A 130175-nucleotide genomic window follows, 5' to 3' on the forward strand; every position below is an offset into this window, starting at 1 on the left:
TATTTAACCAATCCTTATAGATAGATGTTTAGGTTATTTTCACTTTTAGTTAGTATAAGCACTGCTACAAATAAAAGCCTTTTGCATAAATCTCTGCACACTTGTACAGTTATTTCTTTAGGATTCATTTCTAGAAATAGAATGCTGGGTGAAAAGTTATGCACATTTTAAACATTATTACACATTGCCAAATTGTCCTCCAAAAACTGTACAATTTACATTTTCACAAGAGAAGTTGAGATGCCTGTTTGCTTATACCCTTACCAATAATGGATATTATCTTTAAACCTTTATTAATAAGTGAAAAGCTATAACTCACTGTTTTAAATTACATCTTTGATTATGGAGCTTTTTATTTTTTCATTTGTTTATTGGCTTTTTGTACTTTGATAAATTACCTTTTCATGTATTTTTCCCATTTCCTCAAGTTGTTTCATCTTTTTTCCATTTATTTGTAAGAATTCCTCATACGTTTAAAATGTCAACTTGTTGTATGCCATATTAACTATATATTCTTCCCACTTATGCCTTGCATGTAGTAGCTACACAATAAATATTGGTTGATTGGTTGAATGAATGAATATTATAGTTTGTCATACAGAAATTCTAAACTTTATGAAGTTGAATTTTTGTTCTTTCCATTTGTGGTTTCTGGCCATGGTAAGCAATGAAAAGTCTTTTCCACTGAAAGATTACAAGGAAATTTTCTTGTAATAGTATATTTTTTAAAGAAACATTTAATCTTTAATCCAGCTGGGCTTTCTTAATGTATAAAACGTGAGACAGAGATCCAACTTAAATTTCTTGCTAATTCAGGCCAATTGTTCCAAGATCACTGACTGAATAATCAAGATTTTCTCCACTGATTAGAAGTGCTGACTCCATCATATAAAACTCTAACATTTATCTTCTCTTTCATTTATCTACCTATTCCTTTGCCAGTACCACATTATTCCCATTACATTTACTTCATAGCATACTTTGATATCTAGTAGGGCGTATGCCCCCAATTTTTTTCTGAAATTTTCTGGCCATCATTATTCACTTTTTTCTTCAAGATGAAAGCAAGAATCAATTTATCAATATTTTTTAAACTTGCAATTTGTATTGAATCAGCATTAAGTTTATAGACTATTTTGGCCAGAACTGACATCTTTCCAGTAGTCTTCTCTATAGAGAATATGTAAATCAAAAATCAACTCCCAGAATTACTTTGCACAGCTCTAAATGTATTCTTCATTTTTAAGCTAATTATAAGAAAGTCTAATTATTACCATTAAATTATTATATCCATTTGACACCAAAGATGGAACAATTAATTATAAAACTAATTCTACGTTGACATTTGTTTCACGTTACTGGATGACAGCTTTGTTAAAATATGACACCTGGTTAAAGACAGGTTCCCTAATAATTAAAATATTTGTGACCCCCAAAATGAATAGAATTCTTCCCCACCAGAGTGGGGTCATAATGGGATCTACACTTTCAAGTACAGATGATCATAATAACAATGATGATAGTTAAGATTATAGAGTTCTTACAGATTTATAGGAGGCAAAAGTTAGAGTAAGATCTGACTAGCTTGCTCAGTCTTCCTAGAAAAATGAGGCTTATGGGAAATATTATCAGTATCTAGGGGAATAGTGTTGGGGTTTTTGGCAGTTCTATACAATCCAAAGTGAGGCCCACCTTGTAATGCTTTTATTCCTCCCATCTAATAAGCATCCAAATATTGAGCAAAATGAGAGAAAGTCTCTAAAATAAAAATTAAATGCAGGTGACTTCTACTCTAGGAAAACCTACCACATAAAAATCTGCACTCCACATAGTTAAAAATCCTACCGGAAAGACTAGTCTTGAGCACTAGCATTGACAGACTTGTGACATTCCTCACTTGAAGATTCTCCTGAAGTATCCAATAATCTCCCTATTGCCTACTTTTTATCTGCAACAAATAGGGGAAAGCACATGACCTAGTGACAAGTTTTATGGCACAGCCTTCAAGCTCTACACAGCTTTAGGAAAGGATAAGTAGGGACAAAGACATGCAAAGTTATAGCAGCAAAAAGAAAAAAGGCAAATATGGAGCAGTAGCTTCTGATTGAGGAGTAACGAAAGATAAAAATTGATACACAGGATGATGTCAGATCACAGATAGACTTGAATATCAGTCAAAAAAATGAAGGAGGAAACAGTCTCAAGCAAAGAAATAACAGGACTCCATACAGAACTTCCTGACATGAGAGAAGAGGCAAATGGAATTAAAATGTAAATGTTAGGAAATACTATCAAATATAGATTCAATCATTCACTTCTTCAAGAAATATTTATTGCAGGAGAATTCAGTGGCAAACAAACTCAGCACAGAACTTTCATGGGGTAGGAGGAGTCAGGGTAATAGTCAGTATACAGACAAATATACATGGTGTTAAGTGCTATGAAGAACAAGCAAAATAAAGAGAGAATGGTAAGAAGGTGCCATTTTATACTATGTGGTCATAGATGGCCTCTCAGGTAAGATGGCATTTGAACAAAATTACTGAAATGAAGGAGCTACATGAACATCTGGAGAAAGAGCATTTCAGGTAGAGGGAATAGCAAAGGCAAAGGCCCAAGACAGGAGCACATGCAGCATTTGGTATGGCTGCTGGCAGTATGAAATGAACAGAATGGTAGGAAATGAGGCTATGGGCCAAAGTACATAAGACTGTATAAGTCTTGGTAAGGATCTGAATTTGTGCTAAACATGATGAGAATACCCTGGAGGCTTCTGAGCAAGAGAATGATATAATCTGATATTTCTTAAAAAACTACTCTGGCTGCTGTGTGGAGAATAAGAAGGAGGGAAGCAAGAGTAGAAAAAGGGAGGCCAGTTAGAAGTCCAACCAAGGGGAAAAATCAGCTCAGAGTAAGATGGTAGCAGTGGAAGTAATAAGAAGTGAGATTTGGCATCTATGTTAAAGTTACAACCAACAATATTTGCTGATGGACAGGATGTTTCCAAGAGTTGGCCTGGGCAACTAGGTAAATGGTCAAAATCTCCCCACCCTCCCTTCTCTTTAAATCCTCTAATCTGACCCCATATTCCACTCGTCAACTCCCTTACACTCGGCCCTCTGGAACTCATGGTCTACCATCAACAAAATCCCTGATATCCTCAACCCTTTCAGTGAACGTTCCCTATGTCTTCTCTTTATGTTTTTCAACCACTTTAATGAGGTAAGATTGACATGCAAAAGCTGCACATATTTAATGTATACAACTTGAGGAGTTTGGAGATCAGTACAGATTTCAGTGATGGTTTCATGGGTGTACACTTATCTCAAAACCCCATGCCTTCTTGCTCTCTTACCCTGGAAAGCGCACTGTTCTCCTACTGCCTGCTTACTTACTTTATTTACTCACTTAGCTATTACTTTCCCACATCCTCCACACTTCTGGGCCTGGAAGTAATAGGTATCCTTCATGCTCCTTATTACCACTTCTCACTAATTTAAAAATACGAAATTCAGAAACTGTGCCACTAGAGGACCAGTGAAAGTCTCCTTCTTGCTTGTAAAATTCTTTTTGAGGATGGGTATCATCTTTACATCAGGGATGACAGGCAAGTTTGAAATTGATTCAAAGATCTTGCACAGCTAGCTTGCACTAGCCCTCAGAGCACACAGCACATCCCTAAAACACAGGGATACAGACCCCAAAGCCTAGTCATTCACCCATGGGGAAGGGCTGTCAGAAGATGCTGATATTGAGAACCTAATCGTGAGATTTTTCTAGTAGAATTTCCTGGTTGTGGCAGATCAGTTCTGCTATGTAAAATATTTATATATGTATGTAGGCATGGCTTTTTTGCATGTCCACGTATAAGCAAGGGGTATTTCTCCAGGAAATAAATATCTTGGACCTTTTCACTGTAAGACTCTTAGCAGTCAAGAATATTCTACACTTGAGAAGTGAGGTAGTAGAGGGTTTCCCTGGTACATGGCTCATCCTTCAGAGAGCTCTGCAGCATATCCAAGGCCTGGTCCTATTAGCCATTGGCAGGGGAAAAGCTGAGGCTCCCCACCATCTTCTCAGCTCCTTGATTTCTTTAATATCTCTTACCACTAATAGCACTTCATGTGCTTAACTAAAGGACAATCTATGCCTCAAGTATTCCCACAGCAACCTTTACTTAGCCCTAATATGGCACTCATTTCATGCTACTGTATGTGTGACTATCTCACTAAACCACGAGTTCACTGAAGTCATCTGGGTTTCAAGCACTAGGGCCTCTGACAGAGTTGGCATGGATACATAAAAAGAAAGCAAGATCAGTTATGTGGAAATGCTTAGTAAAATGCAGACTGCTGAGAAGCTGGATTTTCACAGTTGTTCTAACCATAGCTCCCTATACCAAGGAGCTGCCCTTTCTGGGGAATTCCAATGAAGTTTTCTTACTTTTCTCCTTTATAAAAGCTTATCTTTTCCCTTCTCTCAGACTTATGCCACATTTATATTAAGTCAATGGAAAAATTTACTATGAGATGCAAGTAACTAAAAAGCTAGAATGTTTTTACCCTTCTGTATCAGTTAGGGTTCTGAAGTTTGAAAACTGTAGGACAGATTAGGAGGGTAGAAATTCAGACAGGATTTCTACATTATAGTCTTGAGGCAGAATTTCTTCTTTGGGAAATTTCAAGTTGTCCTTTGAAGACCTTCCATTAATTGAATAAGGTCCACCCACATTCTTGAGGGTAATCTCCTTTACTTAAAAGTCAACTGATTGTAGATGTTTTTCACATCTACAAAATACCTTCAGAGTAATATCCACACTAGTGTCACACCAAACAACTGGGCACCGCAGTCTAGCCTAGCTGACACATAAAATTTAACCACCATACCTTCATTCTGGGGATAGCACAGAATTTTCACTCACTATAATCAAAAAACAGCTAGACAAAATGCAGGAAAAAGCTGGTTTCAGATTTTGAATGGGATCAGAAGCTGACAAGCTGATTCTTACATTTACATCAAAATACACAGAAGCCAGAATAATTAAACAATTTTTCAGAAGAAGAGCAAAGGTGGAAGACTGCCACTATCTTATATCAAGACATCACCAAGTTACAAGAATCAAGATAGTGTGGTAGGGGCATGAGGATGGACATACAGATCTATAGAATAGAATACAGAGTCTACACATATATTCACAATATATACGCTCAATTGAGTTTTGCCAAAGGTGCCAGGGTCATGTAATCTGAAAGGACAATCTTTTCAACAAATGGTGCTGGAAAAACTAGATATTCATTTGGAACAAATATGAACCTTGACTCTTACCTCACCACATACACAATAAATGATTTGTAATGGGTCGTAGACCTAAATGTAAAGGCTAAAACTTTAAAAGTTACTGAAGAAAATATATGGAAAAAATATTCATCATGTTGGAGTCGGCAATGGTTCCTTAGATACAGTGATACTACAATGATGGGTACATGTCATTATACAATTGTCCAAACTCATAGAATGTATAACACCAAGAGTGCACACTAATGTAAACTATGGACTTTGGGTGATTATGATGTGTCAATGTAGGTTCATCAATTGTAATAAATGTACCACTCTGGTGGGGGACGTTGATAATGGAGGAAGCTATGCATGTGTGGGGTGAGTGGTATAGGGGAACTCTCTGTACCTTCCTCTCAATTTTGCTATGAATTTAAAACCAGTCTAAAAAATAAAGTCTAATAAAAAAATATTCCTTAGAAAGCATGTCAAAGTAACAGACATAAAAAAAAAGAACAATAACTTGGATTTCACCAGGTGTTTAAGATCCGCTCTTTGAAAGACACCATTGAAAAAACAAAATAGCAAATTATTGCAATAAATGATATCCAGAATATATTTTTAAAGATCCTACAATTCAAGAACAAGAAGACAAACGACTCAAAGTTTAAAAATGGGCAAACATTGGAAGAGACACTTAACAAAACAAGATACATGAATGGTGAATAAGCACATGAAAAGATGTTCAACGTGACTAGTAATAAGACAAATACAAATTAAAACTATAACTAGATATTACCACACACTCACCAGAATGGTGAAAATTAAAAGATTAACAACACAAATGTTGGTGAATATGTGTAGAAACTGAAACCCTCATGCATTGCTGGTGGACATTTAAATAGTAAAAACATCTTGGAAAACAGTTTGGCAGTTTCTTAAAAGTTAAATATGTGTCTACCCTATAACCCAGAAATTTCATTTCACATATTTCCTCAAGAGAAATGAAAACACATGTCCACATAAAGACTTTTACAAGAATATTAGTAAGTTTATTTATAACAGTCAAAAGTTGGAAATAACCTAGGTTTCTATCAACAGGAGAATGGTAAATTGTGGTATACTTATACCACGCAATAATTCTCAGTAATTAAATGGAAAAATCCATTGTTATCTGCAACAAAATGGATGAGTCTCACAGAAGTTATAATGACCAAAAGAAACTAGACTCAAAAAATATACATATTGAATTATTTCCTTTACATGAAGATTAGGAGATTACTATAGATAGATAACAGAACAGTGGGTGTCTTTGGATGGGAAAGAATTATTTAGAAAGCATGTGAGGGGACTTTCTGAGATGAAAATAATGTTCTAATTGAAATGTGTGTTACAGGCATGTATACATTTGTCAGAACTCAACAAACTGCACATTTAAAATAGGTGTATTTTATTGCATGTAAAACATACTGAAATAAAGGACAAATGCACTCCTTTATACTGGCAACAATTAGAACGGGTAATTTTTACATAGGTGTGAATATATCCCTGGATTATGTATTCTCTTTTACAGATCTGTATGTCCATCCTTTTGCCGTTTATAATAAAAAAATTCATAGGAGGCATAGTCATACACAATTCTCTCCAAATTAATTTATAAATAACAACAAAGAATTTTATAGAACTGGACAAGCTAATATTAAAATTTATATTGAAGAACAAAAGGCCAGAAGTTGTCATGACAATTGTGAGTAAAAAGACCAAATAGGGAAATATGTTCTGACAGATGTGAAGACTGCCTCTAAAACTGCAGCAAATGAGACAATGTGATATCGGCATAGGAATAAGCCGACAAACTGAGGGAAAGTATAAGGAACTCAGAAATAGACTCACAAGCATATGGAAATGTATACAGAACAGAGGTAGCATTCAAATCTATAGACAGACTTGCTAATAAACTGTGTTGGAAAAATCGTTTATCTGTAGGGGAAAAAAGAATCCCACTTGACAATACATATTATCAATCAATCTTAGATAAACCAAAAAGACAACAGCAAAACTAAAACTTTTAGATAAAAAGATCCATACCTTTTTAGTCTTGATACAGAAAAGAATATATTTAAGAACAACATGCACACACAAATAAACAGTAAAGAATAAGATTGACACATCAAATTACATCAGTTATTTGTAATTGTTTAACAAACCACTCCCCAAATTTAACGGCTTATCATGCTCACAGATCTGCAATTTGTGCGAGGCTTGACGGGGATGGCTTTTCTCTTCTCTACATCTGGTGCTGCTTGACCAAGGGTAAAGGACCCACTTTTGATTGTGTTTGTGTGTCTGTGAGTGTGTGTGTGGTGAGAATACATGATATATTCTCTTAGCAAATTTCAAGTGTACAATACAGTATTATTAACTATAGTCACCATGCTGTACATTAGATCTCCAGAACTTATTCATCCTGCATAACAGAAATTTTGTACCCTTTGATCATTTCACTACCCCCAAGGCCCTGGTAATCACCATTCTATTCTCTGCTTTTATGACTGACTTTTTTAGATTCCACATAGTGAGATCCTATAGCATTTGTCTTTCTGTGTCTGGCTTACTTCCTTTAACATAACGTCCTCCAGGTCCATCCATGTCGTTGCAAATGGCAAGATTTTCTTCCTTAAGACTGAAGGATAGGGGCTGGCCCCATAGCTGAGTGGTTAATTTCGTGCGCTCTGCTTCTGCAGCCCAGGTTTTCACCAGTTTAGATCCTGGGCACAGACCTAGCACTGCTTGTCAAGGCATGCTGAGGCAGCATCCCACATAGCAGAACTAAAGGACCTACAACTAGAATAAACAACTATGTACTGGGGGGCTTTGGGGAGAAGAAAAAGAAAAACAAAAAAAGAGATTGGCAACAGATGCTAGCTCAGGGCCAATCTTAAAAAAAAAAAAAAAGACAATAATATTCCTCTGTGTGTGTGTGTGTGTGTGTGTATCACATTTCTTTATCCATTCATCCATCGATGGATGCTTAGGTTTTTCCCATATCTTCGCTATTATGAATAATGGTACAACGAACATGGGAATACAGACATCTCCTTGAGGGTGACAGCTTGATTGCGGTAATCATTTCACAACATACACATATATCAAACATCAGCTCTATACCTTAAATATATACAATTTTTATTTGTCAATTATACCTCAATAAAGCTGGGGAAAAATAAAGGACCCACTTTTAAGATGGCTCACTCACATGGCTGGAAAATTGGTGCTAGCTGTCAACTGAGAGCCAGGGCTGTGGGCCAGGGGCCTCGGTTCTTCACCTTCTGAGCCTCCCCACAGCCTGTCTGTACTTCTTTACAGCATGATAGCTGGTTTCCAAGAGAAAGCATCTCAAGATAACCTGGCAGAAGTGAATGGCATTTTTTGTGACTTGGCTTTTGAGGTCATATAACATTATTTCTGCCAAACTCTATTGTCAAGGGAGTCACAAAGTCCCTCCCAATTTTAGGTGCAAGAGACATAGATTCCATCCCTACATGAGGGAGGAACAAAGTTTTAGAAGAATACGTTGGACAGGAAATTCCATTCTGGCTATCTTTGGAAAATACAATCTGTTGCAATTAAATCAATCAAACTTAATTTGATTTGTTTAAATTAAAAACATAAACTTCACAGAAATTAAGAGAAGCTACAGAGTAGGCGAAGATTCCAATACATGCTACTGTAAAATACATATCCACAATATATAAAGAGCCCATACATATCAACATAAAAAATGCAAAACAACCCAGTGGAAAAAAATAGTAGAAAACACAAATAGACTTGCTTCAGAACAGAAAATCTAAAGATCAATAAAAATATGAAAATGGGCTCAACCTCAGTAATAATTTGGGAAATGTGAATTATAACAATAAGAAACCCCTTTAAATACATCAGATTGACAAAACCTCTAAAGCCAATGTCAAGTGTTGGCAATAAAGTAAAGCAACTAGAAACCTCATATGCTATTGGTCAGAGTTTCAATGATTAGCTACTTTGAGTGCTAGGCATATCTGGTAAAGCTAATGATGTACATGACCTATGATTTAATTTCCACTTCCAGGTTTATACACTATACACATACACTTAAATGCACTAGAAGATGAGTTTATAGAAGAATGTTTATTGAAATATTAGTTGTGGAGTAGTGAAAAATTAAAAACAATGAAAATGTGTATCAATAAGAGAAGGTTATATAAATTGTGATACATTTATACAATGAAGTATTACAGTAGTTAAAATAAACTAGCTCTACAATAAAATATCAAAATACATGCAAGAACATAATGAAGAGCAAAAAGCAAGTTGCAGAATGGTATGTCAATATTATGTCATTTATATAAAATTTTTAAATGTTTAAAATAATCCTCTGTATTGTTTACAGATACCTACATATGTTGAAATGCATGAAACCATGTATGGTCATGTTAAACACAAAGTTCAGAATAGTAATTACTATAGGAAAAGGAGGAAAAGAAGATGAGAACAGGATTAGGTGTGATATGCAGTAGGCTTCAACTTCATGCAGAACGTTTTATTACTTTAAAATCAGAAGCAAAGGTGGAAAATTTTTACTATTGGCCAATGTTTGTTGATTATCCTCAAGCATAAAATGTTGTATGTTTGAAATACATCTTAATAAAGTCCTGTGTTTCTATACCAGAGCTAGACAGAATGAACCTAATTCAACAATCCTTTTCTACCATGGGCCAAAACTCATCTTGCAGATGTAGAAACCAGCATCCAGAAAGAAGATTAGACTTCCTTAAAGCCACACACTGAATTATTAATATAAATGCAACAAGAATAGACTCATGCTCCCCAGATAAGCCCTTTTCCTCTATACCTTACTCTTCAGGAGGATTTTAAAGTGTGATCTTGGCTGCATCTAACTGACACAGACAGGAACGACAGGTGTGACAATTCCTCCCAAAGCAAATCAAACAGAAAAGATAAGGGCAAACTTGATGTGCCTTCAACCTGGCAGGAGGGTGGATTATAAATCTAGGTATAACACTGCCTGAGACCCCACCACTAAAGAATCATTCTCTTGACTTCAGCATTGCCTTCTCCACTGAGTTACATTAGTAGAGGAAAATACCTACAGGAGATATGAGGCCTTCAATCCCCAGAATGAGGTTAGAATGGTCTAGAATTGGTGACTTTTAGGAGAAAAGGGGTGCAGGGTGCGGCAGGAGACAAGGCTGTAATCCACATATAGTCATCTGGCACTGTGCTAGAGCCCATTCATTTTACCTGAGCTCAAACCCAGAGAACCTGGCCAACCACTCTATAGTCCAGAAGATTGATCAGAATGTGGACAAGAACTAGCTTATATTTCCAGACAAATATTTAAAATTTTTAAGTCTTGTAAATAATTTAAGTAGCCTAATACCCATTAACTTTAATGTATTCTCTACAACTGCTTCTGTGAAATGTTAGCTATTCTGTTGTATTCTTTTTTTTTTTTTCAGCTTAATGAAGATTTTAGTCTTATTGTGAGCAGCATCATTCATGATGGAAAAAAGTCTGCTTAGGTAGAACAACAAAATCTCTCTCAAAATATTAGAAAATAAAGGCAAACAAATTGTTCAGATCATTTTCCCTGTTTTTTAATCAACCAAAAGCCATCTAAAACCCTGCCTGGGATTCTGGGTTTCTGAATAAAAGTACCAGTCCCTACTATCATCTACTACATAATGGCCACATATTCCACAAGTGTGTTGCTTCACAAAGCAGGAGGATAGGAAATTTTGGCTGCAATCCCCACTCTGACTTAAATCACCAAGTGACCTTAGGCAAGTCATGGTAGCCTTCCTGAGCTCTTCTCTTCATCCATCAAATTGGCATCATGATACTGACATATCCTACACAGGGCTTTCAAAGTTTACATAAGTATGGGCAAGAGTTTTGAAATATTATTATCTCTGATTGAAGTATCCTGGCGATGGCAAAGGTTCTACCTGAGTGTGTGTACACCTCACAAGTAATCAAGTGAGTCCAAAAGGAAAATGTGAAAGGAAGGGAGGGAGAGAAAGTGGAACCTGGGGGCTATTCAGACCTTTCCTCTGTGACCAAGATAACTTTTCATACTTCATCTCATTTCCTCCTCTATTCTACATTCTTCAGCTTTATGTGACTCAGGACAGGGTATTATTTATAATTACTATACAAGCAAGGGCTTACTATACAAGCATGCACTTACTATACAAGCAAGGGCTCTAGGATTTAACTGTTGCATCACACAAGACTTTTCAACCTCTTTTTACTTTCAATGCAACCTACATCACTTTAACCCAAAGGGAAGTTCTTTACATTTAAGTGGAAACTGAATTCAAATACCCTTATCATTATTTTAAAAGCATTATGTTGCAACAGATCTTACAACTATTCCCCAATCCAGGTATGTTTGAAACTGAAATTATATTTTCCTGGGTTTTCTTAATCTGCATTCTAGATTAATTAATATTCTGAGCCTTCTTCCCAACTGTCCTTCACTTACACTTGCAACAGACCTGAGACATATAAAGAAAAACTGAGGCACCATTCATTTACAAGGTTTCTCCCTGGAGACAAAGAAGATCACTAACCTTTGCATTATATTCTTCCACTCTCCGTAAACAGATTCTCACCTCACTTGTACATGGACAGTGGCTCTCATCCCCTGCCCCACAGCAGCAGTTTGCATTTTTCTATTTGAAAAAGGTGGTTTTAATTTCTGGTCAGATTCTCATGAACACTCTGCAAACTATTCCTATGATACTTGACCTTTATATTGAGAACTCACATCCTGGGCATATTTTAATCTGTTAAGGTAAATTGATAGGTAATCTGATGTTTTACTTCTTGCTAAATTTATAACATCATTTCTTTGAAATCAGTCTCTTCAGTTTAAATAAGTCACTTGTTCTTAATTTTTTGTTTTCTCTTTAATACAAAATACAGACTGATCTGCAAGAAATTTCAACTGAAGGATGGCTAAAGTGAGACAGATGTTGCAATTTACGTGATATAATAACTACTTTTATCATGCAACCTATATTTCACTAATGGAATATAAGAAACAGGAGGCAATTACTGCTAGCACTAGTTTTTCTTGTTTTCTACATGATTAAATCTTCTGATATTTCCATTACAGCTTCCAAATAGAAGCTAATGACTATATGCTTGATTTTACAAGGTATTGGGCTCTGGCCTACCAAAAGGAGCTTCACTAACTGCTTGTGGACCGTGTACAATGTGCCACTCACTGTGCTTGGTTGGCAAGAAGGTAGTGAAGAAGGGAGAGTCTCTGAGCTAGGGCATCTTACAGTCTGGTGGGGGAATGCAGCCACATAAACAATCACAAGTCCTTGTAACAAACGATATCAAAAAGGAAAGCAGGACACAAAGAAGGGATCCTAACCCAGACTGTGTCACGAGGTCATCAAACTGGTTTGGAGGAAGAGGGAAGAGATGAAGGCAACAGGGTAAGACAGGAGGCCAGACACTGAGGACCTTACAAATTATATTAAGAAGTTTGGACTTGAAAGCAGTGTGAAGGGGTTGCAGAATTTTCAAGCAGGGATGGGCATAATCAGATTTTTGAAAGAACCCAGCTGTAGTATGCAGATGGCCATTGCAAACAGCCACACAGGGGATCTGCCCCACCTTCCAGTGCCTGAAACGATTGAGTGCTGCTACTCCTGGGACTGCCCCACCCATCTGTGCTCTCAAGGCAGCTGTGCACCACAAGGCAGCACAGCCAGATCTTGCCAAAGGCCTGCCCCACCCAAAAGCCCAAAAGCAAGCTGACAACAGCCACACACCACGCAGCTAACCTCACCTGAAACCTACCCCACCCACCAATGCAGAGGCAGCTGAGCCCAGCAGGCAGCCACACCAGAGGCCTGCAGCAATTGTGTGCCCCAAGCCTAGCAACCAGCCACACTAGGGGACTGGCTCACTTACCAACAAAACTGCAATAGTTCTGTGCTGTTAGACCTCACAGCCAGCCATGCTGGGGGCTTGCCCCACCTAATAAAATGCCTGTAGCAGCCACAAGTAAATAAGCCTTACAACCAGCTGGCCCAGGCACCAGCCTAGGTTTCCCCATGAACCCATAGCAACAGCAACTCTGCCACAACAAAAGGGCACACAGAGCCCACAGGGGACATTCCTGGAGCATTTGGCAAGGGTGATAAGAGCAGGTTATACTGCTGGGCCCCATAAGTCATCTCTTACAATGATGGCAGGTACCATTAGAATCCTCTCTCTAGCCTATTAGCACAGGGGTCTGCCCCACCAACTAGAGCACCCAAGGTTATCAAGTGTGGCCAGGAAGCAGGCAGCCCAGCCCAGGGACTGGCTCTGCTCACCAGTGAGCTCACATTTCCAAGCTTGGGAGACAAAACTGATCTACTTAATACACAGAAATAAGCACAAAGAAGTAGGTAAAATGAGGATACAAAGGAGTATGTTCCAAATAAGGGAATAGGACAACTCCTCAGAAAAAGAATTAAATGAAACAGGTAAACAATCTACCCGATAAAGAGTATAAACTAAGAATCATAAGGATGTTCACCAATTTGGGGAGAAGAATAAATGAATGCAGTGACAACTTCAACAAAGAACTGGAAAATATAAAACAAACCAACCAGAGCTGAAGAATACAATAACTGAAATGAAAAGTTCACTAGAGGGACTCGAGCAGAATAGATGACACAGAAGAACAGACTAGCAATCTGGATGAAAGAGTAGAGGAAATCATCCAAGTTGAACAGAAAAAAGAATTAAAAAGGACAAGGACAGTCTAAGTGACCTCTAGGACAACATCAAGTGTACTAACATCCACATCATAGGTAGCCCAGAAGGAGAAGAGAGAGAAAAAAAGGGCAGATAACTTATTTCAAAAAAAATAAATAATAGCTGAAAACTTCCCTAACCTGAGAAGGAAACAGACATCCAAGTACAGGAAGCTCAGAGGGTACCAAACAAGAACCCAAAGTGGCTCACACCAAGACACATTACAAGTGAAATGTCAAGAATTAAATAAAAAGAGAATTCTAAAAGCTTCAAGAGAAAAGCAACAAGTCATATACAAATGAAACCTCATAAGGCTATTAGCTGACTTCTCAACAAAAACCTTACAGGTTAAAAGCGAGTGGCATGATATACACAAAGTGCTGAAAGTAAAAAAACCGACAACCAAAAATACTCTACCTGGCAAGGTTAACATTCAGAATAGAAGGAAAGATAAAGAGTTTTCCAAACAAGCAAAAACTAGAGGAGTTCATTACCATTAAACTGGACTTACCAGAAATGTTAAAGGAACTTATTTAAGTGGGAAAGAAAAGGCCATACATAGGAATAAGAAAATTATCAAAGAAAAAATATTACTGGTAAAGGCAAATATACAGTAAAGGTAGTACATCAACGACATATAAGGCCAGTATGAAAGTCAAAAGACAAAAGTACTAAAATCACGTATATCTATGATAAGAGGTTAAGGGATACACAAAAATAAAAGAGGTAAAACATGATATCGAAATGTAGAAAGGGGAATAAAAGGGTAGGACTTTTAGGAAGAGGGCAAACTTAAGAGAACATCAACTTAATACAGATTGCTATTTACATAGGTTATTATACATGAACTTCATAGTAATCACAAACCAAAAAACTATGATAAATACTCAAAAAACAAAGAGAAACGAACCCAAACATAACACTAAAGAAAGCCATTAAATTACAAGGGAAGGGAACAAAAGAAGAACCACAAAAAAATCCAGAAAAAAAGTAACAAAATGGCAATAAGTACATACTTATCAATAGTTATTTTAACTGTAAATGGACTAAAAGCTCCAATCAAAAGACACAGGGTGGCTGAAAGGATAAAAATACAAAACCGATATATAATCCCGTATACAAGAGACACACTTCAGACCTAAAGACACTCACAAACTGAAAGTGAAAGGATAAAAAAAAGATATCCCATGCAAATAAAAATAAAAAGAAAGCTGGGTAACAAGACTTATATCAGAAAAAATAGACTTTAAAACAAAAACTGTAACAAGAGACAAAGAAAGGCATAACATAATGATAAAGAGAACAAGCCAACAAGAGGATATAACACTTGAAAATGTCTATGTGCCCAACATAAGAATACCTAAACACATAAAGCAAATATTAACAGACATAAAAGGAGAAATTGACAGTAACATAATAATAGTAAATCATCCAGGCAGAAGATCGATAAGGAAACATTGGCCTTAAATGACAACTTAGACCAGATGAACTTAATAGATATATATAGAACATTTCATCCAAAAACAACAGAATACACATTTTTCTCAAGTGCAGATGGAACATTCTCAAAGACAGACCATACACTGGGAAACAAATAAGTATCAATAAATTTAAGAAGACTGAAATTATATCAAGCATCTTTTCTGACCACAAGGGTATGAAACTAGAAATCAACTACAAGAACAAAACTGGAAAAGTCACAAATATGTGGAGACTAAACAAAATACTACTGAATAACTACTGGGTCAACAAAGAAATAAAAATAGAAGTAAAAGAATACCTGAGACAAATAAAAATGAAAATATGACATACCAAAATCTATAGGATACAGCAAAAGGGGTAGTAAGAGGGCAGTATAGAGCAATAAAGACGTACTTCAAGAAACAAGAAAAACTGCAAATAAACGATCTAACAATACACATAGAGGAACTAGAAAAAGAAGAACAAATGAAGCCTACAATCAATAGAAGGAAGGAAATAACAAAAATCAGAGCAGAAATAATGAAATAGAGACTAAAAAGACAATAGAAAATATCAATGAAACTACGAGCTGGTTCTTTGAAAAGATAAACAAAATTGACAACCTTTAGCCAGACTCACCAAACAAAAAAGAGAAAAGGCTCAAATAAATAAAATCATAAACGAAGAGGATAAATTACAAAGGATACCACAGAAACACAAAGAATTATAAGAGAATACTATGAAAAACTACATGGCAACAAATTGGATAATTTAGCAAGATTGGATAAATTCTTAGAATTATACAACCTTCTAAAACTGAATCAAGAAGAGATAGAGAATCTGGATAAATTCTTAGAATTATACAACCTTCTAAAACTGAATCAAGAAGAGATAGAGAATCTAAATAGACTGATCACTAGTAAGGAGATCAAAACAGTAATCAAAAACTTCCCCAAAACAAAAGTCCAAGACAAGATGGCTTCCCCAGTGAATTCTGCTCAACATTCAAAGAAGATTTAATATCTACCCTTCTCAAACTCTTCCAAAAAATTAACGAGGAGGGGACACTTCATAACTCATTCTATGAGGTCAAAATTATCCTGATACCAAACCAGACAAGGACAACACAAAAAAAGAAACTTACAGGCCAATATCACTAATGAACATAGATGAAAAATTCCTCAACAAAATATCAGCAAATTGAATACAATATTACATTAAAAGGATCATACACTATGATCAAGTGGGATTTATTCCAGGGATGCAAGGATGTTTCAACATCCGCAAATCAATTAATATGATACACCACATTAATAAAATGAAAAATAAAAATCATATGATCATCACAATAGATGCAGAGAAAGCACTGGATGAGAAAGAGCATCTATTTATGACAAAAACTCTGGATAAAATGGATATGGAGGGAAAGTACCTCAACACAATAAAAGCCATATATGAGAAACCCACAATCAACATCATACTCAATGGTGAAAAACTGAAAGCTATTGCTCTAAGAACAGGAACAAAACAAGGAAGTCTACTCTTATTTAACACAGTATTGGAAGTCCTAGCCAGAGCAATTTAAGCAAGAAAAAGAAAGAAAAGGGATCCAAATTGGAAAGGAAGAAGTAAAACTGTCACTATTTGCAGATGACATAACTTGATATACAGAAAACCCTATAGAACTCACCAAAATACTATTAGAAGTAATAAAAGAATATATAAAGTTGCAGGGTACAAAATCAACATACAGAAATCAGTTGTGTTTCTCTACACATATAACAAATAAGAAAGAGAAATCAAGAATATAATTTCACTTATAATCACAACAAAAAGAATAAAAAATCTAGGAATAAATTTAACCAAAGAGTTGAAAGACCTATACACTGAAAACTATAAAACACTGTTGAAAGAAACTGAAGAAGACACAAAGAAATGGAAAGATAGTCCATGCTCATGGATTAGAAGAATTAACATAATTAAATTGTCCATACATCATAAAGCAATCTAAGGAGTCAATGCAATCCCCATCAAAGTCCCAACAACATTTTTCACAGAAATAAAACAAAGAATCCTAAAATTTATATGGAACAAAAAAAAGACCCCAAATAGGCAAACTAATCCTGGGAAAAAAGAACAAAGCTGGAGGTATCACACTCCCTCATTTCAAAATATACTTCATAGCTATAATAATCAAAACAGCACGGTACTGGCAGAAAAACAGACACACAGATCAACAGAACAGAATTGAGGGCCCAGAAATAAACCCACACAGCTAACTTTCAACAAGGGAGCCAAGAATATACAATGGAGAAAGGAAAGTCTCTTCAATAAAGGGTGCTGGGAAAACTAGACAGCCACATGCAAAAAAATGAAAGTAGACTTATCTCACACCACGCCCAAAAATTAACTTAAGATGGATGAAAGACTTGAATGAAAGACCTGAAGCCATAAAACTCCTAGAAGAAAACAGAGGCAGTGGGCTCTTTGACATCTGTCTTGGCAGTATCTTTTTGAAATTGTGTCTCCCCAGGCAAGGGAAACAAAAGAAAATATAAACAAATGGGACTACAAACTAAAAAGCTTCTGCACGGCAAAGGAAACCATCAGCAAAATGAAAAGACAACCTAACAATTGGGAGAAGACACTTACAAATCATATATTTGATAAGGGGTTAATATCCAAAATATATAAAGAACTCATACAAGTCAACAGCAAAGAAACAAACAACTCAATCAAAAAATGAGCAGAGATGGGGCTGGCCTGGTGGCATAGTGGTTGAGTTCACATGTTCTGCTTCAGCAGCCCGGGGTTTCTGGGTTCGGATCGTGGGCGTGGACCTACCACCGCTTGTTGAGCCAGCCTGTGGTGGCATCCCACACAAAATAGAAGAAGATTGGTTCAGATGTTAGCTCAGCAGCAATCTTCCTCAAGCAAAAAGAGGACCACTGGCAACAGATGTTGGTTCAGGGCCAATCTTCCTCACTCCAAAAAACAAATTGGGCAGAGAACCTGAACACATATTTTCCAAAGAAGATATACAGATGGTCAACAGGCACATGAAAAGACATTCTTCCCTACTAATTATTAAGGAAATGAAAATCAAAACTACAATGAGATATCACCTCATGCCTGTTAGAATGGCTATTTTTAAAAAGACAAGAAATCACAAGTGTCAGAGAAGATGTGAAGAAAAGGAACCCCCATACATTACTGGTGGGAATGTAAACTAGTGCAGCCATTATGGAAAATCCTATGGAGATTCCTCAAAAAATTAAGAACAGAACTACCATATGAGCCAGGTATTCCACTTCTGGGTATTTATCCAAAGAACACGAAAAACACTAATTCAATATATGCACCCCTATGTTCACTGTAGCATTATTCACAATAGCCAAGATTTGGAAACAACCTAAATGTCCATCAACTGAGAAAGAGATAAAGAAGATGTGTGTGTGTGTGTCTGTGTGTGTGTGTGTGTGTGTAGATAGATAGATATAGATATATAGTGGAATACCACTCGGCCATAAAAAAGATGAAATTTTGCCATTTGTAACAACATGGATGAAACTTGAGGGTATTATGCTAAGTGAAGTAAGTGAGACAGGGAAAGCCAAATACCATATGATTTCACTCATATGTGGAAGATAAAAACAACAACAAACACAAAAATATAGAGAATAGATTGGTGGTTATCAGAGGGGAAGGAGGGGAGGGTGAGGGCAAAAGGAATAAAAGGGCACATGTGTACAGCGATGGATGGTAATTAGATTTTGGGTGGTGAAGACAACGTAGTCTAAACAGAAACTGAAATATAATGGTGTACACCTGAAATTTATATAACATTATAAACCAATGTTACCTCAATTTAAAAAGAAAAGAACGAGTGCACAAAACAAAGTTCCACCACATAATACATACAAAAAGATGCTGTAACTTAAAGAAGAATGCTATAACATTTAAGAAGCAAAGAAATAGTACAGTTTGTAAAAGTGTCATTGGAGGGGTAAAAAATGAGGAAGTATAAGGAAGGCACAGACAATGACCTACATGAAGCGGTAGTCCCAGATCAGGCTATCTCAGCAGAGGGGCAGCAGCCTGGGCAGAGGGAGAGAAGCCTGGAAGGGCTCAACTGCATCACACACCATGTCAAGTCGTGCAGAAAACAGCCATGATGGATTCTTGATTGCCTTGTGACGGCCCTCAGGAACCCGCAGACTCTGTGGGGAGATGGGGCTAAGGTTCAAACGTTCACACATAGAATACCGTGCACCAGGCACTTGGCTGGGTGGTGGGAATGTCTTCAGACAATATTTCTCCACAACAACCCTATTAAGTCAAAAGTGTCTCTGAGTTCTCTGGGTCCTACCAACTTTGTGGGGTTTTGCTAATTCATCAAAAACACTGCATAACTAACAAATGAGAACGTTTTCCCATGAGTTTTCCACTTGTAGTTCTTGAACCCATACAGCTGGTGGAAGTAGAGAAAGAATTTCATAAATTAGAATGAGTTCTTTAAATATTTGAGATGTTTAGGGGGTTTTCCCCCCTAAAATTATTATAGTAGCAATTTTTTCTACATCATTGTTTCTTACACAAACCTATTAATTTTCTCTATGGAGCAACGTGATTTTTTTGTTTTATTATTTTAGTTCACACAAAATAGAACCCATCATCAATCTTGTTTCAATTTCCAGGGATATTTAAAATTTTTTTAAAAAAAGACATATTAGTGACCTGCTCAATTTCACTCACATCCTGTTTCGTCTAAAGTTATGAAAATGATTACCTTTTAAAAGTGGAAACTTACAACGTGTATGCAGAAAGAACATTTCCTGCTTTGGAGCAGATTCATTCTAAATTAAGTTTGAAATCATCTTTATTTTCCTGTCTATAAACAAAAAGAATATGGAGACTATTAGACATATGTTCTAATTTTCTTTTCAAATCACATATATTTTTTAAATAATTTAGTCTAACAGTACATATATGTTTTGTTAGTTAACTCATGCTTTGTGTTGAACAAAATATAATAGCAACAGAGTTTTCTTTTGTTAAATATGACAATATAAATATGCTTGTTGTTCTCACGGCATTCATTATCCTGGATGCAAGAGAGCAAAAATATTCTTCAGTCAAGCCTGAATAATAATGAATTGGAGGTGGCTGACATGCAATAACTTTACAGGTATATGAATTAGAATTTTAATGTATTTATTTTTAAAAACATAGTTCACTGCTATTTTACAATTAAAACTTACATCCAGTACACTCACTTCAAGAAATATATCCCAAGTAAATTAATCTCAAATAGAAAAGAAAACTATTTGTTCAAAGCTATTTAAAAGTACTGCTATTGGCAACTGACAAAAATTAGAAATCATATATAGCAAGATCAGCTACTTGTTCACCAAAAATGAGTGCTTTTTCTCCACAGAAGTGTGTTGCAGCTGAGAAGTGGCTGCCTATGCAGGAACTATCTATCCTTCACTCTTTCTTTCCCTATCTGCTGACTAAATGCAGAGGACTTTCAGACCTTAGAGGATGGTATGGCCTCTGATGGAAAGAGCCCAGGTCCCTGAATTACCAGACGGAAGAAAGCCACCTGGAAACTATGATCACTTGCATTGTGCCTTTACATGAGCAAGAAATAAAATTTCACTGGGTTAACTCACTGAAATTTTGTGATTTATTATAACAACTAGTGTTATGCTACATGATACACCAATCAAATTCTCATTAGCACAGAATGATTAAAGAAGTTATAGCATATTGAGACAGCAAAATAACACCCTGATATATATGAACTATGCGATTGAGAAATAGAAAACAAAATTATATGTGCAGAATATTATGAAACAAAATGCTCTAATGGGCTCATCAGATATTAGCAGTTAGTATTATAAGCCATGAAGTTATGGATATTTTGAATTGTTTTGTTTTTATTATTTATCTCTGGTTTTCACTGTAAAGGTATATGGCAAATTACTATGGAAAAGTCCCATTAACAATCTTCCCGCTCATGCCACCCATAGGTTGGACAGAAAGTTGTCAATATTATGGCCAATTATCTTTTAACCATTTAGGACTATTCCTGGTCCTCAACACTATCTATAAAATAACTATAGATTATTGTTTATTATTAACATTTTTCTTAAAAGGTAGGTGGAAATATCTCAAATATTATGTAACTAAAAGTCACAGTTTTATTCACGATGATGTCTTTCCACTTTATTATATATTATTTTATCAACAGTTTTTCATTTGCAAAAAGGCACAAAAATCCAAAATTTTCCTTTATTAAAATATATTTCATCCCAAGTAAAAGATAACAATATGGACAGAGCCTCCCTGCCTTATATCCCAGCATCTTCTCATCCTCTCAACTCCCACTATCTTTAAAAATCTGAATCTCACAACTTGTTTCTGATAGCATTAACTGTGTCATATGTCCATGTAATCATCTCTCCTAACAAATATTCACACCTCTGGAGCAGGCACTATGTCGACTCCCCTCATACCTAGCACAGGGTGGGACACATGGAAATTAGTTACCATCTACTCAACAAACACCCATTTATCCAAAGACCCTCTATTTGGATTTAACTACATTTCTTTTCCAAAGGCATTCCTTTATTCTCCTGTCTTACCTAACCTGCAATTTCTTAGACCAATCTCTTTAAGCTCAGCTTTCTGCTCTAAACCAATGCTATAGAGCAAACAATGTAAAAGGTAAGAGAGAATAAACTTGAGATTATCAGGCTAATGATACAGCTATTGCAGTATGGAATGCTTTGTGAAAAGAATATCACTGCCAGAGAAAAAATGTGAACGCATTTTCTAAGATTTCATCAGGTATCTACATCTGTATGCATGTGTCAGGTTTTTGTTTGGTGTTTGCTGAGCTGTTTAAGGCTTTTGTCCAGTGGAGGGACAATCCTGCCTAATTACTATACTCCATTTGTCCTACGCCTAAGAACACATGGTTTCCTTCTTTATTAGCTTCTCCCAGCAAAACAGAACCATGACACAGAATCTGAACTCAACCCAATTAGGGAACTTTTAAGCTGGAATAAAAGGAAGAAGCTCCACATATACCTCATAAACCCTGAATTCCAGAAATAGATCTGAAACATCCAGGTGGGCCAGAGCCAGCAAGTTCACTTTCCTGTCACCAAGTCACCACTAATAGGAGAAAGGATGCCTCTGCATCACCTAGGAATATTTCCTTATCTGCCAAAGGAAACTGCATTTCCCTCAAGGAAGCCAACCCTTCCAATCTCAGAGGTTTAATAGGTATTCACTACTAATTTTCTCCCTGGCACAACACATGTAAGGAAGCAAGTGAGCAACCCACTAACTTAGTTCTATTTAATGGATTATTGGTCTTTGTGCTTCCTCTCTAGCCCCCTTACATTTTACTCTCAACATAGAAGCGACACTAAATCTTTAAAAATATGTTAGATCATATGAGTCCTCTCTCAAAGCCCTGCATTAGCTTCCCATTTCACTCCAAGTAACAATGGCTTATAAGGCCTTTATGATCTGGCCCCGCCCTGATCTCTGACATCTCCTCTCATCCCCTCACTAACTCTGCTCCAGGAATGCTGGCTTCCTTGCTGTTCTCCAAATTGAAGACACCACTAAAAAGCCCATACAAAGCCTTTACACTTGCTGGTTCCTCTATCTGCAAGACTGCTCCTCCTCTAGACACTCACCATGACTAACTCACAGCCCTCCTCCAGGCATCTGATCAAATACGACCTTTTCAAGGAACACCCTCCACACACCCATATCCTATCCCTCTTTCCTGCTTTATTTTCCCCTATATCATTTATTATCTTCCAACATAGTAAATATTTTCTTAATTTGCTTATTTTTTAAATCTTTTATTGGAGTATAGCTGATATACAATATCATATTAGTTTCAAGTGTACAACATAGTAATTCAACATTTATATACATTACAAAATGAAATAATCACCATGACAAGTCTAGTAACCATCTGTCACAATACAAGGTTATTATAATATTATTGACTATATTCCCGATGCTGTACATTACATTCCCATGATTTATTTATTTTATAACTGGAAGTTTGCATCTCTTAATCCCCTTCACCCATTCACCCATCACCTCACTTCCTCCCCTCTGGGGACCACTAGTTTTTTCTTAGAATCTATGAGTTTGTTTCTGTTTTGTTTGTTCACTTGTTTCATTTTTTAGATTCCACACATAAGTGAAATCATATGATATTTGTATTTCTCTGTCTTATTTCTTTCATTTAGCATAATACCCTCTAAGTCCATCCATGTTGTCACAAATGGCAGAATCTCATTTTTTTTATGGCTGAGTAACATGGCCGTGTTTGTGTGTGTGTGTGTGTATACACCACATCTTCTTTAACCATTCATCTATTGATGGACAAATATACAAGGATAAAAATAGAATATACAAGGACAAAAAATTTGTTTATTGTCTGCCTTCCCTTACTATAATATAAGCTCCATGAGGGCAGGGATTTTTGTCTGTCTATATACTGCTATATCTTCAGTCCCTAACTCATAATAAGTATCCAATGAATAGTCATTAAAAGAAAGAATTAAATGCCTATTATGCACAAGAAATTAGCACGCACAATAGTGTCAACCACTATACAGACTATGTGATTTTAGTACCAAAGCAACAATTACAGTCTTTGGGAGCGACACAATACCAATAATAAAACATGAGATTATGGGTCTCCTCTGAAAGTAGAGATTCCTTATTTATTACCTTGACAAGACTTCAAACCACTATATTTTTCTGATTCCGCCTTCTTGCAGCCCCTATCCCAGGCTGTGGCCACTATCACCTAGCTTTTGTTGTTAAGTTTTGTTGTTGTTTTGCTAAAAAACAAAAATGTATTTGAAACTGGTTCTTCTATATCTTGATTTCAGATTATTTCCACTATCTTCTATTAATTCCTGAACACAAGTTATCTAACCTGGGTCCACTGACTTTCTAAATGTTAAATAAAAGATACAGCCATTGAACCCAAAAAAGAACATCAATCCCCTTCCTCATTCTGATACTATTTGAGAAAACCCTGAGTTCTCTAGTTTAAGATGGGTTTAACAACAAAACAAGTTGTTCTCAGTTTCCATACTACGTTTGTACAAACCTAATGGTTAGGCATTTTGTTTCTAGGTTTTCCCTCTGGATTTCTTCATAACTGAAGCAAATGATAGGAATTTTTAAAATTAACCATAATAAAAGGCTGCCTCATCTTCCCCTCAAAAATCCTGCAACAAAGATGATACTAATTTTTTCCCAGTCCTTCCCTACAGAGTATTGTTTTCTTGAGAAAAAATGCCATCTTAGACACAACAGAAAGCAATGTCCAAACACATTCCAGTTCAACCCCCATAGGCAATAACATAGGCAGGCACTGCATATATATGTGACTATTTATTTATAATAAGGATAATTCTAGAAAATAAATTAGAGAATTTTACAGAAGGAAAGCTCAGCTTTCAGAGAGGTGAAGTTGTTCACAATTGCACAACTACTAGAATCCAAATCTAGACCTGCAGAGCTGCCTATGTTCTTCCCACCTCACTCTGCTGCCTCTGCACCAGTGCCAAGTCCAATCCTGACAGGAACTCCTTAACTGAAACTTACGGTCTCATACTCCCTCCTTTTCTTAAGGAAATGAATCACTAGTACTTGGCAATATTTACCAACTCCTAGTGAACAGATTACATAACACTCTCTGCATTTAATCATTTACTAAGCAGCTAAATCACTATTTTAATCTAATGTGAAAACAGTTCTAAAATTGTTAGTGTTACTGAGAAATCATCATATACATATTACTGATTCCCACTTCTAAATAATTGATACTCCATTCATATTGTATCTTATAGGATAATGTTTACTGGACTTAGTTCAATTTTATCATGCAACTTGGAAGGCACAGATATTTATGGGGTTTAAATCACGTATTTTAAAGTAGAGAAAAGCAAACCATTAGAATCCAATGGATAGCAGATCTATTCCAACTTTCTCTACTCTATCCTTCTAAATTTAGCTCCACATTTAGCTTAATTCAAATAACTCCTATTTGAATTAAGGATCGAAAGTAACAACTGGGATAGTCCTAAGTTTTAATGAAACAATATCAGAGCACAGGAAATATTACAAAAATTTACTTCTAAGTTAAGACCAAAAAGTTAAAATGTAAGTCAGATAGCAGCACTTAATTTATCTACTCTGATCTACCTACCAAAATGCACAAGAAATCTCAGAATAAGAAAGGAAGTCGCAACAGCACTGGAAGTTGGTAATATTGGTAAATGATCTGTCATTTAAAAAATAATTTTTTATTCAAGAAAGTATAGGTGAGGTCCTAGGTCAGAACTAAAGGGCCAAACAAAGTAATGGCAAATTTCTACCCCAGCCATTGCTTACTTCACCCCCAGTGTTGGGGGCGGGGGGGCCAGCCGCAATGGGAACAGAAAAAAAAATATGTGAAGAAACAATGAATAGAAATTTACCAAATAATGAAAACTATATACCTATAGATCCAACAATTTCAACTAACTCCAAGCACATAAAACATATGAAGAAAACTATACCATAGCACATCATTGTCAAATTGCCCAAAATCAGTGATAAAGAGGAAATCTTAAATAGGGCAGGAGTGCGGGAGGAAGACACATTAAGTACAGAGGAACAAATATCATGGTGACAGCATATTTTTCGCTGGAAACATTGCAAATGAGAAAACAGTGGAGCAACATGTTTAAGTACTAAAATAAAAAAAAACCTGTCAATCTATAATTCTACATCCAGCAAAAGTATCTTTCAAATATGAAGGTGAAATAAATAATTTTTCAATCATACAAAAGTTAAAGAATTCATCAGCAGTAGCCTCACAAGAAATGATAAACAACAAAAGCAGAAGAAGAAGGCCTTTTCTTCAAGCAGAAGAAAAAGGATAATAGATGAAAACATGGGCTTACACAAAGGAATGAAGAACAGTGGAACTGGTAACTACATGAATAAATATGCAAGATTCTTTTCTTATGATTTGTATCTCCTTAAAACACTGAACAGTGATGAACTCAGATGCAAAAATCTTCGACAAAATATTAAAAAATTAAATAAAGCAATACACTAAAAGGATCATGTACTACAATCAAGTGGGATTTATTCCAGGGACACGGGGAGATTCAACATCCAAAAATCAATGTGACACACCACATTCAAAATGAAGAATAAAAATCACATGATCATCTCAATAGATGCAGAAAGAGCATTTCACAAGATTGAACCTCCATTTATGATAAAACCTCTCAATAAAATGGGTATGGAAGGAACGTTCCTCAGCATAATAAAGGCCATATATGACAAACCCACAGCCAACTTCATACTCAACAATGAAAAACTGAATGATGTTCCTCTAAGAGCAGGAACAAGACAAGGATGCCCACTCTTGCCACTCTTATTCAACACAGGGTTGGAAGCCCTAGCCAGAGCAATTAGGCAAGAAAAATAAATAAAAGGGATCCAAATTGGATAGGAAGAAGTAAAACTGTCACTATTTGCAGATAACACACAATTCCATACATAGAAAGCCCTAATGAATCCACCAAAGAACTATTACAAATAATTTTAAAATACAATAAAGTTGCAGGGTACAAAATCCACATAAAAAAATCAGTCCCATTTCTATACACTAACAACACAGAATGAGAAATCAAGAATACAATCCCATTTATAATCACAACAAAAACACACATGGGAATAAATTTAACCAAAGAGGTGAAAGACTTGTACGGTGAAAACTATAAAACATTCTTGAAAGAAATCACAGATGACACAAAGAAATGGAAAGATGTTCTGTGCTCATGCATTGGAAGAATTAACATAGTTAAAATATTAATATTACCTAAAGCAATCTACAGATTCAATGCAAATCCAATCAGAATCCCAATGATATTTTTCACAGAAATAGAACAAAGAATCTTAAAATTTGTATGAAACAACAAAAGACTCCAAATAGTCAAAACAACCTTGAGAAAAAAGAACAAAGCTAGAAGTATCACACTCCCTGATTTCAAAATATACTACATAGCTATAGTAATCAAAAGAGGACAGTACTGGCAGAAAAACAGAGACAGATCAATGGAACAGAACTGAGAGCCCAGAAATAAGCCCACACACCTATGGACAGTTAATTTTGAACAAAGGAGAGAAGAACATACAATGGAAAAGGACTGTCCGTCTCTTCAATAAACGGTGCTGGAAAACTGGACAGCTACGTGCAAAAAAATGAAAGTAGACCATTATCTTACACCACAAACAAAAATTAATGTGAAATGTATTAAAGACTTGGATGTAAGACCTGGAACCATAAAACTCCTAGAGGAAAACATACGCAGTAGGCTCTCTGACATCTGTCTTAGAAGTGTCTTTTTGAAATCATGTCTCCCCAGGCAAGGGAAACAAAAGAAAAAATAAACAGATGGGACTACATTCAACTAAAAAGCTTCTGCACAGCAAAGGAAACCATCAGCAAAATTAAAAGACAAACAACTAGGATATTTTCAAATCATATATCTGATAAGGTACATCCAAAATATATAAAGAACTTACACAACTCAACAAAAAAACAAACAACTGGATCAAAAAATGGGCAGAAGGTATGAACAGAGATTTTTCCAAAGAAGATATACAGATGGTCAACAGGCACGTGAAAAAACGTTCAACGTTACTAATTATTAAGGAAATACAAATCCAAACTACAATGAGATATCACTTCATACCTGCCAAAATGGCCATTATTAAAAAGACAAGATATAAAAAGTATTGGAGAGGAGGTGGGAAAAAAAAGAACCGTCGTACACTGCTGCTGGGAATGTAAATTGGTACAGCTACCACAGAAAGCAGTATAGTCAGGCCAGCCCTATGCCGAGTGGTTAAGTTCGTGTGCTCCGCTTTAGCGGCCCAGGGTTTCGCCAGTTCGGATCCTGGGTGTGGACATGGCACCGCTCATTAGGCCATGTTGAGGTGGTGTCCCACATGCCACAACTAGAAGGACCCACAGCTAAAATATACAACTATGTACTGGGAGGATTTGGGATGTAAAAACAGAAAAAAAAAGAAAAGAAAACAGTACGGAGATTCCTCAAAAAATTAAGAATAGAACTACCATATAATCCAGCTATTCCACTTCTGGGTATTTATCCAAAGAACATGCAAACACTAATTTGAAAAGATATATGCACTTCTATGTTCACTGCAGCATTATTCACAACAGCCAGACTTGGAAGCAAACTAAGTGTCCATCAACAGATGAATGGATAAAGAAGATGTCGTGTGTATATACACACAACAGAATACAACTCATCCATAAAAAAAATGGAACCTTGCCATTTTCAACAACATAGATGGACTTGAGGGTATTATGTTAAGTGAAATAAGTCAGACGGAGAAAGAAAAGTACCATATGACTTCATTCATATGTGAAAGATAAACAAACACAAAGATAGAACAGATTGGTGGTTACCAGGGAAGAAGGCGGCAGGGGAAGGGTGAAAGGGGTAAAAGGGCACATGTGTATGGTGATGGATGGCAATCAGACTTTCGGTGGTGAACAGTATGCAGTCTATACAGAAGCAGAAATATAGTGATGTACACTTGAAATTTATTTAATGTTATAAACCAATATGAACCCAATAAAAAATTATAGTTTACCTCTTAATTTTGATCTGATTCTTTTGTATTATTCTTGAAGCCATGAATGAAGATTTTAAGTTCATTAACAGGAGAGGTCATGCTTTATCATTTTACTGTGATCTATAAAGTACTTTACAGGCAGTGGACAGTACCAATAAGGAGGGTCTGGTTTGCCCTCTTTAAACCACATAAGAAGCGAAGTCAAGATCACAGTAGGAACCCATCAAAGAAGAACCTAACACAGGAGAAATGTGCATATTCCACTTCTAGTTATCCTAGCAACAGGACTCCTTGCCTTATATAATGGAATTATAATGAGAATAAACTACATGCAAATAAAGCAAACATTGATTCGGGGCAGGGTTACATTTGGTCTGGTTAACTCCACCTTAGTGGAAAGTTTGGGTATGACTGGAACGGATTGTACAGCAAAAAAACAAGACCGTAAGGTAGAAGATTTTGAGTTATACATAAAAGGATTACCTTGGGCTTGAGCACTTGAGAGGATTTCAGGTATGAATGACCTCTTGCTTCTCTTGTTGAGTCAGGCCAGGTTAATGGAGGTAAAAAATAAAGTTTTATATCCATGTTGTCTCACTTGCTATAAAACATGTAGATATCACTCTGGGAAATGAGCCCTGAGCTAAGGAAAGGTGAAAGCTAACTCTTGTGAAGCCTATAGAGATAGGCCTGCTCTCGGGTTGTTAAGAATGTTTTCTTTACCCATACCATAATACCCACCAGGTTTTTGCCCACCTAAAGAGGGAAGTAGAATAGAAAGTCGACACCTGAGTTGATGGGGGACTGAATTCAATCTTTGGATTGAATCACTTATTAATTTCCTGTTAGTGTCAAGTCTCCTGTGTTTACTCATGCTTCCTCATTCCTGCTTCTTTCTGCCTCATTCCTGACTCATCAGCCCCTTTCCTGTTTCTCCAGCCATCACTGGATTAAAGGACTAGAAGAAGAAGAACAAAAATACTAGGAAATCTACCAAAAGTAGAGATTTTCATAAAAGGAAAAGCAAAAGAAACATCTTTCACATGGGCTAGAGCTATTTTTCATAGGTAATTTAATGGGTAGTCACTATACATGATCGAGTGTTCTAGCACATGGTAAATAAAGCTAGCATTGATATCTTCCATGTACACAGACTTCTCTGTTCTTTTTTAATGGCTAAAAATTCTCTTGGTATCATTTTCTTCCCAGAAAAGAAAAATAAGGGAAAACAATATTTCAAGATTAAATGTTTTATGTTTTCCTGCCCCAGAAACTATGGCATACAGTATGTTCACATCAGGACAACTACATGGTCACAGTGGTATCTACAAGCATGTACAAGTGGTTCCTGGAGACATTTTTTTAGCAACTTAAAGGCATGTCACAAGCAATATGAAAGTGATTTTCTATTACATTTGAAAAGTCTTGAGGATAAAGCTATGTATTCAGTGATTCAGATATTATTTGTTTCTCATCTACTACATAGAAGAAAGTATGTTAATCATTGCAAGGGACATCAAAAACAAAAAAAACTTAGAATATGGATGACAAACTCTTCCCAGTTTACTCAGGTGTTTCCCAGTTTTAACACTGAAACTCTCACATATTGGGAACCCCTCCCAGTCCTGGGCAAAGTGGGTGATCAGTAACAGATGCACTTTATTGGTTGGAGTTGTGACGAATATAATTGTAACTATGAGCCAAACTGAAAAGTCAACTACACTCCATACTTCAGTGTCACGTCTAAAATCAGAATACATTTGCATGACCTGACACAGCACATTATTATAAACTAAGTGTAGGGTCAGACTGAATTATACCTAAACCCCAACTGAAGGAGCTAACACTTTACATTGTCTCAGATAAATGTCTCAGTGTTTCAAGTTCTCTACATGCAATGCCAAAAAATTTGACTCTTACTGTTTTTGTTAAAAGAAAAAACTTTAAAGTAAGCTTAATTTTTCTTGATAGTTAATACTTTAATCTCATTTAAAATAAAAACTGATGAACTGTAATATTATGACTAAAAATAAGTATTCATAGATTCTTTCCTCAGAGAATCTCTTGGCACTATTGAAGGGAAAGTTATCTACTGCAAAAGGTTAATCAACTCAAACTTAACAAAAGGTCTGACTTTAATTGAAAGTCCAAATGTCAAAATCTGAGACAGGCTTTAAATAGAGCAAAACAAATTTAACATGTGTGATGCTAAAAAATCTCGTTTAAATTTACATCCCTCAAATCCTTCCCAGGATGACAGTACATACTTTGGGAGAATGACAGCAGACACTTGCTAAAATGACAGTACACATTTTGATGATAATTTCAAGCACATACATGAGGGACGTTGGTCTATAGTTTTATCTTGTAACGTCTTTGGTTTTAGCATCAAGGTAATGCTTACCTCTGAAAACTGAGTTGGGAAGTTTTTTTCTGTGGAGAAATTTACATGGAATTCATATTATTTCTGCCCTAAGCGTTTCACAGAATTTACCAGTGAAATTGTCTGGGTGGGGAGTTTTCATTATTAGAATGCATTTAACTATGAATTCACTTTCTTTAATGGATAAACAATTCAGCTTATCTATTTCTTCCTGAAGCTGTTTCTGTAGTTTGTGTCTTTCAAGGAATTTGTCAATTTCATCTAAATTACCAAATTTATAGGCATGAAGTTTTTCATAATACTGATTTATTGTCTTTTCACTATTTGAAAGATCTATACTGGTGTTCCTCTTTTAACTCCTGATATAGGTAAAAGTATCTTCTCTATACTTTTTTCTTAGTCTTTTTTATTGATTTTCTCTATTGTTTTTGATTCTAATTTCATTTATTTCTGAATTTACATTATTTTCTTACTTCTACTAGCTTTGGGTTATATTTGTTCTTTTTTTTTTCTTAACATAGATCTTAAATCACTGATTTGAGATGCTTATTCTTTTCTAAGACAAATACTTAATGTTATGGATTTCCCCTAAGAAGTGCTCTAAGCTGCATCCCACAATTTTTTTTTTCTTTTTTTGAGGAAGATTAGCCCTGAGCTAACATCTGCCATCAATCCTCTTCTTTTTGTTGAAGAAGACTGGCCCTGAGCTAACATCTGTGCCCATCTTCCTCTACTTTATATGCGGGACGCCTGCCACAGCATGGCTTGACAAGCAGTGCATAGGTCTGCACCCAGGATCCGAACCAGTGAACCCCAGGCCACTGAAGCAGAACGTGCAAACTTAACCACTGTGCCACCAGGCTGGCCCCTGCATCCCACAAATTTTGATATGTTATACTTTTGTTTTCATTTAAGGGAAAATATTTTTAAACATTCCATGTAATTTCCTTTTTGACCTATGGATGGTATTGTTTAATTTTTAAAATTTTGGAAATTTTTCCAGATGTCTGTTACTGATTGCTAGTTTCATTTCAGTGTAGTCAGAGAACAAACTTAGCATGATTTTAATTCTTGCAAATATGAGATTTTCCTATGGCCCAGAATATAGTCTGTCTTGGTGACTATCCCATGTGCACTTCAGAAGATATATTCTGCCGTTCTTGGATGAAGTATTCTGTAAATGTCTAGGTCAAGTTGGTTGGTTGTATTCTCAGGTCTTCTATATCCTTACTAACATTAGGGTACTGAAATATCCTATTATGATTGTGCATTATTTCTCTTTTGTAGTTCTGTCAGTCTTTTCCTTCATTTATTATGAAACTTTCTTATTAAGGACATAAATGTTTAGGACTGTAGACAGAAAATCAGTAGCATTTGGAAGACTTGAAAAACTTGACGTAGTTGACATTTAGAGAATGAAGCTACCCACTATTTTCACTTCTAGTCAACAAAGTAATAAATATAAGGAGACACATACAAAAACATTCATTGCAGCACCGATTATAATAGCAAAAATAAGAACTAACTGTCCAAAAGTAGAGAATCAGATATATAAACTGTGCTTTATTCATATTTTGAATATGAACTATGAAGTCATTGAAATGAATAAATCTCATCTTCATCTATCAAGTTGGTTAAAATTCAGAAACAAAATACTGAATGTAAGAAGCAAGTTGCAAAAGGATACATATAATATGATAAAGTTCAGTTTTACAAAAATTATCAAATTAATTTTTCTTAACAAAAAAGCACACAATATAATCATATCAATATATACCAAAAAAAATTGGATAAAATCCAAACAGTTCTTTCCACTAAAAATACTACATAAAAGAGGAATATGAAAAATATGTATTGCAAACCCTAGAGCAACCACTTAAACAAAAAGATATAACTAATAAGCCAATAGTGAAAGTAAATTGGATTCTTAATGAACATAGAATTAATCCAAGAGAAGACAGGAAAAAAGGAAAAAAGGAACAAAGAAGAGATGGTATTAAGTGAAAAACTAGCAAAATGGTAGCTTTTAAATTCTACCATATAAAAAATACATTAAGTATAGATGGTTTAAACAATTCTAATAAAGACACAGATTGAAAGATTGGATAAAAAAGCAAGACCAAACTATATTTTGTCTACTAGAAATCAACTTTAATTATAAAGACACAGAGAATTTTAAAGTACAAGTACGGTAAAAGATATACTGAGAAATGCTAGCCAAAAGAAAGCAAGAGTCATTCTAGAAGACGAAGTAGACCTGATATAAAGCAATACTACCAGGTGTAAGCGATGGATTACATTATTTTAATAGGGATAATTCATCAAGAGGATATAACAATCCTGAATGTCTACATACCTGAGAACAGAGCTTCAAAACACATAAAACAAAAACAACAGAACTAAAAAAAGAGAAAAATTCACAACTGTAGTTGAAAACTTCAATAGTTCTCTCTAATAATCAATAAAGACAGGAAATAAAACATCAGTTAAGGATAAAGGAGACCTAACCTAGTTGACAACTTAGCCTAGGTGACATTTATAGCACATTCCACCCAAGAGCAGAATACAAAGTTTCTTTAAGTAGACATGAACACTGACCAAGACAGAACATATTCTAGCCAATAAAACAAACCTCAACAAATTTAAAAGAACTCAAATCATTAAAGTGTATTCTCTGGTCACAAAGAAATTAAATTATAAATCAATAACAGAAAGATATCTGGAAAAATTTGAAATACGTATAAATTAAAAATATATTTCTACATAACCAGGGATCAAATAGGAAATCACAAAGAAAATCAGAAAATATGCTTAGTTAAATGAAATAAAAACACAATGTAAAAGAACATATGGGACACAGACAAAGCAGGTCTTAGAGGATAATAAATAGCATTACATGCTCATATGAAAAAAAGAAGAGGTTTCAAATCAGTTACCTGAATCTTTATACTAAAAACTAGAAAAATAAAAGCAAAGCAGGCACAAAAAAGAAATAACAAAGGGCAAAAATCAATAAAGTTGAAAACCCAAAAGCAATGGAGAAAATCAAGGAAATCGAAAGGTGATCGGTTGAAAAGATCAATAAAGTTGATAACCATCTAGTAAGACAAATAAATACAGAAACACAAACTATCAATATGGGGAAATAAATTAAGTACAGCTACATTCATTAAAATGGATGAACTTCTATAATACACTAGTCAGTGAAAAAACAAGTCATTTATATAAAAACTGAAAAATGCAAACTTCCAGTATATTTTTGGATCAGACACAAATGTGGTAAAAACTATACAGAAAATCATTAGAATGATAATCACTAAAATCAGGAATTTGGTTATGTTAAAAGGGAGGAAGATGAAATAATTAATTGGAGTGAGGCACACAGAGACTTTCAAAGGTATTGGTGATGCTTTGTTTCTCAAATCAAAGGCATGAGTATTTTTTTTATTGCTATTAGTTAAAACACAGGAAAAATCCATCTGTTTTTCAATTATTTAAACAACAAATCTGATTTTTTTAAATCCTGAAATTCCTTAACAGGAACTAGCAACTTTCAGGAAAAACATCAAAATATACCCATAATTAAGCAAAGCTAAGGCTAGCAGAACTTTTTTCTTTCTCTAGACATATCATAAACTTCTGCTACAAACAGTCTGACAAAATAGCACAGGCCTCACAAGATGTTTTCTCTTCCCGCAGAGAGAGCTACCACATTTTAACTAAACAACGTACAACTGAAATAAACGGTGACTGTTGAAAGCTCAAAGCTGGATAAGAGATTCAGTGCTGACAACATTCTTTATTCAGAATCTCTTCCTATATGAGTACATTTTTATTCTCCCCCAACCCAACCCATCTACTCAATAACAAAAAATAAACAAGGAAAAAGGAAATCAAATGTTTGAACAGTGAAGATTGAAGTTTAATTTTTATATTAGCCATAAAACTCTATGAATCAAAAAACAAATGTTGAAATATTCAGTATGGTTTTCTGTTTATAACTACCTGTTTTTCAAGAGAATCTGAGAAGTGAAGTCAGCATGTTCACTTCTCCACAACTATGAAAGTGTATCCTACTCTAACAGGCTGATCACTAAATTTGACACAGGAAAACTCCTAGATACATCTGTTTATCAAAAGGCATTCCCTCGACAAAGAATACAAAAAGAAGTTCTACAGAACTGCCCTTAACCTTCTGAGAATAATGACATCAGCAAATAGAAAAGGGTTGAAGCAAAAGGCAAAACAGAAAAGATATAAAAACTTCTATTTTGTTAACAAATGTAGTGATATTTGAAAGCATTAACATGGAAATAACAGTAAATATAATCTAAATCAATGCCAATATGTTAGGGTCAGACTTTTTTTCTCCTCTAAATTGGTATTAAAGTTATCACAGAAAAGAAGTAAGCAACTGACAGGTGCTAACAATCCAATAATATGGTCTATGTGAAACACTCTACAACATGACAACACCTAAATGTAAATAGGGACATGCACAGGTAACAACATGACTAGGCACAGGATTTCTCTAACTACACTGCTACGAATTCTATTTCATCAAGGATATGAAGTCTTCCAAATCACGAACATAGACAGTGTAGCGGCCCAGAGGATATTCCAACATTTTGGCTACCATGGGCAATTTAAAGAGTAGCTTCCTGAACAATGCATGCCTTGTGGAATTTTAAGGGCTGAGAAGAAATAGAAGTGTACCAATGATTCATGTATAAGTCGAGTGGAAACCTCAACCAAAATACTCCTCCTCGTATTGATAATCTTCATTACCACATGTAATTGAGTAGGCCATAGTCTCATCAAAATTCAAATCCATTAACTTTATTATGAAGTTTAGAAATGTCTGATTAATAAAGTCAGGAGGCTTCACATCTATTACAACTTTTATTTTTATATAATTTATATCAAGGAAAATATCTACAGAATTTGTGTCCTGTTGTTTCCCTTCACCAGCCTCATGATTATCTATGGAAATAATCTCTAACATTCCTCATGAGATCACTAATGGGCTGTGCCTTGCCAGGCTGGGAAGATGATCAGCAGGACAGAGGGTAACAATGATGTCTCGCTCATTGGTCTGGATGCCTCTGCTGAAAGTCCAGAAGGAAAAGAAGTATATACTGCAGTAATCACTAGTGTTGATATAGTCGTGAAGTATCAATTACAAGAAACAAGCTCAAAAATGAATCTTACAAAAAGTGCCTCAAAGACTACATAACATCAATCAAAGGTAAGAATGAATAATAAAAACTAAAAAGATTAAAACCTTTTATGATTCTACTGTAGAACAAATCAACTATTTTCTTACTAATTTCAAAACCTCTTGAAAGAGTTCAAGTTCTTTCTTGGTGAAAATATGAATCCATATAGCGTAGTGTGTCTGCTGGATTACCAGGATGATAATATGATCCCATTCATGAATTTATAAAAGTGATTTTAAAACAGGACAATGTTAAGCAATTTAGCTATTTACTTTTTTTTTTCCTCTGAGGAAGATTAGCCCTGAGCTAACCTCTGCCACTAATCCTCCTCTTTTTTGCTGAGGAAGGCTGGCCCTGAGCTAATATCTTCCTTTACTTTATATGTGGGACACCTGCCACAGCATGGCTTGACAAGCAGTACGTAGGTCTGCACCCAGGATCCGAACTGGCAAACCCAAGGCCACTAAAGCAGAACATGCGAACTTAACCACTGCACCACTGTGCCAGCCCCTAGCCATTTACTTTTAATTGGTCACTTATCATAAGTGGCGACTGCTTTTTTTCACCACCACCACATCAGGACTTTGAAAAACTGGACTGACGTTATCTTGAGTTCTCATTTTTTTAATTCCTTGATTTATTTGGTGTTGGGGCATTGTTTAAAAAGAATGTAGGCTGGCACCAGCCTGGTGGCATAGTCGTTAAGTTCATGCACTCTGCTTTGGCGAACCAGGGGTCACTGGTTCAGATCCCAGGTATGGACCTACATGCTGCTCATTAAGCCATGCTGTGGTGGCATCGCACATACAAAGTAGAGGAAGATAGGCACAGATGTTAGCCTAGGATGAGTCTTCCTCAAGCAAAAAGTGGAAGACTGGCAACAGATGTTAGCTCAGGGCCAATCTCCCTCGCCAAAAAAAAAAAAAAAAAAGAATGTAGGCTGTCTTAAAATAAGGCACATTTAAAACAAGACAAATAAACTCAATCATAATCTAGCAAAAGTGCTGTGGCCCAGCACTTTACCCAAGCACCTGAACAGAACTGGGAGCCTCCAGCAAGGCAGAATCTCAAATAAGGATGAACTCACCACAGAATCTTTAGAAAGGTTATGTTTCTCTTTTACTGCACATTAAGTTGACAAGTCAGCTCTGTACCACCATGTGAAACAAGAGGATTCACAGTATCAAAGCTGATAACATTTTAAATCCTTTATGAGGAACACCTAAATACCAGCTCTAGCACATACCACCTAAAATATCCAAGAAATATGACTACTCAAATTGTGACCCTTGCATAGCTCTATTTTCCTCAGCAAAGTGCTGCTTGCAAAAATGAAGTTTCCACATCCCCAACACGATCATAAAGACTCCATAGCATATGATTCCCTAGTTAAAGTCTGCAGATTAATCACTGTGAAAGCAGCTAGACCTCTTCCTCTCTCCATGAAAAAGTAGGCCACAGGGAGGGCAACACTTCACATACCTTTGTAGCTGCCAAATATTAAGAAATGGACATGATAGTATTTCCATTGTGCTTTAAAAGATCATTTTTATATATATGCATGCATGTATGTATTATTTCTCATCATGCATACTCAAACACTAAAATGGAAAAAATACACTAAACTCAATCACGGCTATTCCATGGGGTGAGTTGGGGGGGGGGGGTGCGGCGAGAATTAGAGTGTGCTCTGCAGATCCATGGCACAAATTTCTACAGATTCTGGGCACACATGGTGCACAGCTGTTGACTAAATCTGGTCCTTGGGGTCCAGGATGAAAGAAAACACAATTAGAGGTGAAATTAGCAGGTGTTATCCTATGTTTGTTTGCTTTCATTCTTTGAGTGGGAAGAGCAAGATAACTTCCTATATGGCAAAGTACACAGAAGAATTTCAAACTCTTCATCTAATTGCTTTGTTGCTTAATGGCAAAGTGACAGTGTTCTTTCCGGAAATAAATTTACCTCCATGCCCATGAAGCACAAGAATGAAAAATAAAATGTCTTTGTTGGTCTGAGCTAAAGTTAAAATACATTTGTGACACTAAATCCTACTCTGCTCTACTCCTTAAATATTAAATGGACATTAATGCAGAACTTACTGTAGCCCACCTTTTATTATAGATAACTCTAATTTTCTCATCTCCCCTATCAGAAATAAACTTCTTGAGGTCAGGAATGATATTATTCATTTGTGTTCCAAACACAGATCTTGCATAAATATTTATGGAATGATTTGCATCCAGCAGACACACCAAAATATCTGTAGAATGAATCAATTCTGAGTCCCTGAGGGAAATGATTCGAGAACAAGATCTTTTTTGGAATCATGGTATTTGAGACAAGTGTAGTCTATTTATACAGGTAACAAATTTCACTTGCTGGTAGTAATTTAATGCAAGGAAACAAGGTGGACATTTCAAGTAAAATCTTCATGTTTCCAAAGTAGAGAGGTAACAACCAATTTTTTTTTCTCTCCCTCCAATCTATTCCTATTATATTGCTGCAACACTAGTTTTACAGTTTTAAAACACTGGAGACCCTAACAGACACATCAAATGAAGCTGTACTACTGTGCGTGTGTGTGTATAATATATTATATATAGGTACAGTGGGCTGATTTCAGCTTAAAGGCTATCAGTGTGGTATTGGCCATAACGTCTCCGAGAAAGTTTTAGGCAGAAGGAGTTACGTGAAAAAAACATCTTATGCTTGAGTTCTAATGAGGCAGCCAGTGCTATATTAAGCAAATGAAAGCAAGGGCATCAAAAATATTTTAAATACATTTTATGTTTTATATATACATATGAAACATTACATACATATATGCATACATACATATATATATACACACACACACCTGTGTGTGTTTGTGTGTGTGGAGAGCACTGAAGTGGTCATCATTAGAAAAATAAAAATAGACACCTTTACTCTCTCTCTCTTCAGTGTTTTTAATAATGACATAAAACTCTCCATGTACCATCGCCCCTACAATTATTTTTTCAGTATTTAGGGCCTCTAAAGTCTTGATGTGGCCCTGAAGACACTTTATAACCAGCATGGTGGAAGTACCCAAGTGAGAGAATCCCAAGGAAAAAAATTTTAGAGACGAAATTAGGAACAATAAAAATAATCCCCACCACACCTCCATATCCAAGATTTTTCTTTCAAGTTTTTTCTTTTTTTTGTTTTTAAGTTCTGGGGTTTGTTTTACTAAGAATGGGTTACTACCTTTAGAAAGCTGTACTATATAAAAGTCATGGAAAACATTTGGGTTTTATATATATTTTAAGAGAAGTAATATTTCCCCAAGTTGGAAAAAATATGAAGTTAGAAACAATACAAAGAATATGAGGTATTTTTCTATAGGACTTTACATCTCCATACATTAAAAAATGATAATTTTATAAGCCATGTTCTAACATGAAGTATATTTGTGCTCACAAATTCATAAACATCATTAAACTTAGGGGCTGGCCCCGTGGCCAAGTGGTTAAGTTTGCGTGCTCCACTTCAGTGGCCCAGGGTTTCAGCAGTTCAGATCCTGGGCGTGGACATGGCGCCGCTCATCAGGCCATGCTGAGGCAGCATCCCACATGCCACAACTAGAAGGACCCACAGCTAAAATATGCAACTATGTACTGGAGAGATTTGGGGAGAAAAAGCAAAAAAAATATCATTAATCCTAAATAAGTCCTTAAAATAAAAATTTCATATAAATTTTATCCAAAATTCCCTTTTAAAAAAAAATCCATTCTCCCTGTAGGGCCTGGGCCTTGCTTGCTCAGCAGAAACCCCCAGGCCCACTGCAACCATGTGTCCTTCTGGCTCCCTTCTGGGCAGGCAGCCCAGCTACCGGGATTTGTAATGATTTGGGCCTGGCCACCCCGGATCCTCCCTTATCCTGCGAGAAGAACAGCGTGTCTTACAGGGACGCAGAGCCCCTCCACGTGAGCTACTGTTCCTGGGAATGCTGGTTGTACCAAGGACAGCCCTTTGGCAAGCATGCAGCCTTTGTTCCTCTGCCTACTTAAGCAAGCTTCTCTTAGGGGGCAGTTGCCAGCATACGCATACTTCTGTCCAGCTGGCTGCCACTGGACACTCTCCCCGTAAGTAAGTCCCAGTAAACCTCTAAGTCTCATTTGCAGTCTCCGGGTTGTTTCTTTGGTCTCTTGGCACAATATCCCACCGTCCTAGCCCAGCTGGGCTTGTGGTGGAACACTCCCCATGTCTCTCAAGTTGACTGCCATTTTACACGTCTGATCCTAAAATCTTGACACAAGATTTTTTGGACTACAAAGCTCAAAATCAAAGAATACCTAACATCTGCATCACCAGCACCTTAATTTCAAAGTGTGGTTTTCAACAGTCTTATATTTCCCTGAGTATAGGAAAAGTATTGTTTTTTTTTTTTTTTTCCTTTTTCTCTCCAAAGCCACTCTGGTACATAGCTGTATATTTTTCATTGTGGGTCCTTCCAGTTGTGGTACGTGGGACGCTGCCTCAGCGTGGTTTAATGAGCAGTGCCATGTCCGCGCCCAGGACCTGAACCAACGAAACACTGGGCCGCCTGCAGCGGAGCGAGTGAACTTAACCACTCGGCCACGGGGCCAGCCTCTAGGAAAAGTATTCTTATTCACTCTACCAGAAAGTGGATGGAATTCATCTAAAAGGCAATGTACTTATATCTAACTCTAGAAAGCATCTCCCTTCTAAAGTAACTTTGAGTAAAAAAAGAGTTGGGGTGGGGTGGAGGCATCCATGGTTATACCAGAAAGGCTACTTACTAATTTTCAAATTAAAAGATGACTGCCATAAAGTTTTGTGTTGGGTAAAGTTCAGAATTATTTTATTACGTAGCTTTAATAGGTTGGTGGCTTGGATAAATTAAGATAATGCAGATCTCCCTTTTGCTGTACTTAATCTGCAGTGTCTTCCACCATTGGGTAATTGTAGGTTTGCCATTGGAGGTAAGCTCTTAATCTTCCTGAGTATGATAACCACAGCCACAATGTTCTCAGGACATTGTAGAAACACTCAAGACAGAAAGCAGGAGCAAATGCCATTCATTCATCGCGCTGACATGGAGCACTGTTCTGATTTACTTCAACAAATCTTCAGAGCTGTAAGTGACTTCAACAGAGACTTTAATCTCTTGCTACAATTAGTGCTCTCCATAGACTTATAATATTATCTAACCATCACATCTCTGGCCTTAACAAATCTCACTGCCCTTTTACTAATTTGATAAAAATCCTTGTTTCCAGAGTTGGTGATTTCCACCCATAATATATATTCTGGTAACATTAAAACACATATAAAATGTCCACTTAAAGCTTACAATATGTATAAGTTCTTTGTTCTCAGAATTCTTACTCTCATCAGTTCTTGAATCTTCTCAATGTTAAGGGAAGTGTACGCAAGTAAGGAAGAAAGATCAAAAAATGATTTCAGTCTATGTTATATTCTAGTTTTCACACTAGCTAAAAACACAATTATTTCTTGAAAGCCTATCCATTCATTTCCACACAGGAATTTGCAGACATTTTCAGGTTGATTCCTATCTCTCTATGGCTATTGCCTTTTCCCAAAACAGTTCCTTATAAGGCTAATGAATTTAAACTCAGACTACAAGAGGACAAAAGACACATATTGAACCAGTTGCCTAACCATTTTATTTTTCACAGCTGCCATCAGAGAAAGGAGAGAAGAGGAAATATGTAGACATAATATACAAATAACATAATTGACTTGATTTTTTTAGCATCTATAAGGATCCAAAAATGGATATAGTTAAGTATTTGCTAGGATATAGTCTAGACTATCAGTGGATTGCCATAAGCACAGAAAAACAGGTCAGCATTGAATTCCATGTTTTTTCTACTCATGCCTTTATTTATGCTGTTTCTTCTGCCTTGAATGTTCTTTCTTCCTTACTCGGTGAAAATTCTACTAAGCCTTCAAGACTTTTAAATGCTACTCATCAGTAAAGCCATACCCCCAAATACCAAGTCCAAATAAATTATTCCCTCCTCAGTGTTCCAAAAGCATTTTGTATGCATTTCATTATCATTTATAATTCAAACTCTCACTTACACATGTCCCTACCACCATCACCAGGGATATAAAACACACAGTGTTACGTAGAGTAGATATACATTTAAAGCAAATTAAATGATCAATAAGCCTATAAGATCTCTTACACAGAAACAATCAGAATTTAAATGGCAGGGCAAAACAATATTATCTGTTTACTGGAGTATTGTGCAGCCATTAAAAATATGTTTCCCAAAAGTTGGTGTTCTGCCACAGGCCCAGCTGGGCTAGGGAGGCAGGATATCGCACCAAGAGACCGAAGAAACAACCCAGAGACCGCGAATGAGACATATAGGGTTACTGGGTCCTACTTACAGGAGCATGTCCAGTGGCAGCTGGCTGGACAGAAGTATGCTTACGTCCGCAACCTCCCCCTAGGAGAAGCTTGCTTAAGTAAGCAGAGGAACAAAGGCTGCATGCTGGCCAAAGGGCTATCCTTGGTACAACCAGCGTTCCCAGGAACAGCAGCTCACAGGGAGGGGCTCTGTGTCCCCGTAAGACACACTGTTTTTCTCATGGGATAAGGGAGGATCCAGGCTGGCCAGGCCCAAATCGTTACAAATCCCGGTAGCTGGGCTGCCTGCCCAGAAGGGAGCCAGAAGGACACATGGTTGCAGTGGGCCTGGGGGTTTCTGCTGAGCAAGCAAAGCCCAGGCCCTACAGTTGGGAAAATGTTCTGACATAATGTTAGGTGAAAAAAGTGGAAAATTAAATTGTATGAAATTTTGATTTCAGCTACCTATAGAATATATATTTTGAAAAAGATTGGGAGAAAATACACCAAAGTACTAATCGTAGCCTTCAAGATCATAAAATTATCAAATATATTTAACTCTTTCTTTTTGAAATTGAAATGACTAAATGTAAACGGATTCCTCCTATTTCAGAAGGAGGGAGGGGCATACACCACATACCAGAAATTTCCGTCAAACATTACCACAAGAGAGACCAGAATAAAGAAAAGGCAAATTTTAAACTATTATATGTAAAGGAAATTCCTAACTTGCAAGTAAACGGATGGTACTGATATCCCAAGCAAAATCTCCACTGACAGTTCCAAAACCAATTTCCGTCAGCAGCTCCAAGGAAAGGCACCTATTCCTGTGCACACAAGTGTGGCCTTTGATACTCACACCCAGCCCACCCTTAGAAGAGCCAAGAGTGAGGCAAGAGAAGCTCCTAGGAGGCACCGATTCTCTGGGTCCTGCAAGCCCAAAAGGCCACTCACTTGCCTCACACTAGTCTCTAAGTGTCTAACTATTTGGGCTGCATTAAAAAGTAAAAACAAATACTCTGAAAAGATGTCCATCAGTGTAATGGTGAGACTAGTGCCAAGAGGCTGCTGCCTTCTCTTTCCTCACACCTTTAAATCAGCTAGACCTCTAATCTAGGTAAATAAAATTAAAGCAATTCTAATTTTTTCTTTCTCACTAATAAGAAATTATATAACTTCCAATATTGGACAAATATATACTTCCCCCACCCCAAACACAACCATTAATAACAGGAGAAACAACAGTAAATGTTTTTTAAAGGCAGCCATATGAGAGAATTCTGTAGTTTAAAAGAAAATGATCAATCTAAAGGAATTAAAATAAATACACTTTTATGAAGCAGATTTGCAGCAGAAATCAAGACAATATTAAATCTTAACTTAGTGTTCTCACGCAAATTTGAAAATACTACATCTATAAAGAAGAAAATAATAGAGAAGGATATTAAAACATACCATAAATTTATGATAATTAAAAAGTATGATACTACCACCAGAATAAACAGATATTGGAAATGAATACATTAAAAATCCCAGAAATAACTCAAAGTATATTAAGAAATGATTGATTTGACTACATTGATATTAAGAATGCGTGTACAACAACTTTAAAACCTCACTATAAACAAAGTTAAAAAGTAATCAAATGTAAACAAAGCTTAACGGCAAGAAAGAAACTAGGAAAACAGTTTTCAACATGAGAAAGAGAAAGTAAATATTCTTACAACATAAAGAGCTCCTAAAAAACAGAAGACAAACATTCCAATAGAAAAATACATAATTCACCTCAACAAATATATATTGAGCACTGTCATAGTTTCCTAGGGCTTCCATAACAAAGTACCACAGAATGGGTGGCTTAAACAAGAGAAACTTATTTTCTCACAATTCTGGAGGCTAGAAGTCCAAAATCAAGGTGTTGGCAGGGCTGGCTTCTTCTGAGGCTTCTCTCCTTCTCTTGTAGATGGCTGTCTTCTCCCTGTGTCTTCATATAGGCTTTCCTCTGTATGGACATCTGTTTCCAAATTCCTTCTTCTCATAAGAACACCAGTCATATTGAGTTAGGGCCACCCTAATGACCTCACTTTAACTTAATTACCTCTTTAAAGACCCTCTCACCAAATACAGTCACACAGTCACATTCCGATATACTGGGGACTTCAACACATGAATAGGGGAAGAGTGGGGAGAAGGTAGCTTGTAACAAGTACCTACTATTTGCCAGGCACTGTTTTAGGCATACCAATGTACAAAACAGACAATAATCCTTGCCTTACGGAGCTGACATTCTATAGAGATGTCCATGAGAGATGGACAATAAACAGTAAATATAATAAATTATATATTAGAAGGTGATTGGCACTATGGAAGAAACTAAAAACAGAGTAGTTTAAGAAGGATCAGGAATGGATGGGGTTACAATTTTAAAATAGGATAGTCACATAGGCCTCATTGAGTAGTGACATTTTAACCAAGATCGGAAAAAGAAGTGAATGGTAAATCACACACACTCAAAAGAATTAGAAATGCCTAATAAACAGAGGAAAAATGTTTAACTGCAACAAAGCATCATTTATCATCTAGTGAACTGACAAAAAAATGTTAAAAATAATACCAAATGTAGGCCACGGTGCAGGATAAAAGGTTAATGGGAATACAAATTGGTACAACCAAAAAAGAGTAGAGAAATTAAAGGAGAAAACATATAAAGAAAAAAGTCCCTACATTATATTATAATCTGAACTTCAGAAGGATCAAAGATCCAAATGTGAAGGGCAAAAATAAAAATGTGAAACATAAGAATTTCAAAAGAAGAAAATGTTAATAAATATCTACATGAACTAATGCTACAGATTTCTTAAATAAGATTCAAAAAGTACAAATCACACATTTCAGAAAAAATGATGCATCAGACTCTATTCCACAAAGAAAACCATAAACAACATTAACTGACTGAGAGAAGATAACTGAAGCATCTAAAATCAATAATGTATTAATATCTAGAATATAGGGGGGATTTTACACACCATGTAAAAAAGAGGAAAATTTAAAGATGGGCAAAAATAATAAACAATTCCCTGAAACAAGAAAGCCAGAATGGCTAACAAATGAAGAGAGACTCAAACTTACTAGTAACCAGAGAAATGCAAATTCCAACAATGAGATACCAATTTATACAGTTAGACTTACAAAAATTTCAAAGGAGGCAAATACCAAGTGTTGGCAAAGCTGTTAGAAGTTGAGGCCCCAAGTACTGCTGATAGATGTTACGCCAAAACAATTAGGAAGTATGTATTTGACCTATGACCTAATCATTCCATGTCTGACGATGTATTACAGACAAGTTCTTGCTCACAGAGTTCCAAGAAGGGACAAATACATGGTTGTTCACTGCAGTGTACTTTAGATAGCAGAAAATGGAGGCTGAGTAGCCACAAGTAGGGAAATGAAGAAGTAAACTGTAATGGATGCATAAAATAAAATGCTATCCAGCAGTTAAAACTAGATGTTCTACAATTAACTATGACAAACTACACGTACATATAGCAACATGGATAGATCCCAAAGGCATTGTCATGAGCGAAAAAGTACGAAGTATCTACAGTACAGTCTTATTTATGTAAATTAAAACACATACACTCACAATGTCACTAGAAATATACAAGGATACATATGCATTTGAGGACATATTTCAAACATATTAGGATGGATTCCTATCAGGAGAGTAGCAACAAGGAAGGAAGGAAGGAAAAAAAAAAAACCCCATGAAATCAAAGAGAAGGTAAGGCATGGATTGAGAATAATAACATGCTATGAACTGAGAAGTAATATAAATTCAATTCTTTCTACCTGATGGCCACAAAAGAGAGAGAAAATGAAAACTATCCCCATATAAATTTCTGAAATTAACAATCTCAATTAGGATTTCAATTTTTTTAAAATAAATCAAGTTCTAAATTTAATCTGGAAGCATAAATAGGTAATAATAAGCGTAAAAATTTTCCATAAAAAGTGAAATAAGATTTATACTGCCAGTCATTAAAACAAACAAACAAACAAACAAATGTAAGTCTACAATAATTAACAGAAGTAGGATGGGTTGCAAAATAGAAATATAGTCAGGGAAACAAAGTTCAGAAGTGGCCAAAGACTGCATCAGCTTTCAGGGTGTGGAGGAGTTAACCTTCCTTCTGTCAAAGACCAAGACCTTTATCTATTCCCATGAAGCCTTACAATTCCATTTCATCCACTGACTTGGAAAGATGTCCACAACACAATAGGTTAAAAAACTGAGTTGCAGATCAACTCAAATGAACAGTTTCATTTATTTTTATAATCATTTTTAATAATAAAAAATAACCTAGAAGTAACTTCAGACTTCATCCAAATCCAGTGATTTTTAAATGGCTGTCATTAAAAACGTTCAATTTGGCTTGATTAAATATTTATTTCTTAACAATTTCACATAGTCTAAAGAAAGAATGACAGCCAGAAGCTGAGACTCTATTTTGGCTACTGAATATTTGTCCAGTATGTAACACTCTAGAACCACCCCCAACACCACCTATTTTCACAGTACTCTGGGTACCCTCTATTTATAAGTGGCTTTCACCTAACTGTACTGGTAGAGCCCCCTCTACTCTCAAAAAAAAAAAAAAACAAAAAAACAAAAAAACCTACCTCTCAACATAACTACATTAATGAAGTTGAAATGCCAGAGAATTCCTGGTATAATACATAGGAAAGAATCCAAAATCTTGGGGCAATAGGAATGCTGGAGTTCATTCATTAAAAATGATCTACTTACCTATCCTCTTATGTCCCCCATGAGAACCTAGAAGATATTTAACCAATGAATTTAGAAATATATTGGCTGAGGGGAATGGAAGCATCTTTGAAAAGTGTCATAGTGTTTGTTCTCTGCAGATCAAGAATGCTGGTGATATCACAGGTGACATAGATACCATGATTTCAATTGGATTGATCAGATCTCAGGATGGTATAAGCCTAGAAGCTAACTCAACCACTCAAAGAAAAGAGGACATAGTTATTGTCAGAGTGGTAGTCAGGATGTTCTGAGTAGTGGTGACTTTTAGTATTAGATAATTGATGAGAGGACTGAGATGAATAAGCAGCCTTCTAAGATTCTAAGTGATTTGTATAGTTCAAAAACCTCTGGGTCTGGTGAACATACCTGACATGAGCTACTAAAACAGAGTAAGAGCCCTTCACATAATCCTTAAATCTGAATTAGTCCCTTAAATAAAGAGGTGGTTAGCTACCTGAAGTACATTCCATAAATCCTCCTCATTTTCCCGAAGGGGACACGAGGCATTGGGGGTAAGGAACTACTTAGATCTTTGAAGCACTGCTGCACATTAGCTTTGAATTAACGTTAAAAGCTATTACCCCAGAAAGCCAGTGTGGTCAACTAGTCAAAGATAAATGGAATTCAGAAATAAATCAGTCTTGCAGACAGCTCAGTGTGACCATGGACTCATCCTATGGTCATTTCTCCAGGTCCCTAATATAAAGTTGGAACAGACATACTAGAAAATAGAAGACTCCTCACATTAACTCTTATGAAGTCTTCTATTGTAGGAAGGACCTAGTGAAAGTCTCTGCAGTGCTGTCTCCCTACCTAAATAGTATATTTATAGGAACACCAGATATCTCTGGAGAATTACAGAGATTAGCGCCACCAGCAAATTCCTGAAAGTTGCTGAGGGAAGGATTCCTAACACATCCCTGTGTAATTCCAAGATCTGTCTTAAAGAAGGACAGCCTAATCAAGTGATTATACCAATTGAAGCTGCTGATAAAGATGTGGCTTCTTCACTAAAGTAAATCAACCCAACTCCTAGCACCTGGCAAGCAGCTACTGCTCCGGCAGATTCTTTTTCTACCCTCCAACAGACAAAAGAATACTCAAAGCAGCTTGCTCTCACTTAGCAGTGACAGTAGTAACTTTCACTATTTTGCCTCAGAGTAGGCCAACTCTGGCTCTGTAAAACAATGTAATCTATGTGGAACTTGATTCTTTTCCTATTCCACAGAACATGACTCTGGGGCACTATACTAATAGAATCACAGTGACGGAATCTAGAGAGGAAGAAGCATCAGGTAAACTAGATAGCTTGCTAAGACACGAGTAGCAAGGACTCCAAGATAAATTCCATGAACACATTGAGGCCTGAAACCTCAGTGAAGATTCTGGACTCCAGTGATCTGAGGTATGCTGGGATATTCCCTACAAAGCAAAAGGCAAATTTCCATACCTTTTGTCTCCACTGCCAAGAAAAAAGTATACTGCTTGGAGGGCTTCTTTAGATTCTGGAGGCAGTGCACACTGTATGCTGCACCGCCACCTCCCCCTTAATCCATATCTAGGGCCTCATGGAAAGTTCCCAGTGACCACCTAACTGAGAAAGATCAGATTGCTGCAGCAAACTTAACTCAAGTAGCCTTGCAGAGAACAAGGAGGATGTAAAATCCCACCAGTGAGAAATGTAAAATGTCCACATGGATGATCAAAATCTTTGAAATAAGATGACTAAAGAATTAGACATGAAGAGTACTGAAAAAGAAGCACATGGACAGATCTCCCAGAGTGAGCAAAGGATTTGAAAATATTCGTGTCCCATGTGATGATGATCACCAGGATGCCACCTCTGCACAACAATGTAGAAAAGACACTGCAACTTGCGAATGTCAGTCAACTTCCTTTCCCAGACAATCCAGTACTTTCTTAATAAATTTATGAACAAAATGGCCACAATGGCAAAAACAGAGATTTGCAAAAATTCAGCAGTACGTACTTCACCTCACCCAGGATGATCTTATTACTGAGAAAAAAATTTGCAAGCAACAGAGACTGACACCAAACTTCCAAGAAGGCATTATATCTCAGGGGACCAATCAGCCACCTGGTGACAGTTTAACTACATTGAAATCTCCCATCATGGAAGACTAGTAATTTGTCCATACCAAGAGACACTTCCTCTGGATTTGAATTTGTTTTCCCTGTTTTCCATTCTTCTGCCATCAACTCTATCATCTGTGTTCTTACCAAATAAGTAATTTATTTCATAATCTTCCACACATCTTGTTTCTAACAATGAACTCATTTTAAAGTGAAAGAAGTAAGAGTAGTTGCTATTGTTCACAGGATTCATGGTCTTAACAGGTAACTTATCCCATAAATGCAACTGCTCATAAAAAATGGTGAATTCATTTACTGAAGACCTACTTCTCATTCTAGCCAAAAGACAATACCTTGTGAGGTTGTGATGCAGTACTAGGGATACAGAATATGCTCTGAACTAGCCATCTATATTGGTGCCATATTTCCCACAGCCAGAATAAAAAGTTCCAAGAACTAAATGGTGGAAGTCACATCTCACTGTTACAACTAATGACTTATTAAACATTTGTGTCCCATCCCTATTACTCTGGGCTTTTCTGGTTTAGAGGTTCTCATTACCCAAGAGGATGGTTTTATTAGGGGACACAGTCTACTATTGAATTAGAAACTGAGGGAGCCTGCTACCTGACCATTTCAGATACCCAATACTCCTAGAACCATTGAATTAAAAGGTTTTTTAAAGATGGGGAGTGGGGTTATAATGGTGTTGGCTAGAGTGGTTGTTCCTAATTTTCAATGAAAAATATGGGTGCTTCTACACAACTGGGACAGAAGAACAATGAATAGAACTCGAGCTTCCCTGGAGTGCCTCCTAGTACTGTCTAAAAAGACTAGAGCAATGCTATTCAGGCAAAACCACAAATGCTCAGGTGCCTCGGAAACAACGGTTTGTATCCCCTACCATATAAGGAAATCATCCAGCTGAGGTACTGGCTAAGAGCAAGGAAAACATGATATTCATGGTAAAAAAAAGAAGTCCATAGTTATGATCAACAAATAGCCACTCCTGCCACTTATGTCCACCCAAAAACTGAAGTTTCATGCACAGCTGGTTTTTTTATATTGCTATGGACTTATAACTAGTTGAAGAAACAAGAACTGTATCATCTAGCCATATTTTCTTCCTTGCTTTGTCATTAACATATTTATGTATTTTATCTGATTTCTTTGCCCCCTCCAGTTTCACTAGTATTTTTATCTATGGTGTTTTGATAATGGTTAATTTAACATTCTAGTCCTTATATTATAAAATGTCAAAACAGAATTATGATACAACTAGGAAAGAAATGGACATCACTCAGAGATGCCAGACTCAGAGCTGAATGAATTAACTTAGGAGACTTCGGCTTGCCCCTTTTAAGGATATTATGAGCGTGTATTCATTATATTTTTTAATTATAGTTGCATTACATTAAGAAAGCATATCTGCGTCCTTTGAGAATTTAGGTATGGAACATAAGTGTTTATTGATATTAGGTAATCAAAGAACAGAAGGGGCCTATCGTATTTTTGATCAATCAGAAGAAAGCAATATAAGAAAACCAGCTGTGCATGAAACTTCAGTTTTTGGGTGGACATATGTGGCAGGAGTGGCTATTTCTTGATCATAAGGTTCTGTTCTCATGCAGAAATAGCATTGGTGGGAAACAATGACTGCAGCAACAATTTCATCTAGGGTTACATGCAGACAAGAACAACATTGGTAGTTTTCTACCAATCAGGCAAATTAGGCAAATTAGGCAATATGATTTTGGATAACTCTATTAGATATCTAATACCCTTTATAATTAACTCCTTTATTGCTTAGTCAGCCAGTGTCAGCTTCTCTGGCTTTCACATAAGGACGCTGTGTTCAGTCAGAGTCCAGAAGGAAACAAATGGCACAGTTAGAGGTTTTTGAGGAGACTTAAATAAAGGTTTATTTAAAGAGTTAAGGAAATCAACAAAGAATGGTGTATTACCCTGGGACTAGCAAAACCAAGAAGCCCCCTAACGCTGAACCAACAAGGAGACAGACTGTTCACTGGAACCCAAAGAGAGTAACTGTGGAAACAGACCAATCAGTTGCAGCAGCCTTCAGTAGGTGGACACAGACAACTTGTGGCAAGATAGTGAGGGAAGAAAGTAAATAAACACACCAATCTCACTCTATTCCTACCTTCTAATCTCTTGCCAGTGCATCCCATTGACCAAACCTACACAAAAGCCAGAGGGTAAGACAGCCTATTGATGCAGTCCACAAAAGTAATTTTCTGGGAAAGAGAGTGGGTTGAAAAATAGTGAAGAGTAAAACTGGAGGGAAAAACAGAAAATATCTAGCATATTCTAACAGCATATTCTCTCATTAGTCAGTTCATTTTCAGGTTTAGATGGCAATGGTTTTTAGGGTTAAGATGTCAAGATTTACAACATTATTTGATAATGTCAAAAAGATACAACATTGCCTATGGAAGAGGCAGAAAACGGTCTGAAGAGTAAGCAAGGGATTTAGGGCTGAGGAGTACTTTGGGTCTTCCACTCCTTTTCACTCTATATCTCTAAGAATGTCCTCTCAGCTCAGTCAACTCCTACATTCAGGCAAGAATTTCAAAATCAAACTAGTTTTCTAAAGTCTGTAGGTACTCAAGCAAAAGAAAGAATAAACTTAAAATCATCCTTGATTCTTCTTTACCTCTCACATCAAATCCATCAGCGAGTCTTGGTGCCTCAACCTACAAAATATATCCTACGTACATATACTTTTTTTCTGATATTTACCACTACCACTAAAATCTATCATCATTGCTTACACAATCTTTTAAATGAGAAAATAAAAGCAAAAGCGTTCCTTGACCTTCCACCTATTCTATAAACTATTTCTCTGTCTGATTTTCCTAATAGCAACCACAATTATTCAAAATCATGTTGCTCATTCATTGTTTACTTCTCATTGTCTATCTTCCTCATAAAATGGCAAGCTCCATGAGTGTTAAAAGTTAACCACTTTATTTAGAGATGTTCTCCAGAACCTAGAATGGTGCCTGACACATAATAGGTACTCAACAGACTTTTGATAAATGAATAAATGAATGAATCCTAAAGCACTCTTCAATACTGGATATACTAATAGAGTCTCACTATACTTTAGTGTGTATATTGCTGTTTTCTGTGTGTTCTGTGTAGGTATTTTTGAGAGGGAAGGCACACATAGGGACTAATTCTTCAACTTTGTTAATCCTATGAAGGTATGAATTGACTTTATTGGTGTCCAATTTGCATATAACTTTCAAAAGAGCTACAAATTTTATTAAATATTATCCATCATGTAATATAAAAGCAACCAATTACATTTTAAGAAATTAAAATGATAATGCCCTCTTTGGTTTGTCATTTTGCTCAAGAAGCTATTTTGGTTTCGGGCATTAGAAGAGAATTTAAAAAATCAAATTAGCTATCTAAAGTCTTTAGTATGGCCTGCAGGACATGAATGATTCTACATGCTTCCACAAAAAGAAAACTGAAAGGTTGAACAAAAAATTTACAGATTTACTAATTGCCCTCATTTTGGCATTGAAGATCTTGGGAAATAAGATAGGATTCCAGACCTCAAGGAACTCAAAATCTATGCAAGATCAAAATCAATAAAGTTAAATACGATGTAAGTGATAAGTGTAATAATAATACAAACAAAAACATGAGAACATAAAAGAGGGGGCAATGTCACTTTTGTTCAGAAAAAGGAAGGAAGGCTTCAAAAGTTACACCTGAGCTGAGCCATTGAGTCCAGAATGCAGGCAGGGTCAGGTTATGGGAGACCTCACCATGCTAAAGAGTCTGGATTTTACCCTGCACTGAAGGCAGTCTTTGACAGACTTAGGCAGGTCATCTCTGGTTTAGTCACGTTAGTCTGACAGGATTATAGAAGGCCAATGAGACAGAAGAGAGACTAGAGGCAAGAGAGATCATTTAAAAGGTGACTGGCATTTGTGGGGGTAAAAGAAAACTAGAGCAGAATTCATCAACCTCTCCGTGAGGTGACAGTGAAACAAAAGGCAAATTTTCCCTCTAATGTTCAGGTCGAAAAGCATATAGGCCATGAAATATTTTTTTCCTCCTACGATTGACATAAAAAGACTCTTTCTTTGTTTCCCTTTATTTCTTTCCTTCCTTCCTTCCACCTTTCTTTCTTTGCCATCTCTGGTAGCAAAGTAAATGAAACCCACTGAGGGAAAATAGAAAAATTATTTTATTATTTCTCTTCCTGGGTCTTTTTTCTTTCAGGCATGAGAAAATCATACTTGCTAAGACCTTTGGGGAAAACATCTATTGCTTTAGGTATCTCATATGTGACACATGCAGTCTCCAAATTGCATGACACTATGGAAAAATGATACCAAAAATAAAAGCGATAAAGTGATAAAATCACCCACTTTCTCCATTCATCAAGGAAAGAACAAGCAGAATCCAACCTGCCCAGCCAGTTAGAAAATCACTCAGAGCCTTTTGTCACTGACAAATCTCTGGAAGCCTCATACTTTGTGACCTTCCTTGCCTCTCTACTCCACTGTACCAGGAAAGCACTCTTTAGTTACACCTATTGTATCATGAGTTATTTTCCCTTTTAAATTCTCCTATGACTAGCCCTTTTTCCCAATAATACAAATCCCTTACTCCTAAAATCCTATCATTCAGCATTATTCACACATTTTGACTTTCTTCAACAGCCTGTGCTCTTTCACTCTTACTGAGAATTAGCCAAGTACCCTGATCTTTTTATGGATCTTTGAATGAAAATAATCATATTCTATGATTCCTTTTTACTACAACATGCTAACCACACCAAACCTTCCTGAATATAGATAAGAATATCTCTAAAGAGTAAAAATTATTAGAAATATACAAAATAGGAGGGAAGAAATTAAAGCATTTGGTCTAAGCATTTTTTATTTTTATGATTACTTCTCAGTCAGCCTAGCATAAAAAGTCAGTATTGGGTCTCCATCTGGTGGCCAAAATTTCTACTTTTAAATTCTAAAGGATCTCATTATTTTTCGGTCTATCTTCCTGAGAGTGAATTACAAAAGATAAAAGACATGATGCATTATCCTACAAAGAATGAACAAACTCATTTAATCAATAATTCAGAAGACTATGAGTTGGATAATGCACAAATTAAAGGCATACACAGAAAATAAAGTCCAGCATTCTTAAGAATACAGTCGTGCACCACATAACAACATTTCAGTCAACAACAGACCATGTATACAATGGCAGTCCCATAAGATTAGTACCATATAGACTACATATGTTGTAGGCTATACCATTTAGGTTTGTGTAAGTATGATAGGGGAGGGAGAAATTTTCCTCTACCCTTCTAGGTTCTTCTGCCTGGTTTAAGAATTAAATTGACATGAGACAGAATAATAGGAGAAAAGCAAAAGTTTAATAACATGTACACAGGGGAGAAACCCAGGAAAACCAAGTAATTCACCAAAATGGCTGAAGCCCTCACTTTAAATATTATCCTCAGCTAAAGACAAAAGAAGATAGTGTGGGTGGGAAGAGGCAGGGACTTGAAAGGGAAGGAAGGAAATTCACAGGCAGGTGAAAAGGAGCAAACTTTTGGAAAACAAGTGTTTGGCCACACAGAAACAGAAGAACACAAAGGGGAGCCCAACAAACAGGTTCTTGTAGATTCTTCCCGTCTACCACCTAGTTCATGTTATGCTAAGATGACAGCTCTCTTCCTGAGACAGAGTTTTTATCTGAATTCTTTTAGGCAGTTAAGGGGGAGGTAACAAGAAAAACTTTCTGGAGAGTCTTTTGCTTCTCAAAAATAATCAACCTAAAATAATCCTCATATTAAAGAGACACATTTTGGAGAGGTTGTTCCCCTTCAGCACACTCTATGATGTTCACACAACAATGAAATTACCTAATGGTGCATTTTCCAGAACATGTCCCTGTCATTAAGCAACACAGGATTGCAGAGCAGAATCTCATGCAAGAAGAACAAAAAAGCAGATATGCTCTGAATTGACAGCAGAGAGAAATTCTGTCACAGTCAGAAATTTCATTTATTTATTCATTACTCAGCAAATATTTATTGGGCACATATTATATATCAACAATTGCCCCAAGTGCAGGAGTTACAGTGAACAAGACAAGTAAATTTCTACCCTTCAAAGAGCTTACATTCTAGTGAGAGAAAGATAAAAATAACCAAATAAATATATAACATCAGTTTGTCATCAATGTTATGAAGAACAATAAAGTAGAATAAGGAAAGGATAGAGAGTTATAGAAGTGAGAATATGTTACTTTATAGAGAATAGTCAGGACTGGCCTCTATAATAAAGTAATAGTTAAATAAGAAATTTGAATAAAGTGAAAATTTTATGCATTCCTAAGGAAGAAGCATTTTAGGCTAAGGAATAGTACATACAAAGCGCTTGAGGCAGAAACACAACTGTTAAGTGGAACAGTGTGGCTGAAGAATAGTGAGTGAAGAGAAAAGTGGAAGAAGATGAGGGAGGTAGTGAGGAGTCAGATCATGTGGGGCCTTATAGGCTACATAAGGACTTTGCATTTATTCTAAATGTGCGAGGAAGTCATTGGAGGTTTTGGACATAAACAGATTTGGGGTTTAATAGGCTCATTCAGACAGCTATGAGAAGAAAAGACTGGGTATGTGTGGAGGGAGGGCAAAAGAGGCAGCAGGGAGACCAGTTAAAAGTCTGCTGCAGTAATCCAGGTAAGAAATCGTGGTGGCTTAGACTCTAATGGTAGCAGTGCAGGGAGTAAAAGGCAAGAGAGATATGTTTTAAAGGTGGTGCCAAGAGGGATATTAGTGAGTTATGAAAGAAAAAGAGCAATCAAGGATAACGTCATGAAAACCAGGTGAATAGGAAGCCAATTACTAAGATGAAGAACACTGGGAAAGAGCAGGTTTGGGAAGGAAAAATAAGAATTTAATTTTAGATATGTTAAGTTGAAATTGGCTATTAGGCATCCAGTTAAATATTTCAAGGGCAGAGTAGAACATATGGTACTGTAATTCAAGGGAAATGTAAGAAATGGAGATATAAACCGCAAACAAGTGTTTTCTAATTTCCGTTGTTGATCAATAGGAAAAGGGAAATGGCTCACTCAATACAATCTACCAGAACGAGCTGAATATATGGCAAATTTATGGCAGAATAATTCTGAATGGGTGGGTAAATTTTATAATTGATTAGTTTCAAAGCTCCGCCTACGCGTTGACCATAATATCCCAGGCAATGTGGTGTATAAAGAAATTAAAAGTTTCAGTCACTGTACAGAAGTTTTCAGTTCTAGTAGTAGAGTGACAAGACAAATTAATAAAAAATAACAGAAAACAAGCAATATATAAGACTGAGCGGGACAGTAGGAGAAGAGAATCAGTGATGATAACTAGGAAGTACATAAAGTGACAAAGGCCAGAAAGACAATGGTGGGGATATGACCAGAAAGCCAAATTATGGAAGAACAAAACAATGTCATTTTTTTCAAAAACAAATTACATTTAATAATTTTATTTCATATTCAGGAAAACTACTCCAAATATTAAATCACATTATTAACATCTCAATTACGTAAAACAGTCAAGTAAAAACACATTGCAGATAAGTAACGTTTTAAATGACTTGAGATTGACATTTCTGAACTTGGCCACATTTGTTGCTCTAGCTGGCTGCTGTAAAACTCACGATGTAAACTTTATGTGCTGATAAAATAATATTATCAGTTAATGAATGATTAAAGGCTGTACTCTACACACTAAAAATCTAAGCACACCATGTGATGCTTTCTTCTTAGGAGATAAGGTAGGTCAAGTTTGCTGACGAAGAGAAGACTTCAATAAAATAATTAGACAAAAAAGTATACTCAAAGCTGAAAAACAAAAGAATGATAGATATATTGTGGCTAATATAATTTCTGCTGAATGGTATATGTTTAGATCAACACATATTTGTTGAATGTTTAATATATACTGAGCCCTATACAAAGCATTAAAAATTGAGGTGATATTCTCTATCCTCAAGAAATAAACATAGAATCAGTTATATCAACAAATAAATTACATTTGAGTCTGAGAACTGTCTAGGGTGGAGATGGGGCAGGATTTCAATTAATAAATGTTTGCTGAGTAAACAGTTAACTTTATAAAGATTCTTGGCCCCTTATAAGGAATAGAGCCTCTACCTTCAGTTGAGGGTAATATTCAGAGTGTAAGGGAGGACAGTTTTTTATAGGTGGGCAGGTAACTCTAGCATGGGATTAGGGAACCTTATCATCATGGGTTTAGTCTGGAGAACAAACATAGAGCAATCAGGCAGTACAATATTTGTTTGTTGAATTCCTGATTCACACAGTCCAGAAATAATTCACATGAAAGCTTACTGTTCCAAAGTCTCGTAATAAAACTTTTCTTGTTTCTTTTGTGCCTGCCTAAAACATCCAAGTTACCTCAGTTTCCCAACAAAAATCTATCTAAAATGGGATATAAAAAACAAAATGCAAACATTTTTGAGGACTTTGAGCTATCACTGCAAATATCCATCACTATGCCCTCTATATAAAAAAGAGGGAGAAGCCAGAGTACATTTACAACAAAAATTAGGAAGTCAAATAATGTCAGGGGCTTGCAAAGAGACGAAGAAAGGAACTTTCCCTGAGAGAGTATATACTGGTGCAGCCATTTGGAGAGCAATCTGGCAATGTTTTCTGAAATTAAGTATGCCCATACTCCATGGTCCTGCAATTCCATTCACGTGTGAATACACTAGAGAATCTTAACCAAAGGACTAAAGGAGATATGCATGATGAAAATTCTAAAGCATAAACCATAAAGCAAAATATTATATATTGTTACATAAAAATTAAGCATTTTTGTACAAAGTACGACACCACTGATAAGAAGATATTTGCAGTGCCCCAAAATGACAAAGAAGTAAGATCTAGAGCTGCACTATCCAGTGCATGAGCCACTATCTACATGTGACGATTTAAATTTAAATCAATTAAAATTAAAAAGTCAATTCCTCAGTCATGGTAGCCAATAGTTACTATGCTCAATAGCTACATGTGGCTACTGGTCCCTGTACTGGACATACCAGAATAACATATTTCTATCATGACAGAAAGTTCTACTGGATATTTTTGACCCAGAATATACAAGGAACTCAAGCAAATCAATAAGGGGGCAGAGGGATGGGGGAGACATGAAATAGTAAAATAGGAAAAGGATATATACAGGTTAACAAGCATAAAAAATATCCTCAAAAGTAGTAATAAGAGAAATAAAATTAAAACATTTTATTACTATAATGCCATTAATACTAACAAAATGAAAGTTGGGCAATGTCATGTATTAGTGGGAATGTAAAGATAGAGAAATGATCATTCACTGCTGGTAGGAGCACAGACTTGTGCAGCCATTCTGCAAAGCAATATAACACCTGTCAGTAAACATAAATATATGTATTCTCTTTCTCAGAAATTCCATTCATTTATATATATTAAAAATTATGACAAAGATCCTTCCCTGGAACATGTAAGAAAATATTCATTGAAGCGTTATTTATGGAAAAAGGAGAGGAAAAAAGGGTAGATGGGGGAAAGATGGTGGAGGGATAGAGAGAGAAACCAGGAGAGAGAAAGACAAGGAGAGAAATGGAAATGGTGAGAGATGGGGTCAGATGTGACAGAGAGCAAAAGGAAAAAAAGAGAATCTCAAAAAATAAGAATAAATAGTAAGCTGGTTTTAAACAGAACCTAGTAGTAATCCTAGAAATAAACATCACAATGGATCCAACAAGAGCCAAAGCAATCCTGAAGAACAAAACTGCCTCCAGTTTTATACTATTTATTGAGATCTAGTACAAAGCTAGAGTGGTTAATTCCATCTGGTATTGGCAAGAAGATGAACTGACGAATGAAAGACAATAGAGAGCTCAGTAACAGACCCACAAGTATACAGTCAGCTGACTGCATTTATTATAATGGAAGAGAAAAAAGATGTGCTTTTCAATAAACAGCACTGGTCAAGTGACTATCCATACACAAAAATATCTATCTTGAACTCTACCTCACAGCATACTAAAAAATTTATTTCAGACATAAATGTGAAAGGTAGCACAACAAGGATTTTAGAAACAAACTCTAGATTACCTTTGTGGTAATAGAGTAGTGTGGGGGACTGGAACTGGCCACCCCAAGATATGTCTCTTTGGCATGAGGATTATCTTGGGCTGGTTACTTTTAAAAAAACTGCAGACAGGAAACAAACCCTGAAAAGTAGAGTTTACTTACCCTTTGTTAAGAGACATTTACATTGTAAAGGAAATCTCCATCTGTAAAGGTGTCTGCCTCTCTGTACCAGGAAGAAGGGGAGATGACCTTATCTCTGGAAACTCTCAATCAATGCGGAAGGCAAGGACTTAAATCTGCATAATAATCTTACTCCTGTTTACTGTACTTGTCTGGTAACATCCTGTAACTGACTTCTCCCACCCCCAACATCCTCCTTTGTCTTTAGCTGAAGATGATATTTAAGGTGGTGGCTTTGGCTATTTTGGTGAGTTGCTCAGGTTGCCTGAGCCTCTCCCATGTATACATATTATAAAGCTTTGTTTAATTTTCTCCTGTTATTCTGTCTCATGTGAATTTAATTCATTCTCCAGCCAGAAGAACCCAGAGTGGGTAAATGAAATGTCTGCCTCCCCTACAGTAGTCAAATAGTTCTTAAACAGGAGACAAAAGCTGAATGGCTTGGTTTTAACATCTGAAGAAAGAACTGGTGAGCAAAAAGACAGACTGATAGAAATTATCCAGAACGGAGACAAAGAAATGAAAAGTAAAGAAGGCAGTTTAAAAGAAATAGGTTCTAAAATGAGAACATTGAATTTACATCTAAAAGAAGTTCCCAAAGGAATAGAGAATGGAGCAAAAGAAATACTGAAATAGATTATGGCAAGAATTTTCCAGATTTATGAATGACATCAATTTACAGATTCAAGAACACCAATGAATCTAGAAAACAACTGCAACGCAAATTAAGGAGAAAGTATTATATACAAAATCAATAAGAAAATGACAACAATCCAATAAAAGGTGGGGGGGGGGGGGAAGGAATAGGAATCTTACAAAAGTGGTAGCATAAATGGCCAATAAATTAAAACTCTGAATAATCTGTAATCTAAGAAATGCCCATTAAAACCACAGTGGGAACACAGCCACAGTGAAAAGACACAGGAGAATTAGGTCTTGTGGACACCACGTCTGAAGAACTGAAATGCTAAAGAGGGCCTGCTAGTCAGGGGATTGTTACTTAAAATGGGATTGAACAAATAAGTAAATACATTGAGGATTACGGGAGCCAGGTTTCTCACTGATGGAGAATCATAAATATGAAAAAGGGGAAGCCTAGAATTGGAGTTCGGTATAAACTTATGACTTTTAATATATAGAGATGAATCTATGTGGAAATAAATATAAATGTATATGTAGACTGACATATGTATATATGTAATAAGCAAGGAATATATATTTTTTATATATATATTTATATTTATAACTCTGTCCACTGAGAGAGTATAGAAGAAAGGCAATAATATAAATGAACACACCAAGGCCCAGATCTCAGTTTATAGCTATTATTTTTCACTAACAAATAGCAGGGCTCCTTGGAGAAAAGGCTGATTCCAAGGCTGGGGTACCCTAAAGTAAGGAAGGGTTCAAATAATTATGGGGACATATCAAAATAGAAAAATTAGCTTGAAGGGGTTCACACTGGCCAATCCTGTGACAACTTAGGCATCAAAATGCCTAACGGTAGTAATGAAAGAAAAATCCATGAGTAATTACTGATCTAAGTAAATGAATGAAGGAATGAATAAGTAAATAAATAAATTTGTGTATGTAGAAGGAATGATGGAATTAGAAAATCATCATTTGGCAACCATTAAAGTAGTATTTGATTAGACAAGAATCATTAAAGATGCTAAAACCAGCAGGTGAATGTTTGAGGAAGAGGCTATTTATATACAGCCTCACAAAATAGTTTTTAATTATGCATTAATCAATAAGCATTAAACTTATTATAAATAAACCTGGAAGACACCATTCTAAGAAAATGATACAAGTCAACATCATCAGTAATGGGACAAAGTAATATTGTGCACCTCCTGATATAAGTAGACAAGAACAGAGTGTCATTCCTATGGAATTCATGGCAAAATGCATAACCAGAAGCTAATCATTTCTGTGTGTGTGTGTATATATATATATATACACACATACTATATACACACACGCACATACATATACAGTGATGTGTCGCTTAACAGCAGGAATATGTTCTGAGAAATGCATCATTAGTTAATTTTGTCATTTTGCGAACCACAGAATGTGCTTATACAAACCTAGATGGTATAGTCCACTACAGACCTAGGCTATAAGGTACTAATCTGCAGGGACCACTGTCATATAGGCAGTTTATCATTGACTGAAACGTCATTATGCAGCACAGGACTGCACACACAAATACATACAGACTCAGAGGGAGAGAGAATAGGGCAAACATGGTGAACTAGGAAATCTGGGTGAAGAGTTAAGAGGAACAATTTTATTCCTATAATACTTCTTTAATTTTTAAAATTATTTCAAAATAAAAAGTTTAAACAACTATAATGAGATTCATTTTACTCCCAAATTAGTAAACATTTAAATGCCAAACAGTATTAAGTGTTGGTGAGGATGTGGAGAAATGGCAATTTTCATAAACTACTAGTGTGAGTATAATTTTGAAAATCTGCAAAACTGTCTGGCAGTAACTAATAAAATTATGCATGGCCACACCATATGGCTTAGCAGCTGTAGTCCCAGGAACACACCCAAGACACACTCTTGCACATGGCCATCAGAGATATACACAAAACGTGTTACGGCATCATTATTTGTAGAATACCAAAACCAGAAACAACACAAATGCCCACAAACAAAATGGGGCAGAAAAATTGTGGTATATCCATATAGTATGATATTATACAGCATGAAAATGAACGAGCCATCAAATGTATCAGAGTGGATAAACCTCAAAAAACCTAACAATGACCAAACAAGCCAGAAGAATAACAGAGTAGGATTCCATTTTACAAGGTTAATAAGATACAATTTAAAAATGTATTATTTAGAGATGTAAACGTAGGTGGTAAAAACAAATTATTTTCATAATTAATTATAAACACAAAATTTAGAAAAATGGTTCTGTTTTGGAGAAAAGGGCACCTAGGAGGCTTCTGTGATATAATAATGTTCTACTTCTTGGTCTTAGAAGGTGACATTCACTTTATTCTATATTAGTTATTTAAACTGTATATAACTGTAAAACATTCTCTTTTATGTATGTTATATTTAACATTTACTTTAAAAGGCTGGACCATATGGCACCACAGCTGAGGTTTACCTAATTAACCAAGCAGAATTTATTTCAGGCATGTAAAGATGATTCAAAATCAGGAAACCTATCAATATAAATGGTCACATCAACAAATTAAAGGAGGAAGACAGTGTGACTACATCAATAGGTGCTGAAAAGGTATTTAATATTATTCAGTAGGCTTTCACAATAAAAATTCTAAGTAAAATATAAGTAGAAACAAACTAAATATAAATAAAAACTATGTATTAAAAAACCAATAGCAGGGGCCAGCCCAGTGATATAGTGGTTAAGTTTGCGCACTCCACTTTGGCAGCCCAGGGTTCTCAGGTTCAGATCTGGGGTGTGGACTTACATACCGCTCATCAAGCCATGCTGTGACGGTGTCCCACATACAAAATAGAGGAATACAGGCACAGGTATTAGGTTAGGGACAATCTCCCTCAAGCAAAAAGAGAAAGATTGGCAACAGATGTTAGCTCAGGGACAATCCCCCTTACCAAAAAAAAAAACCAAAAGAAAACAGTAAATATCATCCTGTATGTTAAAATTAAATCCTTTTCAATTTAAATCAGTAACTAGAAGGGTGTTCACAGTTAATATTATTTACAATTTTCTTGGAAATTTTAACACATGCTATAAGAAAAGAAATTTAAAGATTATTTTAAAATATTTCTTTTATTCGTGACATAATTTTATAACCAAGAAAAATTATCAACAAAATAATTTGATACACTAATAAAACAGAACACAAAATATACCAAAAAAAATCAACAGATCCTTTAATCCCACAAAAAACACCTGGAAGTAGAAATAAGAAAAAGATTGCATTTCAATAGTTAAAATATATTTAACAAAAACAATATAGGATCTACATAAATATAAGGTTGAAATCACATTTAAAGACATAATTTAAGATCTGATAATACAAAAAGAAATAGCAGTCTAGCTTGCTTAGCCTCCTACTAAGAAAATCCAAAAAAGCTTCCATGTTCATGGAAGAGATAACTTAATTTCATAAAAATATTGAGTTCTCCAAAATATGATCTAAATTCAATATAATTTTTATGAAAACACCAAAAGGTTTTTTCTTAAAATGGACAACATGATCTTAAAGTTTACATGGAAGAATAAATACTCGAGAAACGTACGAGGAAGAATAATACAGAGGCAAAGAACTTGCCTTACTGAAAATCAGAACACATTATAAAACCATGAAAAATAAATGGTATTTGTTTAGCAATAAATAGATTAATGGAGCAGAAGAGAAATCCAAAAACAGATTCCAGAATATATGATTTAATATATTGCAATGGTTGTAGTTGAATTCTATAAAAAGTTGAATTCTCTACAAAGTTGAATTCTCTGCAAAGAACGTAGTTGAATTCTATAAGAAAAGAATGGATTATTTAATAAACTCTCCTGGCAAACTCCGCCTTCAAGCTGCAAAAAAAATTAAAATTGTATCCCTTATTTATACCAAAGGTAAAAATAAATTATAGCTGGTAGTAGCATTCCAAGTTGATTTGAATCAAGGGTCATACTAAGAAAATCTAGAGAACATGAACAAAATATCAGATACATTTGTTTGAAGCTATCAGAGAGCAACCAAAGCAGTAAAACGTGCAGAGCCAAAGTCCAGGAAAACAGAAAGGACAACAACAAAGAGCCTGGAACTTGGTATAACTTTACCCAGAAGAGACAGCCAGTTGCCAAAAGCAGCAACTGAGAGTCCAAAAGCTTTCAGCAATGGGGCGGGGAGATATATTGAAGCTTAGGGTCCCCCAACAGGGCAGGGACCCAGAGAGCTACAATTAAGAAGAATGAACTAGTAAGACTGAACCCTCAAAACAACTGTAGCCTATCTTCAAAACATCTCAGTGCCTGACTAGATTGAGGTGATCTGCCACTGGCTTCTCTGCCTACCAGAAACAAAAGAAAATCATCTGAAAGAAGGTAGCATCCATAATTTCCATATAGTAAGTCAAAAGTAAACTAGAAGACAGCACTGACTGAAAACCAACAGAAAACAACAAACAAAACAGGCTCAGAGGCAAATCTGAAAAAGGAGTTATTAAGTATAGATTATAAAGTAACTGATTATCATGTTCAAAGCATTAATTTTAACATAGAATGGGAAAAAATGAAAAAACTCAAATGAAAATAATAGAACTGAAAATGCAATACAGTATTTAAGAACTCAACACGTGATGTAATGTTAGGTTGGACATAGCTAAAGAAAGGATTAGCAAACCAGAAGATATGCCAGTAAAAAGTATGCAGACTGAAGCACAGAAAGTGAAAAAGATGAAAAACAAAGAAAATGCCATGGGACATATGTGACAAAGCGAAAACCTCTAACATGAGCATAGTCGCAATCCCAGAAGGGAAGCAGAGAGACAAAGGGCCAAAAAAATTTTAAAGATATAGTGACTGATAATTTACTAAAACTGACCGCCAAAAATCTAGCTAAGGATTGAAAAAGAGGTACAGATCCCAAACAAGGTAATTACAGACCACAAAAAAATGTTCCAGGCACATCACAGAAAAACTTTTGAAAGAAAAGATAAATAAAAAATTCTTAAAAACAGCCAAAGAGAAAAAAAGCACATTGCTTTGAAAGGAAAACCAATAATACTTACAGCTAACTGCTCGATAAAAAGAAGTCTCAAGATAATGGAAAAATATCTTCAAAAGTTTGAAAAAAATAACTATTCTAAAATTCCACTAAAATTAAAATTCTCTTCTATAGTTACAAAATAACTATTCTAAAATTCTATACCAATGAAAATTCCCTTCAAAATTGAAGGCAAAATACATTTACAGACAAAAATGGGAGAATTCCTCATCATAAGGTATGTGTTAAAGGAAATTCTAAATGAGTTCTTCAGAAAGAAGGAAAAAGATCCCAGAAGGAAACACCAACATAGGAAGAAATGAAGACCAAATGAAATGGTAGATATGTGGGTAAGTAATTGTTTAACACCATCAAAACAATTTTTCATGAGATTAAAATGCATGACAGCAATAACACAAAAAGCAAGAAGTAGTAAATGGAGATAAAGTGTTCTAAGACCCTATCATTGCCTAGGATGTAGAAAAATAATTTAATTTAGACTCTTACTAAATCAAGGATACATTTGATAATCTCTGGGTAACAAAGGAACTGTGAAATAATTATAACAAACTAATACAGAGAAAAATGTAATAAAAAAATAAACTGATTCAAAGAAAACAGGTAGGACAAATAGAAAACAAATAGTATATATAAACCAAAACAAATATATCCCTAATTATGTAAATGTCAATGGAATAAATACTCCATTTAAAAGAAAAATATAGTCAGACAGGAAGAAAATAACTACAAATTGCATATGACATACCTTAAATAGGACGAAGTAAGTTTGAAAGTAAAAGGAGAGAAAAAGCATAACATGGAAAATCTTCCAAACACTCACCAAACAAAAGCCAAAAGCTGGTGTGGTTATAATAATATCAGACAAAGCTGGCATTAAGGCAAGAAGCACTCCCAGAGGTAAAAAGGAGTCTTTTAAAATGACAACGGGGTGAAACCACCAGGTAGATACAAATGTGTATGCACCTAATGACATATCTTCAAAATATGTAAACATAATGGTAACTAAAAAGTGAAGTAGACAAATCCACTATCAAAGTGAGAGAATCTCATCTCTCTCTCTAATATAAAAACCCGAATAGAGAAAATTTGTAAGGATGTAAAACATCCAAACAGCACAATTAACAAAAATGACCTAAATGACACATTTGGAACACTGCACTCGACAATCATATAGTACATAGTTTTTTAAGTGCACATACAAGATTAACAAAATTGATTATATGTGGCTCATAAAGCAAGTCTTAACAAACTTGAAAGACTATAAATTATTAAAGCATGTTCTCTGACCACTACAGAATTAAGCTAGAAATAAATAACAGAAAAACTAATTTGAAAATGCCCAAATGTTTAGAAATTAAGTAATACATTTCTAAATAATTTATGGTTTGAAAAAGAAACGGAAATCGAAAGTAGAAAACATTTTAAACTGAATGATATTGAAAATAACATATATCCATCTCAAGAAGTTAGTAAAATAACAGCAAATTAAACCCTTCTTTATAAAAAGGAATATAAATAAGAGCAGAATTTAATGACATAAAAATAATGTACTCACCCAGCACCCAAATCTTGATGTCTAATATAACATTCTCAAATAAAAGAAACTAGAGCTCTTTGGAGAAATGGTTAAGGCAGGGAATATAAAAGATGGACTCAGAGCATCTCGTAGTGCCAAAAAGCAAAAAAAGTGCTCAAAAACAAACAATGGGATTATGTCAAAGAAACACATGAGTCAACTGAAAGAGCTCCCAATGTCCAAAGCTGGAACAATCTGAGTAATAAAATAAAGTACACAGTACTGGATTATAACCTAAAGTATCAAATAAATATCCATGAGTCCATACTGATACAAATAAATGATCAAATAATTAAACAGAAGAGAATAGACAAATATCTTGTACAGAAGAATCTCAACTAACTTATCTAGGTACTCCTTCCTCAGAGGTGGGGCATAACTTCTCACCCATTAAGTATTGGATGCACATAGTGACTTCCTTGTAAAGAATATGGAAAGGGGGGGGAAAGAACAACTTTACACAGAAGAAATCTGATGAACACTGCCTCAGCCAAGTGAACAAACTTTACATCATTAGTGATAAGTCATATTAATAGCATGTACCCTTGATATAACATGATGAAAATGACAATTTACCTCAGTAGTCTTCCTCCCAAACACTCATAATCTCTATCACAAAAAGAAACAGCCAACATCAGAAAATATTTAAAAAGACCACAAAGATCCTACAATCATTTAAAAGATGATGATAACATTATGAACAAAGTTATACCAATAAATTTGAAAATTTGCAAAAACTGGAGAAAACTGTTTATCAAATCTGACACAATGAGAATCTGAATGATCCTGTTATTTTTTAAAATGAAATCTCTATTTTTAAATTTCCCTACAAAGAAATCTTCAGTTTCATACGGCTTCACTGGTGAATTCTTCCAAATATGCAGCGAAAGTGTAACACAAATCTTATACAAAGTCTTTCAGAGAATAGAAATGAAAACATATTTTCCAATTTATGAGACCAATTTAACCTTAACATCAAACCTCTAAGGTTATTCAAAGAAAGAAAAGGTGTAGGCAAATCTTTATAATGATTATAGAGGAAAAAATCCAAAACCTGTTTTTGGATTTTTGGTGAATGCTGAAATATTAAAAGTTTTTTCCAAGATTGGGAATGACACAAGGATGCTCACAATCACTACTTCTATTCCACACTTACAGAAATCAAATGCATTAAAGAAAATAATGTAAGGATATAAGAATGAAAAAGGAAGAAAATAAACTTATTTTTCAGAAGCAACTTTATTAGAAATCAATGAACAAAGGTAGCAAGATCACTAGAAACCAAATCAATATAAAAATGTAAAATGAACTAAAAATAAAATTTTAAAAATTATACCATAAACAATAGCATCTAAAACATCAAATACCAAGGATATATCTAATTAAAGATGTACAATACTTCTATATTGAAAATTATAAAGTATTTTTTAAAGAATTTTAAAGGATCTAAGTAAATGTAAGAACATATCATATTCATGGACTGGAACACAATATTATAAAGATTCTTCTTTAAAGATCTATGGACTCAATGAAATCTCAATGAAAATCACAACAGCATATTTTTAGAAAATTTTTAGAAAATTAAAAAGCTAACTTTAAAATGTTTACGGAAATGCAAAAGGCAAAAAGAGCTAAGGCAATCTTAACAACAAAAAGGCTAGTGGACTTATACTGGCAGATATCAAGACTTAGTATAAAGCTAGAGTAATTAAGACAGTATGGTATGGCCAATGAGAGAAAGAGAATGTCCAGAAACCAACCCATGTTTATATTAAACCCTTGATTTATGTCCAAGGGGATACAACAGTGCAGTGGGGCAAGTAAACGTCTTTTTCAATAAATGCAACTGAGTCAACTGAATTATCTATATGTAAAAAGTGAATATTGACCCATTTCTCATATCTTATACAAAAATTAACTTTAACTGAATTGTACATTGAACTTGAAAGCAAAATAAAATTCTTCTAGGAAACTTTTTTCATGAACCTGAGGCATGTAAAGATTTCAATAGGACACAAAAAGCACCAAACATAAAGAAAAATAAATGTATAAATTGAACAAATTAAAATTTAGAGTTTCTGTTAATAAAAAATATAACTATAATAAACTACCACATTAAGAGTAAAAAAGCAAACCACTAAGTGGAACAGATATTTGCAACAAAGGGCCTTTATGTATTCAGAATATATAAATAATTTTTACAATCAATAAGAAAACATCTACCTCATAGAAAAGTGGCCAAGAAGGAGCAATTCATAAGAGAAGAATTAAGTGACCAATAAACACGGAAAGTTGTTCAACTTCATTAGTTATCAGAGAAATGCAAACTAAAACCACAATGAGACACCACTACCTACCCATCAGAATGACTAAGATAAAAAAGACAGACAACGCTAAGTGTTGATGAAGATGCGTAGTAACTGAAACTCTTACACCACTGGTGGAAGTGTAAAACAGGTGTTACCACTTTGGAAAACATTTTGGGCAGTAATTAATGACCTACTTAAGCTGGACATCTATATGCTCTATGAGCCATCAATTTCTCTCTGAAATATATATCCAACTGAAATGTACATACAAATGCATCAAGAGTAATGTACAAGAACGTTCATAGAAGCATTATTCCACATAGCCATAAACTGAAAACAACCCAAATATCCATCAACAGTAGAATGGATAAGGAGTCACATATTCACACAATGGAATACCATATATGAAGCAGAATGAATGAACTGCTACACACCATCAGGTAGACAAAACAAACAAAACGTTAAGATATCCGATAGCGAATTATATTGAATACAAAAAAATACATATAACATGAATTTATTTATATTAAGGTCAATGACCAACAAACTGAACTACAATGTTGCGGGATCCAGCTTAGGAGGCAAAAATAAGAAGAGAAGCAGGAAGGCAACAGTCAGCTTAGTAATTAAGAAGGGACAGGAATTGTTGAGTGACTGGCTGGTGATTACACAACTTTGTTCACTTTGCGATAATTCTTTAATACTGCACTTAACTGTGTATATATTATCCTTCAATTTTAGAAAGTTTATTAAAATAATTAAATTACAGATGGATTAAGACTTAAATGCAAAGCTCAGCCAACAGAAAGTTCACAAAATAAAAAGGGGAGGGAAGGAACAAGGAAGAATGTAATCCATGTGTGAGGGAGACCGATTTAATTACATCTAGGAAACTCAGTCTCAAAAACAAAAGACAGATAGGTTTAATTGCATGAAGAGTTAAAACTTTGTTATAATATATTTTTTTCTATACAAAAAATTTGTAAATTGAATGACAAAGGGTTACCATCTTATACTAAGTGCAAAAATTAAAATTAGCTCAACAACAACAAAAAAGAACGAACAACCCAATCAAAAAATGAGCAGAGGATATGAACGTTTTTCCAAAGAAGATACACAGATGGCCAACAGACACATGAAACAATGCTCAACATCACTAATTATTAGGGAAACACAAATCAAAACTACAACGAGGGGCCGGCCCAGTGGCATAGTGGTTAAGTTCACACTCTCCACTTGGGGAGCCCAGGGTTTGCTGGTTCAGACCCTGGGCACAAACCTACACACTGCTCATCAAGCCACACTGTGGTGGCATGCCATATAGAAGAACTAGAAGGACTTACAACCAAGATATACAACTATGTACTGGGGCTTTTAGGGAGGGAAAAAAAAAAAAAAAGAGGAAGATTGGCAACAGATGTTAGCTCAGGGCCAATCTTCTTCACGAAAAAGAAAAACCCTCCAATGAGATATCACCATATCACCATATCACCTTACACCTGTCAGAAGGGCTATAATTAACAAGACAAAGAACAACAAACGTTGGAAAGGATGTGGAGAAAGACAACCCTCATGCACTGCTGGTGGGAATGCAAACTGGTGCAGCCACTATGGAAAACACCACAGAGATTTTTCTCAAAAAATTAAAAATAGAAATACCCTACAATCCAGCTATCCCACTACTGGGTATTTATCCAAAGAACTTGAAATCAATGATCCAAAGAGATTTATGCACCTCTATGTTCACTGCAGCATTATTTACAATAGCCAAGACATGGAAGCAACCCAAGTGCCCGTCTATGGATGGATGGATAAAGAAGATGTGGTATACACATACAGTGGAATACTACTCAGCCATAAAAAAGAGAAAATAATCCCATTCACAATAACATGGGTGGATCTTGAGGGTATGATGTTAAGCAAAATAAGCCAGACAAAGACAAATACTGCATGATTTCACTCATATGTGGAAGATAACAAATACATTGATAAAGAGAACAGATTAGTGGTTACCAGATGGGAATGGGTTTGGGAGATGGGGCAAGGTATAAAGGGGCACATACTTATGGTGACGGACAAAAATTAGATTACTGGTGGTGAGCACAATGAAGTCTATTCAGAAATTGATAAATAATAATGTAAACCTGAAATTATACAACGTTATAAACCATTATGATCTCAATAAAATTACTGGGGAAAAAAAAGAAAATTCATAGAAGAATAAATTCAGAGTCAATATACACATAAAAAGTTTTTCAAATTCTCTAGTAGTCAGGAAATTAAAATTAAAATAATAAATCACTTTATACCCCTCACAGAGGCAGAAATGTTTAAGAAGCTACTAATGGTGATGTAGCTGATGTACTGATGCTCACTGACATTTTAGCTATTATTTTTGAAAGCAATATGGTAATATCTATCAAAATTAAAAAATACATTTTTTTACCCAGCAATATCACTGCTAAAAATCTATCCTGGAGAAACACAGTTACCCCTACATAAGGATAGACATACACAGATGTGTACTGCAGCTATATTCAAGGTGGCATAAACCACAAAGACAGAGAAGTTGCTGAAAATTAAAATACATTCATACTGTTAAAAATTATGCATACATTTAAAAGAATAAATAGAACTACATTATTTACCTTAGATTTCTAAGATATGCTGTGAGAAAAGCAAAATGCAGAAAATGATATATGATCTTATTTTTCTAAAACATATAACAAAAATATGTACATTGTACTTATATATCTACATAATTATATTCAATCATGCACTGAACTGCATGCACAGGGAGAAAATCTTGGCTGTTGTCATGACCTACCTTATGGCAGGGGTGGAAGAATCAAATGAATAGGAAAAAAAGAAAGGGAGGGAAATCCAAGCAAATGAAGGAAAAGAAAAAGTGCAGGCAAAAACTAAAGAATGAATGACATGATCATATTTGTTCATTCACGTTAAATCATATATGAGGTACAATATCAGGCAGCCTCCAAAAAATGCTACTGGTCACTTTAAGTACCTGAAATATCTTTTTCCTTTAAAAAAGTCTTAAAAATTAAGAGAAGATAATCATGAAAAGATGAGTAGAGGCTACAGGAATTTAAACCATATGGGACTGAATGCCACCAGATGTCAGTAAAACCCTCCAAAAGATTATAAAAACATTTTTCTTAACTGCTAGAAAAATTTTCTTTTATCTATAATCTTTACCTCATAAAAATATTCAAATTAGATGTGTAGATTACCAGGAATGAAGTTCCTTAAAAGACAGACTATAACTCTTATTAATAAAGGCATTAATATTGATATCTAACTCCCTATTTCCTAAGTCATCTATAACATTTTCACATTATTTTTTAAAACTCATGAATTATGCCTTCTGAAAAGATGACAAAATTTAATATTCAACCAATATGCATTTATCTCATATCTATTATGTGTAAAATACGGAGGCAAAATGAAAGAATAATGATATTTGAGTTTTTAATCAAGTAGGAGAACAAAATTAAATAGAACGTTTACAAATTAACCAGTACAAACTAAAGTACAGTGGCACATCAACTACCTATAACACAGATATAGCCACATAACTCAGTATCCTAAAACCAAATAAATGAGTAAATAAACCATTAGACAGCTAAAATGTGTGTATAAACTTTTCCACTGAAATTCATACTTTACTCATTACCCAGCCTCTTCACTTTTACTATAAAACAAAAGGTCTAATGATTCTTATAATGTGGCTTTTAAGTTATCCCGTTGTTTCACTGACTACCTCACAGCTTAGTGTATAAACCACAAGTATTTTATTAAGTTCATGGATCCTGCAATTTAGGAGTTTGGACATAATGCACATGTGGAGTTGGCTTGTCTCTGCATAACGCCCATGGCCTCAGCAAGGATAACTCAAACGGCTGGGGTCTAGAACTGTGGACGGGAGTCCTTCTACATGGCCTCCCTATGTGGCTTGGTTTCCTCATGCCCTGGATGTGGTGGTTGGAGTTCCTGTATGATGGTGCAGGGCACCAGGTGCAAGCATTTCAGAAAATAAGGTGAAAACTGCATCAGTTTATAACCCAGCTTATAAGGTCACACAGCTTCACGTCTACCCTATGCTTTGGTCAAAGATGTCACAAGCCTGCCCAGATCCAAGGGAAGGGTAATTATACTCCACCTCAGACAGAGAATGGCAAGGTCACACTGGATAAGTGCATGTCAGATGGGAAATATTACTGCGACAATCTTTGGATAACACAATGTAACACAGTGTGCCACAACAATTCACAACATTCCCACATGCTGAATATACTACACCCTCCCCCAAGACTTTCAAAGTTTCATTCCATTATGGCATTGGGACAGTCTCAGACCTCAATATCTAAATCAGGTCCAAATGCAGATTAGGCTCCCCAGAAGTGGTTCCTCAAGTACAGCTCCTCTTGATCTGAAGACCTATGAAACAAAGTGGTATGTTAGCCCACACACAACTACTGTGGGACAAGCATAAAATTACTTCTATAGGCATTCTCAGAAAAAAAGGAGAACCAGGAGGCATATATTAATCACTTGGTAATCTTTTTAGCCTGATTCCTCAGTTCATTAGGTACATTTTCAATTTTCCATATTACAGCTGAGGCAATTTTGCTAAATTCCCTTTACTATATATAACAAAGGTCTCCAGTCTCCTCTCCTCCTACCGCCAACATTTTCCTCAACTTCCTCAAAGTCCTCATTGACAGCTTCCTTGAGGCCTGTCAGGTTACCTCTCTGGAAGGCCCTTCCAGTGTCTGCCCACTGCTGAGTCCAAAAATTATGGCAGCATATCACTTCTGGTACAAAAATCTGTTGCAGTTATTATTAACATAGATAACTTATTCCAAAACTTAGTGATAAAAATGATATTATGCTCACAAATTCTATGAGTCAGAAATTCAGACTGGACACAGCAGGGTTGGCTTGCCTCTGTTTCACAATGTCTAGGTCTTATCTAGGGATACTCAAATGGTCATAGGTTGGAACTATCAAAAAAGAACCTAAATAGAGCCTCTCCATAGGGCTTGGGTTTCCTCACAGCATGGCAATCTCAGGGTAACTGGACTTCTTACATGCAAGTTCAGCATTAAGCACAAGTATTCCAGTGAACAAGTTAGAGGTACACAGCCTTATACGGCCCAACCTTGGCAGTCACACAGCATCACTTCTCTATACTCTTTGAAGAAGATAATGGAGGCAGGAGACAGCCCTGTGGCCATTCTTGGAAAATAAAATCCTCTACACCAGTTTATCAAGAAATAAGCAGTGAGAGAGACCAAACTGCTATTGTCAACATGCATAATGATAGAAGAAAGAACTGCAATACATATATTTATCTTTGCTGCCTCTCAAACCTCTATTGAAATAAGATGAAAAAAATACAAAGCTAAAATCCAAAAGGACAAAAAAGATCAGCAACGGAAATGGTAGAAAATTAGTTGATACCTATTCCAACGGTCTTGTCTGGGGAGATTTTGCTGGGAGATGACCACGGAAGTAGAGACATACTCCATCCCATTCCTAGTAAGTTTGCCTGCCCACCCCCCCTCAACTTTCCCTTGCTCTCTGTTTCCTCTCCCTCTGCTAGGAAGGTAATAAATTTAGCCCAAGTTCTTTGAAAACAGAATCTTGGTGAAGGATGAGAGCCAATCATCACATATTTGAAATAGCATTTTTAAGCACATAACTTATAGTGGGATTTTATTGCTATGCAGAGGAGGTGAGTTGTTTGAGGATGAGGCTCAAAAGAAAACAGGATTTATTGAGATTCTGATATAGAAGAAATTAGTCCAATGACTCCAGCTCAACTCCAAATGCCTAGGTAATTCTCTCTCCACTACTCAGTAAAAGATAGATTACTCTAGAGTAGGAGTTCTTAAACTGTGGTCTGGGTACTACCAGTGGGGCCCTGAAACCCTTCAAGGGAGTCAGTGAGGTAAGAATATTTTCATAATAACACCAAGACATGATTTGCCCTTTCCACTCTCATTCTCTCATGAGTATGGCATGGAGTTTTCCAGGAACTACATGACATGTGATATAGAAACAGATGGAACACAGAAGCAGATATGAGAATCCAGCTATCTTCTACTAAGCCAGACACTAGAGAGATTTAGAAAAATTTAAAACAATGCCATTCTTCTCACTTTTTTGCTTTAGAAATGTAATCATTGTTCATAAAATGTGTTAATTATAAAACTGTTAAAATATAATTATTTTATAGTGAACTTTTCTAAATCTTCAATTTTATTTTCTAACACAGTGTATTTTGAGAGATATATTTCACATAAACAAAAGCTCTTTGGGATCCCCAAAAGTTTTTAAGATTATCAAAGGAACTTGGAGATCAAAAGCTTGTGATCCACTGCTCTAGAGAAATTACACTAGAAATAAGACAGGCTCCTAATTTGGTGACACTAAGTACAACAGAGGGCATGGGTAGTATACTGTGCTCAAAATTTGGAGAAAAAGTGAAATTCTATACTTAGAATTCTACTTAGAATTGAATAGTAACAGTTTCAACCTATTTCCTAATTCAGTTCCCAAATTGGGAAGCTGGCTTATATCCATCCAGCAGGGGATAAGAGGATTGTTAACAGAGGAAACAGATCAAAGAGAACCAACAATAACAAAATGCTTTGTCCTTATCACCCCATGAAGAGAGAAGTCACCATCATTGTTTTACTCCCTTCACTAATCAACACAAGTGGACAAAAAAGGTATTTGAGGAAAATCTCTAACATGAAATACAGAGAACAAAACCAACACAGCAAAGGGAAAAGTGAACATTAAGAAAAAACATTATTTTTGCATCATTGAAACAAAACATAGATCTATAAAAGATAACCACAGGGATATGACAGATCCTTTCTCAGATGAGCATGTGGCTCCCCTGAGTCAAAGGAATCTCACATGTATTTTCATTTTTCACAATCTAAATATGAAGCATGTCCCAGGTGACTGAAAGAAAAGTCTTTCACCCGTTTGCCTGTGCTTTCTTTCTTCTGCCATACTGTATCCTTTACTTCTATTAAAGTATTGCACAAATGTACAAAAATCTTGTGAGCACTTTCATTTATCTGGTCCTGTGTAACTGCTGCAACGTTATATCAAGTAACTGAGAATGGTTCTAACAGCTTGTTCAGTTGGTTGAGTAAAATGTGGACACAATGGTGTCCTACATTAAAATCAAGATGCCCAGAATTCCCTTGGCATAATATAGAACAATGGGTCTCAAAAAGTAGTCTCCAGACCAGCACCAGCAGCACTGGAGGATTGTTAAAAATTAAAATTCCCAGGCCAGCTCCAGAGCTACTAAAACAGAAACTGGCACTAGGACCCAGATATCTATGTTTCAACAAGTCCTCCAGGAGATACGTGCAAAAGTTTGAAAATCCCTGTTAAAGAAGAAATCCAAAGCCACAGGGAGATAGGAGTGCAAGTATATTATGTAACATGCTTACTGATTCCCTACGTCCCCCAGGAGGATCCAGAGAACATTCCCTTCACCACTGATTTGAGAAATACATTGGTAAAGGCTCTGTAGTGACTATTATCAGCATGACAGGAACGATAGTAAAATATGCTGCCCTTGTACAGGCTCACTGTAATCAGTAAGAATGATGGGATCCCAGAGTGACAGAAACCAAGAGGAGTCTCTTAACCATCAATGACAAGACACCCATCCTATAATGGGGAGACAAGAACAACAATTAAAATGGTCAGACGCACATAACTATGTGGCAGTGATTCATTGATCATGATATTCCTACAGGTAAAATAGAAGGCAGTCTACTAAAGTTTCCTTTGATTTATATTTGAGCTGCAAAAAACACTAAGTGAGGTAAATAGAGAGCTGCCTAAATCACCATAATAGAGTCACTGTTCCTCATCCAATTCCGACACCGGAGATCACAAACTGAGAACATAATGAATGAAGGTGACACTGGGTCCTCTTGAGAAAAGGCCCTGCTACACTGCCAAAAGTTTCTGCTGAAAGTGTTTCTCCTAGCTTGCTCAGAGAGACTCAAAGCTATTTATTTACCAGGATGTCTGTGTACAGGGGAAAGAGAAATACCCAGACCATTTGACTGTGGACAACCAATTTACCACACAACCTGAGCTGCCCATTACAAAATGAGTATCTGACTCACAACGCCATAGTTTGACAAGCACGACAGCTTCATCAAGTGCAATTACTGCATATAAGACCAGGATCCAACAGGTCCTGAAGGCATGTATATTGTGTATATAAATTGTTTGGCACCCATGACATACACTGCTGTTGCACTGCTTTCCTTCTTTCAATACATACCCGGACTCAAGGGGATTCCCTATGAACAGAGATTGAGGAAGAAGAACTTCAGGACTGATTTAGAGAGAGTTCTACAAGACAGACTGAAATGATTCAAAAGTAAATGGATGTGGTATTACAGCCCAACCTTACAGCCCAATTCCTGAATGTCTCTTTAGTAGCTTAGGAAATTCTATTACCAGCAAGAAAATTTTATGCTTCTGTAGGGGAGGAAGACATTTCCTCTACCCTCTCTGGGTTCTTCTGACCAGAGAACTAATTAAATTCACATGAGACAGAATAACAGGAGAAAATTAAACAAAGCTTTATTACATGTATACATGGGAGAGGCTCAGGCAACCTGAGCAACTCACCAAAATGGCCAAAGCCACCAGCTTAAATATCATCTTCAGCTAAAGACAAAGGAGGATGTTGGGGGCGGGGGAGTCAGTTACAGGATGTTACCAGACAAGTACAGTAAACAGGAGTAAGATTATTATGCAGATTTAAGTTCTTGCCTTCCACATTGATAAGAGTTTCTAGAGATAAGGTCATCCCCCGCTTCTTCCTGGTACAGAGAGGGAGACACCTTTACAGATGGAGATTTCCTTTACAATGTAAATGTCTCTTAACAAAGGGTAAGTAAACTCTACTTTTCAGGGTTTGTTTCCTGTCTGCAGTTTTTTTAAAAGTAACCAGCCCAAGATAATCCTCATGCCAAAGAGACATATCTTGGGGTGGCCAATTCCAGTCCCCCACACTTCCCATTTCTACAACTCTAGGTTCTGCTGGTTTAAAGGTCCTGATTTTCAAAGGAAGAATGCTTCCATCAGGAAACTCAACAAATGTTGTACTGAATTGACAGGTGAAACTGCCACCTGGCCACTTTGCATTCCTCATGCCACCGACTGAATAGGTAAAGAAGAAGAGAGCTGCTACACCAGTTAGTGTGCTTGATCCAGCTTATACTGGAGAAATAGGGTAGATATTAAACAAGAGCCCCAAAAAAGCATATGCCCAGAATCCAAGTGATTGTCTTCTATGTCCAAAGGTTAACAATTAATGAAAAACTAGGGAATGATGGTCTTAGTTCTGAGAGTTATACTTAATAATGTATTAAATCATTAATTAAAGTTATGAAATCAATTATTTTATTTATTAAATTTACTAAATTCAATAAATTAAATTTAAAAATGTATTAAATAAGTTAAATACTGTACTAAATAAATAATGTAAAAAAAGCTTAAAATACCATTATACTTAAATAACGAAAGACAGAAGACCCTTTCCCTAATATACAGACAAGGCATGGATGTCCATTCTCACCACTTTTTTTTCAACATTATATTGGAGGTTCTAATTATTGCAACCTGGCAAGAAAAAAAAACAAAGTCATCCAAATTGGAATGGAAAGACAAAATTTTATTTCTTTGCATATAACATGATCGTCTACGCAAAAAATCCAAAGGAATGCACACATACATACACAAAAATTAGAACTAATGAAAAAGTACAGCAAGATCACAGGACACAAGATCAAAATTCAAAATCAATTGTATTCCCATAGATAACAATGAACAACTGGAAAATGAAACCAAGAACACAATATCTTTTACAATAGCATCAAAAGAAAATATTTGGAAAGAAATACAATAAAAGAAGTTCAAAACTTGTGCACTAAAAACTACAAACATTGCTGAGAGAAATTAAAGATCAATAAAAGGAGAGATATTCCCTCTTCATGGATCAGAAGACTCAATTTTATTAAAATAGCAACTCTCCCTAAATTGATATATGGATTCAATCAATTGCTATAATTAACTCCTTGTTGTCTTTTTCGTAGAAATTTACAAGATGTTTCTCAAATTCATACAGAAATGTAATGGGCCCAAAAGAGCCAAAATAATTTTGAAAAAGAAGAAATATGAGAACCTATACTTTGATTTCAAAATACTCCAAAGCTAAAGTAACCAAAACAGTGAGGTACTGGAATGGGGCTAGTCATACAGATCAGTGGAAAAGAATTAAGAGTCCACAAATAAATCCTTACATTTTTGGTCAATTGATTCTGACAAAGATTCCATGACAAATCAATGGACAAATAATAGTCTCTTTTAATAAATGGTGCTGTAAAAACTGCAAAAGATGAAGTCAGATCCCACCTCACAAGACATACAAAAATTAACTCAAAACAGATCAAAACATAAGAGCTAAATTATAAAACTCATAGGAAAAAATTTACCTTAAATTTTTTAAGGTAAATATTCATGATCTTGGATTAGGCAATGATTTCCTATATATAAGACACAAAAAGCAAAAGTGAAAAAAGAAAAAATCTATATACTGGACTCCATCAAAATTAAAAACAGCTGTGCTTCAAAAAGACCTCATCACGAAAGTGAAAAGACAACACACCAAATGGGGGAAAATATTTGTAAAACATACACAGGATAAGGAGCTTGTATGCAGAATATATGAAGAACTCTTGTAACTCAATAAAAAGACAAAAAAAAATTTAAATGGTGAGAAATTTTGAACATTTTTATTCAAAGAAGATATACAAATGGCTAATAAGTACATGAAAAGATGCTCAATATCATCAGTCATTAGTGAAACATAAATTAAAACCAGAAGATAGAATTTCACATCCACTAGAACAGCAATAGTAAAAAAATTATAATAATATAAACAATATTGACAAAGATGTAGAGAATCAGGAACATTTATATATGGCCTGTAGGAATGTAAAAATTGTGCCGTCACTTCGGAAAACAGTTTGGTAATTTTTTAAATGTTAAACATGAATTTACCATATGACCCAGTAATTCCACTCTTAGGTATATATCCAAGAGAAATGAACATATATATTCACATAAGGGCTTGTATACATATGTTTTTAGCAGCATTAATCATAATTGCCAAAACCTAGGAACAACATAAAAGTAGTATATTCACTCAACAGAACACTATTCAGCAATTAAAAACAAAAAAGAACTACTGATACATGCTATGACATGGATGAACCTCGAAAACATTTTGTTCAGTGAAAGAAGCCAGACACAAGAGACCACATACCGTATGCTTCCATTTACACAAAATGTTCAAAAAAGAGAAGTTATAAGGACGGAAATTAGTGTTTGCCTGAAACAGGGAGTGCGGGTGGGAAAAGGATACGGGGCTTAACAGGAAACATGCAGCAGGAATGATACTGGATAATAAAAATGTTGTAAAAGTTATTTGTGGTGACAATTCAAAACATTAAAATTACCAAAAAAATCATTGAATTGTACACTTGAAAAGAGTATATTATATAATATGAAAATATGCCTCATTAAAGTTATTTTCAAAAACAATGGCAAAAAAAAATCTTCACAGAAAAATAGCTGAGAAAATTCATTCTTATTAAAGATCCAAATTAATAAAAAATAAAGGAATATTAAAAATAACTTAAATAATGAAAACAGGGGCCAGCCCAGTGGCATAGTGGTTAAGTTCACCTGCTCCACTTCGGCGGCCAGGGGTTCACAGGTTCGGATCCTAAGCACAGACCTAGCACTGCTCATCAAGCCACACTGTGATGGCATCCCACATAAAATGGAGGAAGACTGGCACAGATGTTGATTCAGTGACAATCTTCGTCAAGCAAAAAGAGGAAGATTGGCACAGATGTTAGCTCAGGGCCAATCTTCACCACAAAAATAAATAAATAAATAAAATAATGAAAACAAATACACATCAAAATTTATGGGATGTAGGTGAAGAACGCTTAACAAGAAATTTACATCACTTCTAGTACCGAAAGAATAAATAATCTAAGTCTCCACCTCAAGAAGCTAGAAAAAGAAAAGCAAATCAAAAACAGTAAGAGAAGGAGGGAAACAGTAAAAATCAAAGCAAAAATAATGAAGTAGTGGAAAAACAATAGAAAAAACAATGAAATATTTCTTCGAAAAGATCAATAATTGATAAATCATTAGCACAACCAAGAAGAATGAAATCAGAGAGAGGATTCTGGGAAGATGGTATAGTAGGAAGAACTGCAAATCCCTCTCCCCACCTAGACAACAAGTATACTGGCCAGTTCTACCTGATGTAACTCTTTTGAAACCCTGGAGTCTACTGAATGCCCACAACCACCAAAGGAAGGGTTGGATGGTGAACTGCAGTCAACTTCAGCTCTTAGCATAGTAGCAGCTACCCATCCTCCACCTCCCAGTCCCTTGGCAGGCAGCTTTACACATTTTCTGGTACAACTTACACACAGCTTGCAGGAGCCAGGGTGGGCAATGAGGACCACGTCCTCCAAATATCAGAGATTTGTGCTCTAATCACTGATTCCTGTTTCTAATCATGGAGGTGCAGACACAGAATTGGGAAGCCATTGTTACAAGCCCCTTCCCCTCCAACTGAAGGGACTACCATATTTAAAGGGCCGGAGCTTTTTTATGTTCTTTTATTCCTCCCTTTTCTCTTTTTCTCCTTTTGGGAGCCAAATATTTAGGGACTAGGACATTCACAAGCAGCCACATATATAGGGGAGTTTAAAAACCTGTCATACATGCCCAGGGAATGGTGCAGGCTCAGAAAAGACCTGAGAAAACCTGAAGTTTATATCTCAGGCTGATATTGCACACAGAAAGAGCCCAAAACAACAACAACAACAAGCCAACTCTGGGTAAGGGGGAGAATCTGATTTCCAGAGTTACTGTATTAAAAGATTCAAATGTCCAGTTTTTAACAAAAAAATCACAAAGCATACAAAAAAAACAAGAAAGCATGGCCCATCCAAAGAAAAAAAATAAATCAACAGAAACCACCCCTGAAAAAGACCACTTGGTGGACCTAATAAAGACTTTTAACAACTATCTTAAAGATGCTAAAACAACTAAAGCAAGATGTGGAGAAAGTCAAGAAAATAATGTATGAACAAAATGGAAATAACAATAAAGAGACAGAAAACATAAAAACACATGAAAAATAAATTCTGGAGCTGAAAAATATAATAACTGAAATGAAAAATTCACTAGAGGGATTCAAACACACATTTGAGCAGGCAGAAGAAAGAATCAGTGAACTTGAAGATAGGACAATTGAAATGATCAAGGCTAAGGAAGAGAAAGAAAACAGACAAGAAAAGTGAACAAAGCTTAAGGAACCTATAGGACATCAACAAGAGTGCCAACAGATGCATTGTGGGAGTCCAAGTGGAGAACAGAGTTTATTTGAAGAAATAATTGGCCAAACTTCCAAAATTTGATGAAATACATAAATATAAACATCCAAGAAGCTCAACACTCTATTTAGGATGAATTCAAAGAGATCTACACTAAGGCACATTGTAATCAAACTGTCAAAAGACAAAGAATCTCAAAAGCAGCAAGAGAAGCAACTCATCACATACTGGGGATCTTCAATAGGATTCTCAGCAGACTGCTTATTAGAAACCTTGGAGGCCAGAAGGCAGTGGGCTGATACATTTAAAGTGCTGAAAGAAAAAAAGCTGTCAAAAATGCTATATCTAGCAAAACTGTCCTTCAAAAGTAAGGGAGAAATTAAGGCATTCCCAGATAAACAAAAACTGAGGGAGTTTGTTTCAACTAAACCAGTCCTACAAGAAATGCTATAGGGAATCCTTCAAGTTTAAATAAAAGGACACTAGCCAATAACTTGAAGCCATACAAAAAAATAAACATCTTAGTAACAGTAAATACATGAGAAATAATAGAAGCTAGTATTATTGTAACTTTGGTTTGTAACTTTTTGTCTTCTACATGATTTAAAAGACTAATGCATTAAAACAACACAGTTTATAAGCTAGTATTATAGTAACTTTGGTTTGTAAATCCACGTTTTGTTTTGTACATGATTTAAAGACTAACACTTAAAAGTACAATTATTAGTCTATGTTTTTGGACATACAATGTGTAAAGATATAATTTTGTGACATCAATAACTGAAAAAGGATGGAGATGGAGCTGTATAGGAGCAGGATTTTTATGTGTTATTAAAGTTAAGCTGGCATAAATTCAAATTAGTTGTGTAACTTTAGGATATTAATGTAATCCCCATGGTAACTACAGAGAAAAGAGCTATAGAAGACACACAAAAAGAAATAAGAATTAAAATTTTTCACTATAAAAAAATGAACTGAAGACAAAAGTAATGCAGGAAAAGGCAGGGGGAGCAGTAAGGCATATAGAAAACAAATAGCAACATGAAAGAAGTTCTTTCTTACAAGCGATTAAGCGTAAATGGATTAAACTCTCCAATAAAAATACAGAAACTGGAAGAAAAGATTTAAAAACATGATGCAGGGGCCAGCCCCGTGGTCAAGTTCGCGTGCTCCACTGCGGCAGCCCACAGTTTCACCGGTTCAGATCCTGGGCGTGGACGTGGCACCCCACGTCAGCCCACGTTGAGGCGGTGTCCCACATGCCACAACTAGAAGGACCTGCAACTAAGATATACAACTATGAACTGGGGAGATTTGGGGAGATAAAGCAGAAAAAAAAAGAAAACATGATGCAAATATAGGCTGTCTACAACAGACTCACTTTAGACCCAAAGATTATTCAGCCTTAAAAAGGAAGGAAACTCTGACACATGTTATCTGATGAACCTTGACGACAGTCTGCTAAGTGAAATAAGCTGGTCACAAAAGGACAAATACTATATGATTTCACTCATGTGAGGTACCTAGAGGAGACAAAGTCATAAAAATAAAAATTGAATGGTGGTTGCCAGGGACTGTAGGGAGGGTGGAATGGAGAGTTAGTGTTTAATGGGTATACAGTTTCAGTTTTGCAAGATAAAAAGAGTTCTGGAGATGGATGGTGGTTATGGCTGCACAACAATGTGAATGTACTTAATACCACTGAACTGTACGCTTAAAAATGGTTAAGATGGTAAATTTTTTGTGCATTTACCAGTTTTAAAAAATTGAAAAAAAGGCAAATTATCAAAATAAGGAATGAAACTAGAAACATCATTACTGACACTAAAGAAATCCAAGAATTTTAAGGGATATTAAAAGTAACTTTACATAAACAAATTAGCCAATTTAAGCGAAATGGACAAATTCCTAAAATGACACAACCAAAACTGACCCAGAAGAAATAAAAAATCTGAACACATCTATAACAAGCAAAGAAACTGAAGTCATAAAATTAACAATATTCCCACAGAGAAAAGTCCATGCCCAGATTACTTTACTGGTGAATTCTATCAAATTTTTAAGGAAGACACAAAACCAATCCCACATAAAATTTTTTGGACAACAGAGGAGATATTTCCCAACTCATTGTGTTACCCTGATACCAAATCCAGACAAGACATCATAAGAAAAAAAAAACCTATAGACCAATATTCCTCACAAACAAAATTCCTTAAAAAAACATGAGCACCAAACATAGCAAGACCTTAAAAGGGTTACACAACAAACATGCCTAAGGGGGACTTACCACAGGAATGCAAGGTTGATTTAACACTCAAAAATCACATGCCTCTCTTTGTCTTCTTCATGGGAAGGTTTCCTATGACCCGTTGACAGAGAATTTTTTAAAAATCAAGCCAAACTCATAAAACGGTCAACTCAATATGTCATTGGAAGCCAACACGAACCACAGCTAAACCACATCCCCATTGAGGGACATCTTTCAAGAACAATGGTAGGAAGAAACTCTCCCTTTGGGCAGAGCCTACATCCTTTTTGAATAGAAACAGAAGAAACCTAAGGTTAGTATATATACACACTTCCATATAGTGGTAACTGGCTAGGTTGGTTGATTGGGGCTCAGAAGGAGCAAGTCTCAAAGATGAAGACAAGAAAATCTGGAGAAGAGGCATATGGATGGGCCAGTTGTAACGGCCATGTGAATCTTGGTGATTCATGCTAATGCTCATCATAAGGCATCCACCACAGAAGATACACTCAGCAACCAGGTGAAGAGAATTACCCACCCAGTGGGTGTCATACTACTCCTGTCCTTAGCCACACTAGTGTACAGGCCCAGAAATTTCAGCACACACCAAACAGAAATGCATATATATGTTCATGAAATGGCACACAGTATTTCATACAAGTATTATTTGCAATAGTTGAAAACTGGAAAAAAAAAGTCATCAAGAGTAGAATGAATAAATTCTGATATTATACAATGAAATATTATTCAGAAATGAAAATAAGCAAACCACAACTACACATAAAAAAAGGATGAATATCACATATGCTTAAAAAATAGTGCAAAAAAGAACCAGATATAAAAGCATACCATCAGTTCCATATATAATCATTAAAAGAAAAAAAAACAACTATTTCTTTGTTGTTGGCAAGATTAGGTGGTAAAACTATTTTGAAAACACAAGAGGAGAAAAGGTAGTACCACAAAAGTCAAGATAGTTCCTTGGAGAGGAGGGCATAAATAAATATTTGTTGTTGTTGGAGCTGTCCAGTCGATTCCATCTCCTAGAGACCCTGTGTAGTGAACAGCAGAACTCTGTCCAGTATTTTTGCACCATCCTCTCACCTTTTGGTGCTATATCAGACAATGTTTTGCTGCTATTCATAGGATTTTCATGGCCCATTTTTTTTGGAAGTGGTGGTCAGATCCTTCTTCCTAGTCTGTCTTAGTCTAGAAGCTTGGCTGAAACCTGTCCACCACAGGTGACGCTGCTGCTATTTGAAACACCAGTGGCAGAGCTTTCAGCATCACAGCAACATGCAGCTGCCATAGTATAACAACCAAAAAACAGGTGGTGTGGTTCCCTGACTAGCAAACAACCCGGGTCACAGTGGTGAGAGTGCTGAATCTTAATCACTAGACCACCAAGGCTGGCATAAATATTTGAAGACAGGAAAAGAGCTTCTGGAGTCTTGGCAATGTTCTATTCTTGAATCATGTAGCGTTTACACGGGTGTTCAATCAGAAATAAACCCTCCAGCAATAGTATATCTTTGTTTTGTGCATTTTTCTTTATGTACGCTATATTTAAAAATAATAAGGGTTTAAAAATGTGTTACACACCGATAGTTAATGATGACATGTTCTGGGCTAAGGAGACTATTTTCCCCTTCCTAGGTCTCTCTTTCCTTTTGTTGTTTTTTTTTTTTACTTTGAGATTTGAGATTCCATTCCCTTTAAATCCCTGCACTAGATATCAGAATTCTTCACTACATTTCTCTTTTCTTCTTTAAATAGTCTCAAGGGATAGCTTACTGACTTCATAAGCTATACATAAGCTTCATGCATGTAATTTTTAAGCAGCTTTACCAATATCATTCAGTTGTCATAAAATTCACCTTTTTAAAGCATACTGTAAAGGATTTCAGTATATTCAGAGTTGTGCAACCATCTAACTTCAGAACATTTTCATCATCCCAAAGAAAAACTCCATACCCAGTAGTAGTCACTTCCTATCTTCTCAGCTCCCCTCAGCCTTGGCAACCACTAAGTTAACCTTCTGTGTCTCCATGGATTTGCCTAACCTAGACATTTTATATAAATATAATCACACAATATATGTCCTTTTCTGACTGATTTCTTTCATTTAACACTATTTTCAGGATTCATTCAAGTTGTAGCATGTATCAATATTTCATTCCTCTCTATTGCTGAGTAAATATTCCATTGCATGAATATACTCATTTTGTTTATTAATTCTTCAGCTCATGAATATTTGGGCTGTTTCCACATTGGGGCTATTATGAATAATGCTGCCATGAATTTTCCTGCACACTATTTTGTATGGATGTATTTTTTTAATTCTCTTGGTTATATACATAAGAGTAGAATTGCTGGGTCATAGAGCAAATCTGTTTAACATCTTGAGGAACTGCCAAACTGTTTTCCAAAATAGCTGTACCATTTTACGATCCAACTACCAATGAATGAGCTTTAATTTCTCCATATCCTCGCCAATGCCTGTTATCATCTGTCCTTTTTCTTTTAGCCACCTCACTGGATATAAAACAGCATTTCATTGTGGGTTTGATTTGCATTTCTATAGTTACAAATGATAAGGATCTTTTTGAGTGGTTACTGTGTATCTTCTTTGGAGAAATGTCTGTTCAAATCCTTCGACCATTTTATAATTGGGTTGTCTTTTTATTGTTGACTTGTAAAAGTTCTTTATATACTCTGGTTATAAGTCCCTCATCCAATATATGATTTGCCAATATTTTTCTCCCATTCTGTGGGTTGTCTTCTCACTTTCTTGATGGTGTATTTTAACACAACAGTATTAAACTTTGAGAAGTTCAATTTATCTATTTTCTTCCTTTTGTTACTTGTGCTTTTAACATGTCTAAGAAACCACTGCCTAATCTAAGTTCACAAAAATTTACACCTATATTTTCTCTAATAGTCTTTTAGTTTTAGCTCTTACATGTACATATTTGCATGTAGGGTGTGAGGCAGGGAGTCCAATTTCATTCTTTTGGATGTGGATATCCAGTTTATCCCAGCATGATTTGTGGAAAGGACTATTCTCTCCCCAATGAATTGTCTTGGCATCCTTATCAAAAATCAATTAATCAGAGGGCTGGCCCCATGGCTGAGAGGTTAAGTTCATGCACTCTGCTTCAGCAGCCTGGGCTTCACCAGTTTGGATCCTGGGCACAGACCTAGTGCTGCCCATCAGGCCATGCTGTGGCAGCATCCCACACAGAAGAGCTAGAATGACCTACAACTACGATATACAACTATACACTGGGGCTTTGGGGAGGAAAAGAAAAAAAAAGAGGAGAATTGGCAACAGATGTTAGCTCAGGGTCAATCTTCCTCACAAAACCAAAAAAAAAAAAAGCAAAAAAATTTGTTTTAATAAATTATAAATATAAGAGTTCATTTCTAGATCCAATTCTATTCCATTGATCTATATGTTTAGTCTTATGGCAATACAACATTTTGTTGACTACTGTAGCTTTATGGTTAAGTCTTGATATCAGGAAGCGTGAGTATCCCAACATCATTCTCCTTTTTCCTTATTGTTTGGCTGTTCTTGCTCCCTGGCATTTCCACATGAATTTTACAGTTTGTCAATTTCTGAAAAATACCCACCTGGGATTTTGGTAGTGATTGCACTGAATCTGTATAACTGGTTGGAGAATACTGCTATCTTAGCAAAATTAAATTTGCTGATCCATTAACATGGGATGTCTTTTCCATTTATTAAATTTTTCTGATCCATGAACATGGATGAATTTTCCATTTATTTCTCTTTAATTTCATTCAATAATATTTTGCACTTTCAGTGTACAAGTATTACACTTTTGTTAAATTTATTCCTATTCTTTTTGATGCTATTATAAATGGATTTTAATTTCATTACTGGAGTATTCATTGCTAGTATATAGAACTGATTTTTGTTTCCTTGTATATAAGATCATGTCACCTGTGAACAGACTTTTACTTCTTCCTTTCCAATCTGGATGCCTTTTATTTCTTTTAGTTGTCTAATTAGCCTGGGACTGAACCTCCAGTACAATGTTAAATTAAGTAGTGAAAGCAAATATCCTTGTGCTTTTCCTGACCTTAGAAGGAAAGCATTCAGTCTTTCACCATTATAAACGACATTATCTTTGGACTTTTTCATAAATGCTCTGTATTTGAGGAAATTTCCTCTATTCCTAGTTTGTTGAGCTCTCCTTACATTTTATGCTAGACCACTAACCAGATTCTCCTGGCAATTTACTCTCATATCACCTTGAGCCATGACAGAGACAAAATTTTTCCACTATCCCTGAAGGCCATTCACTTACAAGACATTCATAAAAAAAGATGACATTGTTATAAACCATAGCAAAGCACTACCTCTTCAGGGATATACGAGGACTTAAACCAACCTTGCCAACCTGAATCACCGTCAAGCAGCCAGTATCACCAATTCCAATTCCACCCTGGACTCTCATTTTCGACACTGACTGAGAAATATTTTTGGATCTTGACCAAAGATCAAAAATGGACCTGGACCAGAAATTTGTTGATCTTTTCTTATTGAGCAGATTTATTTGCCAGTTGGTAACTTTCTGGCAGTCGTTGCTAGTTTATGTCTTGAATGGTCTCCTTACCAGGTGAAAACACTGAAAATAACTAGATAAAGGCATTACTAAGGGAGGAAAAACATGGACTGAGGATTTATATACCTAATTTTATGACAACTCTAACAAGGAAAATCAGGCTAAAGGACTGTCACCAGAGGCCAAAATGATCCTGCCTCTTTTAAACCTATTCACTCTCACATGTTCTGAGAGGGACAGAAGAAGGAAAAAAAAATCATTCAAGGCCCTCCTCTTCAGATAAGAATTTTATATTTCAGATAGTTGGGTTTCAAAGCCCAAGTTCCAGAACTCTGACAAGAGCTCTGTCTCTTCTCCACACTCTCACTGAATCAAAAAGCGCATATCGAAAAATCGAGTCAGGACATACTACCACCAAACAGCCGCCTTTAATCTTGATGTGTACAGGAGACATACACTTTGTAGGAAAGCCAGTCGATACCTACAAACCTATAATCATTTTTCTGTACAGTACCTGTATTAGTTTCCTATCATTAAAACTATCCTATTACAACTTAGTGGCTCAAGACAAAACAATTTATCATCTTTAAGTTTTAGAGGTCAGAAGTCTAAAATGTGTCAGCAGGGTACATTACTTCTGGAAATTCTAGGGAGAATTTCTTTGCCTTTCCAGCTTCTAGAGGCATCCTGCAATCCTTGGCTCAGGATCCTGCATCACTCTGAACTCTATTTCCATCACTGCATCTCCTTCTCTGACTATAATGTCCTGCCTCTCTTTTATTAAGGACCCTTGTGATTACTTTGGGTCTATCCAGAAAAGCCAGATAATCTCCCCACTGCAAAATTCTTAACTTAATCCTATCTTCAAATTCTCTGTTGCTATGCGAGGTGACATATTCACAGGTTTCAGGAATTAGGACATGGAAGCCTTAGGGGAGGGACCATTATTCTGTCTACCACGTTATCACAGAAAGGTAACAAACATGCAAAGTCAGTAAAAAAGGTTCACTCCTCTACAGGTATAAAATAGTCTCTAATTTTAGAAGTAATATCTACCATGAATTTCCATTTTCAGCACCATGGAAGGCTAAGATTCCAGAAAAATCCTCCAGATATAACGTACTTAAAATGCTTAATAAAATGTGAAAATATCTTTTTTAAATACATGGAGGAAAGTAAAAGAAATCTTCAGAAACCACAAGAAGGTGTTATTCCACAGAGATAAACAAGTGCTAGAGTTTACTTGAAGAAAGGAATTTCTTTGGAAGACAAATTTAAAGATACTATCCAGAATGCAACCTCAAGAGACTAATACACGGAAAATGTTAACAGTCATAAAATAACAATAAAAACTCACATATGTCAAATCAGTTGCAAAAAAGAAAAATACAATGGACAAGAATCCACATTCAAAGATGATATAACGACTGAGAATTTTCCAGAATTCACAAAAAGATACCAATCGTTAGATTTAGGAATGCCAAAGTATCCCAAACAGGACAAAGAAAAATAAATAATGATTAATATTAATAAATGATGTTGTATGTGTGGAACACCAAATACAAAGTGAAAATGTAAAGGACCCAGAGAGAAAAGACCACTTCCCTAAAAAGGATAACCACTAAACAGAGAGCAGACCTCTCAGCATCAAAAGCGGAAGTCAAAAAGAGAGTGGAACAAAATCTTCAAATAGTGAGACAAAAAAGCTATCAACTGCTAATTATTTACTGAAACTACTATTCATAAATAGAGAGGTAATATTTTTCAGACAAAAGTAGTGTATTTGTAATGAGTCAACTTTGCGTGGTTGTACCATGCTTTCTATAATTTCCTTCTTTGTATGTTTGCCTAAATGCCCTGGTAAACTATACCACATATCTTTCAAGAATCAGGCTCACAGGTCATATTTTTATAAATCTTTTTCAAGTGATTCTTCAATCCCAGAAAGCTAAGCACACTGTCCTCTGGTCCTAAAACACTTATTATATGCCTTTATTACATACCATTCTTTATTATAATTTCTTATTAATTTGTTTCCACCACTGTAATGGAAATATCTTAAGAATCATAATTAGACTTACTCATTTTTCTATCTCCTATATCTAATACAGCGACTTCCAAAACATTTGTGAATGAATATGAATGCACCATACAGGAGAATGTGACAAGATGATAAAGGATGATGACTTCATAAGGAGAAGGTACTCAGAGATGTCAGCATGTTCAAGGACATAAAGATAAACAAATATTGTGCTATGGAAAAGCATTATGATAACAAAAGCAAATCAATAACTCATCACTTTATGATAAGAAAGTATGAGAAAACTAAGGAAATACATTAAAATTGTTACTTAGCATTCACCCTAAGATGTATCATAGCCAAACTGGAACTACTAGAATCTTAAATACACTTTAAATACAATTTAAATATTAAATTCTAGTCAATAATAGAAAAAAACAAATATAATGTTGGAGACTTTTGAAAAAGGATGAAAATTATATAACTGTAGACCCAACAAATAAATAGATTTGTAATTTTTAAAAATCCAGCATTCTTTAAAAGGGAAAAGATGAAAATTTTTTTAAAAATTACGTTTTGAGAATAAGTAGAAATACTTTTAAACATAAGATAAAAATTGTAGTAAGTGTTTAAGTTGACTAAAGACTATCTTTAGTGAAGGAAATTTTAAAGCGAACTAAATTTTCATCATAACCTGCACATGGTATGATTTTTTTAACGTTATATTACCCTTATAAAGCACATACATACACACACACACTTTCAGACTTTAGGGAATTACACTTAAAATATTTTATTGTGAAAAATTTTTAACTCAAAACATTCAATATATAAAACAAAAATAATTTCCCTTGGGTGTACACAAATTCAGCAACAATATGACAAAACAAGTTTTAAGTGACATTAGAGTTCAATATTCTTATTAAAACCAGAAAAAGTTATATTAATACACAGATAAAAAAGTAAAAATAAAAAATCAAACACTAAAATTTAACGAACTCAGCATTTCACAACAGAAGAATTTAGAATCAAAGTGATCATGCCAGAAAAATACAAACAGCTGAATAATTTGTGTTTATATAACAGTTTCAGATGAGTATTTTTATTTCATATCAATATATAGCCTTGAAAAGTACATGTGAATATTCTTAAAAAACAAATAATAATTATAATTTTCTAATGAGTTATATTTTTCCATTTTTATAAACCATTTTACAAGTTTGAAAAATATTCCTTAATTTATATCAATAAAGCAAAATTAGAAAGAAACGAACACTTAAAATGTAAAATTTAACAAGCCTAAACTTTGAAATATTTTAATCTAAGAAATTAAATGTTCTCTGCTCCTCAAATTTTCAATCAAGTCTGTTGCCAACATTTATAAAATAACACATGCTACTAACTTAATACAAATGTTGTAGAGTGGAAAAAAGCATTATTCTAATATTGACTCTTTTATCTGCAAAATATAATAAAACTTAAGCCTAAGAAAATATAAATTCTAAAATGAAAGGGCTATTTTTTGTTTTTTATTTGAAAGGACTCTGAATAAAATTATGCTATTACTAACATCCTCCATCTTGTAATTTTACAGTGTAATAAAACAGCTAATGTAGGGCAAATAGTAAGTAATGTAGCTTCAAAATAAAAAATAAGAACAAAAGTTAGTTTTAATTTAAGCACTATTTATCTTAAAAGAAGAAAACCTAATTTTAATCATATTTTCCGCTGCTTTCTGTATTAGACTTCTGTCCAAACAGAAAAAAAATCAATTAGGAACTAAGTGAAATGTAGACTTGTAAAAATATCATTCCCTACAGTATTTAGTAATTTAAATGCTGTAAACAAATTGCTGAAGTTTGTCTATTTCTATCATTTCCAAACATAAAATACTATGCATCAAGACATGTAACTGAAGTTAAAAGAACTCTGAAATACTGAAGTGGTATGAGGCCCCTTCTGACAAAACTGGTACCAAAAAAACCAATATTATTACTTTATTTTACTCTGAAATTCAAATTCATTGTTTTTTTAACTAACCACATCATTAACTTTGCCATATTTTATGATATCAAAACAAAACAACAAAAGCTACCTAGTAACACAACAGTCATGGAAGTTGGTGTTAAGTGAATTATTTTTCCAATAAAAGCACCTTTATAAACTGTAGAAAAAAATCTTTAAGATCTGGTAAGGTTTGGGGGAAAATGACACAAAATTATTCAAATAAATTAGTTTACAAAGAATAAGTGTTAAATTCTATGTTCTCAAATAACCACAAACTAGAGATTAACTTGTGATGTAAAAAATATACATAACATTTCCTTGCCTTCAATAATCTTTACGATACCAAATTTAAACTCATTCATATTCACGAACAACAATATTTCTAGAAATTATTTCCTAACCTCAAAAAAATGACAACAATATCAGCATATTCAAAAAATACATACAGATGGTAAACTAGATTGTCCCTAGGTAGCTTAGGAAATGTCTAAATTTTCCCAAATACTTTTAAATCACCAAATCTCTAGTTCTTCAAAACTATTTGGCTAACACTGACTCTTAAGTCCACTGGTATAATTTTATAGTTCTATCTTTGCACCAAAACAATACTCTGAATTTGCTTAATAATTGTATACTTGCAAAATAAATTCCAATTCACAGGAATTTTCACTGACAAACACACTAACAAAATATCTACCCCACTAGTAGGTAGTAGTGTCCTTGAATGTCACAAATATCCACACTAATAAAAAACCAAAAATATAAAACCAAATTTAAAATAGATATAACTACAAAATAAAGAAAAATACCATGCATGAGCTAAAGAGAGGGAAGGATGGGATTAAGTCTGACCTCTCTTCTATATCCTTTTAATTAACGTCAGTCCCATAAGCAGCTATATTTTCCAGAAACATGGACTCATTAACTGTCCTATATTACACATGACTGCAATCATGACTCTATGAAGTAGCAACTGAAACCAAGGCTGTAGTCAGGAGAGACATCCGAAAAACGTCAGACGGTAACGGTAAAATGACACCATCTCATGACTGTCAAACCACATGCAAATCACAGTTTATCAAATAAAATGTTTTCAAGATACTTCAGGAGTAAACCACATTTCCTAAGTAATCTTACTGAAATCAAATCATCAAAATTCTTGGTAACATAAAATTTCTCTAACATTCTAATCATTGTCTCCTAGAGGCAATCATCTGAACAATCCGGAATCCTTCAACGTGCTTTAATATTAGAAGTCGTCCTATGCTTACCACTTTTACAATAGATCTGGAGCACCTAAAACAAAACAGTAACTACTGAGTATCTTACGTATCATTTGTTGCCAAACTGATGCACAAACGATCTGAGCTTTCGTCTCCCTCTACTGAAAAACAAGCAGAAAATAATGAGTATGTTGTAATACAATTTTCAAAGCATTACAGATCTTACTAAGAGTTACTCAAGACTTTATTTTGAAAATTCCTAATAAAAACAGAATTTCTTCTTACGTAAAATTCCTAAAAGCCACAATATAACAGGTAAAGAAGGAACAAAATAAGGCATAAACAAATTACATATATAATATATACATATAATTATACGTATCGTACAAATAAAAACACCTTTTCTTAAACAATTAGTAATATATGCCCACATTGGAAAATATATATATAACTTACTCTAGTGTTTTTTAGAACTATGATTAATCTTAAATAAAAACTAAAATTAAAAATAAAAATTAAATAAATTTTTAAAATTAAATATTAATAAAATTAGATAAATCTTAATCATGAATCCTATCCTCAAAATAGAAATTTAACCATTAAACTGCAAATATGTGTATATTATGTATGTATGTATACATTGTCCTAAATATTTCAGTTTCTTGCAAGGCAGCATCAGAATTTTTTTAAGTTACTGTTTTACAAAATATTTTCACAACAAATATAGTGGCTTTACTAGGTTAATTACGGATATTTCTAACAGTTAGTGAGCATTTACTATGTACCAAGTAAGTGAAAATGCTTTACATGCTAACTTATTTAATCCTCACAACCAGCAAAAGGAGTAGTTATTATGATCTCCATTCTACAGATGAAGAAACTGAGGCACAGATAGGTTAGAAAAGCTTACCCACAGTTTCACAATTAATAAGGGATAAAGCAGGAATTCAAACTCAGGGAATAGGGCCACAATGCCCACTTTTAACTACCATGCTAGTTCCAATGCAAGTGATTCATAAATCTGTATCATTTACTAGTCTTGTATTTTCAAAATTCAGTCGGACATTCTGCATGCCTGTCAGCAATTCCCCTTCAGATGTCCAGATATTAACCTCAAATTTAAAATCTCAGACAAAATTCTACTCTAAAACTGGGTCACCATTCCAGATTTCTTTCAAAGACGTCTTCTAGTTAAATAAACTGTAGGAAGGTAGCACATAGCATCAAGCACTGCCTTGTTACCAAAGTGACTAGCCATTTTCATGCTTTGGCTTGTTACATTCTCTAGTTCCCATAATGATCTATTCAAAGACTTCCAGGCAAGAATAAATGAGTGAGCAAGTAACCAACCAAAAAAAGGAAAAAATTCCTGCAAAAACATCCTAGAAAAAGACTAGTAATTTTTATTTTGAAGAAAACAGTCTGCAAATAAAACAATCACCTTGAATACATATTGATACGTTTTAGTAGGCTAAAACTATGGAAAAGTTAAGCCAATCTTCTAAACGTAAAGGGACGGAACTTCTGTAATTAAAATAATTCCTAGGAAAGATAATATAAATGTATTATACCTCTAGGCCATTTCCAACATGGTGACATTTTTACTATTATATGTACTCCGAATTAAACTTAGCACAAAATTACTCTGACTTGTTATGTACAGTCTGGACAGGAGGGACAGATTCTAAGAGTTTTCACAGATAAAGTTCAGAACTATTATTTTCTCTCAAAAAAAAAATTGAGGAAGTTACCCACAATACTCTCTAGAACAGGGGCTCTCAACTTGGCTGTATATTAGAATCCCCTGAGATCTTTAAAATCCTAATGGTGAGGCCATAGCCTGACCAATTAAAACAGAATCTCTAAAAGACAGGTCCAGGCATCAGAATTTTTTAAAGCTTCTTTTCTTAATTCCAATGCAAAGCCTAGGTTGAAAAGCACTGTTGTTAGAGCTCTATCTCCAACTTTTTAAATAAGCATGAGAGTTTCAAGTATTAATGTCTTCAACCAAGAAGTACTAAAACCACTGTGCCCTAGTTTCAGAGTACCTGCAGGCAATAACAGCAGCAGCAGTGGTCACTACTGCCCTTAGATGAGTAAGAGAGATGGCAAGAGCTTGGATAGTATTCAAGGCAATTAAACTAGTTTTAAGGTGGTGTTTTTTTACTTTGTTTTAAAACTATGATTATAACAAGTATACCAGTCTATTCTTAGTCCACGAGACCATGTTTCTTATATTTGTTTCAAAGTTATGATTTTTCCTTAAGTAGGACTTCAATTTTTTTTTCAGGAGTGTAATTTAATGTTTGGTGCTCTAACTGCTTTTGTTAACAGCCACTTTCACTTTAATTCACTATTGATTCACTGTGTGCTGGGAATGCAGGACGTGAGATGGAGGTAGGGGCCAAGAGTGGGTTACAAAAGAATTTGATGGGAAAAACAAAGGCGGCAGAAATATACACAGGTAAAGGAAAAATAAAAGATATTATATGAGTGCCAAAATGTATGGTCTGATGGCCAAGGGTTACAGAAAACTCTTCCTCAAATAATTTACCTACCTTTCAAAAGGTAGCATAAATAATGAACAAAGCAGACTTTGGAGTTGGAGACATCTGAGTTTAAAATCTCAGTTCCTTACTCACCAGCTTTATATCCATGGGCAATTTACTTAATTCCCCTGCACCCCATCATAAAATAGTGATAACAACTTTGGGAGGGTGGTACTTCCTCCCATTCCTGTTGTTCCCTTCCATGTGAAAGTATTCATGCGGGAGGCACTCTACTAGCATAACTCCTCTGGACTCTCTGCCCCCCTACTCACACACCAGGAGTAGGGGCAATCTGATTGGTCTATTTAGAAGGAGAAAGGATATGTTCGATCAGCCTCTTCTTCCTATTTCCCTTCTTTTTGGAGATAACTGCCTTAAGCTGTAAGTTTTACATGGGTAGGCTCCCCATATGGAGAAGCTCTCCTCCCTGCATGTGTGCGTAGTCTAAATAATTGATTCAGTATTGGTAAACTCATTTGCCCATGTTTATAAGACACATTTATCAATATTGTTTTTGATTTTTTTTTCCTGAGGAAGATTCGCCCTGAGCTAACATCTGTGTCAATCTTCCTCTATTTTATATGTGGGTCACTGCCACAGCATGGTCGGCAATGAGTGGTGTAGGTCTGTGCCCAGGAACCAAACCCAAGCCACCAAAGCAGAATGCCCCAACTTAGCCACTAGGCCACAGGGCCAGGCCCTGTTTTTTATTTTTTTTAATAAACATGATATTTGCTCACCAACTGTATTTCTCCTTGTCTCTCTCTCTAAAGTGATTTAGAACTCAGGCAAAGAAGCACAGTACTAGTATTAGACTCCATTTAAACCTAATATTAACCTACTTTATAGAGTTGGGGTAAGCTTTAAATAAGATAATACATACAAAACTCTTAGCACAGTACCTGGAACGTAGTAAGCACTCTACCATAACTACTACAATAATAAAAGACGACTCAAAAATAAGAAGAAAAAAGAGCCAATTTTAAAGCACTTAGCAATTCACTATAAAGCACCTAAAGATGAATTCAAATGAAAAACTCTAAAATACATCAATAAAAACAAGGCACTTCCACTCATTGAAAGAATGTAACCTCTTATGACAATAGTTATAATATGGAATAACATACAAAAATTTATAAAGTCAGAATATTCATTAAGCAGAGAAAATTCTTTATAGCCTACAAAATCCTCAGTAACTAATCCATACAGAAAATAAGTATAATTTGCATAAGCAAAATCAGATACTATAGCACATAAAATACTAAAATCTTAATATTTTAGAATCAGTTTGACATCTAAATTTTTAGGAGGAAATATGCTCCAGTCAGTTTATTCTATAAATTTAACTACACTAGCAATAAGGTAGAAGCACACTCAGAAAAACCTAGATAAAGATATATTTCACCTGATAACATAAATAACAGAAAACTGATTCTTCAAAATGAGCCCAGGAAGCTCACAAAGAGCAGCAAGATGTATTAACCTGAGATCTATGGACCTTTGGGAGTTTTGTGAAACCCTTGAAACTATTTGTAAAATGTCATGCATGTGTGCATGCACATGTGGTTAAAATCTTCTACTAGCATTACAGTCTCAAAGGTCATCATTCACACAAGGTAAACGCAGTGAGCATCATTTTATAATTCAAGTGATCAGTCCCAGTTTACTCATTGTTTCAGATTTTCTAGTAAGTTATACTGCAGTATATTTTCAATTTGGATAATTTTAGTACATAGTAAACTTTTAAAGAATCAAAAGTAGAATCTGCGAAAAACAATCTTTTTAAAAATGATTACTTACCTTTTAAGCGTTCTTCTGATACAATTTTTTCATTAACATGTAGCGCTTTTACTGCTGTTCTCAAGTCCACTGTGTTATTTTCCTCTATTCCTTCAGTTACTAGTTTTTCGAAAGCACTTGTAATGTAATTGATGTTATTCTTCAAACCATTAGATAGTTCCAAAAATGAAGCTGCTGCACGTGTATCAAATGTAATGGTACTTTGAGGATTATGTTTTCCACTATCAACCTTCTTCTTCAGTGTTAAATTTCTAGATTGTAATCTTTTACTAATACAGCTTTTTCTTAAGAAGTTCTTACAGACATCTTTCCTCTTTATAGGTTTCTTCTTTTTTAGCTTTTGTTTCTCAGTACATGCACAATTTATATCTTCTCTTTTATAACAATTTTGATCTAATACTGGGAAAGCAGGCTCACTCTGTAATTTATACCAGATTTTAGCAGACCTATGAGTAACTGCATCAAGATGATCTGACTCTTTAGAATACACTGCGCGACCAGATGCAACTAACATATCTGCCAAATTGTTTTTCTCATGAATGACATCTACTTTCAGTTTTGTTTCAAAACGGTATTCCTTACACTGAAAGACTAAGCCTGGTTTACTTAGGAAATCTTGAAAAAAACTTTTGGCTTCTTCATTCCAATATTTCCCTTTAGCAGGTAAGATACCATATAAGATACAAGGATAACTCAGCCTCGGCAAATTCATAAGTTCTTCAGGGACGACTTTAAGATTTTTAATATCTGAATAAGGCACATAAACAGAAAATCCATAGTCAATCAATAGAAGAAGTAAAGACTGATCAGAGACTTTAGAAATTTCTACTCTGTTCCACTGGTCCTCCAATTTATATCTGAACAAACAACTAGAACCAGGAATTATGTGCTCCTGAGGCACTGTTTGTAAGTTTTCTGGTAGATCAGACAGCAAAACAAAGAGAGATTTCATTGTGTCAAAGAAATCTTCTAACTGAACACAAAAATCTGATGGATCAGAAACAGCAGTGGCAATACCAGAATACTGTCTACCATTTTGGAGTTGTGCCCAAGTAAATGATCTTACTGTATATGATGACATCGGAGTCTTAGATTCCACGTTGAAAATTTGTGAAGATCTAAGTTTGTTTTCTTCAAAATGAACTGTGTTGAAATATTCCAAAAGTAACAGGCCATCTACCAAAATTTCTACTTCCCAGACAGAGTCTAAATATTTCAGGAAAAGGATGTTTATTTCCATATGAGCAAATAAACACACAAAAGACTCAAATGGCATGTTCCTAAAATTTTCAAACCAAATCCATTTACAAGGCACAGCTTGTCTTGGAATATTTCTGATTTCACTACTAAGCACCTTGGTATTACATAAAGGCACTATTTCAAACCTACCACAATCCACTAAAAAAACAAGCACTTTCTCATCAACACAGTTTTTTTCTACTTTTGAGCGATACCACGTCAAAGTTTTTTTAGATTTTGCCAAGCATTCCAAGCCTCTTTCAATATTTTCCATTGATAAAAAAGGTTTTTTCACTTCTTCCCTAATTAATACTGTTAAATCTGATAAAATCTTTTTATTTTTAGATAACTTCACATAAAATGTCCCACTTTCTGAAACATAAAGTATTTCAGCCTTTTCAAGTTGCCCAGGTTTTAACTCTTCAAAAGGAATGTTACCCAGCTGTTGGTAGGACGACTGAAGAACTGTAGAACCTTCACATCCATTTGATCTTCCTTTCTTCATTTCGTTATCACCACCAGGGCTTTTTGGAGAGAGAACCTGAGGCATTGGCAATACTGTTTTATGTAGTTTTGAACATGCTGTCCATTTTAGTAGTTCGTTAATGACACATTTTTCATCACAAGTTATATTTACTTCCCATTTCTGCTCATGCTTTTTCAAAAATTCACAAGAAATTGTTTTGTTAATTACTGTTGAAGCAAAATAATTCACAGTTTTGCTGTCCCAAACTTCATCAGGCTCGTTCCATTTTACTCCACTAAGAAAAGAATGGATTCCTAGCTGAGGAATCGTTAAGAATTCCCTCTTAAGTTCATAAATTTTAGATGTGTTTACTACTGCAGTGTTACCATAGTCAATAAATTCCACTTCAAAAGAATTTCTTGGTAAAATTTTCTTAATAACTGCTCTGTAAATGGCTTTGTCACCAGAGTATTCTGCAACTACAAGATCTCCCACCACAGGTTTAACTGATTGTCTCTCTCTCACTATACTTGCTCTTCTTTCATTTAGAGTATCTGCAAGTCTGATGATTACATTTTCATTCTCAGCAAGCTGAATATGGAAGCTTGCTGGATTACTGATATTAGAAACATATCCTTTAACTTTGGCATTCAAGTAAATTTTGGGTTGAGGAAGGTCTTTGATCTGTGGTCTGGTAAGATTACATGGGTTTTGTGAGGCTGCTTGATTTAGTTCTCTGATAAAAGACTGTGATACAACCCTTACTGATTTCTGACCCACGACACTTTTATCAATAATATGTGCAGATCCAGGGACAATTTTCATACCTCTATTCTTAAATCCATCATTCAAAGGCTTCTTCACTTTGTTTTTTGACACAGGTTCAATTTTATAACAAACTGATGGTCTCAAAAGCCTGGCAGACACACTTTTGGGATTCATTAATTGATCTATTTTGCTTTCAGAATATGTTACCAGACTAGTTTTACTTATATTAGGGTGATAGTCGTTTTCTATTTTGCCTTTCAGGGAAACAGAAAGTCTCTTATTCTCATTTATTTTATGACCCTTTTCCACACAGTGTGCTTGGTCACAATGTTTTTTTCCATATGCATTAAGCAACGTTTTAATTTTTTGATTTATATGTTGATATCCATCATACAATTCTATACCAAGCTGGCCATCTGACTCCCTGGACAATACTACTGCCTTTAATGGTTTTCCCAAGAAATTATCTTCAAACCAGCTACTGATTTCTGCTGGAATATCTACATCTCTAAGATCTGACAAAAAACACTTAATAGCCTGCATAGGTGTAAACAGCAACTCTGGAAACTGATCTGAAATAGCCCCCAACATACTTTCTTCTACTAATTGCTTATTTCCAAAGTCCACAAAATAGACCAGAAAGTTAGATAACGAATCTGTTGGCATTGCTAAAGCTCTATAAGAGAGACCATCCTCTATGTATTTAGATATGCACAATCTCATTTTACTAGAATCATATTTTGGATAACTTCTGAGGTTACTAATCTCTGTGATTTTTGTTTCTATCATCTTCAGGTCTTTATTATTTCTACTAAGCTGGCAATAAAACTTTTTGGGACTATATATGTGAGAGAGATATATTTCTTCTTCACTTCCAATTTTTATATTAAAGGAAGAATAACAGTAACTGTAAAGACTAACTGAAGATGGGAACGGCTGTGATAATATGCTATACTGTGCAGAGCCATGGTTAATAAGAAATTCTTTTGCACTAGTAAATGGAGATTGTAAATCCACTAAATTATATAAATAGTTTGGATGTATAAGAACTAAGGCATAGATGACACAAGTCAATAACCCTCTAGACGAAGAAATAAAATTCCCAAAGTCTCTGCATGCTTCTCTTGTCCAACTGACTAATTTACAACTAACGGGTTCAACTAAATGATTAAGACTACATCTGAAGGCTTGGCCTTCTAAAAAAAGAAAACGTGGGTTAATGCTACAAACATCTTTAATTAAAACTCTTTCCTGGTAACCGTAATCAACAAATACTACATCAACTTCTTTTTCTGATACTTGAGTCAAAACAGCCGCTCTATACCACCTCCCATCTTTGGAATACTTAGCAACACAAGCGATCTGTCCAGTCTGATAAGCATCAGAATGAATGCTGTAATAATTCTGAATTTGTTCCATTAGTAATTTTAGGTCTTCTGACTTACATTGGAGTTGGCATGAAAAGTCATCTGGGCCATAATAAAAAGAACATTTAACTTCAAGGACTGTTCCTGGTTTAAACATATATTCTTTATAAGGCCGTGGTGACTCAGATCCCACAGACAAGGTGGAAGGATTTTTTAAATCTGAGAATTTAACAGCTGGGGACTTTAACAAAGATAAGTTACTTTCTTTTCGCTTACTTGAATGGTATTTTTTAGGCTTAGGTCCTTCAAGAAGGGCAGATATGACTTTTTTAATAGTAACTTTGTTTTTAGATTTTAAATTTAACATTGGACATTCACTTACAGATTCTGAATAATATTCTGGTTCTACTTCCCAATACTCTGCATATCCAGCTTGTAACATAAGAGAAACAACATCAATATTTTCTGAGGCTTCAATACTCTGAATAGTTACAGTGTACTTGTCATCTTTTTTTGCGATAACTTGAAGCAAAATTGCTTTGTTCAGGACAATTTTTTTAAAAAAATCAGTTGCTGCCTTCACCCATAAGTCTTCAACAGGAAATATGTGTGCAAGTGAACAGCACATGGCTAAGGCAGGCAACTCACAGAACTCTGGAAGCAAAATTTTTACATCAAAAAATGATATGGAATCAGTATTTCCATAATCCAAAAAATAAACATCAATTTTATATCCATTAATTTCTGTGATGACAGCTCTGTAAAAACGTCTGTCCTTGCTGTATCTAGCACAACAAAATAAACCAGGTTCTGGATTTCTCAGAATCAGTTCATCATTTTCACACAAATCATAAAATTTGTTTATATTTTTCATTATATCTTGAAATTCATTCTGATGTTCATTTGTGCGTACCCAGAAATTTGATGGGTTTAATACATATGCTACAAAAGCTATGTAGGCAGCCTGTATCTCCATTCCTACAGTTTTAACAGGAAAATCTACTTTCAAAGTGTCTTTTTCATTCAGAGAGTCTACTGATCGTTCAATATTTCCAATAAAACTCTCAACTGCAAAGCTGTTCAGATCAGAAGCACTAGTCTCTCTCAATGTATTAGAGATTTTTGAATCAGACACTGGACAAAGTACCTGTGTGCCTACAGTCTTCAGCAGACACTCAGAATTAATTTTAGACTCCTGAGTTTGTAATGTCACATAATACAAATGCTCATCCTTATTGAACCAATCAATGTGCGCATATACTATCTGTCCTAACAAGGCTTGTTTAAATACATTCAGCTGAAATTTTCTTACATCTCTATCTGGACTGTGTAAATATGTCAGAGAACATGGGAATGAAAATAATGGTACTAAAATAAAATCTTGTTTAAGTTTCTTTACATGAATTGAGGGTACAGCCTCACTACTGCCATAATCCATAAACCAAATTTTAACTTGATTATTGGGCAAGAGTTGCTGAAGAATTCCTCTATGCCACTGTCCATTTCTCCTTTTGGCAACACAAAGTAGCCCAAAATTATCACACATGGGACCACTTTCTTGACTGATAATATCATAATGCAAAGTCATACATACTGTCAAGTTTTCTAATTCTGGAATCCTTTTAATTAATTGACAATAAAATTTACTTGGGCTCAATGCAGATGATATTTTTACACTTTCAGTACTGCCTGCTGACAAAGGTGGCTGTAAATTATCCAGAACATGTTGAATATCAAGTAAAGTATCATTATTACTTAATGATAATTCAGGTCTTTTATGTTGTAATAAATCTGGCATTGGCTGTGGGAATTCTTTTAACATATCCACAATAAGACGAAATGAATCCCCATCAATAAGTCTTCCAAATTGTAATTCAAGAACCTGGGATATAATCTTTGGCACTTCAAGAAGAATCATTTGAAGAGGCAAAATAGCTTGTACACAACCTTTCACTTGTAGTCCTACTAATGACTTGAAATAATTCAAAGCCTTAGGAGACCATTTTTCCCCAATTGGTAGTATGTTGGCAAAAACACCACATACTACCCGTGGTGGTAGTTCAAATAAGTTGCCAAAGGCTGAAGCAACTTGTGTACTATCAACTCTTAGTTCTTCTCCATGATCTATAAGAAGCACTGTATAGAGTTCGTTTTTCTTTTCCACAACTCTTCCTCTCTGCCATTCTCCAGATACTCTTTCTTCTACCAAACAAAATTCATCAATGTCCACATTATTTTTTACTTTTGGAATATGCTGTATTTCCCTCTGCAATATATGGTAGTCAAACTCACATTCAATATTATTTCTGCCTTGAAATTTCACCACAATGTCCTTGGGAAAACATTCTATATGTGATATTGTCAGATCCACATCTAAAAATGTTGATAATAGAGATGTAGAATCCATTCTCTAAAAAGCAAATAATAAGTACTAATTAGCTTCTGGACAGAGAGCTGTCGGAATTAAGTGAAACTAGCCTTATATAATTTGATATGGAAAAATAAACCTTAAAAATAATTCTATGTCTGTATTTATCAAATTGAACACGTTGGTAAAAATTCTATAAACTGGACAAGATGACAGCAAAATAAACAAAATGCATCTAACTGTTCACTGCCTTCCACACTTTCAAAAAAACTCAATTGAAAAAGCCAAGAAATCATAAAAAACAAAAAAACAGGGAGAACATATTTAATCATGGAAAACAGAGAAGAGCAATCTTCCTTTTCCAGAAACCAACAAATTTCTACTAGATATTGGACACATGTGGCATAACAGAAGGAAGCCAAATAAAGCCCACTGGAGACCTCCTTCTCCTCTTGTGAGAAAACTGCTTTCCTTCATGCAGACTCCCTCCAGCAACCCATAACTCAAAAGGGTGGGTGCTAGAGGCAAGGGCAGAGGGTGAACCAACCAGGGACACACGGTTTGCACTCTCCACTCGGTGTCAATTTAGCAATATTTGGACTCTATTAGCTTCATTGTACAACTCCAGGATTCTTCTTTGCTTGAAGGCAACAGGCTGAGTCCTGAACACCACTAAGAAAAGCCAGGCACAGAAAGACCCTGAGGCAGGTTAGCTACATCCAGGCCTTGTCACTGGCATGGCTGGCCACAAAAAGTGTGGAGGGAAGGGGAAAGGAGAAGAAATCTTTAGCACAGAGGCAAACCTCTCTACTGTAACTATGGCTCCAGCTAATCTTCTCTAGATTGTCAGGATTCTAAAACTGGTATGGTAAATATTCAAGTAGTATAAAATATTCCCCAAATTCAAGCAAGAACCAACTGGTAATAAGACACTACGCAACTCCTGCTTGACTCTGAGTTAACAGTTGACAAATATATCAATTTCTGATGAGAATGAAAGAGAGAAACACTGGATCTAAGAAAAAAAAATTTAAATGAAGGGATCACTTAAAAGAAACCAAGAAAATGCTCCCCTCAGGAATAAATGTATTGAAGGAAACAGCAAAGAATCGTTTCTCAAAAGTCTGATTCTTGTTTTCAAAAAAGTCAAAGAGAATAATGTATTTTTATATGACTAAGTAGTAAGATTAGGATACATACATAAGAAATTTCAAACCACAATGGGGAAAGTCAACACAAAATAAAGATAAATCAAGTAGAAGAAAATTTTGAGAGAATACCCCAAAACTCAGAGGAAAAAGATAAAAGATAAAAGAAGAGCACGGAGGAGAGGAATATATAATCATATCAAAGTATAAATGTTATCTCAGAAAAAGATAAAACAACAGAACAGAAGCCCATTCTAAGACTTAAGACCCAAGTCCACAAACTGAAACAGGCCACTGGAAAGCTAGAGAAAGAGATAAGATTTAGGGACATCTGGGTACTGATTATGGTTTTTATTTCCTCCTAGATAATTAATTTGCTGTGGTAATCAGCATGGTCTGATCTAGAGAGATTCTGGGCTATGCTTACTTGATCCTGTAGTCTCTAAGAACAAAATCAATAGTGAACACACTAAAGACTTTCATTAGAATAAACCAAGAAACTTTAAGACAGGAAGGCTTTCTTAAGCCACCATTATTTAATGGCACAGGCCTTTACCCAATTCCCAGACTTTAGTCAATTTACAGACCTATAATTCCTTATAGGACTCTTGAGAAAGAATCTTGTGCTGGATTATACCAAGAACGTTCTTCCTGGCATTCACCCAAAGGGTCACGCAACCACTTACACAAGTAAATGGGAAAAGGAAAAAGATATATAAGTCTGTCAGGAACCATGCTACTCTTTTCAGGCATAAAAAAGCATATGTAGCCAAAAGGACTCCATTAAATGAAGGTGATACACACAATATAAACCAAAGAAAGTCCAAAGACACAAGGAAGCTGCATGATCAGTCACTCAAGCTACCAGAAGCCTACTCCTCCATACTGCTCTCCCTCCCTCAACAATACAAATGAACTCATGGGGAGTTTCACAGCAGAAAGAGAAAAAAAATCTAGACTGGTTTGCTCATGCTCTCACCTAGTGATAGTGACATCCAGAAATAGACTGCTGAGACTTTGTACCCCAACCCAGGGGAGGTCTTGCCTGAGAAACAAAAGAAAATATTCACTGTTGACAGACCTATCAGTACCTCTACACTGCCTGAAGAAGAAATTGTTTGAGTTAAGAATCTATGCATATTAGTGGACAATAGCTACTAGTGTCTTCAGGATGATCAGTAATTCAGAAGAAGCAAGACTGGAAAATTTATTACAAAGAAGTGTGAAGAAGAGAAATATGGATGAGCCTCTAAGAATTGACACATAAAAAGAAAATTTGTAGGTCCCATGTGTTGCTCATGAAAGGGCTTCACTGTGGAAAAGATTCTTAATCAGGCAGACAGAATAACCTATTGCATGGATGTCAATCAGCCTCCTTCACCTGCCTCTCCAAAGCTTGCTCAATAGGATCATGAAGAAAGTTCCCAGTGTCATGGATAAAGCTCCTGCCCTTGTGTATCTGAAGATTAAACTGTAATATGGTGAAAATTAGAGAAACAACAAACAGAATTTAAAACCAAATCAATTATTTTATCCAATGTACAATTATATTATTTAAAGACATAATTTAAATTAAGATGTTCTAGATCCAACAACCTTTACTCAATATTATATTCCTTAGACTACTATATTCAAAAAAGTACTTACTCTGTGTACACAAGATTAGGACATCAGGAAACTTGGTTCTACTTGAGACTCAATTAACTGTGTGAAATTTGGGGAACTGTTTTTTCTTAGAATCAGATTCTAAATCTGTAAAATGAGAGGGCTGAATTAAATTAGGCTTTTTCAAACCACGTTTTTGTAGCAGAAACCCTTCTTAAACTAATATAAGATGCAAAAAGTAAATAGAAAACATAAAACATCTATAAATTGGATTCATAAGTGGTATTCTAATAATTCCATAAATTTAGACAATTTACTTATCATAAAGCCAGTAAATGAGAATAATAAAACAATTCTGATGAACACAGTCTTACAGCAGCTTTATCATATAATTTGCCTTATTACTGTATTACAGTATTGGGAAAATCAGGCTCAGACATATGCAATAGTTCCACAATTACACAGGATCAGATACAGATAGGTTCAAATAAAGATATGGTAGAGGCACAACTTAATCAATAAGTTAATCTGATGGCACTAATTAGTGCTCTTCTCTCCTAAATTTAGTACAACATATTTGAATGTTTTATTTCTTTTTTTTAAAAAAACAAAAAGACTACAGTCATGCACCACATAACACTTTGGTCAACAACAGACCACATATATTCCAGTGGTCCCATAAGATTAGTACCATATAGTCTAGGTGTGCAGTAGGCTAAACCATCTGGTTTTTGTAAGTACACTCTATGATGTTCACACAATGACAAAACTGCCTAATGATGCATTTCTCAGAATGCATCTCTGTCATTAAGCAGTGCATAACTGCATGTATTTTAAAAAATTAAACTCAAAAGTTTAAAAACTTCTGAATAAAATTAAATAAAAAATTCACAGCATCACAATTCCCCTAAGGTTAGCAGAAGACACAGTCTACAAACACTATTAAAATTGACACGAAAACCCTGATTCTATAGAATACATATTATATATGGTGTCACTTTTACTGTTTTTGGATTTGTCTTCTATGAATTCACATCTAATAAGTTTAGACCAGTGGGGTCCAACAGAAATATAGTTGAGTCAGATATGTAATTTTAAAATTTAAATTTTTTAATTTTCTAGTAGCAACGTTAAAAAGGCAAATGAAATTAATTTTGACAATGTATTTTAACTCAATATACCCAAACTATTATCGTTTCAACATGTAATCAATATAAAAATATTAATATATTTGACTTTAATATAAGTCTTAAAAATCTAGTATTTTACACTTAGTACATCTCAATTCAGAATAATCACATTTCAAGTGCTCAAAAGCTATGTATGACAAATGACTATGGTATTAAAGGGTACCGGTCTAGAATCACAATTTTTCAAGTTTTAATAGATTTAGTCAAATTTTAAAGCAGATAAAGTAATAGCTCCTTATATTAAGAGCCCCATATAATGCTTTAAATATTTTTAAAAGGTTTTCAGTACATTCGTTTAACTGATCTTCACAATAAGATTTTCCTTTTTTATATCAATAAATTGAAGGTTAAAGGGATTGCATTTAGGTTTTCTGATTCAGTCAAGCTCTCTATGGACATTATTCTCACTGTTTCACACTGCTCTTTCAACCTAAACCACACAATCACGGGCAATAACTAAGACAAAAATGAAAGAGACACATCCACAAACAAAAATAGGGAAAGCATCCTTCTGGGATAGAATCAGCTTATTAATTCTTTCTTTAACAAAATTTAAGACAGTTGTAGTGAAACTGACCAGAACTCCGGCAAGGATACCATGTTCCATAATACTCTGATTCAAGTTAAGCGTCTGCACCATGGTTTTCCTCCTCCTATCTTTTCCCTATATTCAGAGTGGTTTCTAGATTCAGGTTTTTAAGGACACTGATGTGGTGAAAATAAAATAGTGTTTTTTAATCTGCATATTTCAAAGTCAGGGCTTCAGGGTTTTTTTTAACATACTTTATTGAAGTAGTCCTCAACCAAGGACTATTTTGTCCCACAGGGAACGTGGCAATGTCTGGAGATACATTTGCTTTTTATAACTGGGCTGGAGTGGGGGCAAGGGTTGCTACTGGCATGTAGTAGGTAGAGGCCAGAGATGCTGCTAAAAATCCTACAGGGCACAGAGGAGCCTCCCACAAAAACGAATTACCCGGCCCAAAATGTCATCAGTGCAGAAGCTGAGAAACTCAGCTTGACTGAAAACAAAAACAAATACCAGGCACATAAAAGAACTAATTTTTTTTTAACTACCTAAAAGAATTAGGAGGAAATATGAGAATTTTTTTTTTACTAATCTTACATTAAAGACGACTTTAAGAGCAAAGCCTAGAGGCTACAAAAAAAGACAAATATTAAAACTTTTAAAATCACAAGCAAAAAAAAAATGAAGCTTTGACAAAATTACAATCAATATGATCTACCACATAAAAGATTTGCTACGGTAAAATATCCTCAGTTATCCTTGACTCCACCTTTTTGCTCCTACACACAATCCATCAAGAAATCCTACTGGGTTCATCTTCGGAGCATATAAAAAAATGTGACACTTTCTTTCATCTCTGCTGCTACAATTCTGGTCCAAATTACCTTCCTCTGTCAACTGTAATATAGATTCCTAACTTGTCTTCCTGCTTCTGTCTTCAACCCTACCCCACTCATGACTATTCTCAGCACTGTAACCAGAATGATCTTTTTAAAAGGACACAACATGCACTACTCATTCCAAAAATTCAGTAGGTCTTAATTTCACTCAGACCAAAAACTAAAGCCATCAGCGGTTTATGAAGTCCTACAAGATCCAACCACTACCACCAGGACCCCCCAAGTTTTTTCTTATCTTATTCCTATTACACTCATTACACCACAGCTACAGTGCCTTGCCATTCCTTGAACTTCTTGCCTCCGTGCCCTGGGCTTCTTGCTTTCAGAGCACAGCTTGCTCCCTCACCTCCAAGTTTTTGTCACAACATTTCCTTCTTGGTAAACCATTCCCTGACCACTCTGTTTAAAACTGCAAACTTCCTCTAATTTAGTAGTCTCTAGGCCCCTCCCTAACCTCTCTCCAGCGCCAAAAAAGTTCTGTTAAACTGGGGTCTCAAATATTTGGTCTCAGGACCCTTTTATACCCATAAAAAATAATGATGATCCTGTCATGCACTGAGTTTCTGTGTCCCCCCTCCAAATTCATATGTTGAAACTCTACCTCCCAGTGTGATGATATTAGGAGGTAAAGCTTTTGGGAGATCATTAGGATTAGAAGAGGTCATGAGGGTGGAGCCCCCATGAATGTGAATAGTGCCCTTATAAGAGTCACAAAAGGGGCCGGCTCCTTTTGAGAGGGGTGGCTCAGGTTAAGTGCGCACATTCTGCTTCAGTGGCCCGGGATTCACAGGTTCAGATCCCGGGTGCGGACAGGGCACCGCTTGGCACACCATGCTGTGGTAGGCGTCCCACATAGAAAGTAGAGGAAGATGGGCACAGATGTTAGCTCAGGGCCAGTGTTCCTCAGCAAAAAGGAGGACTGGCAGCAGATGTTAGCTCAGGGCTAATCTTCCTCAAAATAAATACATAAATAAAAATTAATTTAACAAAAAGAGTCACAAGAGAACTTGCTTCTCTCTACTCTCTGCCTTATGAGGATACAATGAGAAAACAGGCATCTATAAGCCAGGAAACAGCAGACACCAGATCTGCAACACCTTGATCTTAAACTTTCCAGCCTGCAGAACCGTGAGAAATAAGTTTCTGTTGTTTATAGGCCATCCAGTTTACGGCATTTTGTTATAGCAACCCGAGCTAAGAGAGAACCCAAAGAACATTTGTTTATGTGACTTCTGTCAACATTTACTATATTAGAAACAAAAACTGAAATTTTTAAAACATTTAGGAATTCATTTTAAAATAACAAGCCCATTAAATTTAGTTTCATGAAAGATAATATTTTCAAAACCAAAAAATTTAGTGAGAAGAATGACATGGTTTTACAATTTTTGCAAATATCTGTATCTGCTTCATAGAAAATAGCTGGATTATCATAGCTGGTTCTGAATTCAGTGCATTGCAATAGGTTGTATTGGGTAAAGTATATGAATAAAATCTGGCCACACATAGATATACAGTTAAAAAAGGGATGGTTATTTTAATAGCTTTTATATAACTGAGGACATTCTTCAATATTCATAAAAATTCAATGAGTGGTGGTTTCTTAGCACTTATTTACAATATGGAATATTAAACGACATAAAAGAAATTTTGTTACTCTGTTACCTTAAAATCCCTTGGTCTATCTTGCACTTTGAAATTTCTAACATGAATGATTTTAAAGATACATTTATTCACTTGAAAATACTGGTTCAGAGTAATGCTGAGCTTCCATATATTGACATATTGTGTTACCCAACATCTCAAAATTAAATTAATTAATATCACCACGAACCTCATCAGAAAACTCATAAATATTGGAAAGCCATCAAGCTTGCAGTGATGCCCACAAGTTTTCCAACTTTCTAATTTTGGCTTTAAAGCTTGAATTTTGTCATTAACAATCACTGTCATGTGTTTTCCTTAAAGCGTCAAACTTGCTTCAGTCATTTCAAGAAAATGTCTGCAAAATACCCAAATCTGAATAATCATAGTTTGTCTGTTATTGAAGTAAAAATGGAACCATATAAAGGTTGTATGCCATACAATGGAAACTAATCAGCAATAAAAAGAACCAAAGTATTGATACACACCACAACACAGATGACTATCAAGATAATTATTTTGAGCGACAGAAAGCTGAGAGAGAATAGACACTGTATTCCATTTATATAAAATTCTAGAAAATGCAAACTAATGGGGACCAGAAGAAACTTTTGCAGTGATGGATATGTCGATTATCTTGATTGTGGTGGTTTCATGGGTGTATACATGTCAAGTATCATCAAATTGGAGACTCCATGTGCAATCTGCTGTCCCTCACAGTTCAGTAAAGCTGTGAAACACATATACACCCCCTAAATGTTTACTAACGGTGGAATAAATTATAGAGCATCTGTTATTCCTTTAATTACTACTAAAAAACAGTAAGCCAACGCTATCTTTATTGGCTCTGATGAAGCAGTGTTAGGAATCCTGTTCAGCTGTCAGGGGAGCCGGAGTAATGTGTATAAAACACTAAAATGACATCCCACTTACGTAAACGAAGTGTTTGTACGCAAACAGGTGAAGGTGTGATGAAGAAATCGGGAGACGGAATTGGGGAAACAGAAGGGGGCTTGCATTTCTTTTTGAAAATTCCCAACGATACAGTTATTTTTGAGTGTGTATTAAAAGTATTCCAACAATTAAGTGACTCCGCAAAAGTAAATTTCTGCGCAAGAGCCCTCCCATCCTCTGACTTGATGTCTCCTGCTCTCCACAAGCAAAATGACCCGGCCAGCAGCGCGGGCCGTGGCCCAGCCACCGGCACCTCCCGGGGCAGGGACGCCGGCCGGGCCCACGGGTGGCCAAGAGGGACGCCGTTAGAGGCGGGGCGGGGCCGCCGAGGGGAGCGCCCCGCAGACGGCACACGGCTGGCGCCCACCCCGGTCAGGCCAAGGCCATGACGGTTGAAGGGCCAAAGGGGGTGTGGAGGGGCCGCCAAGTAAAACAATACTGCCTAGAACAGGCTGACGGTAAATAAGCAGAGCTTGGACTTACGCACAGCGCCCACCGCAGGTCAGGCCGTCCTTCTCGAAGCTCTAGTAAGACCGCCACGGTCCAAGATGGCAGCAAACTTGAGGCCCGTCCTCGCCCCTTGTAGGCCCCCAGCGCGCATGCGCAGAGCATGGAGGCCGCGGGCTGAGAGGGAGGCTTGCAGGTGGGTGCAGTTGCTCCAGCCCAGGACCGAGGCTGCCTGGGCCCAGGGCGGTGGTCAATCTGAGCTCCAAGCTGCAGGTGAGCAAGCTCCAGGTGGGCTACCTCACGGCCTTATCTCTCAGGGAAAGGTTAAGGCCTGGGTTAGGGCTTTGTGGGGGGCTCTGGGCAGGGCTAGGGTGGTATAGAAGATGTAGCTTGTGGTGTAGATGTGGCACATTGCGGTGGGGTCACCCGACTTATCCTGGTTGTGCAAGGGTTGCACAGCATGCAGACAGACTCACCTTGTGGCTGCCCATGATAGAAACCTGGGAGCCTCCAGTGAATTTTCAGGTTAGTGAAAGTAATGACCATTTATTGTGCACCTGTTAATCAGGTATTTGTTATGTTAGTGCATTTAGTTCTGTTTCTCTAGTTTGGAGAAACTTGAATTGAATCTATGCGTTAGATACTAGTAATTTATGGTGTTAATTTTCTGATCCCAATGGGTATATTGGGGTTATGTAGGAAAAAGTCCTTGCTTGTAGGAAACAGGCACTAAAGTATTGGGAATGAATGGGTATGATGTCAATACTTTACTCTCAAAGTACTGGGCTGGGAGGGAAGCATGTTCTTTCTACTCTTCCTGTACCTTTCCTGTAAATTTGAAATTATTTCAAAGGAAAAAAGTAAAAGTTAATTAAAAAATTACACCAGCCTCATAAAATGAGCTGTGGAACTGTCCCTATTTTTCTATATTTTGTAGCAGTTTATATCACACAGTAATTAACAGTTCCTTGAAAGAAAAAGGAGCTCAGCTATAAAGTCAACTAGATGTGGGTATTATGGGGAATACAAAATTTTTGACTTCCATAGAAATTCTTTCATGCTCACAGGTCTAGTCAAATTTTGTATTTTTTATGTGAATTTTGTCATTTTATTTTTTCTATCACTTTATCCATTTCCCCTAGGTTTTTTAACTTATTAATGTATAGTTTTAATAACATAAGTGTATTATTTTAAAATCTGTGTCTGTTACCATTTCTTCCTTTATTCTGTATTTTGTTTGTTTATATCTTCTCACTTTTCTTGACAAATCTTGTTAGTCTTCTCTATTAGTTTTTCTTGTTCTGATTGTTCTCTATTTCATATTTCTTTCCTTATCTGTATTCTTTCCTTTTTAAAATTTCTTTGAGTTTGTTTTATTATTCATTTTCAACTGTTTTTTAGTGTTTACTGTCTTTATTTTTAACCTCTTGTTTCCTAAAAAGTGTACTTAAACTATGAATTCTCCTGTAAATACTGCTTTAGTTGTATCCCTTAAGTTTTTATGGCATAATTTCATTATCATTCAGTTTTAAACTTTTCTAATTCTTATTCAGATTTCTTTTGTAGTCCATTGGTCAAAGATAATTTTTCTTAAATTCCCGATATGTGGAAGTGTATTGTTGGCTTTTTGATATCCATTTATAACTTACTTGCATTCATTGTATTGTGGTCAGAGAATGTGGTCTGTATGATACCAGTTACTTCAAATTTCTTGAGACTTACTTCATGGCCTAGTATCTGGTCATTTTTAAACTATATATCCATTAGATCAAGTTGATAATTGTGTTCAAGTGTTTTATATGCTCACTGATGTTTTTGTCAGCTGTTTCAAGTATAGAAAGTGATTTTTGTCAGCTTCTTGTAGGTCTGCCAATTTTTCCTTTCCATATTTTGAATCTATTTTGTAAAGTACATAAAGGTTTAAAATTTATTTCTGATGAATTTGCCATTTTATCCATTTGTAATATCCTTCATGTGCAGAAGATTTTTACCTTCAAGTCTATTTTGCCTGATAATGATTTAGCCATGTCAACTTTTGTTTAGTTGGTATTTGCCTTGGTTTCTTTTTCTATCCTTTTACCTACTAACTTCCTGTTTCCTTATGTTTTAAGTGTGTCTCTCATAAATACCTGACTCTATGTTTGTTTACTAGTTTTGGGGGCTTTTTGGTAAGGAAGATTGGCCCTGAGCTAACATCTGTTGCCAATCTTCCTCTTTTTTTGTGTGTGAGTGTGAGGAAGATTGTCCCTGAGCTAATATCTGTGCCAATCTTCCTCTATTTTGTATGTGGGATGCCACCACAGCATGGCTTGAGAGCGGTGTGTAGGTCTGTGCCTGCAAGCCGAACCCACGAATCCTGGGCCACTGAAGCAGAGTGCACAAACTTAACCACTACACCACCGGGCAGGCCCCTGTTTACTAGTTTTTTGTTTGTTCCTTTGATGTTTGTTTACTCAGCCTTAGAAGCTTCTTTTTACCTTTGGTCCACTGACGTTGATTGTGATTTCTGATATTTTGTGATTCATTCCTACCACTTTATTTTGTGTTAGGTTTTTGCTGCTTTTTCTAGGTTTCTCCATTAATGCTTTGAGATTAAAATTTTTTTTAACCTATCTTTCCCTACCTCACCCCACTTCCACATGCCATTTTCTTCTCTACCACTTGGGAAGTTATTCACTCTGGTACTATCTTTTGTTGGTCATCCTACAATTTGTAATACTTATGTAATTGAACAAATTCTGAGGTTAATATTTTTACCCTCCTTCTAAACAATACAAGGTCCTTGGGACATTTTAGCTTGAATTATCACCTTCTTCTTTCTAACTTCTATGATTTTTCCTGAGATCTGCTGGGAGGATTTTCTGTGAACATCTCATGGACCATGTGCCCCTTGTACTTAACTTCCTCCTACTCCTCTTTCCTTTCTCAGCTTAAACACCACTTCCTCTTGAAAAGGCTTCCCTACATTCTTGGTGAGTAGTCATCAAACTGGATTACTATACGCTTAGAAATTCCCAAAGACTTCCCAAGGAGGCAGAGGGATAATAGTTTCAAAGGAATAGATTTCCAGATTCTCACCTTTTGTGTGTTCTCTTTACTAATATTCATCTGCCCGAGAACCAAGCTACCCACAAGGCCAAAGGAGATGTTTGGTTCTCCTTTTCTCTTTTACCTTGTTCCCACTTTATAATATAAAGACGTGTCTCTATTACCTCTATTTATTGTTGTGCTTTGCCCTGGAGTGTAAATTGCCCTCAGATACCAAACAGATAGGCAGTAGTTCAAAATATTAGCATCAATGAAACTTCCCTTTATGTCTTTCCTTATATTACTCATATTTCTCTGAAAGGCAAAGCATTAGAAATGGAGTATTTTGGTGCATGTTGGGTTGTTACTAATTAGACGTTATGTAGTGTCAAACTGGAGTAGAATTGCCAGATTTAGCAAGCAAAAATACAGAAACCCAGTTAAATTTGACTTTCAAAGCAAAAAACAGCTTTTTTTAATATAAGGATGCCCCAGATATACGAAAACACTGAAAAATTATTTGTTTCTGAAACTCACATTTAACTGGGCATCCAGTATTTTATCTGGCAACCCTAGCAAGATTAAGAAAAACTTTAATTTTTTTCTTCCATCTCCTTAACATTTTAAAGTAATACAGTGTTCCCAAGGGAGAGTTCCATTAGAGCACACCCAAAAATGTAGGTAAGAAATTTAAAGCAGAGGTACTTAGTTCATCCAGGCTACAAATTCATGGCAAGGATCTTTTCCTTATTTGACAATCTATCTTAGAATTAGAATTCAGAAATAAGATGGTTTTCATAGAGGTACTTACTAACATGTTGATTTGAAATGAAAAATAAAATCAGACTTGTTCTGACAGAAAATAAGTCAGATTTAGCTAAATGATTTGAAAATGAAAACTCACTTTGGTGATTATGTTACATGCGTGAAGTTTTCAGAAAGTCACCAAATCTTCAACTCTAGGGTTTTTCAGAAACTAAAACATAAAATATAAATGTTATTGAAGACTCATTTCTACCAGTCTTTGTGTTAAAAGTTCACTGATCTGTACACTTAAGATGAATACACTTTATGTAATACCTCAATGGAAAAAAAGAAACTTTCGAAAGGAATGTTGAAATTGAAAGTATATTTTCTGAGTATATCTGCTAAGTAAGTCACACCTAAGTGAAAGAATAACACATATAATTTGGTAATTTTTGATAAGGCCCTTTTGCTAAATTTACCAGAGACTAAGAAAGTAGACTATTCCAATGGCTGGGTAGGAAATCCTTCTTCAAGTCAAGTAGTCTCTAATTTTAGCAATAAAAAAAAGAAGATTGAAGAATTTTGTCAAGTCTTCAATCAATCAATCAATCATTAGGGATATGGAGCGTTAAGGATACGAGAGCAAAAAAGTTTAAGAACTGCTGAACTAAGTTATATTTTCTCAGAGAAGCCTGGACTTTTATCATAATATGTATATACATATTTGACTATTTGATGTCTCTTTCTCCTACAACATCAAATCTCATAGAAACAATACTGAACGTATTGTTTTTCCTCAGTGAATCTTTAAGTGAAAGATGGAGTGAGCCAGTGCATTACTGTGCGAGTGGTGTGTGCAGCCCTGGGAGCAGGTTACCAGGAACATGTGAGCAGAGCAGAGGATGGAACTCTGGAAAACAGCAGTGAATCAAACTGCTTTTAGGGCCACAGCTGTGTCATTTGCCTTTGCAGCTCCCTCCCTTTTCCTTTCCCTCTTTATCCCTAACAGGGAACACAGTGTTTTGCACACAGGAACAATGCAAAAGTAAAAATAACCCTATTTCGCTAAACCAGTCCACGACCCCGAGTACATATCTACTGTTAAGAGTGAGTGTTCTTTTCAGTGAAACGGTTATCCTAGAAGACTATTCTGTGACACCGGGCAAGTCGCTTAATCTCGGTGTGTCTCATTGTCTTCACTGTCTTGTAGGAGGAATAGATATTAAATAAATAAAATACAGTAGTTCCCCTGGCCTCTTCAAAGAAGCTGCATGTGATCCCTCCTCAGAACTCGCCATTTAAAAATTAATTTTCTTTTCCTATTTCAGTTCAATAAATCATCTCTGAGTGCATCATGCATGTCACACCACATGCTATACTTGTGAGTAAGATTATTTTTCCTCTAGTTCCCATATCTTCCAATATCCTAAACTCAGGTCCATTTTTTTTATGTTTCTGCCAACCACTTTGTAGAACTTTAGCCCTAAATAAATGAACATTTATGACTTGTTCAGATAGTCTCTTTTCAGTTTGGCTGGGTTTTCTGTCTTGTCAGTTTTTTAGGTGCCACCAGGAGGCAGCAGGAACTTGGTGATGATCTCCCTCTAGAACCCTGTACATCTTCAGTCATCCTGTTCCTTCCTGAGGGAAGCTGTTGTTTCTACTCATGATGCAACTAAACCTGACCATTTTTTTTTTCAAATAATACCCAGTGTTAATGAGGAAGTGCGGAGTAGACACTGCCATTTACTTGTAGTAGAAGTGTTCATTTGGGTAATTTGAAAACTACATATCTGAAGGCTTAAAATTGTTTTATCCTTTGCTGTGACATTCCCCTTTTCCAAAACCACTATCCCAGCGCCAGTAATTAATTTCTCTTAAGCAAATTATTGTGGCTGTGAGCAAAGATTTAACTATAGGAACATTCAGTACAGCATTGCTTATAATAACGTAGGCTAGAAATAATTTTATATGTCCAACAATAAGGGATTCAGATCATATCATGAACTACCATGACTTTTAAAAATGATCTTGTTGAAATGTTTTCCAAAAATGTGGTATATATATCACAACATGTGGTACACGGGACAATTTTAAGTGGTGCATGGAAGGGCATCGTTTGTTCCCATTTCCCTTTATCTCCTCCCAGATCCCAGAAACACTGTCCTGGCCCAGGGTGGCCTCCCTCCTAGGGATCTAGAAGGCTCTGACTTCCCTTACAAGCCCACATTCTTTTTTCCATCCTCTACTAGGAGCTTCCTGTCCTGTTCCTTCTCCAAGACCCAGGCTTTGCCCTGCCATCATAGCTCTGGCTCCCATTCCCACTTGCCAGCACAGCCCTCCCTCACTGCCTTCAAGCCCCTTTTTCCTAATATTTTCTGAAACTCCCAACTCCGCCCCTTCTCCTAAACTCCAGTCTACCTTCCTTTTCTATCATTTTCTGGCACACATCCCTTAGAGAAAGTCTTTCCTAATTGTTCCTAACTCATGTGATCCTCACCGGAAGCACCCCTGGAAGTCCCCAGGGCCCTTCCCCATGCGGCTGTCTCTGGTCCCTCAGCTTCAGCCTGGCTTCCCCAGCCTTGCAAATGTTCTCTCCTGGGACTTTCCTTTTCTTATGCTGGCCCTTCTATGTCCTCTCCCTATTTCTTTCTTTGGTCTCTTGTAGTCCTCCTCACTGCTGACTCAAGTTTTCTTGCCACTCAATTTGTTTAAGTCTGGCTTCCTCTAGTTTAAGTCTGGCTTCCTCAAGTATCTTGTTTGATATTTAAAAAGCAATCATAAATGTCATCCAAATATTCCTACCTAAGTGATAAGGTAAAAGTGTTCATTTTTTCATAACAGTAGCCACAAATATGTGGCCAGCCAATTTCTTTCTCTAAACATATAGGAAGTGAGCTATAATTCATAGAACAGGACTTATAGAATTGGTGAATTTCTCAAGTGAAAATTAAAATGTAGTTAATATTTCCTATGAGCTCTATGATTTATAGTGTAGTGGGAAACAGAGGAGCAATAAGACAAAATACAAGTAAGCATCTTTCTAAATTTATTTATATCAGAACCTAAAATCTCACTTGAAATTTTTTGTGGTTTTTGTGGGCAGAATTATTTTAGAAGTCGGAAATTGAATTGTGAAAACTAATGTAAGCTGAAAAACTATATGTCTAACACATGTGTTAGAGCTATAGTATCTCTTACAAGGAATCGCTTTAAGTACAAGACAGTCATTGCTCATGGGTCACATTATTGATGATGAAACAGAAGAGCAAGTACCTTAACTGCTATTCTTAGCAACTTCTAAAAATATCAAGGTGGATGAAATGAAAAATGTTTTTGAAGTATATAATAATCAGTAGCCAAAAAGATATACATAAGCATCTGGCAAGTATGTGGAAAATAAAGTTATTAGTAATATGTATGCATATCAACTTCAGCAATATACCGTTATCTTAAATCTCACGATAAGTGATTTTGAGCATTTTTGTCCATTATCAAGGATTGAGTGGTCCCATATAACTTACCTTTCTAGATTTCTGAACCTGATTTCCTGAAGAACCAAATCTTTATTTTAAGCAGTTTTGGCTAGAATTTCTATTAGATTTATTATATTATTGTACACTTCCTGTCTTCTTAAATGGTTGAACTTTTACTGGATAATTCAAGGTCTTCATTGTGAGTTTCCATCCTGGTAGACTGGAGGTCAAGGAGGGGACTCAACCCCTTTACTAAATGACTCAAGCGAGTTAAAAGTTAGAGCTCTTGCGTCTGCTTTTTATTGCTTTGCTGTCATAACAGTTCAAGGTATCGTGTCTGCATCTAGCTGCCTCTCTGCTGATGGGAAACACTATTCCAAACACTCAAACTCCTAGATGTCTTACTGTTTATGCCAAGAATGCAAGGCCCTGACCACTCTTTATCTGGACATTTCTCAAGGTCACAGTTACAGGGAGGAGCAACCTTGAGAGGTGTGGTAACCTCTCCTCCCAGACCAAGGCTGCTGTAAAGAGGGCGCTTTCCCAAGCTCGGTGTTTCTCTCCTGTAACACAACCCACTATGTGTGCAGTATGTCTAAGACCACCTGCATCACCCTGTGGGACTGGAGCTCAAGGAGTCAGTGCAATCATGCTGACACTCTAGCTACTGCTTTTGCTGTGAGTAATAGTTTTTAAGTCTGTCTCAAGGAGTCTCATGTCTCCTGTCAGTATCCACGACACTGTGGCAAGCTGACTTGTTAGCTTATAGGGGGGTGAAATCTGAGACCTTTCATGGTTCTTGAAATCTACCTTCCAATTTGTTGTTTCATTTATACTTTCAGCAAAGATGTATAAAGTATAAACATACCTGGAAATATTTAAGGTCCTGGGGAATATAAGGTGAACAATAGTTGGAACCCCTCTTAAGAAGCTCTGCCTGTGAGGAATGCAGACACCCAAACAGATCTTTGTAACAAAACATGATTAATATTAAAGGCATATCTAGGTTTTCTGCACAGAGGTAGGGCACCAGAAGGTTAGGGACTGCTTTCTGGCGGAGCTGACACTGAATTAGGCCTTTAAGGATAAGGAGTTGTTGGCCAGACAGAAACAGAGGACAAGGAGCCATGTCAGGATAATACAAATCAAGGCAAAGAAGAGAAAAACAGCACAAATGCAGAGAACTAAAATCAGGTCAGTGGCAGACAAGGGTAAATTGAGACGCTTGTTCTGAGGTGCAGCCTAGGGATAGCAGGTACCTGATTACAGAGGAGAGAGCATGATGTATTATAGAGTGTGAAGTTCATCGTAGAACTGATGGCAGAGCCATTTTAAGTTTAAGGAGTGATGAAGTCAAATCACAGAGTTCTGTGGAAAAATGGACTTGTGGGGAGAGAGGTTTTTGCAGTAATAGATATGACACATGATAAGGGCTTGAGCTAGAGCAGAGCCAAGAAACAGAAAGAAGAGGGGTCAGATTCAAGATTGTTTAGAATGTCACATTGACAGGACCTTGTGACTATGGACTATAACCTATCGTAAGCTAGGTAAGGACAAGAATCGCATCTGTCTTGCTCACTGCTAGAGTCTCCTGTGCCTAGCACAGTGTACTGTGCACAGGTACTGAAATAATTCTTTTTTAAAAAATATTTCTTAATGAAGGATAAATGTACAAAGTGAGCTAAGCTGACATTAAAATGTATATGTAGCAAACTCACTTCTAAGACACCATCCATTTTAAGATACACTACTGATTTCATAGTAGCCTTTTCTGAGAGTGGATAGATGGTAGAAGGCTTAAAATCCAAAATGACTGCAGACTTGACCATCGAGTGGAGGAGTTTATTTCCCCTCTCTTTGAATCTGCCAACAGAATTCCTGATATCAGAAGGATCAAAATAAGAAGGAGAAGAATCTTTCTAATTGAGTAATTAGCATAAATTTAAATAATTGCTGATGTAACATCTGAGAAATAATATGTAATTAGGCGAGGAATCCTCAAAATAAAAGTGGAATACCATTTAAACAAATTTAATGATTGTGTAGAATTGAAACTATCAGCAATGTCAACATAATTGAGAAGAAGAGAGGCATGGATAAGGATGAAGTTAAAACCTATTAAAAATTATTTTATTTGGTATGATAAGTCTATAGCTATTGATTAGCTTTAGACAATATGCAAAGAAAATATAAGTGTAAATAGAGTAACTTGATTAACTTAAAATATAAAAGTACAGACCCTATAGGCAATATTTAAAAAATAAATAAAATTTAGCTATATGAGACTTACAAAACACACACCAAAACAGCACCATATACAAAGATTGAAACTAAAAGGATGAAAATATATATATCATATGTATCAGTTGTGTGTTGCCACAATAATGCTGAATAACAAGCAATCACATAAAGAAATTAGCATTTATTTGATTCCCAAGTCTGCAGATCACCTCTGCAGTTCCGGTGGGCCCTCTCACATGGATGGGGTCAGCTGGGGTGTGATCTATGGGTGAGCTTTGCTCGCTCACATATTTGGGGTTTTGGCTTGCTGGCTCAGCTCTTCCCACACCTCTTCTTCGTCATACAGCAGGCTAGTGTGGACCTGTATCCATGGCAATAGCAGGTTCTCAGAGAGAGTAGGAGCACACACTCCTTTTCAGGTCAAGGCTCAAAATGGGCACATCATTATTCCACAGAATTGTGTTGGCTAAAGTGAATCACAAGGCCAGCTCAGATTCAAGGAGAAAGGAAATTAACTCCTCCACTCGGTGGTCAGATCTGCAGAGTCACTTTGCAAAGTGTGTGACAGAGAGAAGCATAAAGATGAGAGATGTTTTTGCAATTAATCTGCCACACTATAAAAATTCTAATTGAGGTAAATAGGAAAATGAAAGAAAAAGCAGGAACGTAGGGAGAAAAATCAAGATATGGAACATAAGAAACAAATAGCAGATGGTGGCTATAAACCTAACCATCTCAATAAGCACATTAAATATAAATGGTCTAAACATTCCAATTAAAGGGGCCAGCCCAGTGGCTTAGTGGTTAAGTTCCTGCACTCCACTTTGGCAGCCCAGAATTTACAGGTTCGGATCCTGGGCACAGACCTAGCACCACTCGTCAAATCACACTGTGGTGGCATCCCACATAAAATAGAGGAAGATTGGCACAGATGTTAGCTCAGCAACAATCTCCTCAACCAAAAAAGGAAGATTTGCAACAGATGTTAGTTCATGGCCAATCTTCCTCTCACACACACACACACACACAAAAACAAAAACATTCCAATTAAAGGCACAGGTTGTCACTTTGGATAAAAAAGCAAGAATCAATAATATGTTGTCTAGGAGAAACCCACTTTAAATATAAAGACAGAGATAAGTTAAAAGTAAAGTGATGGAAAAATATATACCATGCCTACATAATCCAAAGAAAGCTGGAGTGGCAAAGTAATATCAAATGAACTAGATTTCAGAGCAAGGAACATTACTAGAGATAAAGACGGTAAGTGAATAATGATACAAGGGTCAAATCATTAAGAGGACATAGTCTGTGCACGTGTATGCAAATAAACAGAGTTTCAAAATAGCTGAAACAAAAACTGTTAGAAATAAAAGTAGAAATGGACAATTCCATAGTTATAGTTGGAGATTTTTAACAATAATAGACCAAGTAAAATGAAAATGAGTAAAAGTATAAAACACCTGACTACTATTATCAATCATCTTGACCTATTTATCATTTAATTCCACTTAAAAACATAATACCCCATCTTTTCAAGTGCACACAAAACATTTACCAAGATAAGCCATATGCTGGACCATAAAACAAGTCTCTATAAATTTAAAAGAATTCAAGTCATACAAAGTATGTGTTATGACTGCAATAGAATTAAATTAGAAATCAACAAACAGATATCTGGAAAAACTCTTTAAGTATTTGCAAATTAAACACACATTTCAAAATAACTGAGGGCTAAAAAAGAAATCACAAGGGAAATTAGAAAATATGTTGAACCCAATTAAAACTAAAAATCAGCATATCAAAATTTATGGGATACAGCTAAAGCAGTGCTTTGAGGGAAATTTATATTACTAAATACTCTCAATGTTGTAAACTTTCACTTTAAAACACTAAAAAAAGAGTAAATTAAACCCACAGGCATAAGGAAGGAAATAATAAAAATCAGAGCAGAAATCAATAAAATAGAAAAGAAAAAATGGAACCAAAACCTGGTTCATCAAAAAGACCAATAAAATTGACAAAACTCTAGTCAGACTGATCAAGTATAAAAGAAAGAAGACACATATCACAAATGAGAGAGGGGGCAGCACTACAGATAGTACACATTTTAAAATAGTAATAAGGAAATATTTTGAGCCATTTTTATGCCATTTAGATGAAACTGACAAATTCCTTGAAAGACAAACTACCAAAGATCATTCAAGAGAGACTGATAGCCTGACTAGTCCTAGGCCATTTAAATAAGTTGAATTTGTATATAAAAACTTTCCCACAAAGAAAGCTTCAGGTTCAAATGTCTTCACTGGTGGATGATAGATACCAAACATTTTAGTAAGAAATAATACCAATCCTATGTAAAATTTCCCTAAAAATAGAAGAGGAGGATATGCTTCACAACTTGTTCTATGAGGCAAGTATTACCCCAGTACCAAAACCAGATAAAGCCATTAGAAGAAAACTACAAATCAATGTTCTTCATAATCTTGAATGCAAAAGTCCTTAACAAAATGTTAGCCTATCAAATCCAGAAATATCTAAAGGGAAAATGCCATGTGGGATTCATCTTGGGAATGCAAAGTTGGTTTAACATTTAAAAATCTGTCAATGTACTTCACCAAGTTAATAAATTAAAGTAGAAAAACCATATAGTCATCTTAATAAAGGCAGAAAATCCATCTGACAAAATTCATCTCCCTTTCATGGTGAAAACTCCAAACTAGGTATAGAGGGGAACTTCCTCAATTTGATAAAAAGCATCTACATAGTCCTACAGCTAATACCATACTTGATGATAAAAGACTGAATGTCTTCCTCATAAATCAGAAAAAGGGGCAGAGAGGCTCACTCTTCCCATTTTTATTCATCATTCTACTGCAGGTTCTACCCCGTTTAATAAAGCAAACAAAAGGAATGCATCTAGATTAGAAAAGAAGTCATAAAGCTGCCTTTGTTCACAGATAACATGATCCTGTATGTGGAAAATCCTAGGGAATCCATAAATGAACTATTAGAATTTAGAAGTAAGTTTGGTAGATATCAGAATACACAGTCAACATAAAAAACTCAATTCTGTATGTTAGCATTGAACAATTAGAATTGAAATTTTTTAAAGTATTTATAATAGCATCAAAACTATGAAATACTTAGAGATAAATTTAACAAAATATATGTAATACCTGTATACTGGAAATTACAAAACATTTCTGAGAGAAATTAAAGACCTAAATAAATGATGAGATAGTCCATGGATCTGATTTTGTTAAGATGTCAGTTCTCCTCAAATTGATCTATAGGTTCAACAGAATCCCAATCAAAATCACAATAGGCTTTTAAAAAACAAGGAACAAAGTGAGAAGGTTTAACCTGTCAGATTTCAAGACAAACCGTAAAGCTGCATAATCAAGACAGGGATCGATGTAGACACATAGATGCATGGAACAGAATAGAGTTACTTTTGACAATGGAATACTAAAAAGAAATAAATTACTGATACTTGTAACAACGTGGATATGTCTCAACAACATTATCCTAACTCAAAGTAGCTATACACAAAATATTACATACTGTTTGTTTATATGAAATTTTCAAAGAAGCAAAGCTATAATAACAGAAAGCAGGTTAGTAGTTGCCAGATCTTACAGATAGGAGGGAGGGAAGTGACTGCAAAAGGGCGTGAGGGAACTTTTTGGGATGATAGAAATTTTCTTGTTTGTGTTTGTGGTTATACCAGTCTATGCATTTGTCAAAACTCATTGAATCATACGTTTAAAATCAGTGAATTTTATTGTATGTGAATTGTACCTCAATAAAACTGACAAAAAGTAAAGATGGAATGTTTTAGGCATTCAAAATAATAAAGAGCAAGAATTAATGATTGTTTATTTGAGATTTTCTTGTTCCTTTGGTAGGCCTGTGTGTATTAGGGAAATGCAAATCAAAACTATAATGAGATATCACCTCACACTCGTTAGAATGGCTATTATTAAAAAGGCAAGAAATAAGGGTTGGAAAGGATACCAGGGAACCCTCATACACTGCTGATGGGATTGCAAACTGGTGCAGCCATTATGGAAAACAGTATGGAGATTCCTCAAAAAATTAAAAATAGAAATACCATATGATCCAACTATTCCACTTTTGGGTATTTATCCAAAGAACATGAACACACTAATTTGAAAAGATGTATGCACCTCTTTGTTCACTGCAGCATTATTCACAATAGCCAAGACTTGAAAGCAACACAAGTGCCCATCAGGAGATGAATTGATAAAGACAATGTGGCATAGAGAAAGAGAGAGAGACAATAGAATACTACTCAACCATAAAAAAAGATGAAATCTTGCCATTTGTGACAACATGGATGGACCTTGAGGGCTTTGTGCTAAGCTAAATAAATCAGAGAAAGACAAATTCCATATAATTTCACTTATATGTGGAAGATAAACAAACACATAGATGAGGAGAATAGATTGGTGGTTACCAGAGGGGAAGGGGTGGGAGGAGTGTGAGAGGGGTAAAGGGCGTATGTGTATGGTGATGAATGGTAATTAGACTTTTGGTAGTGAACATGATGCAGTCTGTACAGAAGCTGAAATATAACGATGTACATCTGAAATTTATATAATGTTATAAACCAATGTTACGTCAATAAAAAGTAAATATTTAAAAAATTTAAAACAAATAAATAAATAGAAAAAAAAGAATGAAATAGAAAAAACAATAAGTCCATCTTTGAAAAAACTAATAAGGTATACAGACCTCTTGCAGGACTGATCAAGAAAAGGAATGGCCCATAAACACTGTTACAGGGAAAAGAGACCTGAACTACAGATAAGGTTGAATGGAGGGACTCTTGCCAAGCAGTGAAAATGAGTGAATGAATCTACATATACCTAAAAATCTTGAAAATATAACTTTGAAATAAAATAAGTTGCAAAAGGATCTGTACAATATGGTACATTTATGTAAACGTTAACTAATAGTATATATTGTTTGTGCATGCATACATATATAGAAAAAAATTTTAACTTAAATTTTAAATTTCATTTTTTAATTAAAAAATTCATTTTTAATTCTCGTTTAATACGTGAGAATTAGAATGCCAGTTAAACAATTTCAAGATATTGGTTTCCTCTGGGAGGAAGGAAGTCTGAAGGAATTGGAGGGGTGGGTGGTGCAAAGGGGACTTTATAGCTGTATCTTTAATATTTCATTTCATTGTGTCCCAGAGAAAATGACAAAGAGACAGAACTGAAGGCAAAAAAAGCAAAATGTTATTATCTTTTAGGCATTATGGCGAGTACATGTAGGTGTCTGTTATTTTCTGTACTTTTGGTACATTCAAAATGTTTTGTAATTTAAAATTATTTTGAGGTTGAATAAAGCCAACCATGCTATCAACTTCACATGACAAAGTGCACCGTATAGTGATCATATTCCTGAATAATCTCACAATAGACTATCAGATTTACAGACAAGAGTCAATACTCATTAGTTCTATCAGAAACCTTCCTCAGAGGTATTAACAAACTGAGTATCCTGTCAGGGGGGTCTTAGTTGCAGTCCTTTCTGATTCCTTGGAGGATGCCAGAGTTAACACTAGCCATCCACTGGGTGATTGCAACATGTTACTAAACAGTGGCTGCTAAATTCAATGTCATGATTAAATTACTGCTAAGTGTGAGTGAGTGCTCTATGACCCTGGCCTTGCAAATGAGGTCAGAGAAATGTCTGTGCTTAGAAAGGCGGATTCATGAGATAAAAATCCAGCCAGTAATTAAAGGGACCATGTCCTTCCCATATCTTAACACTGGTTATTTTGAATCATCATTGCCAGTCTGTATGCTTGGCTCACAGTAGGCATGTGATAAATAATTTTTGGCTGATTAATTAGTCTCCAGGAAATGAAATTCCATGAATAGAGGGATGGCTGTGCCTACTTATCCCCAGCTCCTAAAATG

The 130175-nt window shown here is 35.5% G+C and overlaps 1 protein-coding gene across 1 annotated transcript; it reads right to left on the bottom strand.

Annotated features, from left to right (window-relative positions):
* Nucleotides 1-8530: 8530 nt before the first annotated feature.
* Nucleotides 8531-114879, bottom strand: TDRD15 (tudor domain containing 15). The gene is made up of 6 exons (XM_014730946.3): nt 114758-114879; nt 109101-109205; nt 100098-106347; nt 95855-95909; nt 74527-74608; nt 8531-8680 (listed from the first exon to the last, which is right to left on the bottom strand). Exons 3-5 carry the CDS (start codon nt 106342-106344, stop codon nt 74557-74559), a joined length of 6354 nt encoding a protein of 2117 aa, XP_014586432.3. The 5' UTR covers nt 106345-106347; nt 109101-109205; nt 114758-114879; the 3' UTR covers nt 8531-8680; nt 74527-74556.
* Nucleotides 114880-130175: the final 15296 nt, after the last annotated feature.

This window comes from Equus caballus, chromosome 15 (genome assembly GCF_041296265.1).
Source record: "Equus caballus isolate H_3958 breed thoroughbred chromosome 15, TB-T2T, whole genome shotgun sequence".
NCBI classification, from domain to species: Eukaryota; Metazoa; Chordata; class Mammalia; order Perissodactyla; family Equidae; genus Equus; species Equus caballus.

Excerpts from the sequence above, each read along its gene's own strand:
- TDRD15 (XM_014730946.3), bottom strand. The coding sequence starts at position 106,344 with ATGGATTCTACATCTCTATTATCAACATTTTTAGATGTGGATCTGACA. Across the intron at positions 95,910-100,097 it reads ATCAGAAGAACGCTTAAAAG|TAGAGGGAGACGAAAGCTCA; the intron begins GTAAGTAATCAT and ends CTTGTTTTTCAG. Across the intron at positions 74,609-95,854 it reads AGTTTGGCAACAAATGATAC|GTCTTCAGATCAAGAGGAGC; the intron begins GTAAGATACTCA and ends TTTGTTTCATAG.